Below are 102,948 nucleotides of genomic sequence, written 5' to 3' on the forward strand. Positions count from 1 at the left end.
TACAAAAACAAAATACATTCGAAGACGCAGCCGCAGCCGTCACGATTCTTTTAGTCGCGACGCGCTGCACAGTGTCAAATGTTGTATATCACAACAAAAGTAAAATCATTCATAAGTTTATGCTCATATTTCTAAGAGCGAAGTACTTTCATTCATAAAACAAAAGCACTGTAGGCGTTGACGCCCTCCATATGCCAATTTTTTCAACGATTACAAAAATTTACATTTAAGATTGAAGAAATCACTGACGGCCATTCGAAAATAGTCAATATTGGAATATTTCTTGTAGAATTATTTGCCAATAGTTGGCATCTTGAATTTGTTAAACTAGGTTCTAAATACTCCTAATATTCTTCCTCTGTAAGCTATAAGAATTGTTACATTTTCTTGCATTCATTAAAATGAAACAAGTAATATATAAGTTTAACTTATTTTTATTTAAATTGTTTAGCATTAATATGTTTTTCGCAGTCTGTAAGAAACATTGGATTTTTAGATTATTAAATGAATTCATAAAAATATACAAAGCCAAAAATTGTATTTTAAGTCAGCGTGACAGAGTTCTATTTGCTTGATTGTCAATATAATATTGACTAAAAATATTTGTCTCAAACACAAGAATGATCGATTATTCTCTCCATCGAGTCTCAAACAGTAAAAACATAAAATACTTGTTTTCCACTTTCCTTTCCTTCCAAAGCAAATTAAAATGATCACAAAATATTTTTAGCAGTTTGTGATGCATATTTAATAAAAAAATCTGTTAAATTAAAAAAATAAATAACCGGTTATCGACATATTATAATTCTTCAATTTAATATTGTTGCACATCAAGACGAATTTCTTGTGAGTGCGCTCACGATTCATTGCATATTTTTTTTTTTTTTTTTTTTTGTAGAATTATTGAATTATCGTAAATTGTCCAAATAATATAAAAGAAAAAATTTCAAACCACCAGTTTGTTGGGGTACAATAAAATGCCTCAATTCAAAAGTAAACATCCGAATGTGCTGTACTTCAATAAATCATTATTATTATTTTTATTTGATTGGCTGCGACCTGAATAGATCTATTGTGCGGCCATGTAGCCTACTCGAACAGTTTTAGGCTATTAATAAATCCTAAAACTGCTGTAGGCTTAATTTATACCAGGAGGTTTGGATCTATAGCCCCATTTCCCAGGTAATTTAGTCTGCGTTGTGCCCTGCTGGGCAGTCGCATAGAACATGTTCTGCTGTTTTTATGCCTCTTTGCAGAGCCCACAGAAATCGTTAAGGATTGCTTCTGCCTTTTTCCGTTTTGGATCTATGAGTCTTTTCGATTGTCGCATGCCCGATTGGGCTCTCCAGTAATCGATTAGGCCTCGTTGTTCCTGCTCACGTAGAAAGGCCCTTTTGAAGCTGTTGTTTAGCCCGCAGAAAGGTTGAGGACCTATGAAGGGAGTGTTTGCCCCTTTTTTTTCTAAAATGTCCGCAATTCCATTCCTTTCGTGCCCCTCATGTCCCAGAACCAACATCAAGGTAACAAAGTTTTTTGATGCTAGGGTGTTTAGGATTTTAAAACATTCCCAGACCAACCTTGATTGGAATGAGTAGCTATCCAGTGATTTTAGAGCTGCTTGACTGTCAGAGAGAATATTAATACTATATTGGCACCGCGCGTGCCTCTCCGTAGACATTCTCTGGCACACAGCTCTAAGGCGTGGACCTCAGCTTGGAAAGTGGAAGTGGTTTTCCCCGTTGCAACTGCTTTTTTGAAATGTGGTCCGAAATTCCAGCCCCGGCTCTACCGTCTTCCATTTTGGACCCATCAGTAAACCACATCTGTGTGCCCTGTTTTAGGAGTGTTTCATTGTTTCTCCACGCTGAGCGGTCACTAATAACCAGTTCGAATTTTTTGCAGAATTGTAGTTTCCTTTCCATCTTATCGTGAACTGTCAGGCACGGAGAGTTCCGGATTGAATCCAGAATCCTTACATGTCCTGTAAGATTGCCTTATTTGAGATGGAGTAGATTAGGAAGCCTTAGAGCGGTATAACCTCCTTAACCCAGGATACCGTTTCATCGTCCAGACACTTAAGAATTAACCATCCAGGCTTGAAACTGTAGCCTGCAAAGTGAGGCTTTACCGGAGCCCTCCGATTTTCAAAAATCCTATCAAGGATGCATTTCTGCACTTTTGTTATTTCCTCAGTGAACGAAATGCCCCCAGGAAATCATGCGGAATAATCCCGATCTTTTTAGTTCCGACTGCCTCTGCCAGAGTAGTTACTGAGCAGGGAACTTCCGTGGAAGTACCATCGGTACCTCTTTGCCAAGACCAGGATTGCCCTTGGCTGAGGTCTCCAGTCCTTCCATCAAGTTGCAAGCCGACGGAGGGGTTGCGAGCACTGCGGACGAGTCGTCAACATTTTCGTTGCCAACTGGTGCAAATCGCTTCGTCAGCCTAGAACTCGATGTGGATGTGGAGCCACCAGAACCGGATCTTTTTGAGGTTGTCTGTTCGGGGCCAGGCGCATTCGACGGCTTCATCGCCATGGAGCGGGCTGTTTCCAGCGGTATGCCCTCGGCGACTAGGGTTTTTAGTTGGTTGCGCCCAGCTCCGGACAGCTTCACCCTGTTTCCATGAGTATTTTTGTTGTTATCCTGATTTTTCTCTGGAGTAGTTTCCAAGAGACTTCTCTCTTGTTCCGAGGAGATAAACATTCCGGCTTACTCCTGGCTAAGCAGAGTGTCTATCTCTTCTGGCTCGTCGGTAGAGGGACCGAGTGCCCCTCCCCGCAAGTCGAGGTCCATTACCTCACTGGAGATGGGACCAACTGCCTCCTCTGCCAGTGATTGTTGTTCGCCAATAGTGGCTAAAATATGCACATTTGATGGTGGGCAGTCCGGTTTTTTTTTTCAAAATTATCCATAAGATTATTGATTTAAAATTGCTTTTTGGTCACCCATGGGTGCCCCCATGAGAAGGCTAATTGAAACCTTAGGTTCGCCAGACCTTGTACGGAGTTCGTTCTTAAGCTTGACTCTACCACGTCAAGCAAGCTCACTGACATAGCTGCTCCTAGGGGTTTTTTTTAAGAGGTAGTGATTTTGTCTTCGCCCCCCGCTCTCAAGACCGTGCCTTGAAAATGAGAAGCGGAGGTAAAATACACCCCAGGTAGTTCCTTCTCCCACGCCCGGCTATCGGCAACCCAAAACCAGCAGAGACATGACTGTACTGTTAAGGGGTTATTGGCCTTACTGATAGCCGCACTACCCCGAAGGGCTGACCAATTAGTGGTGTCGCTACCAGCTAGCCTAACGATTGACCAGGAACCGTAGAAGGAAATCTAGTAAAAAAATTCATTTGGGAAGTGATCTTTGTAATAGTTATTCCAGATTTTCGCAAGAACGTACAAATAGTTGTAAACAAACTCAGCTGATATGCCTTCTTCTACCGGCTTTTGCAAGTTATGGCAAATTTTGCGTTTGTTAATTTTTTGCATTTTCTGCTCTTTTGGGGGAGAATTTTCGCTTACGCTTTCACGGCCTGTTATCGAACACAACTAATATTCCCACATGACCATTTCTAAAGTTCTGAATTCGATTGCCTCTAATTATAACATTTCTAATATCCGTTTTCCGCTGCCAAAAAATTTTGGGATCTAGGTATTGTTTTTGACTTAAGGTTATCCTTTGTTAATCATTAGTTTCATTATTCTTAAGGCTTACTCCAACTTGGGCTTTCTGCGACATTTTCTACACTAGGAAAATAATTTATAATTTTCTGGTAAGACCGAAGTTGGAGTACTCCTCAGTAATTAAGGGGTTACATGGGTTTCGTGGGTTCAAAAAATCGACTTTTGGCTTATTACAATAATTTCAACATCTCAAGAATATTATCCTAAACTTTCAATTCGATCCGAAAAATAGTTTCGGAGATACAGCCTTCGGAAGGTGTGCGCTCCAAGCCACTTTTATTGTTACTCAAAACTTTAAACACGTTTTTCTCGGAACGGTGTTTTCGGTTGTCAAATGTTCTCGAAAACTACTGAACTGATCTTGATGAAATTTTACACAGGTGTTCGAGATACAATTTACTCGTGCTTGAACGAAAGATTTTGTTTTTTTTTTTTTTTGAATTACAACTATTTTAAAAAAACAAAATGTCAAGCAAATTTGACCGAAAGTTTCATTTTTTTGGAAAAATGTCTGCCAAAATTCCAATTTCTACTTTTTTTTTCTTTCCTTCGTTCAAGCACGAGTTTATGGTCTTAACTAAAACACTTATTTTTGTTTTTTCATTTTTGATGATCCTGTCACGAGTTATGCTTACAACGCGCACGCACCTTTTTTTCGAGAGGTCACCGGAAATGACGTCTCAAAGGAGGAGTTTTAATTTTTATTCTTGAATTCTTTGAATTAAATGAATAATTTTTTACATAGAAAAAAATATTGAAAATAGGCCTTTTTTTACCCGACGAAACCCATGTAACCGCTTAATACTGTTTACTACCAAAAACTCGAAAGAATTCAACGCAGTTTTGTCCGCTTTGCTCTACAATATCTAACGAGACAGTTCCATCTTATGCTGCCAATTGTTAATAAACTTAATTAATTATTCATAAACTAAGCATTACTTTCCTCAAGGCATAAAATAAAGTCTCTAATGTTTATTTATATTCTCCAGATCTTCTACTTGTGTTTTCACTTTCCGTTACATGTTAAAATTTTTAAAACAAATTTCAATATAAATTATGTACTCATTAATAGGTCTCTGACGGAAATTAATGGATCTTATAAGAGTCTCGATCTTGATTTCGCCCTTCCTAGATTTTTTTTATCTAAGCTGGAATCAAATGGCCTTTAAATTTTATCTTCACGTCATTTTATACTTCTAGTCTGCAAGTTTTTCTAAACATAGATTTAATAAATGAAATGAAATAAAAATGAATTTGCGGTACTAACTTTTGTTATATTTCTTGATGGAATTTTAGTTAGCTTGGTTTGTAAAAATATTATTTGTGAAGAGAGTGAGCATAAGAGCATAAGGACACGAAACAGATGCTGGTGAGTGCAAAACATGGTAGCTGTTGTACGAATAGACTCAAACTCTGATAAATAATCCAGGTATGTCGCTATCAACTTTACAGTATAAAGGTCATACAGCACACCAGTTCTTCACTCGTAGTATTCCAGCAGAACATATCCCTCATAGAGAAAACCATCGAGACTAATGTAAATATACATAAGTACTTATATACATACATATGTAACTATACAAATACATATTTACTATGTGTTAGACTTAGCCCGCCTGGAGCATTTGACCAAAAAGCAAAGTGCCGTTCCGCCAAAGTACATATGGAACAAACCTTAACAAAAAGTGTAACAGTGAGTGCATTTTAATCAAATCTAAACTTTCCATAGTAAAACCACTTTGTACGCATAGTTGAGTAAACTGTCTTCTTTCGCTGAACTAAATCTAATTCGATCAAGTGCATCTACTTAAATTAGAAATTTGGCTTTACTACTCATTCGAGAGTATGATTTTATTGTTAACAGTTGTTAACATACATTTTTCTACGACTGTGAAGTCTAAGTGACACATAATGTGTGAGGTAGGTTGTGGAAAGCTACCTCACACACACCTTGAGAACTTTAATTGGTACACTGACCTTAATACATATTTAGCTAAGTATACAAATACAACAATAGACCCGCATTTCAATTCGTTGACATCCGTATCGAAATCAAGTTGACAGTGAGCTACTTAAATTTCTCCATTGGGGGTATCATTGGCATGTGGGAGATTTAACCAGTCCAAGGGGATAACTCAGACAAATAGAAAGTAAGAGCAGTATAGCAACTTTGTGATAGAAAGTTTACTTATAAATACAGTATTTCGACATGAGCGCACTCATTTGAATTTCTAAACTCTCTTTTAAATTTTGAGATTACAAAAATTAAGACACTCGTATTGAACCTATAACTTACTAGACAACAAACTCTGCCTGGCATTTCGAAAACGACTGCACTCGTTAGCGGTTCTTGTTTCACGGTAAAATGCGTCTTGTCAACGCATTCTTAACATTTTTATTAAGCAAAAGTAATAGTGGTAAAACACTTAATTTCAAATTAATAAATAAAATATATTTCTAGTTAACGTAAATCTGACGTGGGCCAACCCCATACAGGGTATTTTCGATCCAAATTGTTTTGTTGTGAATAGTGATTGTCCGAACGAGAATGTTACCTTCTGGTTATATACCAAGTGAGTGCAAAGTAACTGGAAAAAAATTATCTAAAGACCTCCAGTGATTTTAACACATTTTCCAGAGCTACAGCTGATAAGCCCGTGCAACTGGATCCACTCAACTTGAAGCAAACCGATTTTCCCATACGCCAACCAGTCAAAATACTTATCCACGGATATACAGGACATCGTGACTTTGCGCCCAATACTTACATCAGACCAGTGCTGCTACAACGTGAGGATGTTTACGTAATCTCATCTGACTATGGACCTTTAGTGCGCGAGCCTTGCTATTTTTCGGCTGTGGAAAATCTTCCTCAGGCTAGTCGCTGCCTGGCGCAGTTGATTAATAATCTTGTATCACAAGACATTGTGAGAAATGAGGATATACATGTCATCGGCTTTAGCCTAGGTGCGCAAGTGGCTGGTCAAACGGCGAATTATTTAACGAAGAAATTACCCCACATAACTGGTGAGAATACGAGAATATCCAATGAAGTGAGTGTCTATGAGTCAGGCATTACTTTCTTTTAGGGTTGGATCCGGCGAAACCTTTGTTCATTACAGTTGGAAATGATCGCAGGTTGAGCAAAGATGATGCGGATTTTGTAGATGTTATACATACAGATGTCATGGGACGTGGTCTGATGTATCCCATGGGTCATATTGACTTCTATCCAAATTTCGGTTATGTGCAACCTGGTTGTGAAGTGGAAGCAGGTAAGTAACACCGAGAAATGGGAAACCCGGATAACTCTGTTTGTTCGAACTCTTCTATCACTAGACTATTGCCACTACCACGCTTTAGTTGCTCCATATTTTGCACATTTTTCATTAGCCTGGACTTCAAATTACATCCCAAAATCCATATTTTCTTTCAATGCCACATATGCTGCATGACGGTTTTCTATGTAAGTTGTGTGCCAAGCACATCCTCTACAGCACTTCCCTCGTAATAATTATGGTACGGATTAAAACGGCCGACACAAAATTTTGAATGATATAGAATTTTTCCAAAGATTTTGACTCACTAAACTCCAACTTTAAAGTCCGAAAATACCACTATTGGTTGTATTTGAGTTCATATATATAACCATGAAATATTTTTTTCATATTCAATATTTGATGGTTTCAGTATCTGATTGTGCGACCCTTTCACTTTTAAATTAATTTTTAAACGTAAAAAATATATATTTGTCTCTAAGATATCGTCTGTTAAACGAGAAGAATATCATCATGTTACATAAAAGTAGAAACGTGACTTACTTGAGCTAATATGAGACTAGATTAAAAAATTTGCAGCTTAGTTCTAGTTGCCAACGGTCAACCAAATTTATCGACCTGTGCTATGGTAGTATTTCTTTTGCTTGCGTAACATTCTTTCGCTGTGTCCTCTTAGTAACCGTATCCCATATACAAGCATTTAGGAATAGTCCGCCAGGAAGGCTGCCTCATTTGCTAAAATTTCGAGAAGGTAATACCCAGAGTGGCATAGTTGAAATCATTTCGTGTCTCGTTATTTCATTCGCCTAGCAAATATGCTGCGGTTCTCTGTTCGCTTATGCATTTGCTGGAAGCGCACACATCCAACTTAAGGTAAATTTTAGTTAAAAACCTAGCGCATTCCTTTCTAAGAGTTATGATGCCTTTCGACAATAATAAACATTGTGCCTTAATGAACATCGGAAAGACATGTGGCGTGATGTGTGACGTGATGTGTGACGCAGATATCTACCGGTTGCCTCAATGATATTATTAGATTCCTACAAAGCAAACGTATACTCTTAAGTAAGTAAGAGTAATACTAAAAAACTTCTACGACTGGTACTCGTATTAGTTTACTCTTTAATCTGAGAAACCCTCTTCAAAGTTAAAAAACAGCATCGCTCTCGAGATCTATTCTCACCCATCGATGCGAGCTAAAGCGTCAAATGAAATAACCGTGTTAATGCTCTCCTGTTAAATAAATCGATATAAAGTGGGTCTTAGGTCACCTCACTAAATAAGTAGTACACCGAAGTCTAAAATTTGGGGGAATTTTCTAATTTTAAAAGAATCACAAAGAACTTCTTGCAGTGTTTGAAGTTCCCAAAAGAAAAGGAAGAGTCGATAGATTAGCCCGTGATATATGTACATACAAGTCTTTGATTGCGAATTCAGGCATGCCCGTTGCTTCTTATTTTTGCCATACTTTTTGAACACACCCCGTACAATGCCACTGAATAAAAATATTTTAGCCTTACTAACTCGAAGAATTTACACATAGCCCTCATTTGCTGCAAAAGTGTCATAATTCAAAAATTAAAATATCGAGAAAAACGGCTTCAAAATTTTCAATTTACTATAGCTGTATGCGTATAAATAAGCATACGTTGGCAACACTGAAAAAGCCATTTGTTTCGAAACATTTAATGAATTGGTAATGAATATCAGAGAAGAGAGTTGGCAGCATTTAATATAGTGAGTTATACCAGCTTTATGCAGCTTTGTTGTTGCTTTCACATGCAAATTGTTCGTCAAGCGCGCAGAGAAATGGCGAATCGAATACGGCTTATGCCTCCCTAAGTAAAAGTAAAGGACATTATCATGAACATATCGCATAAAAGAAAATCTGGTGCTCATTTCCGCCCATTTTTCTAAAAAAAAATGTTTTTTTTTTTGTTTTGTGCATTATGACACTCCTGCAGAAAATGGAGGATATAAACCCCTTATATAAAAATATTTCATTACTGAAGCCGTGCACTTTCTCGTATTGTTCTCCAGCTCGCTGTTGCATTCGCACTTCCTGGACGATTTGTGCCTTTAGATGCAGCTCATTTGCTAAGCATCAAGGCAAAAAGTAAATAATGAGTTGGATAAACGGCGTGTTTGAAAATACTGAGTAATAATTTTTTGTAAAGTAATAGAAGTTGGCCCGAGAGTAGGCTCTTGGCATTACTCTAATAAAATTGTGCTCTAACACATTGAATCTCAAATGGCAGTGAATGAGCGTCGTTGGTAGAAAACTGAGCATCGAAGAAATGTTGTATTAAAAACTCCGTTTTTATTTGGAATACACCACATAAGGTCCTTGGCTACAGTTTAAAAGAAAATACCTGAAATTGCCATCTCCACTTGTCACAATTGGCACCTTACCATCTTCGGTGAATACAGAAAAATTTGCATTCCCCAGGGAAGCAGTCTTCATTTTCTTCTTTAATGTCGATGCTTAAACTACACAGCCTACTGAAGGAGCGCGTCATACCACTATCTGGAATCTTTTATTTTAGCACAATTTGTAAAACTATTCACATCACCTGATATTTAGTACAATTTTGAATCACATACTTCGCCCCCATTCCATTCAACCCACCTAAAACGTAATTCTCTTTTTACTTAGAGCCCGGTAGCTGCAACCACGACCGCGCGCCACGCTTTTATGCGGAATCAATCAATTCAAAGCATGAGTTCTGGAGTAGCCAATGTCCAAATTGGCTTTATTTTGTTCTGAATTTATGCAATGTGAACTCCAATGATGCCATGATGGGTTATTATGTTGACAAAAGGTAGCGAATCAGTCAACTATATACATTCCAAGAAATTTAAATAATTCTAATAAAAACATTTGCAGCCTCAGCGGTCAATACTTCCTGAAGACATCAAACTCCACCCCATTCGCGCTTGGTCGGAATAATGAAAAAGTATCGGAGGTACAATCGAATTGGCGGGAAAACTACGATCTTGACATGCTGAGCGAAGAAGCATGCAATCAACTACTGCTGTGCCGTTTCTTAAGATATGGAACAGAGAATGCCATGATATTGGACTCAGTAGCAGATGAAGTGGGCTTTAAAAAGAAAATGGAAGTAATTAATGACAAAAACTCTTATTAAAAACTTAAGGCATATGTGCTTGTCTAGTGCTTGTATTTATAAAAATTAGCAATTTAAAAATAAATTATTCTCGAGTTACCATGTGTACTTTTTTTAATTAACTCTGAATTTTGGATTGAAAGCCTAAGCTTTCGACAATGCGTACGAGAAGTGTTCAATGTATTCACCGGTAAGGCGGATAATTTTAATCTGGTAACCCTCAGTCAAAGAACATCGTATTGACTGACGCGGCAATGTTGAAGAAAATCGGACACCGCGCTGAGATTGAATTCTCTCCAAAATAAGAACAAAATCAATAGACTACTCGCAAAGAATGGTGGCTGATTATGATTATTTTGCACCCACATTATCCACAATTTAAAAGTAATGAAGTGAGTTTAAAGATGGAAGGAGAGTATTGAAGATCACCCTAACTCAGGTGGCTCCGTTACCGCCGCTGCAGAAGAAAATGAGGAAAAAGTTGATACATTTGTGCAGAAGGACAACCGAAAAAAGGATGATAAATTACAAGGTTTGGCTATACGAAGTAAAATTGTGAGTGTAACTTCGGCTGCCAGGTCATCGGGGACTCCGCTCATTTCACACGTATTCACACTCTCGTCCAATCAGTCGTTGTTCAAACAGCAACGAAGTAACATGAACGAAGGCTGCGTTGTCTTTTTTCGTATGTACGTATATATGCTTTTTCGTATCAATACAATCTCAATTTTTCATAAATAAATCAATGTGATAGCCCCGATTCCTTCAAAATCGCTGAGAGCCAGTTAACTGTGCGATGCTGGCCACGCCTCTGCACTCTGTACATCGTGCAGAATACCATGCATACCATTCTTTATGATCATTTTAATCTCTCATAAGTGAGTGCAGCGAGTGATTGGACCAGTGTGTGAATACATATGAAATGATTATGCAGAATTCGGTTGCCGAGTACCCTGTGACGTGGCAAAATTTTCTTTTTCGCCACAGTTACTGAGCAAATCTTTTTAATCTACCATCATTGGGTAGTTGGAGCTTTGTGAAATATGAGTTCTACACTATGTAGAAGTAAGTAGACTTAATTTAAAGCAGCAATTACCGAAATTGGCAGCCGCCGTAGCCAAATGGATTGGTGCGTGACTACTGTTCGGAGTACGTAGGCTCGAGTCTCCGTGCATGAAACACCAAAATGAAGAAAAAAGTTTTTCTAATAGCAGTCGTCCCTCGGCAGGCAATGGCAATCCTCCGAGTGTATGTCTGCTATGAAAAAACTCCTCCGTTCAGAGTCAGCTTAAAACTATAGGTCCCTCTATGTTGGAACAACATTCAAGACAAATTGAAGGAGGAGCTCGGCCAAACACCCAAAGACGGAGTAAGCTCCGCTTCACACAGCGCGTGTTTCGAAGACCGCCTCATGAGATTGTGTTTGTTTTCTGTTGCTAAATTTGAAAAAAATATGTTCGTAGAAAAAATGTTCTGACCATGAAGAACTCAAGGCGGGCATAAACGCATATGTTTCGGACAATCAGGAAGGAGGGAAGATATTTTGAGAGAGAATGGAAAAACTGATGTCAAGATATTTGTAAGAAATGTGTTAAGGTTGCGGGGGATTATATAAAAAAATAAAAATATATTGAATTTATATTTATATTTTCATTTAAGGTCCTTCGTAGCTCTCTCAATCGTGAATTGAAATATGAACTGAAAACTGTACTACTTTTGCATAATAAACTGCTATTATGTAAAGTTTACGTCTACTCAAAGGGATCTTAAGTTCTACTTGAATAGCTCTTTCAGTCCCTCGCTAAACAATAAAACAATAAAAGTGAAAAAAAAAATAATAAGTATTGTATATATAAAGGGCCTTTCAAAGGACGCGCCTAGATGTTATTTTAAAATAAAACATGCAAAAATGTATATTCTTTTAGGTTTCATTATTTTTTATTCTAAATACTGCTCTTAACAATTACACATATGTGGAAAATTATATCATTAAAGTCTGCTATGAGCACGTCTATAGGTAGAATCCCCCAAACAGTCGGTTCATCAATGCATAATTGTTGAGAACGTTAAGGTATCGAAGTTGAAGATTGTTCAGCAACACTTTGTGCTACAGCAGCAATATTCTCAACAGAACGTTCAGTTTTTCTTCTACCAGTCCTACCTCTATCCTCGACGAATTTTGCAATATGTACAGAATTGTCTACTTGCCAAATGTTAAAGATGGCATAAAGAAGGAGTTCTGTATATCTAGGAATTATTCATTACTGGCATCTAGGCGTCACTTTTGAAACATCCTTTTCATGTATGTGCGGATACTTTCTTGACACGTTGAAATAAGAGTATTTTTGGTTTTAAATATTTTGAAGTAGTTCTTCTTTTAATATTTATTCATTATGGTAGCCATGAATTTCTAAATACCATTAGTAAAGAAGCCAAAAATTCGAAAATTTGTTTTATCGAGAAAATCAAAAAAAAAAAAACATTTTTTCAAAATATATTTCATAACTTTCAATTGTTCTCTTCGAATAAAAAATCACCGCCAAGAAATATAATTTAAGTTACAGACAAGAAATGCAAGCAGAGAAGCAATGGAATACGTAAAGGACAAAGACTCTCATTACTCAAAATAATTTTTTAATTAGTAAGTTATTTAAAAAAACTTAATTATTAATTTTTTTTCTGTGTTCTCTTTAATTTGGTTTACTTGCCGATTAGTCAGTTTTATTGCTTTTCGTAGGCCTGCATTCACGCCATAAATTATGCCTTCTCTTGATTTGAATAGCCCTCCTTATGGTACAGGTTGACTTGAACCTTTAAGATATTATTAATTAATACCGTAGTAGAACTCTCTCTGAAGGTGAGAGTGGCATGAACAACAACGGTGGCAATGGTGGAACCTCTAGGTACAGCTGGTATATTGCTAGTCGGATAGTGACAAGGGAATCGATAAGGTTTTCCTTATCTTCCTTTGAAAACTTTAAGTCCCCTGGACCTGACGGAATATATCCAGTAATGCTTAAAAAAGGAGGAGACAGGCTGATTGAGGCCCTGAAAAGGATCTTCACAGCCTGTCTTGCATTTGGTTATATACCATCCCAATGGCGACGCGTAAGAGTAGTATTTATTCCGAAACCAGGAAAAGATGACTATTCCCTAGCAAAAAGTTTTAGACCAATCAGTTTGACATCGTTCATGTTGGAAAGTCTGGAACGAGTGGTGGAGAAACATATTCGAGTGGGGGTATTGCCGAGAAGTCCACTTAGTAGAAATCAACACGCTTACCAGAGTGGAAAATCATGTGAATCAGCCTTACACGATCTTGTTAGCAAGATTGAAGCTGGGCTGGAAGCTGACGAATACACAATGGGCGTGTTCGTGGACATTGAGGGGGCTTTTGATAATGCCACTTTCGGCTCGATATGTTCTTCTGCCGAACGACACGGAGTTAATCAAGCCATTATAAAATGGATATACTCCATGCTCTCTGAGAGGCTGTTAACCGCTGGTGGGAGCGATGACGAGCAAATCACAGTCAGGGCCAAGCAAGGATGTCCCCAAGGGGGTGTACTTTCTCCGCTGCTGTGGTGCTTCGTCGTAGACTCCCTATTAGTGGAGATGCAGGAACTCGGCTTTCATGTCCAAGCATATGCGGACGACGTCTGTGCGCTAACATCGGATAAATCCTTAAGGAGGCTTTGCACGAAAGTGCAGAGGATTCTTGACAAAATCGATGATTGGTGCATGAGACAAGGTCTTTCCGTTAATCCGAACAAAACAACCATAGTCTTGTTTACGAGAAAACGGAAATTGGATGGACTCAGTCTTCCAACACTGAAAGGTGTGACACTTGGTCTTTCCAACGAAGTTAAATATCTAGGAGTAATTTTGGATAAGAAGCTGACTTGGGAGACACACGTTTCACTGAAGGTGAATCGTGCATTGAAGATTTTTCAGCAATGCCGTAGAGCCTTTGGCAAAACTTGGGGTCTGAAACCTGCTGTGGTCCTATGGATATACACGGCACTTATCAGACCAATCATCACTTACGCTTCTGTGGTCTGGTGGCGACGGAGCATGGTTAAGTCCACAATCCGGGAACTATACAGGCTGCAAAGAAGTGTATGTTTATGCATCACGGGTGCCATGAGTACAACCTCTGGAGATGCCCTAAATGCTATGCTCGATTTGCTCCCCCTGGATCTTAAGATACAACAGGAAGCAATAAAAGCAATGTGCAGACTCCATAAATATGGTCTCTGGCACGAAGATGGAACTTCGGGACACAGAGAAATCTTTAAGTTGCTGTCAGAGCAGTGTCCACTGTTTTTGGCACCTAAAGATGACCTGATACCCACAGTTTCATTCGGAAGGAAATTTGATGTCAGATTTCCATTGCGTGAGCAATGGAGCAATCCAGGAGGCATGCAGGGAGGTTTGACGGATATTTTCTTTACCGATGGGTCCAAGACTGAAATAGGGTCTGGAGCCGGATGGTACTTAAACGATAGTAATAAGTATCACTACGCTATGGGGGGAATGGCAACTGTTTTCCAAACAGAAGTTTTTGCCATCCTAAAAGTAGCCGAATGGATAATCGAGAGGAGATGGAGCGGGAAACAGATTGGAGTCTTCAGTGACAGTCAAGCTGCATTGAAGGCCCTGGAGAACGCGAAGCAAACCTCAAAGATTGTTCAAGAATGTAAGAAGAAGCTTAATTCTGTCGCAAGACAAAACAGGCTTGTACTTATATGGGTTCCGGGACACTCCGGTGTTCAAGGAAACGAAATTGCCGACGAATTGGCCAACCGTGGATCAGCGGTGCCCCCACAGGGGCCAGAGCCAATAATCGGAATCAGTCCCGCAGGAATCAAGAACTGGATCAACAATTATGTAGGCAATCTACATAAAGAGCGATGGTCCGGTCTAGAACGCTGCAGAACTGCAAAGTGTTTTGTGACAAGTCCGAACAGAAAACTGTCAAACTTTCTACTAAAACTTAGAAGGAAAGACATTCGGTTGATGGTCGGCATCATTACAGGACACAACCCATGGGGTCAGCATATGACCACCATTGGAATCATCGAGGACCCGGTATGCCTGTCATGCTTGGAGGAGGCGGATAGCACTGAGCACTTTCTCTGTGAGTGTCCTGCCTTTGCTAGAGCGCGACTACGGGTATTGGGTTCCGATGTCATGGGAATGGGTAATATTCGTTCTCTAAAACTGGAGGATATTTACAGATTTGCCAAAGAATCTGGAAAATTCTCACAGGACTAACTATCTCTATCTCTGTCTCTATTCTTTCCTATCTCTGATACTTTTCTCCCTCCCTCCTTGACTATCTACCCCCTTTCCAGAGCTTTAAATACAATGGGCTTTTTAGCCTGAGTGTTTTAGGAGCCACCAAATCACCTGGTGCTCCTTGGCTCGACCTTTTCAAATTCAAATTCAAATTCAATTAATACCGTTATTTCAAGATATCATTATCTCTTTGGCATTTGCATAAAAATCTTAAAAAGCTCATTACTAAACTAATTTTGCACTTGAATTGTTGAAAAAACTTAAGAATTATCAATTTAACATAAAAAAGATTTATTTTTGTATTCCCTCCAATGTTTTCGGCTTCCTTGTTCAAGTGCGTTTAAACGAAAATGTACTTATTCTTAGTATATGATATTTAAAAAGCAAAGATTTAAATACAACAACAATAGACGTTAGTTTGACAAACGAATACGAATATGCGGCACGTAATGATTTGAATTCACCAATGCATTCCACTCTCGTAAAATCCAGTCGCAAATTGCGGAAAATAATCGCACGAAAATGTTTACGGAATAATTCAATTTTTTAGCCGAGACGAATTTTGCATTTATGATAAAATATGTCAAACTTTCCAATGGAAACGTCAGTTGGTATCTGACAACACTAGAAGTGCCCAGGATTAGAAATATGAACAGCTGAGCAAGTTATCGATATGGTAAGCAAAGTGCCTTGCTCACTAAAAACTTTTATTTTTAAATTTCAATAAATGTAAAACATCCATTGAAATGCATGCAATACATACACATAAGTAAGGAGATTAACCAGTTGAATGACCCTTTTCAAAAAAAAAATTAAATTATTTTGCACATAATATGAATATTAACTGCAAAAAATTATGCTGCAACCTGTATTGCATAGCGAATCACACTCACTTTTTAAGCTGAAAAAATTCGCTATATCGTACAAGGCTCTTTTTAATTGGTTTGAATTATCGCGACTGCACTGTAGTTGCCTTTTGAAATTAATAATAGGAGCAAATTAATCGAAAACTTCGTTATTTGAATTTAATTAGAAAATTATACGAGGAAAATTTCTCATTTCGCGAACGCACCCATAAATCTCCTACACGTTTTTCACTGAATGTTTCAAGTGGCACTGCTAGGGGTTTTTCCAAAGTGTGTTTTGACAAGTGCTGGTGTGTACTCGCATCAGTTAAGCTGAAAATATAATTAAATAAAATAGTTTTAATTGTAAATATGCATAGCGTACTCGGCTGACGTAGCCGAATGTGTTGGCGCTTACCATTCGGAATTCACAAAGAGAACGTTGGTTCGAATCTCGGTGAAACCAAAATTGATAAAAACATTTTTCTAATAGCGGTCGCCCCTAGGCAGGCAATGGCAAACCTCCGAGTGTATTTCTGCCATGAAAAAGCTCCTCATAAAAATATCTGCCATTCGGAGTCGGCTTGAAACTGTAGGCCCCTCCATTTGTGGAACAACATCAAGACGCACACCACAAATAGGAGGAGGAGGTCCCCGGGCCTAACATATAGATGACACTAGTTTTACTGCATTCACCTTTCTTTCAGTTCGTCCTTCAGTACTAACCTTAAAAAGACGGCTGTTCGAAGCTCATGATGTTCTATTCATAGTTCGTGAGTTATTGTGCTAAGAGAGACGATACTTTTGTTATTTTCAAAACAATGAATCTAAAATAAATTAATGTTTTGATTTTACATTACTTTTTGATGATAAAATACGGCTCAAGCGGAGGAATAACTTGAAAAGTGTTATGGGGGCTCCGCTTCATCAAAAACAACAATAAAAATATGGTTTACTGTACAGTAGATGCCCAAATGGGGCGGTAACACCAGAAAACATCAAAAAAATCCACAAAAATTACCGAAAAGTGAAATTTCGTGAGTTAGCTGATATCGTAAAGATATCAAAAGAACTTTCTGGCTTTATATTGCTTAAACATTTGACTATGGGAAAGCTCTGTTCGAAGTGGGTGCCGCGTTTGCTCGCCAGATTTGGTTCCTAGCGACTACTGGTTGTTCGCAAACCTAAACAAATGCTCGCCGATAAGAAATTTCGTTCGCTGAAACTGTGGGCTATTTTGAGGCAAAAGATAAATCGTTCTACAAAAGTAGGATTGTTCTTGACGGAAATTACGTTGATGCATAAAGTCTTTGTTAAGTTTGGGTATTTTCAGCCCATGTGTTATTATTTTTAATATCAAGAGAACTAATCGCGCCAACTGTAACATATTCTTAAGAATATTTGATTTGATACTATAATGCAAAAAGTAATTGACGATAATGGCAAAATCGTCATCTTGAGAACGGTTACTTCTCGGACTATGACGGTGGCCGCCGTAGTCGAAAGGGTTGATGCGTGACTACCTAAAGGCCTTTCCAATAAGAAGTGTTATTTTGATATTCAAAGAAAAATGTTATTTTTTAATATAAATGATCGGATGTTTATTTCATTATAAAGAGGACGGTATATTAATAGTGCAAAATAACATCAGGCCAATGACCACCACGACTACGCTTACAGGACAATATCCTTTTCATGAAATTTTCCATAACCGAATTGCAAAGTGGCTGCCCTATGTCCTCGATAGCTTCACGAATTCCATCTTTGAGGTCTTGAATCGACCCTGGGCTATTTGTGTAGACCTTCTCTTTCACGTGGTTCCAAAGAAAAAAGTCCCAAGGTGTTCACTCACAAGATCTCGGTGGCCAATTGCGATCACTTCTTCGAGAGACAACACGGTCCGGAAACTTTTCCCGTAAAAGATCAATGGTTTCGTTGCTTGTGTGGCACGTAGCACCGTCTTGTTGAAAATAAACGTTATCCAGATCAATACCATCCAATTCCGGCCATAAAAAATCGTTAATCATCTCTATCGCTATTCAAAATAACACCTGTTATTGGAAAACCCTTTACTATTCGGAAGTGCACGGGTTCAAAGTGTGGGAAAGAAAAGAAATAGATAGAAGATATTATAGGTAGACCAAAAGATATTTTGCCCCTCGGTAGCCCATCGACAAACAATGGCAAATCTCCATCTCCTCATAAAAATACATTTGTCATTCGGAGTTGGCATAAAACTGTAGATCCCTCCATTTATGTTTCAATTACATTATTCAAGTCACCTCCCTACCTGACAGAGAAGTTGGTACTAGTAAGGTCTCGCAAACACAACAAATTCATCGTTCCAACATTTAATTACCGAGCGTCATATAGATTATTTTTCATTAACGCTGTTAAAGTGTGGAACTCATTACCCGACACTGTGAAGGCTGGACTTAACAGATTTAACTACAGGGCACAAGTTCATAACTACTTTATAAGTGTTTGATTTCATTGAATTAGGGCCTTAAGGGGGGAACCGGTTTAGATCGATTAAAAAATCGATTTTTTTTATTGCATAAATCGTTAGTATAACTACTCAAGAATATGTGGTAAAAATTTTAAAGCGAAATTCGCATTATTCCCGATTCTATGAGCACTTAAGTGACTGCCCGTCGGTTCCGCACCGTAGCGCGCGTTAGTTAGAACGACGTTTTTCTCGAAACTACTTTTATTCAACTGGTGGGCATTCTAGCTTAAAAAGTTATGGACCAATCGTTCTAAAATTTTTCGGGATTTTTTCTTTATTAAATTGTAATCTATAAGAACCTATAATAATTCTGGGATTATATTATTATTTAAAATATGGGTTGTTAAGCAAAATAGATGAAAAAATATGGTATAAAAAAACAACTTTGTGTTCAAGCGCCTCAAAAGCATGCAATTTTCAATATTTTTTTACCACGATTAGGTTCATATTCTTAGGAAATATGATGTTAATAAAAAAAATTGCTGTTGATTTCAGAGAAAAATTGCAACTTCAGGAATTCTCACCAGCAAGACACTCGGATGGCGATCGTCCATGGACAGCACGCTCTAACGCCACTATCTCCAGCGGAAATAGCTTCAAAAAAATTTAAAAGTGTACCTAAAAATATAAATAAAATGTCCTCTAAGCTACAACAACTTCTGATTATTCCTTCTTTGTTTAAAAAATTCTCACCAAAATTTTGGCCTCCTAAACCGGTTTCCCCCCTTAAATTTCTCTCTATATTCTCTAATTACCACGTTTTGTTTTTTCTTCTCTAAATCCTTCTTTTCTTTCCCTACTACCAAAGCCTAGTCCTCTTATTATTGTAGTTAAGTTAAATATAATGGATTGACATAAGCTTTCACATAAGCTTTTCAAAGTTTCAAAAATGGTTCGGCGTGCCAAAATTTAAAAATTAAATTTAAAAATTGAACTTAACAACAAGCACAAAAAATTACTGGCTTATGTATTACGACCCCGTAACTGCAACTGTAGCATTTTTTCTATAAAATCCAGCACTTCGGTTAACTTCACTTGATGAAATTTACGTTATCCAACGAACAAAACTCACCGTTTTTGAAGTTGCGATTGAAGCAACGCTCATCGGAAAGTTCGAGCAGATAAGACGCAACTCACCTACTAAAATTGGTGAACCACTTACATCACTTCCGCTCTAGTATCACCATCATGTAGCTTTCGGCGTCTTCTTACCTTTCTTTTCAATCGTTCGTATGTTTTGGTAGAGCTAAGAAACTTTGGTACTGTCCATGCGAAGTTAATACAGGTATTTTTGAAAATATTGGTCTAGCAGTACTCGCGTACAATGCGCTGGATCCTGCATAGAATAGTTATCCAGAATGTTTCTGGTGCTCTATCGTCTTTGTTAGCCATCATCCATATCTCTGCTCCATATGAAAGGGCGGGTATGATAAGAGACTTGTAGTCCGTATGCACTGCAGCAAATACTTTCAGAGCTTGAGCATCTGAACCCATTTACATGATATTTTCTAATCAGAGAATCCACTGTATTTTAAATTGTATCTTTATTTGAATTTTCCTTTCAAGCAGAAAACCACAGAAATATTGACAAAGTGATAATACTGAAGTTTGAATGATAAAATAATGATCCACAACCTACAAACCTCTCACACCTTGAGAACTTTAATGTGTTACATTGGCCTTAATCCATATTTAACTGAGTATGCAAATACAACAAAAGACCTGCATTTCAATTCGTTGACAACCGCATTTCGGGTTGACAGTGAGCTACTTAAATTTCTACATTCGAGGTATCATTGGCATGTGGGCGGTTTAACCAGTTCGAGGGAAAAACTCAAATAAATATGCAGTCGTAAAGCAATTAGCAAAGCAATAGAAAGTTTAATAATGAATTAAATTAAAGTATTTTCTCTACGTATTATTAAACACTACGAGTATTATATAATTTTGATATCTGAAAAGATGCTCTTAGTGAATCTATTAAGATGTCCGTCATCAGACTTTGCCTGGTATTTGGGAACCGATTGCACTTGTGCAAAAGTTAAAATGCGACTCCTAGAAGTAATAGTGGTAAAAAAAATTACCATTGACTATTGTGGCGTGCGTCTTGATGTTGTTTCACAAATGGAGGGATCTATAGCTTCAAGCCGACTCCGAATGGCAGATATTTTTATGAGGAGCTTTTTCATGGCAGAAATACACTCGGATGTTTGCCATTGCATGCCGAGGAGCGACCGCTATTAGAAAAATTGTTTCTTAATTTTGGTGTTTCACCGAGATTCGAACCTACGTTCTCTCTGTGAATTCCGAATGGTGGTCACGCACCAACCCATTCGGCTACGGCGGCCGCAAATTAAATAACTCTAATAAAAAAACAATTGTAGCCTCACCGGTCTATATCGCCTGACGACTTCAAACTCCACGCCAATCGTGCTAGAAAAAATACGATCTTCATATGTTGAGGAAGAACCATTCGACCAATTATTGTTGCACCGTTCCTTAAGATATGGAACAAGGAATGGAATTGAATGCCTCAGTAGCAGATGTGAGGCAAATATGAGGTAGTCTTTAAGAAACAAATGGAAATAAGTAATAACAAAAAATCTTACTAGGAACTTAAAACTCAAGCACTTGTGTAAATGTTTATAGCAATTAGCCTATTAAACAATAAAATATTGTAGACTCACTACATTTATGGATTTTTTTTAATTAACCCTGAAATTTAGATTGAGTGCTGATAGCAGCGTTGGCTCTGTGTATTATTAAAATGACTAGGTTTTTAATCCGATACTCTATGTGGGTATAATTTGCATAAAAAAGTGTATAAAATTAACGGTCATGTCTGTGGCGTAAAACATTTGTCAATCATTAATTAAAATATGAGGTGTGAAATTTATTACCTCTGCATAATAATTACATTTATTAGTGAGTGATTAATATTTTGATGTGTGTTAAAAAAGTAGTGGTGGAACAAAGAAAACCATAAGGATTAGAGACAACAATAAAAAAAGAATTAAAATTTTGAAAATTTTACTCCAATTTTTTTTTTAATTAAAAATATTGTCAATAAAATTTGTTTTTTTTTAATATTTACAATTTTTTTTTAAATTATAGAGTTTTATAAAAGTAAATTAAAAATGTTGAAATTTTTTTTTTAATTAAAAATTATTTCTGAAAAATAATTTCGATAAAAAAAAGTTTTAAAAGTATTAAAAAAAATGTTTACTTAAATTATAAAGTTGTATAAAAGAAACGATAGGATATTTAAGGCTTATTTAAAGTTGATTTAATTTTTAGGGTGAGCCATCAGTGTAGAACTTCCGCGTTTCCTGAATGGATTGCTGATTCTTGTCTTACATTTTTTTCGAGCACTTTTCATTTACAAAAAAAAAACATAATTAGTGAATGCGAATTGGTAGATTCAACAAAACTTCATTGCTATGCTCTCTCAGATTCTGCCAAGGCATTCCTGTAAGCATCAGGTCATTTAAGTCAGTGCGTTGAGTGCGAATGCCCAAATGCTCAGTTTCTTTTTATTTTTTATTTCTATCTATAAAATGTTATCTTTTACAAATTTTCTATGTCGTAGTAGTCGTGCAGAAGCGATATATGTTACACGAAAAAGTCGAGTTTAATGGCACCTAGTGGCAATCTGTTCACGAACTTTCAAGGCAACCCAATACAATACACTTTTTATATACAAACATTAAACAAAACTTCTTTTATGCATACGAGTAATTTGCTTCAATTTCACATCCCTCAAAGCTATATCATCCGCCGCAAATAACGGCGCCAGCTTCGTCTTCGATTGTATTTTTGCGCACGACGTCTGTCCCAATGAGCACATACAATTTTGGCTCTACAAAAAGTGAGTACAAATAAACGAAAAGAACTTCTAAATTAAAATTAATTAAATTAAATAACTTAACTTAATCTAAAAAAATCTTAAATCAACCTAGCTTAACGTAACATACCCTAATGTAACTTGACTTAGCTTAACTTATTTTAAGTAATTTTAACTTGCTTTAATTTAGCTTAACTTTAAATTACCTAACTTAACTTGACCTAACTTAACATGGTTTCACCTATCTTAACTGCACTGAGCTTAACTTCACTTAACTTAACTTACCTGAACTTAACTTAACCTAAACTTACTTAACTTGTTTTAACCCAGATTAACTCGTATGCGCTTAACTTCACTTAACTTAACTTACCTCATACCTTAATTTAATTTAACTTAGATTAATTGGTCTGAACTAAACTTCACTAAACTTGACTAAACTAAACTTTCTCTTCCAATAAACAAACAGCGCCACTCAAAACGAGCCAATTCTTTTGGACCCATTGAATCTCACAGCGGCAGCCTTCCACCCACGTTGGCCTTTGAAAATTCTTATTCACGGCTTTCATGGTAGTCAACATACTTCTCCCAATCTGGAATCGCGCCCAGTACTTCTGCGTACGCAGGAAGTTCTGGTGATTTCTGTGGATTATAGTAGACTAACACGATTTCCTTGCTACTATCCATGGGCGGTGACCAATGCACGAGTGGTGGCGCGTTGCCTAGCACAGTTGATTGACAATTTAATAGGCAATGGCATCTATACCGATCGGGATATTCATTTGATCGGTTTTAGTTTGGGAGCACAAATCGCCGGATTAACAGCAAATTTTGCCAATCAGCCGTTGCGGAGAATAACAGGTGAGTAATACGACCAATTAAATGTCAGTGAATTCTTTTGCCATACTTTGCTTTTTTTCATTTCTTCTTCTTTGGCATAAAGGCTTAGATCCTGCTGGCCCTGCCTTTATCACCCAAAATCGTAGCGAAAAGTTGGATGCCACGGATGCAGAGTTTGTAGATGTCATACATACTGACCCCTTTCTCTACTCCACATTGGAACGTAGTGGTCATGCTGATTTTTATCCTAATTTGGAGAAATTTTTCCAACCAGGTTGCAATATTGTGCAAGATGGACGTAAGCCGCTTTTTGTTATTGAATTTCCACTTCAAGGCACTAATGTAAATTTCTTCAAGATATTCGAAATTGCAATCATTTTCGTGCGCCCCTCTACTACTCTGAATCTATTGGTAGCGAACGTGGCTTTTGGTCCTATCAGTGCGGTGAATGGTTGGAGTTTTTGTTGCAGCAATGTCGCCGATATGCGGACGTGCCACACACAAAGATGGGTTATTTTGTGTCTAGAAAGTGAGTATCGTGATAAGTGTGGTAGTATGTCTAGCCTATATCGTGGTTTACGATTCCGTTTTAATCGTTTTTTAAGCTGTAGTATGAAAACAGGAGACTACTTTTTCTAGTCTAGGGGACCAGTTTCAAAATAATATGCCTCAAGCCTTGTAGAACCTTCCATTTATAAAGCAAGGTACTTACTCTCGCTGCACCTAAAAATTTCTGTTTGAAAAATACTGCAGTGATTTAGCAATTGAAAGGACTGCTGAAAAATTGAAATCATGTTGTTTTAGAATATGTGTACGAAAAATTTTAGTTAGCCCGCAAATTTGTTATTTTCGACTATGGTACACTAAATAAAAACAAATTTGCAAGCGAGGCCAATGGTAACGCTGATGTTAAATAATTTAATTTAGTATTGGCACTCGGAGAAGGTGGTTCTTTTAGATGCCTGATTTTCATGAGGGGAATGCATTTTTTTCAAGCACTTCAGGATAAATGCTACCACTGATTAACTTTTTGTCTTCTTAAGAAAAATATTGGAAAAATGAAAAATGCCAAAAAAGGTCAGTTCCAGGAACTGACGATAGAAGTAAAAACTTTAACTACTAAACAACGGTGAATTATCAAATTAATGCTCATTAGCAATTATTAAAAGTTTTTTTGATAAAAGATAAAAAATTTGTGTGGCTTGAGAAAAAAGTAAAAAAGAGCAGGTCTCTCCTGCATTTAATACGATTTGTAAGATTTTGTTAAAAAGCAAACCAGATGAAATAAGAATTAATAAATTCTATGCATTCTAAAAAGCGTCTTAGAAAATTTAGAATTTTTGAGACAACTATGTTTTCTAAATTATCAAATATTTATTTCAAAAATATTGGCAATTTACAATTTTCTTAAACAACTTGTTTTAAAATTAAAACATGTACAATGTACATACATACACACATGAATAAAAATATTTACACAACTACTAATTTTTCATTAAATTAGCTGCATCTTGAGAATAAATGAATAAACTGCAATTGTTATTCTAAGGAAAATCCACATATTTATTGTATATTTAAAAATAACATAAACTTATCAAAACTTTACCTCATAAATTGAAAATTAAAAATATCATAGAATTGTTCATATTTTTAAGGGGAAAATTATTCACACATTCCAATTTCACAAACAAAAAAACAAAAATTTCAATATTTAGCAGGCATTCCTTTTTGCTTGATGACTTCATTAAGTCTATTTTGTATAAAGTTTTTAGTCACATTTGGACCCAAATTTCCTGAAGTTGTGTTGTGCTTGTTATGTTAATTAAAATTATACAAGTTTCTTTTAAAATATTTAGGTAAATGGAGTTGTCAATAATACTATCAAAAAATACAAAATTATCCACGCCTGCCTGGATTTCTTTACGAACTTTTGTAACCACTTGAGTTGATGTTATTCTAAAATTTTTTTGTATTATTCTTATTAAATGTCCTTGATACCTGACATTCAATTTGCCGTGTCTTTTAGTGAGAGTTCGACCTTTAAGATTTGTTTTCCGTTTAAAGCGCTTTATTATGCTGCAAATACTAAAAGCACTTCGATTCATCGTTTGACCAATTTCTGCACGTGCAAAATTATTTTTTTTTCCATGTTTCCATAGTCCCTATGATTTATTAATAACGCAAAACCAAGAAAGTGACGAAATAAGCTGAGTTTCGAATGATCATATTTATAATGGGACTTATTCGAAAGGATAGGTTGCTTTGTTAAAAAAATAGATCAGTTAAAATTTGAAATTCATAGTTTTCGTGAATAATTTTGTCACTTAAAAATATGAGGAATCAAGTGATTTTTTTTTTAATTTTAACCATGGAGTAAACTTTTGTTAAGTTTATTTTAGTTTTATATATACAATAAATATGAGTATTTTTCGTTGCATTCGTTGCTGCCAAACAGAAAAGCTATTGTTAATGTGCTTGCTAATGCAAGCGACATACTTTTAACGCACAGATAATCCCACTGCAAAAATTTCAAACGCACCTGAGGAATCTGCCAGTGCACGATATCTTATTAAACTCATAGAACACTGAAGCAATTTGAGAGTCAAAAGATCAATATCCACTATTTTAGTTATGTAACAGCAAACCTCTGGCGGCCGCCGTAGCCGAATGGGTTGGTGCGTGACTACCATTCGCAATTCACAGAGAGGACGTAGGTTCGAATCTCGGTGAAACACTAAAATTAAGAAAAAGTTTTTCTAATAGCGGTCGCTCCTCGGCAAGCAATGGCAAAACTTCGAGTGTATTTCTACCATGAAAAAGCTCCTCGTAAAAACCATTTACCATTTGGAGTCGGCTTGAACCTATAGGTCCCTCCGCCACAAATAGGAGGGTGAGCTCGACCAAACACCCAAAAAGGGAGTACGTGCCAATTATATATATATATTAGACCTCTGCCTCATACGTATTTTTTAATTAATCAAGTTGTCGGAGTTTGGTTAATATTTTTTACCGGAAGAATCTGTTGATTTCCGCTTCGAAACTTACGCCTATCTCTTCTATTTAGTACTGATTGGGGAATAAGTTGGCAGCTTTTTTACCGAAGACTTTTTTTTAAATAAAAAACAATAATCTCATCAATAAGTTAATCAGTTATATATCCGCTGGTGCTTACAACCTCTTCCTACCTCGCGACCGAGTAGTTGATGCCGTTCCGCCAAAAATCGCATGATCTGGTGTCAAAGAAGTTGTTGAGCCAGTTTTTAAGTACCTCTTTGTTATCGAAGGCAACGCCCTTCATATGGTTTCCCAAGGAGCGGAAAAGATGGTAAGCGATTGGTGTAAGGTCCGGAGAATACGACGGATGCTGAAGTACCTCCCATTCGAGCTCTTGGATTGCAACTTTGACGACTTGTGCAACAATGGGCCTGGCACTGTCGTGCAGTAGTATGGTTTGACCATGTCGATCAGGTATTTTCAGTCGAATAGCCTCATTTACGGGGTGTAGCTGGCTAATTTAGAGCTCCTAGTTGACCATGGTATTATTTTCGAGCATTGACCAGTGCGTCATGCCTCCCAGTAACACCAAACACATACCATAAAATTTTTTGGATGAAGGTCCGGTTTGACTATCGGCTTTAGGGTATCTCTTGGAGCCAGTTACTCCTTTCTTTGCTTTTGCATATTGATGTATGGGCACTATTTCTCAGCTCCCATGACGATTCGGCACAAAAAGCGCTCTTTATGACCGCGTATTGCTCGATGGCGGGCGAGATGTCGAGAAGCAGTTTGAAGGCGACTTTCTTTGGGTTCTTCGTTGAGCTCTTGTGTCAGCCAGGCTCACAATTTTTCGTTAATTCCCATTAAATGAAGATGGTAGAGAATCATTTTATGATAGCAGTTTATTTTTGCTGCCATTTCACGAATGGTATGGCGACCGTTCTTCTTCAAAAGTGTTTCGAGACGTTCCTCATTGAATTCAGAAGGTCTTCCGCTGGGAGACGTGTCGGCGACGTCAAAGTCGCCATTTTTGAACTTTGCGAACCATTTCCGTGCTGTAGACTCACCTATGACCCTTTTTTCATATACTTCACAAATGACCCGGGCTACTTCGACAGCTTTTTGACCTCGATGAAATGCAAAGAAGAGCTGGTGTCGAAAATGTTGATTTGTGACTCGTGGGTATTCCATTTCTAAACCTAAAACTTGATAAAAAATTAAATAAATTAAAAATTCAATTAACATAATTTTGTAGAGCAGAAAGAGTTCTGAATGATTTTTTTGTTTTTGTTTTTGTGTACCGTAATAACTGTAAGTCAATCATAAAAGTTTTTAAACTACTTTATTTAAATTTCATAGCGCTTCCGGTTCCTACTTTCTTCAAACGGAGGCATTCGCGCCATTTGCCAAGGGTCCTATCGTCGGCTTAGAACTAGAAATTAGTAAAAGTACGACTAAGAAGCCAACCTGATGTAAAGGATAAATATATGAACCACGTTATGAGAAAAATAATTTTGTTTTAAAACTTAATAAAAATCATATTTCATCAAATTAAATTTTTAGATGAAAATAAAAAGTTTAAATTATTTTGTTTTATAACTAAAACCTCTCAAAATTTTCATTTCTCACACAACTTTAAATTTCATTAAAACATTTTTTTATATTTTCACTTTACCGCCCAAATACACAACACATCTCAAACTCAAGTTCGTGACTTGAGTCTTTTGTTGTTTGTTTTCGCCACAATGTCATGCGTGCAATGAGCACTTCACGTGAGTGCCACTCAACAACCCCTTGAGCGTGTGCTGAGCTAAATGGCTCTCCTTGTTATAAGCTCAAAAAGTGCTCCGCGTTGAATAGCTTTAGCAGAAAGCATTTGGAAACTTTTACAAATTTCGTACAAAACGAAAACTTGTAGCCAAATTGAGAAACTTGCAATCCAAAATTGAGCATTGCAAACGGCAAACAGCAAACGAAAGCAAAAGTTAGACAACAGCCATCAGATAGTTTTGAGTGCGCAAACGCGACGGCCACAAAAACGCTTAATCGGCACACAGAAATCGAAAAGTTCGAAAGCGAGAGTGAACGTGCATGCAGAAGTAAATGCGAAAGCGAATACGAAAGTAAAAACAAACAAAACAAAAAAAAAAAAAAAACGAAAAGTGTGAGTGACATCCATATCCGCAGTGCTGTGAATGTGAAAATAATAATACAAAATAAGAAGTTAAAGAGTATTACAATTTTTAATAGTAAAATAAACTGCAAAGTCTTCAGTCAATTGGGTGCCACTGCAGCTGCTGTTCAGGTTACCTACCTACTGCCAAATTACCCACTTAAGCCGGAATTGTTAGAGACCAATGACCAAAAATTTGTATTACAGCACTGGTAGCTGGTGGGCATCAAAGCAGGGAGTGTTGAAGCTGTTATCAGCGGCACGTATAGGCGCCAACACATACTCACATACATACCTACGTATCTATATACACATGCATTTTCGTAGATATTCTCGCTAAATGTTGTGCTAATATGCTGAGCCCTAGATAAACAGCAGTCGCGATAAGCGTACCTTGACCCACCAACTGACAAATGAAATTCAAGTTTGCAGGGCCATTTCATTGTTATAGTTGGTGATACCGTCACCAAAGCAGCGAGTTCACTTGCATGTTACATAATATTTATAACTTTTTTATTTTCAATATCTTATTCGTGTTTTGTGCGTATTTATCCAGTTGTTTGCTGAAGTTGTCAAGTGCAAATAGAGAAGTTAAAAACTGTAACAGCGCCAAGTAAAGTGAAGTGGTGGAGTCAAGTCAGTTAAGCTATATTATAAACTTAAATAACTTACATATTTATATGCATGTGCATGTATGTATGTATATATATGAGTTTTGTTTGTGCGTAATAATGTGGTTTGCCGTATTATGTAGTTATTGCTGCAATGTGAAGTGCTCGATTTAATTAACCTCATTCCATTGGCCATAAATGTCATTAGCATCGAAAAGGAGGAGCGGGCTAGCTGGCGCGCGATGTGGTACGAAGTGTTGAACTAGAAAAACAGAACTCACGTTGCGATCGTGATGCGTGCGGTATCGTTACTTATCAGTATCGCTGTGGTTTGTGCAATACTAAATTTACGATATTTGTATGTGGATTACTAGAAAAGAAATGATGATCAACTCTCTAGTATCTCTGTGCATTTATAAGGTGATACGAGTGCAACTATTACAAAACCGAATGAATGAAAATAAAAAAATTACAATAACAAAAACTAAAACGTATTCAGTATGTCGAAGATCCCCCATCTTCTTGAAATATAGATATAGTTTCGCTGAGGGACTGATTAAAAAAATTAGTCGAACTAAAATTAACTTAATTAAATTAACTTGAATATTTTAACTTAATTTAAAGCAAAATAAACTTAACATTAACTAATTTCACTTCAACTAAAACAAACCAAACTTATTTTAACATAACTCAGTTTAACGTGACATAAGTTAACTTACCAAAACTTACCTGCGGTTAACTTAGCCTGACCTAACCTGACTTATAATAGCTTAACTTAACAAAACTCAACTTGACTAAATTTAACTTAGCCGAACTTAACACTACCTAACCTAATTTTACTGAACTGAAGCTTAGCTCCAATTAATTTAACTTAACTTGCCTGAATTCAGCTCAATATAACTGAACTTAATTTAACTTAGCATAAATTAATTTCACTTAATCTAAAAAAACGGCAATAAATAAATTAATGAAAAACTCAACTTAACCTAATCTAACATAATTTAATGTAACAAACAAACCTCAACTATGAACTTGATTGAGCTGAGCTGAACTTCACTTAACTTAAATGAACTTTCCTGAATTTAGCTCAACTTAACCTACCGCAGCTTGACTAAACTTAATCGAACTCAACTTAACTAGGCTCAACTTAAGTTAAACTAACTTAGCTAAATTTACCTGAATTTGAAAACTAAAATTATGCTACTGTTGTTGTTTTGCTTTCTTATTACAATAATAAAGGGAAACGTGCTGAAAAAATGATGCACAATTTTTGCCATGTAAATATAATGTAGGTGTAAAGTGTAAGCAGCTGAATAAATAATGGAAAATTATATATTTTAAAAGCTCACCAAACAGTAAAAAACAAAAACAATTTAAAGCAATCGCAGCGTGATTTCTTTCGTGCATTCTAATCGATGAAACATTATCAGGTCCGTAACTCCACAGGGAACAGAAAAGTAAACTCGTTCAGTCAGTGCAATGCGTATAAGTGGAAAAAGAGTCCTAAATTGGCGGTTTTTCACTTAAGTTTTTTAGAGCAACGCCATTTTTCATTATATAGGGTGGGCCATGTAAAATTTGCTTTTTGAATCGGCTATAAAAAAAAAGTAATTAATATTTTTTTTTTTTTTTTTTTTTTTTTTATTGTGAAGATTGAACATTGTCATTTATGAATGAAAAATAATATCGTTCAAATGACTGCCACGACTGGCTTTGCAGTAGGCCATTCGATCAACCCAATTTTTGAGCACATTTTCGATTGTTTGGGCTCCAATTTCATGAATGGGAACTTCGATTTCGTGTTTTAAAGCATCAATCGTCTCTGGATGGTTCGCAAAGCATTTATCCAACGGGCTTAAATCACAGCTCGGAGGCGACCAATTGATATCGGAATTTCGGCTGATTATTCGGTTTTCAAAAATGGTAGCCAAAAGTTCGAGTGTAACTTTGGCAGTGTGAAAAGTTGCACCGTCCTGTTGAATCCAAATGTCGTCCATGTCACCCTCTTCAATTTTTGGAAAGAAAAACTCGTTGAGCATATCAAGGTAACGCTCGCCATTTACTGTAACCGCGGAAGCAGAAGAAGACTGACCACTTTGGAAATAGGTTCAATATTTCCCAATTTTGTTCAAGCGTATAGCATCCCATTTCGTAAATGTCAAACCTTTAAGTAAATTATGAACACATTTGACATGTCATTTGTGTTATCATTCTCAAAAAAATGGGTGGTTCAAAAAGCAAACGCTATATGGCCCACCCTGTAAAAAAGATAGTTTTAAGTGATAGCTTATTCATAGCGAGCAGTACAACCTCAAAGCAAAATGTTTGTAGCTTAGAGAAAAATATGAAATGAATAAAGGTGGCAATTTTTTAAGAAACTCAATAGAAATAAAAAGCAAAATATTTATTTTTTGTAACAAAAAATTTAAGGGATAGAATAAATGGACTAAGTAATACCTGCGTTCTTTTTCGTTAAGGTTCTAATATTCAACTAAAATATTCAAACTAGCCTAAAATGAGAAACAATGCCTTGCTTTTGCTATTTGTACCTTTTTTATGGCAAGTTTGTAGGTTTAAGAAGTTTTAAATAAAATAAAGAAGCGAGGTAAACTAAAAAAAAAATAATTAACCTGTTTCTTTTATTGGGTATGGGAATAAGTTTCCCACCTCGAAAAAGAGGTGGCCCTGCTGAGACTATTTTTGTGTTCGCGCTAGTAATATATTATATGTACTGGTGATTTGAAGGTGTATATGTGAGGTCTCGATCGCAGTAGTTGATATTTGACATATTTGTGTTAAAAATGTCAATGCTCTTATCGGGAAGTCATGCTTCATTATTACCTTTAAAAAAAAAGTGCAGCTGAAACGTGTCGTATATTGATCAATATTTGCGGTTATCACGCTCCATCAACTAAAACTTGTAAAGGTGGTTTCCATGCATCCAAAGTGGCAATTTCGACGTGAGTGATAAAGATCGCGAAGGGGCACCGAAAAAACTCGAAGATACTCAACTACAACAATTATTGGATGAAGACGCATGTCCAACCCTTGATGATATGTCTAAAGAGTTGGTTGTTGACCGATCAACCGTCGGTAAACGTTTGCACACGATAGGATGATCCAGAAAGCAAGTAACTGGGTGCCACATCAATTGAAGGAGAGGGATATCGAGAAACGTCTGAAACCATAATTGGCGATCGTTACCGACTGCAGCTAATGCGTTTGAATCGAGCTCTCAAAGAAAAGCGGCCAGAATGGGACGGTAGACAAGACAAACTAATTTTGTTGCATGACAGCGCCAGACCAAACGTTGCTAAATCGGTCCAGAAATATTTAGAGGGATTGAATTGGGAAATCTTGCCCCCATATACCCCAAACATTGCACCTTCGCATTACCATCTGTTCCGATCAATGCAGTCAGCCCTTATTGGAGAGCGATTCACTTCTTACGAGAGCATCGCAAACTGGCTCAAAAATGGATCAAGTCAAAAGAACTCGAATTTATCATTAAGGTGAAGTAAAGTTGAAGCTTCCAATGGCACATACTACACATAATATCATGTATTATTTAATTGCTTAAATTAATAATTCCCATACCCAATAATTTGTATGGAACATTTTCCGACAAATTGTTATTTGCATCCTTAGACCAACAAAAATTAATTCCTATATAATAAGTAATAAAGAAATAAATAAAATGAATAAATAATAATTAATTATAAAAATTAAATTAAATTAGTTATTAAAATTTACGTAAAAACTATAAAATAAATAAGGCATTTATTTCAGAAATAGTATCTACCCACATAAAACTGTGCAATTTAAGTCAAGCGAAGAAACTATGTTTGATATTCGGTAACATAACGGTTTCTTTTTTTTTTAATTAGTGTAAGCAGTTGGAAGTAATACTAAAAATTAAAAATTAATATCTAAAAAAGTAAAAGCAATTAAAACTGCTGTAAATAACCAACAACAAAAAATATACTTGAACTGCTGAACAAAATCTACAAAATAAAACAACCAGCAACAAGACAGGCCTCAAATATAAATAAAATGTCGTTTATTCGCCGAAAATACAACAACAATGTTTTCGCTACATTACTGTTTCACAGTCTTCTGCTGCTTAGCTGTCATGCGGATCATGCCGGTAAGTATTGTAATTTTATACATATCTACTTACATAATTGTACTCATTTTACAAGCACACTTTTTTCAAATTTAAATCACTTAGAAGGCAAGTCAAGTTATTATAAGAAAATATTGGGAGAAATATATTTTTAATGAAGAAAAAACTATGCTCAACAGCGGTGGAGGAAGAAATAGCTATTTAAAAATCATTTGAAAATAAACCAAATAAATTAAACTTCGAAAAAATATTTTGAGAAAACTCTTCCGTGAGTTAGATAATTTTTCCTATTTAACCCTATTTTATACACAAATATTTGCTTTTTCTTTTAACGTGCATAAAAAACGGGAAACTTCTTGAATTGTTTTATTATTTCAAGTTGAATTTGAGTATTGCAGCCTTAAACATCCCATGCAGCTTACAGCCAGCCTTTTCTGTACTATTCAAATATCAAATGGAAAGGTCGCTAATCTATACTTCCCATTCCAATCTACAGAAAAAGGAGAAGTCACGTGGCAGTTGTTGTGGATAGAGCTTCGGACCATGTGCTCATGGTGTCTTTCCAAAAATCTATACTATGTTTTAAGAATATCTTCACGCAAACGACCGCCGCAAGCCACTCAGTTAATATTCCCGGCTAAAATTTTGGGCAGAACAAAAACTAAGAGCATAACTTTAATTTTTAGGTGAATTTGTCCTGTTCACTGGTTGGTTGCTTTAGGATCTTAGGCATAGTTACAAGTCTCATCTTTATCCAATCTAAAAAGATGTATTTCGGAAATGAACTATCCAAGAAATATTATGGACGGGGTGAGCCCTAAAAACATATCGTGACAGCTCCAATGTAAGGCAGCTGAAACTCGGTGTCGGACTTGTATTGGGAATGGACTGCGTCCCAAGTACTCCTTGCATTTGAGGTTATGTAACAAGATAAGGTACTCTTTTTGTAAAAATATCCTTATGGTTCCTTCAGCATTTTTTTGCTTATTTTTACTATGAATAAATCTCTTGATGCCCTATGTTTTTAACCGTTTCGGTAACTTTAAATTAAAAAAAAGGAACAAATACCAAACCTACAAATTTTCGCAGTTTTTGGGTATAAAAAAGCACTAAATTTATTGAGAAGAGTAAATGGTTGGCAATACTGCATACCTAAGCTAATGTGACGTCACGCTCTCTGTGATGGGCGTAACTTATTTCTATCATTCTTGAATTGACACAAATTTTTCCAGCTAACTCTCACTATTGCTCTCCGAGAACGCTGCTCAACTAAACTAAATAATTTGGGCTAACCGTACAGGTACATTTCTCACTCTTTGAGAGCAGCGGCTGACCACGTGCGAAGAGCTTCAGTTGATTCATAGGCTGATCGGATTACCATACCGGCAGATAATGACATTCAAAGCCGCAGGAGCTGGCGGAATGCCATTTAAGCTATTCTACGAATATAGGAATGAGGATGTGACACAGCGCTAACTCCTATTTACAATATGGTCGGACGAACACTCGCCTCCCGATTTAAATTGAAATGTGTTTTAAGCCACATCTGCGCTGCCCCTGCATAGTGTGTGGAAAATCTATCGTTTATAAACTGGTTTGGCCTTGACCGATATTCAAGGTACGCCAAATCTTGAAGAAGACTTGAAATCAACCTTATCATCTCTTTGTCAATTTTAATGTCACTTTCGAATGACTGGATTTGATACGTCTGCAAAACAAGCACGACTATGTTAAATACCAGCAGCGCCCACAAAATGGGAAGGAAGTTTCCGAGTCCATCGACTCGTCACCCTCTGATACACATAACTTCTTGTACACAGTAACATTTTCACCTTAATTTCTTGCTGCTAAGTAAACTACTACATCCATTACCCATCCACAGTCCATTGGAAGCCAAATTGAAATTTCAGTTCACTTTAAATGTTTGCCTGATTTTGCGATAACTATTTTTATGGTGCGCCTCGAACCTATGTGAATGCGAAACATTCGAGTTTTAATTACCAAAACATAAATTGGTCATTTTTGGTACTCGTATTAATGGTGAGCGGCTTGGGTAAATTCGAAAGTTACTTTTTATAAGAGTTTCAATTTAAAAAATTTTAGAGATTTTTCAATGCCGACCATAACTGCACTATATTTTTGTGAACTGGCAACTCTATCCCTTCTGCTGTGCCCATTCACAATCCATTTTTGCCAAACCGTTTTGTTGTTGGCCAATGAGTTAATGTGCCAAAACTTTTACTTTCATGGCTATGTAATACTGCCCGCCGCCTCTTTCTCTCATTGTCATTTTATCTTCACTTTGCTTTCATGTTTGTTTCGGAAATGGTTGCTTGCTTTTTTTATGTGTGCTTAACATTTCAATTAACAACAAATCTCGCACTTAAATGACTGATTAACAGTATTTGTAAATGGATTTACAAATATGTTTGTATGAATGCTGTTGTCGCTTCGCCTGTTGTAGATGGATTCAGTGATGCTGTTTGATAATATTTGCTTTGCATCGAAAAGTTAAGAGTTTAGATATTGCTTTTTCTTGTCTTTTTAGCTTTCTTTTTTTTTTTGACTATTCGGTTGGTCAGGAGTTCGATGCTCACTGTGAGAATGAAGCACAAATTGAATATGCATAAATCACAATTTTTGGGAATTTTCAAAATTTGGGTTTTTATATTTTGAAAAAGCTCGTCATTTATGAAAAATAAAAATTGGAAACGTAAATAATAGGACAGCGTTCATATATTAGACAACCCACTCATCCATTTTGAGATGTAGTAAAACTCAATCTTTTTTTAGTTTTTATTAAAATGTTTGAAATTTTGATGGAAATTTGTCGAATTTGTATAAATCTTAAACAAAGTTTGAAACTTGGATTTATGGTCTTTGCTATAGAATGAACTATTTTTTTTCATGTTAAACAAACAAACAAAATTTAAATTTAAAAATAAATAAATAATTAGTAGGGTAGTCCAAAAATGCATGGGAAAAAATTTATATTAAAATTTTTATGCTGCCGCCCCCCATAATGGTAAAGAATGAAAAATAAAAAGACCCGTATTTTTTTTTTTTTTAATCAGACCATATTTAATGGTGCCGCCGGGGCTTTGAAATATGCCATGTATTTTGCATGGGAAAAAAATACTTTTTCGTAGATTTCATGTAAAAACCTGGAAAATGAATATATTTTAACCGGATACATCAGTTTCTCTTCATAATTGGTCAGGGAATAACAACCAATTATGAAATAATTAATTTTTTTGTATTAACTATTTTTTATAGAACCCCAAAAAGCCCCCATAAAACGAAAATCTAAGAAAAAATCGAAAAACAATATTTTATATTACTTTTATGAAAATAGTTAATACAAAAAAAATTAAAATTAAAAAACTGGAAAATGAATATATTTTAACCGGATACCTCAGTTTCTCTTCATAATTGGTCAGGGAATAACAACCAATTATGAAATAATTAATTTTTTTGTATTAACTATTTTTTATAGAACCCCAAAAAGCCCCCATAAAACGAAAATCTAAGAAAAAATCGAAAAACAATATTTTATATTACTTTTATGAAAATAGTTAATACAAAAAAAATTAATTATTTCATAATTGGTTGTTATTCCCTGACCAATTATGAAGAGAAACTGAGGTATCCGGTTAAAATATATTCATTTTCCAGGTTTTTACATGAAATCTACGAAAAAGTATTTTTTTCCCATGCAAAATGCATGGGATATTTCAAAGCCCCGGCGGCACCATTAAATATGGTCTGATTAAAAAAAAAAAAATACGGGTCTTTTTATTTTTCATTCTTTACTATTTTGGGGGGCGGCAGCATACAAATTTTTTTTGGACCACCCTAATAATTAGTCTTGCCAATTTGTGTTTTTGTATTTATAGTTTTACAACTTTGTCTTTGTCTTTGTAACAGAATTTAAATGGAACAAAATTGTGTAAGATGCACGTCACAGTTATTTGAAGTTCAAACCTGCGCCGGGTGCATAAAGTTTTCTTTCTGTGAAAAGATTATTTGTCCTTTGCCTTGCCTCTGTTTACTAACTACCCATTCTGCGTTGACTCACGTGAAATGTCGGTCACAGAAAATTGAAAAATAAGCTAAGAAACAAAAGGTGGTTAAAATTGTTTGACTTTTTCGTACATTTTCAATATTTACTTATTATTTGTTTCTTAATTTTTTTTATTTTATTTTTATTTTGCCTTCGGCCATAATTACCATTTAAAAGCGATTTTTTAGTTTTTTATTTACTCTTTACTCTGACCTTTCTTTCGCTGCATTGCCTTAAAATTAGTCTCATTTCCTTTTGTTTATCGACTGTGCAAAGTGCTTTACCGCGCAGGCGCGCCAAAATCGAAAGTGATTTAAATAAACCCAGCACAACTTTCTTTTTAGCACCTGCCCAAAACACTCCAACTTATGCCTGCGCATGTGTTGCTGTGCACTAACCGCATTTACTGCACTCATCCATACTTACCTTCTCGATACGCCACTTTGCGTACTGCAAAGTCACTTCATTGTTTTGTAGATACATACATACACACTCCATCCATAAACATTTACGAATATTTAATTCGCAATGTTTCTTAAACCATTTCGGTTATGCTGCCTACTTATTTAGATGGTTGCGCAATAAATTGAAATTGACTACGAGGAGGGTTCAATAAGTACCTGTGTTAGAACTGAAGATACTATTGTGTCAAAAAACAATTTTTTTTTTCAACATAGAAAGGTACACTTCTCACAACGCACCGTCCATTTTTTAACTTCACCAAAAAATAGGATTTGTCAAACCCTCTAAAACACGCATCGGTCTTGGCGGTGACTTCCTCGTTCTTTATGTTGAGGAACAAGAAAACGTCGCAGCGAGCCTAGCCAGGGCACCAGCCAGTTTGGCGGCAACAACTCGGGACGAATGTGCTGGTGCGTCATTCCGGTGAAACATCACCTTCTTTTTCACCAAATGTGGCCGTGTCTCCTTCAATTTTTCGTGAAAGTGGTGCACTGTAGTATTGTTCTTCCTTTTTCTAAAAAACCCATAGGGATGACATCGTTCGCATCCCAAAAAATCGGCGCCATGACAAAAAGCGAATTACCGAACTGTACCTTTAAAAAATTATTTTGAAGTCTTTAGTTTTTTCCTTTAAATCATACAAAAGATAATTTCAATACCAAACACCTACCAAGGTTTAAGGAATCTTAGATGTGTAGAGCTTCCTATATTTGAATAAATCTGTCAGCGTAATATACGGTTCTTTATTGGCGTTGGTACGTTCTTCAGTGCAACATTGAAATAGAAGAGTCTTCAGTTGTTTAAGGTTACACAAGGAATATTAATAAAATTTCGCACAGATTTAGCCGAAAGTGTATTTTTTATTATTTATTTATATTTTCTCTTTTTTAATTTTGGTGAGCCGCAAGTATAATTTACTTATGTTGTGACTATAGTGGGTCGAACGAAAATCTGCGCTACAGAACATCGAAAAAAGATTCTGAAATTAAGGGCAGATGAATGATCTTACACAGAAATGCAAAATGTTCTTCCATGTTCAGCATAAACGCAATCTAATTTGTGGAAAAGCCGGATAAAAGAGGAAAAAAACGAAAAAATTCCCTGCAAGACGATAGCAGAATCGTAAGGTGCTCCAAAGAGAAGCCCATGAAGGCAGCCATGCAAATTAAAAAAAGAGGTGATGTTAAATATTTCTGGCATGAGTGTACGTAGAAATCAAGAGGCTGGACTAGCAGCTCGCAGCCCACAAAAAAGCCACACCTGAAACCAAAGCATAAAGTAAGAATGGCAAGAAAATATGATAGTTGCGCAGCTGGCAAGTGGCGTAATATTTTATAGACTGACGAGTCTAAAATAGTTTTGTTCTACCTGACACCGAAAATCAGCCATAATACACCCTAAATACCATTAAACATGGGGGCTCAAAAATAATGATATGCGGATGTGTTTCATATTATAGTATAGGCCGTATACATAAAATTGATGGCATAATGGACGTCAATGTGAAAATAATACTGAATGGAGTACTTATTGCAGAGAGAAAATGCTAATAAAATGGGCCTACTAGCAGAATAATGATCCTAAACACACGAGTCGGAAGGACAAAAATTGGTTTCGCGCAATTAAAACTGAAGTTATGGAATGGTCTGCTCAGTCCCCGACTTTAATCTTATAGAAATAGTAGAATAGCAGTACACAATGCCAAGCCGAGTAATAATCAACAACTTTGGGAAATTGTTAAAAATGCGTGGCTGAAGATTCCAAAACAGCGATGTGAGCAATTGGTGGACTCAATGCCCCGTCGTTGTGCTGCCACAATAAAAATTTGGAAAACTCAACTACATATTAGTGACTTTGTATTTGCAGGCTTTGTCAATGCAGTTTTTCTGTATTTTTCACAAATCTGGTCAGAATAGGTTACTTGCACCCGACTGACTAATATTTAAAGCCTTTGCAATTTTTCGAGACGAAGAGCCTTGTTCTGTTAGGCACTTGATATTATTCTCAACGTCAAAAGGAATTTTTTTCATTTTTGTTAAATTTCAGGAACACTTCAAATATTAATGCAATTGATTGCACTGATCTCACCGAAAGACTAAAATAAGATAAATTACATATTTCTTTCTTTTTGGGATGATTTTGCTGCTTGATAATTGTAAATCAAGATTCATTCGGCGATGACATAGCTAAAAATAGAAATGTGCAAAACTGAATACATGCGAGTTGTTTTTGTTTTTCATTTTCTTTTTCATCATTCTTTTGATTTTTTATTTTTCTTTCACTGAAATGCATTCTGAATTGATACAGCAAAATTAAAAGAAAAATTGTTTCATTTGCTTTGGTCGTTTTCATTCTGTGGGCATTTTTGTACAAAGTCTTCGAACATGTACTCAGTTTTGCTCCCCACTGTATATGGAGTCTGCTATTTTAATGTTAACCCTGAATTTCCATCTTTCGTTACAAAAAGTTTTTTTTCGCATTGTAGTATTGATTTAAATATGTGTTCAGTTAAAGAATAGAATAATATTTTTAAATAATAATAAAAACTTTCTAATAACATCATAGATTAAACCTTTTTGGAAAAAATCTAATATTTTTGTGGTACTTCCATTTTCATGTTCGCAACTGTGCATAGGTACATGCATTTTATTTGTACTTTGAATGTCCTATAAAAAAAGCAGTATTGCAATTGAGGCATTTTTACTGCATTATTATTATTATATTGCAAACTACTTCCTCATCCTAAATTACTGAAAATTTGCTTTAAATGTATTTTATGCTTTTGGCAATTTTTTAATGATCCAAAAATGCCCTAATAAAAGTACAAAGTACTTTTTACTTATTATTATTTGAATCTTTATTACTTTCATCAAAACATAAAAGTAGGTGCAAAATTACACTTTTGACTTCGTACGAGATAGTAATAAATGTAGCTACACTTTAACCGCTTGCGGAATACATAAATGTGCTACTAGATACCCTAAGAAACACGTTCCGACAAATTAGTACTCGTAAAAGTCATCACATTTTTGGTATTAATCGAAAGGTGTTTGGGAAAGATTTAATTTAAGCATAATTTTAACCGGGTTGCCACCTATCAAAAGTATATAACTAAGTAAATATGCAGGTTAATTACAATATGGATGTCAAGCAAAGGTATTTAAATGTAGGGTTCCCACCTATATGAAAAATAAAACGAATTAAATGGGCAAGTATATTAAAGCTTTACAATATAGCGTGAGAAAACGAGTATTTAAGAACAGGGTTGCCAAATGTCTAAGAAATAAGATGAATTAAATATGCAAGTTAATTAAAATATATAACAATAGAGACATCGAAAGAAATATCTATCAGTAGAGGTGCCACCCATCTAAAAAAAATTATTGAGTTATGTAAATTAATTGAAGGTATGCTATGAGGGCATCAAACGACCATCTACCTAAAACACTTAAAGAATTAAATATGGTATTTCTATGACTTAATAGGAATTGTTTCAGAAATATTTAATCTACTTGTGTAGGCGGCCGTCGTATACGAATGGGTTGGTGCGTGACGACCATTCGGAATTCACAGAGAGAAGTTGTTGAACAAATATCTAATACACTAAAAATAAATTTGCTGAGGGTTGCCATATATCTAAATAAGAAATATATTTAATGCCAATTTCAAGCGAAAATAAATATTTTATATAGGGATTTAATGAAAATGTTTTTTCAATAATTGAAATGAGAAATTGGTATAAAAGCAGAGTTTTTGCCACATATCTAATAATAATAATTATAATAATGAAATAAGTAAATTTTTGATATTGAAAAGGAAAGGTGTTTAAGTGGGACTGCCACATTTCTAAAAAAGGGTTATAAATTGAAGCGGTTTTAAGTAATATAATAAAGTACAAAATTTAATTGAGGCAGTGCCGTAACCGAATTTGTTGGTGCGTGACTACCATACGTTCCAAACCTCGGGCATTAAGCATCATTTCAGAAAATGTTTTTCAAATAGAAGTCTCCCGGCGGCAGGGAATGGTAAACCTCCGAGAGTATTTCTGCCATGAAAAAAGCTCATCATAAAAAACCATCTGCCGTTTTGCAAAAGCTTTGAGTGCTGGACATAAATTTATTTAGAGTCCTATTTCAGAAAAAAATACAATGAAATAAGTATATACATACATATATATAATTGGCACCTACACCCATTTTGAGTGTTCGGACGAGCTCGTCCTCCTATTTGTAGCGTGCGTCTTGATATTGTTTCACAAATGGAGGGTCCTACAGTTTCAAGCCGACTCCAAACGGTAGATACTTTTTATGAGATATTTTTTGAGTTACTTAATATTGACTGAAAACTTTTAAGAATACCTGAATCTACACTGATTTTGTTAATAAAAGGTTGTATTAAATTTTTCAAAGTAAATTGTATTTGCAAGGATAGGAGGATAGAACCGGCTTGTTGGCCTAAGTTGAATTTCGTAAGTATGCTTTGAACTCAGATTTACAAGCTATAAGGAATATTGATGAAAGGAGTTTGGGTATTGGCACACTTAAAAATATCTTTTCGAAGTTTGGTGCTGCGGTAGCTACGTAAAAATCAACTCCTCTCAATCTTCTCAACTATGTCTCCGTCAAGGGGTGCTAGTCAAGCGTGACAAAGCCAGATGAGGGAGCGAGATCTTCCATTATCAAATTTTAGCCCAACTTGGTTTCTTCAGCTTCTCTTCTGTTTGGCTGTCTGGCGGACTCTGCTATAAGTAGCTTTATCTCGAAAAAGTATTACAATGGACCGGTTGTCAAAATCTAAAGTTGTGTAACAACGTATTTCGCTTCTTACTTATCAGTCTAGTTTTGGATCTTTCCACTTATGAATGCAAATAGATGGGTAAACAGTTCTGGCCAAGGATTAAGTAATCTTCACATTCTTTCCAGAAAAATTCTTGTAAAGAAGATACTCCTCAAAGCAAAATTCGGTATTGAATAGTGTATGCATGTAAACAATTTCGTCGTATATAGCAGTCTTGAATTTTTTGGAGTAGTAACATCTAATATTCTTGGGATGATTAAAAAATTTAAACTGGCGGGTCCAATGTGGGTTGCGGTGTTTAAGTAAATTGGAAAGCCTATGGCTGAGAAACCACGTAAGCATATTTTAAGCGGAAATGCTATGAAGTACTAGGCTCGCAATGCGTGTGGGACAGACTTAATGAGTTTCATAAAATATGACTTGAAAAATTTTTTTTAGATAGTCAAAATGCTGTGATTAATTAAGCTACCTTAGTTAATGGGGTATTTTTCATCAACTGTGTGGCAACATGGCGCCTCCATGCGTTAAATAACTGCTGACTGCGACAAATCATCTTTCACCCTTGTGCTTACCTGATAGTTAATGTTATGACTAATAGTTGCTAATAATAGAAAAAAGCGTTGCTCTTTAATTAACTTGGAATTTGTGAAAAGTCCTTCAATGGCTTTATTACGTTAAAGAGGTACAAAATAGGTATGCAATATGCAACCAATTCAATTCGAGTAAATTCATTGAAAAGCACACAAAAAAGGTACCGTTTATGAAATTTTAAGCAAACGAAAAATTAAATAAGAGAAAAGAAATTGAACGCAACCAATTTGACGGCGACTACAAGAGACTTGACAACGCGTAGTTGTGACGATATCTTTTGGAATTCAACGCAACAACAACAACAATGTCAATAATGAGCTACGAATTACGACAAAGCAAATTTAGAAAACTTATAAAAAATTCATAAAATGGAAACTATAAAAAATGTATCGCAAGTCTATAAAAGGGCACAAATTGGCAATGACAGACGAATTAACGCACTGACTGATTTGCAAAGCTCTAGCTCCAAGCTCCGTTTGCTATTGATAAACTATTGCACAAGTAATTTAAAAATGTGTTAGGGGGAAAAATATATTATAAGTAGGCAAAAAAAAAATGAGTGTAACATATTTCTGCGTTAATTGTTTATAGATTTACTAATATTTTCTACTGTTCGATCAACACTTTGCTTAGTGTGCTTCCTTCAAGCTTTCCACTTCGTAGCTTTTGCATTTGCATTTAATTCTTTTATTATTATTTTTTCTAGTTTTCAACCACATACTTAAAATTATTACTTGGTATATTTTTGAAGGACGTGTATATGAATAGTTCACATTTGCAAACGCTTCTTCAATAATAAAGTTAATTAACTTGTTACCATTTTTGAAGCATATTTATATATTTTATTTATGTATGTACATTTACGAATTTAATAAGATGTTTTCATGAATATTATATTTGCGATTTTCGTTTCGTTTTGAAAGGTCAGCCGTATGATACAAAATAAAACTACCACCATTTAATAAACTGCTATTAAATGGAAGAAGACCAAAATGTCATAAATATACAGTATTGCGCAAAAAAACGCCGAGGTTTGTTTTATGTCTATTTGTTATACTTTCCTTTAAAATTTGTTACACTGTGATTTTTCCCCCAAAGATTTTGATAATTGATCTAACTTTATTAAAGCTTTTTAACCTCAATGGTGCCTTCTGTTTTGTCAGATTGGTTCAAGTTTTCTAGATGACAGAATACCCGCTCATTAGAAGCCACCTTACATTATAAATTAGCATTAAAATTTCTCGTTTTTTGTTCTTCTTCTTCCTCCTGTTATTTACAAACATAAAAGGATTAAAAGTAAGTAAAATTTTTGTATGTTAAAATGATAAGTGAAATTATCTTTCTTGCTCGGTGTCCAGGATGCGTTCCATCTCCTGGGTGGTCGTCCTTGCTGTTTTATGGCGTTTGGCTTAGCTTTCAACGCTACATTCGCCATTCTGTCAGAGTGCATCCTCTCAACATGATTTCGATATCCTCGATTCCGCGGAACATAGAGTGTGGCCGGCGATAGCTCTAAGCACATGCATTTCAACAGTTGTTGTGCTTCTGTTGTGTCTGCCTTCGGTTTTGAAGAATTATAATTGGTCGCACTCATACTTTATATACATATAAATATATATATGTAGGTGTTTTACTTTTTACACGCTCATACTTATTTCGCCAAATTATATATTTTAGAGCTTCTAATATTTTTGCAGCTTTAGTTACTTGGATTCCGTTTCTTCTTTTATGACTTTGCTGCTGATTGATTAGAGTTCGAAGGCAGTTGAATTCAAGCAAAAACGCGACGACTACCAAGTTTTAACAATTTCAATTCACAAAACTTAATAAACTAAACAAAATTACATCAAAATTTCCCACTTTTTAACGCCGTTTGTAGAACATTCAGTATTGATACAACAAAAAGCTTGTTTCGACTGATTCAAAATTTTCTGTCGCTCTTGAAAATTTTTTCGTCTATTTTCTTTCCTATAAAAAGCGTTCGAACAAATGCTTTATATACATATATTAAAATTCTCAACATCGTAGGTAAAAAAAAATTTGTGGCAATCAACGCGATTTTTTAACCACTTAAATCTTACTGTTTATTATACTAAAATTTAATGGGCTATAAAATTGCATACCTTTAAGTTTTCTAAAGATTTTAATTAAAAAATTTAAAAACTTTGATGATAATTTATTTAAATTTGTTAGATTTTTTTGAATTTTGTGCAAAGTTTGGAGCTTTGGGTTATATGGTTGTTGTTGTAGAACGCACAAGTACAGGGATAAACCACCCTAATGTTTCGAGTTTTATTTAATGTGGCCATAAATAAAAAACGAATGGAGCCAAATCGCAGCTTCTGACGGTCAAATGATGGCTGATTATTCGATTTTATTTTCTCCCAACTTTGTTCAAGCGAAAAAATACCTGTTCTGTAAATGTGCTTGCCCTGATCACTACTTATTCTTACACTTACGATTTGTTCTTATATAAACCGTGTTGCAAAATCCTTAGCTCGCCATTACATTTTTTTTAATATACCATAGTTTTTCATAAAAATGTAGTTCACACTACAAGAAAAACTGTAAACGCAAAAACTTTTTCAAACTTTGTGCACAATTTTAAAAGGTTTCATCAAAACTTTAAACTTTTTAACTATTTTTATTTTTAAGTTAAAATTTCCGGTGACAACAAAATACCGCTGGTTTTTGAAATTATTATTATTTTTGTTTTTGCTAAGGTGTCACGCATGCCAAATCCGTCAACCAAAAAAAAAAAAACAAAACCAATGAAGAAATTTGGAATTCACATTTACACCTTTCGAAATATTAAATTATATTTACAAGGTAGCAGTTTTTTCGCTTTTCAACTTATTTTAGAATATTTTGGTATAGATTATTTGAATACAATTTCTTTCATATTTAAACACCGGGCAATTCGAGAAACTCTCTTCTCATTCTTTTCGAGAGACATAAATATTTCCTAAGGCAACCATAGATAACTAGATGTGAAACTTATTCATTTTGAGAGAGAGAGCGCCCATGAGGACGTTTAAAAACTTGGCAGCACTCACACATTATGGGATTTTGAACAGCTGATAGGCGAAATGGCTGGCTGCCAGAAGAAACGCGTCAAAAATAACTGACGAAAACAGTTCCTTTTTGCTTAATGGAGAAATGGCGCGTTGAAATGTTTATAATTATTTGTCTTAAAATTAATTCAATTGAAATGTAATAATTTGAATTTAAGTGAGTTTGTAGAATCCAAAGCTCGTTATATCCTTTTCGACTTCTACTTTTAATTAGTCCTATGTACATAATGTAATTTTATTGAAAACTGTGTGTTGGTTTATGTAAATTTGTACAATATATACGTAAATATTCTATGGTTGAAAAGCGTAGGTAAGGGAACTGAATTTGTGTCTGAGATATTTTACAAAAATTAAAGGTAATCTGCTTTTTTTTGTTACCCAATTTCTGTGTTATATTAAAAAATCGCAATAAGTCATGTTTTTAATTATAACTTATGTTTTTCGCGTTCATTACTTTATTATTATTAAATTACTTTTGTTTTAAATAATTTCATTTACATATAAATTTTTAAATTTTTTGCTTATTTATGTACATATTTCATAAGGATTGTGCTTATTTTTAGTATATGTAGGTGTTTACGAGTGATATAAGGCTATTGGGCAACCGCACACTAAATACTAACCTCAATAGTGGTGTGGAAACTAAAAATTCCAGACCTTTGGTTCAAAAATACCCAATTCATGTTTCTACCGGTGTGGCAATATTGGAAAATGTTATAAAAAATGCACATTTTTCAGCGCTCTCACAAGAAAAAGAGTTTCACATCTAGTCATCTATGAAGGCAACTGTCTAGCTTAGCCACTATATTTCTTGTAAGTTCCTTGTTGGGAGATTTGCATTGAACAGGTGTTAGCGCTATCAGGTCCTCGTTATTTTTTAATTTTAGCCATTTTATAATATTCTACTTGGGTGTTGAGTGAAAATAAAAATCATTTTAATTTCAAAATTCAAATTTTCAAAAATTCCCATAAACACAGCATTTTTAAGTGAATCCTAAAAATAGTATTATAAGAGTAATAAATACAGTATAATGGAAATAATAAATAATAATAATAAATAGAAATTTGCACAATTAAACCTTGATTCATCATAACTCTTCCACTTTTTAGTCAATTTGAATAGTTTTTAATTTCCCGAACGGGCTATTCAATTATCTATAAATAATAATAAATGAAATAACTAAGGGCGAGCTAACGGTCGCTTGTGGCCGAATGGGTTGGTGCGTGACTATCAGTCTAATAGTGGTCGCCCCTTGGCAGGCAATGGCAAACCTCCAAGTGTATTTTTGCCATGAAAAAGCTTCTCATAAAAAACCATCTGCCCCTTACAATTGGGGAACAGCATCAAGACGCACGCCACAAATAGGAGGAGGAGCTCAACCAAACACCTAACAGAAGTGCACGCGCCAATTATTTTTTATTTTTTTAAGGCCGAATTTGTTGAAAATTTAGTAAACCTATCTCTTTTAAAGCTCGAACATGGAAGTTTCAATTTATGCCGTAAACCGTTCTGCTTTCATAATATGCGTCCATCATATTTGAGTTGGAAGGAAAATTCTACATTAGATTAATATATCAAATGCTGTGGCTATTTTTTATTCGGGTAGTGTATTTTGAATCTCAAAAATAAAAAGCAAATATTCTGAACACAAACCTTTCCTTATACAGACCCCGGAATTTCAAACCTTAAGAGATACAATGAACTCCCATTTAGCAACTCTGTTTAATTGCTCGAAAGAATTCTAGCCAGAAACTTGATTTTAGTCGACGCTCTATCCTACCATGGTGTTTATTCCACATCTGAAAAGTTGTAGATACCCCTAGCAAGAATATCTGTGTTCAAGTTACAGTTTGGACGAATAAGCCTCCAGTGTCTAAATATGCAATTTTCAGCAGCAGATTTTGTTTTTTTTTTCTTATTAATTCATTCTCTAGTAAAAGTCTGCACCTTTCAACCGGGTTACGACATGCGCGTAATACGCGAATAAGCCTCCTATGCAAAATAATTTTCACAAAAATGAAATATTTTCACAAAAAAAAATTTTGACTAGCTTCGAATTACATGATTGATAATGTTGAATGCAACAAATGATGAGTAACACTTTTGGAAATTGAAAAATCAAGTATACTGAATATATTCGTAATAATTAAAGAAGGGGCATTGCGTGAGTTTCAGAAGCGTTGCTTTCAGGGGTCTGAAAACAACTTAAGTACTATAATAAAATTACAAAGTCATGCACTCATTACGCACGCAATATTTTGAGTAAATATTTTAATAACATGAAGTTATTTATAAACACTTATTTTTATTTCATCATTTACATATACTAACAAAATCCTACGTCAAAGCCATAAATAATGAATACCATACAGTAAAATTAAATAAACCCAAAAACATAATCATATAAACACAGTCTTGTACATTATCATCATATTGGCATTACAGTCCAGGCTGGACTATTGCCTCCTCTAGAATATGTCGCCATTCTTCTCGACTGTCCGCTTTCGCTCTATGTTGTGAGATTCTCGTCTAACGTATGTCGTCTTGCAACCATCGCCTCCTTGGCCGGCTTCTCCTTCTTCCTCGTTCAGGATTTGCTTTAAAAAAATTTTTGTTCACATCATTAACTTTAAGAGCTAATGTTTTGAAGCTTGCACTAGCCGCATGAAAATGTTGTGAAGATTCTCGTACATAAAAAAGGTAATTCTCAAATAAAGTTTTCCCAGTTGAGCTACTGGTCCAATTTGTTCTAATACGATATTCTCGGATCCCACAAAGTACCTCGTTGAATATGTACTGTAAAGGGTTTTCCAATAACAGGTGCTATTTTGTTATGGATTGCGCTATCGAGAGATGATTAACGATTTTTTATGGCCAGAATTGGATGGTATTGATGTGGACAACGTTTATTTTCCACAAGACGGCGCTACGTGCTACAAAAGCAACGAAACCATTGATCTTTTACGGGAAAAGTTTCCGGACCGTGTTGTCTCTCGAAGAAGTGAACACAATTGGCCACCGAGATCTTGTGAGTTAACCACTCGTGACTTTTTTCTTTGGGACCACGTGAAAGAGAAGGTCTACACCAACAGCCCAGGGTCGATTCAAGACCTCAAAGATGGAATTAGTGAAGCTATCGAGGACATAGGGCAGCCACTTTGCAATTCGGTTATGGAAAATTTCATGAAAAGGATATTGTCCTGTAAGCGCGATCGTGGTGGTCATTGGCCTGATGTTATTTTCCACTACTAACGACATACCTTAATCTTTATAATGAAATAAACATCCGATCATTTATATTAAAAAATAGCATTTTTCTTTGAATATCAAAATAATACCTCTTATTGGAAAATCTTTTATATTGGAAGACCTTTCTAAAACAATAATGTGGTATACTCCAGATTCGGTTGCCTTAAAAGCCGGCTTGTGGATGTTGTGACCCCAGGGATGGCTGGAGTCATAGCCGTAATCCCACTCACGTCATTTAACGAGGTCTATTTCATACTTACAGGAACGCAAGAGGATATATTTTTTTATCTTATCTACCTCTACGTCGCACTACTTCCTGTCGACCTCAGATACAGAGCGTACTTTGATTATGCTATGGTGTTATGTGAATGATGAGATTCACTTTTATATAATATATTGTCTAGACGAACAGCGGTTTAAACTAGCATTGTATGCAGTCTTTATTGTTCTTGTCTTTAAAAGTTTCATAATTTTTCATTTACAATAGATATTGGCTGCCATTTTTCAGCAATGTTGCAATCGAAAATTCCCCTACTCCGATGAACTGATGAGTGAGTGATATAGAATTTAAGCGAACTTCTATCCCCCAGTCAGAATCTTAGCGGAATTCACAAGTGAAAGGCCGGGACAAGCCAAAGGGCTGGTACATGGGTAAATGGGCACCAGTCCAAAAACTCAACTAGTATTAACTTCAGCTGAGAGATCGGATCTGAGACCAAATTCTGATACTGCGGCGAATATGAGCACTTAAAGTTCGCTCCAAACTCTACTTGTGAACGGTCCTTCAGAGCTTGTGATAGTATTGGTTTAATACTAGAGCAGCATTGAAACTGGATACCAGGAAAAGTTTTTTAGTTGAGGCACACATCTGTAGTAGTTGGTGTTTCTATTTTAGTAATTAGTACCAAAAATGCTTTCACTTCGGATGTTGATCAATTCATTGATTTGATTTGCTGTCTTTTTGAAGACCGTAAAGCAAGCTCGTATCAGCGCAAGATTCACCAAATGCTGTCCCGTTGAAAAAAGTATTTATTCCAATTAGGATGTGAATCCAAATCACAAATACCCCTTTAGTTATTGTAGAGGAATATAGGAACAGGTGTTTGATACTCAGATATTCCATTTTAGCTGTGTCTTTAATAAATGAGTTTTTCGTTTGCATTTCGCGCACATGCGTAACATTCATGGGTATGGCTTCGTTTGTGATTTTGTTTTTTGTTTTCGGTTCTCCTTTTATTTTGTTCGCTACGCTCTTTATTTGTCTACTTGCTACTCTTTTGTCACATTTTCCAATTTAATATCGCCTACCGTTAGCGTTCGCAGTTTCTAGTAATTACATATGTACATACACTCACACATGAATTACATACGCACATAAATGTTTCAATTAATTTGTATGTGTATTATATATTTCTCCTATTTTTTTTGTGTTTTATTTTCCTATTTGGCAAACTTTGGTCGCCGTAAATAAGTGTCAAGGTGGACTTACCGCATGTTGGTGTTGCACTATAAATTCAAACATTAATTAAAATACATTCAAAACATAAATAAAAACCAATTCATAAATAAATACATACATATACACATACATTAAAAGTTTATATACTCGCATGCATTTAAATTTTAGTTGCAACTACAGTCAGCCGCAAGAAACTGTTGCTATTTTATTTAATTACAGTTACATGCGTTCACCTCTCAATTGCCGTTGAACTCTTGAACACAATATTTTTTTTAAATTTATATTCTTTCGGTTCAAGAATTTTTATTTTTTTGCTTTCAATTTCTTGAATAATATTTTTTGGCCGTAACGAATGTTTGCATTTCATTTGCAGTTCATTTTGTTTTTTTTGGGAAGGTTCAAGGTGGCTCGTGAATATAACATTTGTTTCATAATTTTTGGTGTTTATGATTTTATTTTACAATTTTGTTCATGTCGACGAGGCGACAGTTGTGCTATTTGTTTTTTTATAGTCTTCATACATACATACATGCATACATACACATATATGTATATAAATAAATAAGAAGGCGCAGATAGTATATGTTAAATTAAAAATGTAATAACCAAAGTTTAGTATTTCAAAATATTTTTTAGTATTTTATTGCGGTTTTTAAAAGGTGCCCTACTTATACCGCTTACTTTTAATTGTGTAAAGCTTACAATATAAAAAGAAAGAACGCACGCGGGTTTTTCCTTCAAATATTGGCCATGTGCATAGTAGATCCGGTTCCATTCTAGATGGAGCTGAATAATTTAGGAGTTTAGCCTATTACAATGTCTATAAATATAATATCTATAAAGTAACTATGCCAGTACAATGCAGGTTTTCTGGAGTCACAACTATTACGACATTGAAAGAGCGAGTCCTTGTTGAGGTCTTAATTTCTTCTCAATGAATACCAATTATAGTCTGTCGAAGTCCAATAGTAACAGTTTAATAAAAACATCATGCAGCGCATTCTACTGAGTTCCTTAGAAGAGAGCAAAAAATTCTTGTTATGGATATGTATGTATAAGAGTATTAGGCCGGGTCGATTTGTGGGGAGGCAAAAAAATCGCCCATTGCTCTGTGAAAATCGTGTTCTAGGGATCAAAATAAGAAACTTTGCCGAAGGAACCATACCTCTAAATCGAATTCTGATGTCCCCCAATTTGGGTCGAACTTTTAGTGTCTTTTGTGGGGAGGCAAAAAAATCACCCATTGCTCTGTGAAATCATATTCTAGAGATCAAAATAAGAAACTTTGCCGAAGGAACCATACCTCTTAAACGAATTCTGATGTCCCCCAATTTGGGTCGAACTTTTTAGTTTCTTTTCTCATGTAAAGGCCAAAAATGGTGATATTTTGAAATGATTGTATGGGGAATCCCCCATGGGAGTTCCAGGGGGTGTGCCACTGACATGGGTGGATCGGCCTTCTAAAGCTAGTGGGGGTCGGTCATACATTTGTACTCGATTGGAGCACTCTAAATGGGTCAAAGTGGGATTTTTCGTTCGACCCAAATTGGGGGACATCAGAATTCGTTTTAGAGGTATGGTTCCTTCGGCAAAGTTTCTTATTTTGATCCCTAGAATACGATTTTCACAGAGCAATGAGCGATTTTTAAATCGACCCGCCCTAATGTATATGGTCTGTCCTAAATGCGGTATTTTGACAGATCTGCAGCCTTCACTGAGTGCTCCTCTTCGACCATCAATTTATCTGTATGCTTAATATTCTTGTGGTTTTAAAAGCTGTGTTGCGGTAAAGATGGTGCGTAAAGGACGGATATTTTCACTACTGGGTAAAGGAGAGATATCTGACAATATGACAGTTCTCGATTAAGAGACTTCCCAGGCATCAGTGGCGAGACAACTCTACCTGCTTTCCACAATCCAAAAATACTTTGAGTGGGCAGCGACTGATTGAGGGCTTTCAGGGGCTTTTAAGTATTTTGCTACCCCAATAACAGTTCAAATTTATCCGTTGGATAAATATATTTGCAGTGTTAAAATTCTTGTACCACGCGGCTTTTTCCTGACTGTCCCGTTCAGTTTTTCGGCGAAAGAAGCTCCCGCAAGGCTCCTGCTTCGGTGAATCACAGTTTACCCACAGTAAAGGTGTGGTTTCATGCCTCAGATGTTCCTCCCACATTAACCGCCTGTGTATATCTATCAGTTTCTTCTGTTCAAACTTCGGGTTCACTATGTCACCATTTAGCTTCTAATTATCTAAGTTATTGTTTACTCTAAACGGGAAGTTCGAATTTAACACTTGATTTGCGGGTCTCCTTTAGTTTTTGACGATGCGACTTTCGGTCATTGTAGTTCGTGGTGGTGGCTTCTCATCTTTATTTTTTATCGTCCACGCTACGTAAAGTGACGCTCATCACGACGCCTTTTAAAATGCATGGATCGTGTTTATATTGCAAAGTAGGTTTATATTTATGTTAGGCCATAACGGGACGAATTCCTTCACAACATGGAATTTATAATTGTCATTAGCTACGAGTGCTCGGGTGAAGATACACCGCTTCACACATGGATTGCTTTATTATAATTTTTTTGTTTGTTTAATTATAATTGCTTTTTCTTTGCTTGCTGTTTCAAATATTTTTGCTGGTTTAGAGTAAGCCCGGAGTCCACCCCAAATTTCTTAAATGTATCTTTTTTCTTATATCTCGAATGCACTGAACTCCATCCTACTCGCCTCAGCCTTTCCAACCCGCTAGAAAAAAGTCTAGATTATTTCTATATTGAAACCGAATGGTGATGAAAGGACAATCGCTCTCCAGCCTTCGACTATATTAGTCGAAAACTTGATCAAGAAAATTTTACAGAAACGGGCTACAGATCAATTTAGCTCTTACACGCTAAATTTAAGTCCTCAATATCTGAATGGAAATCTTTTGTTTCCGCTATTCGTTTCCCACAGAAGTTGAAAAATATTAAAAACCCACTGCGTTGTAAAAACGCTTTCACTTTCATGAAACAGAAATTGGGTTATCAATGTTTTTTTTAATTTTTTCTGCAAAAATTAAAATCTTGTTGGCGTCACTCTACATTTCATTTGCACGTACTTAGTGCCACCAACTACCTCACCACCATCACAAAATAAAGATCCCTACCCAACCTCCTCTTCGTACGAATATCAGCAAGTGGCGCCAACGAACAATGTAATTCATTTTTAAGTTATTTTAGCGGAAGTGTTGCAAGCGTACAAATGCCGGCTAAGCCACAAAGAAAAACCAGAGAAACAACTAAAGCTGCAACGAAATGAAAAAAAAAACAAAGAAACAAATATTAAAAACTCCAATAAAACTATTACTCATTACAGTCTGCAATTTGTCTGTCTGCCATGATATCTGCAATAAGGTTAACTTCGTTATACAGGGTGTATCAAGTTTGGGATTTACTTTAACTCGTCTGCCTTGGCAGGCAATGGCAATTCGGAGTCGGCCAAACAGCCAAAAACGTGCGTTATCATTTGTTTTGGACTATTAACGGATTTTCCAGATATTACGAATTTTATTATTCCCATTTTTTTTATATAAAACCATAATTTGGCGATATCTCGAAAACTATTTGAGAGAAAAAAAAAAAAATAACGGGGACCGATTTTACATAGGCATTGGGTGGTCTGGTTTTCGGATTTTTTTTTTGTTTTTGCTTATGGTTGATTTTATACCTCCTAAATTCGTTTAAATGAAAAGCGACCCATATTGTAAATGTCTAACTATAACATATTAATGTTTTCAGTATTGCGTACAAACGATTGCTGGAATTGTTATGGTCGGTTGGTGTTTCCCAATAAATTAAGCTCTCAGTTTAGTTGTCTTTACAGCGTAGTGGCTTTGGTGGGCGTCAAAGAAAAACGAAAAAGAGGAAAATAGAAAATCTACAATATTAAAACTAAAAAAAGCAAAAAATAAGCCATGTAAGCCATTGCCGCATTTTATGTTTAACATCCGCTTCAATTATGAAATTATAGCAGGAAATTAAGAGAACAGCTCTTCAACTAAATACTTAATTTATCGGTGAAAATAAAATAGCGCATTTTTTTTTAAGTCGAAAGAAAGCCAATACTTAAGCAAAAATATCACTTTTTTAACAGTAATTTCTTAAGTCTACGTGACCTTAAATTCTGTCGGTTTGGGGCAAGTTTACTGAATTGATCGGAACTCACCCACTGAAGAAGTCTGTACCACGTAAAATTTTCGACATAATCGATTTTTACTATTTAGCTCAACTCAGCTTTTTCCACCAAAAATGCTCGATTTCATCTTTTAAACTTCAAGCAATTAATGATATGAGAGTCTAACGAAAAAAGAAGTCTTGCCAATTGAACAAAAGTCCTACATTAAATTACACCGAAGAAAAATTACGGAAAATTAAAATTTTAAATTCTTGAAGAAAAACCAAATATTTCAGCTGGCGATTTTTCTCTCTAACGAAAACATTTTAATTTTGCCTGATTGCCAGTTCAGTATAAAACAAAACTTCAATTTAACCACTTTATAAAAAATCATTTAACTTGATACGCCCATTCCGGTTTAAATGAAGCAAAGAAGTGAAATTTGTTGAATTTATTTCGTGATTTCAAAAATACCAAAATGCGTTTGAAAATATATTGCAAAATTTTGAAATATGTACTCAAATTAAGGAGAGATTACTGTATATACAATTTGCCCTGGCGCGCAACCAGGATTAGTGTTCAGATGGAATTTTGTATAAAATTCTCCCCCTGCTCTAAAAAAAAGTTTATAAGGCAAACAAACATTTTTCTAAAAATTCATTAAATCCAAATCACAATGGAACAAATAAAGTGATTAATTCGCACGAATTATTATGAATAATTTGATTTCGACTGGTCAATTGTTTTCAGCAACTTTTTCCAAATTTTTAGCAACGTCGGAATTTGGGTCTCTACGGTTTTAAACAAACCCCATTTAACCGCTCTTGTCACACCGTAATTCTCAAATAAGCCACCTCTCACTTGACTAAGGCCAAGGTGAATCTATTAAAGGTGGTATCGGGAAATCAGCACAGAATGAAACAAGGCGAATTCATTATTTGTTTTCTACTTTGATGCGACAATCAAACATACAAAACGTTGTTGTTGGTCTAGTGCGCCTTGATTAAAGTGAAATATTTTTATTTTATTTTTATGTCAAATTTCTTTTCAGATTCAGCAAAACAAGCTTGTTTTTGTGATTTCTTTAAGGGGGGCCTCTTATCAGTCGCCTTCAAAAAATTGTTTTTTTTTTACTACAATCGATAGATATATTAATATATATTATAGGATATTATATGCTCTCAAAATTTTATAGCGGAATTCAAAGTGATTTCGGAGTTACAGGCCTGTGTACCGTCCGTCGTGTGGGTATACTGTCTACCTTCTGAAAACTTTGAAACACGTTTTCTCAAAACCATGTTTTTGAAAATTGCGTGTAAAATTAAAAAAAGTAACGAAAGTTATCGTTTCAAACCGATAATCTATATAAAGATAATTAAAATGCGCAACTAATCAACTAACATAATACAAATTACTTTTTTAGTGTTATTTAACACCTTTTTTGAAAAAAATAGCGAAAAAAGCACTTTTTTCAATAATTAATTGTGTGTTAATTTTTTCATATATTTATACAAGAGTAGTCTATTATATGCGAGAAAGCCTTCTGAATAAGGCTTCTTTTGTGTTTCAGGTGAAAACTACTACCGCAATCTTACACTCTGTTTTACTAGCGCGCAACGAGAAGCTGTGCGAGATCCCTCATATGTCCGCCATTTTGTTTTTTTTATTTATGTTAAACAATTGTTTATTACTCTTCCATCATGCCTTCAAATAAATGCAAAAGATTATTCCTGTGTGTCGCTTTTTTCGCCTCGAAAAAAAAATTGAGGAAAAACACCTTTTTTTGAAGCCACTGATAAGTAAGCCCCCCTTAAGTAATTGCTTTAAAAATCACCATCTCTCATTGGTGGTTGTAAATTAAAGCATCTTTCACTTGTATTTGGAATAGAGTCATAAAGTTATTTAAGGTAGTGTAAAGAATTCGTGGACCAAGTTGCTTTAATCGCATGAGTTTATAAAATTGTTTCTTCAAATTGTTATGGAAATGATGACACGATCTAAATAGATTGGGGAATTTCGGCCACCATTTTCTGGTTACGCCAGAAGTGATCTTAGAGCATTAACTCTGCTTACCCTTTAGGTGCCTTAGGATATGTTAAACATTCAGAGCTGTACCTGAAAATGCGAACATTATCATTTAAAGGCTGTCGCAGCTGGTGGAATTGGAATGCAATTTGCAAGCACTTATGGCAAATTAATCATTGTTCTTAAGGTCTAGAAAGAGTAATAAAAAATAGGTAAAGATAGATGGATGGGAACTCAATGTTTTTCTGCGCACTACCCAGTTTTTTTAAGAATCTTAGGATTTTGTACATCGTTTCTCGTAGATTCTTAACTACTAATTTATCATCTGAAAACAAACAAAATGTATACAGTGGATCGTCGATGATGCCTTTGGTGATCATAGGCCTTCAGAGCTCAAAGCTCACTGCTTCTTTATCAAAGAAGAAATTTTGCATCCACCCTGTCACTGCATTTCAGGTTGTTTGCAGGTATCAATACTGAATTGTACAGTCCAAATAGCCGCAGTTCGCCAATCCATAAGCCAATTCGTTGCCTTAAACACCACAGTGTCCTGGGAATCACATATTTTTAAGTTCATTCCACCTTGCATCCTTTGCTACTCGTGGCTTAGGAGTTTTTCTACAATGAAACGTAGTAAAAAAAAAAAATTATGCAGTACTCATCAAGGCAACAGAGCACAGTCATGGTGAGATAATGTTACAAAATATAGCTGAACCTATTGTCTCATTCTTAATCTGAATGGATGGCAGAACTTATAAAATGTTTAGATGGACTACTATCTAATACAATTGCCGTCTATCGCTGTTATGGAGCTCCTCATTGCCACCACTATGGTCCTGTGCATATATACAAATATTCCTGCTGTTTCAAGAGTCTGAGAAGTGCAATTTACTAAAATCTTGATTGTTGTACAGTTCATGAAGATCAGGGTAGCTTGAAATGAAGTAAGGCACACGGATGTCATACGGTCAACGCAACTCCTCAACAGTGAACTGCCCCTGTAGGAACGAGAGCTCGAGCAGAACTCAGAAAAAGCCTAGGAGAAGAATACCAGAAAATACGTGTTCTTTGAGATCGAAATGGTTAAGGAAAACTAGGAAACTAGTTAAGGAAACTAAAGACTCTTGTACCGGTTTGGTTGGGTCTCTTGAGGGCAGCGTACTACAATAACTTTCATGAAAAAAACAAGAAAAAGCACCCCATGCATATGAGACTGCGTAGCTGTGCTCGATTATCTCTGCCAAATTGTTACGGGTTTGCTAATTAAATTTTGTATAAAATTGCAAAAACCAGCTGGCAAGGCTGAAGGTAAATAACTCATGCACAGTTATGTGCATATAATTAAATACATTCATTTATTTTTTCTTCTTAAATCAACTGCATAAATACTTTAGTGCGGATGCTGGAAATTTTTAAAACACACTGAGTCTCTGACTACTGGACTAGCTTATGCTTTTGGTGGCGCTTACATAATAGCAGCGGTCTGTGGAATATTTTCAGAGGTCAAAATATAAAAAAGCAAGTAAGGAGGGCTAAATTCGGTCCGAACCGAACTTTATATACCGGCGCACGTTTACCTAAAATTTAATTTGGGCTGGCTCTTAATTTTCGGATAATTTGTAGACAGTGAGAGTTATAACTTGTAGCATTAAAGGGACAAACGGTAATTTAATGTTGAGATATAAAAAGTGGATGTGGTTCAATCCGATCTCAATAATATTTATGCCGAATCTAAAGAGGTAGGCATAAGTTTGTGCGTTAAGGTTAGGGCGAGCTTTATTTAGTCCTGATTAAGATTTTTACCCCAAAAATGGGCTTAGCGCGACACGTTTTTCACGTTTACTTTCGTTGTACATATTTCTGTTTTTTGGCTAATTTTTTAGCGCATTTACCTGACCCCACCCCCACGGGTGGCACCCCAAAACTTTTACATGCGTCGTATTTCGTAATTTATAACAAGTATATCAGTATTTTTTTCAAAATTAGCGTTATATAATAGGTAGGCGTGGTTAGTGACCGATTTTTCCCATTTTCAATACTAACCTACTTTGGAAACAGAGTAATGTGTGGACTAAGTTTCATTGAAATATATCAATTTTTGCTCGACATATTATGCGCATGTACAGATAGACGGACGGACATACATATATAGCTAACTCGACTTCACTCATCATTCTGAGCATTTTGATATATATGTGTCTATATCTATCCTGATTTCCTTATGCTGTTACATAAAACTGTTGTACCAACAAAATTATAATACCCTTGTGCCTAAGTGCGCGGGTATATAAATTGCTTGACTGCTTGAAGTTAGCAAAATGCAGGATATCGCTGCATCAATTATAAAGTAATTAATATCATTTACGTGGATATAATTTTAAAGAGTTTTTATTACATAAATCTACAAGAAAAATAAATGGCTTAGGAAACCTAAAAAGTTGGCCAGTTACTTAGTTATTAAACCCATAACTGGTTATACAATTAATTATCTAACAATATTTTTTGTGTCACAATTGATTTCATATCAATAGACGTCCATTGCAAATATTTCACTTTAAATTTCCTGTTGTTGCTCTTTCGATGTATCTTTCTCTGACTTTTTCACTTCATCGATTTCTGGCATACGACATCAGTCCACGCTTGAGGAACTTTTCGCAATGGAATGGCGATCGAGTGAGTGTTGCATCAACAATTGCAATGAATATGAGACAAGTCGGTATACTTGTGATAGCTACTGTATGGGCATGTCTATACAGATATGCCCATAATTTTTTGGTGAATTACTCGTATGTGGCAAGCGCAGCATTTGCAAATCGCTTCTTTGAAATTGTTGCATTTTAATGGATTTTGCGCCTCAAAATGTATTGCACACTTATGTATGTAGGTATGTAGTGTATGTACGTATTTTACTTCGTAGGCACTAGTGCCATTTTATGCATGGTTGAATATTCGAAAAAATACACGAGATAAGATAAATGCATCTTTGTGTCTTACACAACATGTCTTCAATAGCTAGAATCAATTTATTATGCAAGACAAATAAAGCAATCAAATGTAATGACTTATCTAATTATTAGAGTAATTAATTAATAAATAATAATTATTTGGGTTTATTGAATGAATCGAGATGCCCACGAATGGTGATTGCTCCCTTTGCTGAAGTTCATGCCCTCAGGCTTTGTCTGCTAACCCAACAACGGCTAGTGTTGTTGTTTGTACTAAAAAGAGATAAATGATTTAGTGGCTAATGCAGTTAAGATTAGCGTGAGCAAAAGACTTTTAAGGCCTCAGCTGTGTTTTTAATTAGCAGTCAATACATTCTGACTCCTCTAGCTACAAGCACACAGCTGCATACATACGTGCATACATACGAGTATGTAAGTTCCGACTCAGTTGAAGCAGTTGTTCTATTCCTCCTTTGATGAAGAGTAAATACGGAAGTAGCCAAATAAGTACCTGAAAATTCAATTAAGAAATACTCGTAAACCATTGGACCACAACCAAAATTATTTACACTTCAACAAGCGTTTCTCTAATTTCTCCTACATTCCAACTTTTTGCCTATTCATTTCTTCTTATGTAGAAACAGGAAATATACTCAGGGTGCCAATCGTGTTAATGCAATTTTGTCATTCAAATGTAGACTTATGGGTGGGCGCCGGTGGGTTGTTCTGGCTGAAAAAGGTTTTCCTCTTCGCCAAAGGTGCTCGTTTGGCATATATTCGCCGCCGAATCTATCCAACAGCTCTGCATAACGTAATGGCAATCGAATTACCCCTTTTAAGGCATTCCAAAAACTTTCGCAATGACCTTGTTGGCCTTCTTCATGGCTTCGAACCGACTCAAAAACTCTATTGGATTATGATTTTGCTCCCGTGCTTGTCTTTATTATTCTCTTCTTCGGAGAGTTGCGCTCCTAACTTAATATTTCGTTCTCTTAGCACACATTTTTGCATTTTTGATGCAAATTTAAACAAAGTTTGAAACTAGGAATTCTATGGTTCTTGTTAAACAATGAATTATATTTAAAAAAAACGGTATAAATAAAAAAAGGTATAAATTGTGTGTGTCTACAATTTGTGTTATAGATATTTGATCCACTATTTATTATGATCTCACCGAAAAGACTGACCATGAAAATTGTACCCAAGTAAAAGTTCGAGTGTTATAACAACAATCAATGATAACTGTATATCACCCTTTCTTAATTACATTACTGTCCAGAGCTCAGGCGGCCGCCGTAGCCGAATGGGTTGGTGCGTGACTTCCATTCGGAATTCACAGAGAAAACGTAGATTCGAATCTCGGTGAAACACCAAATTAAGAAAAACATTTTTCTAATAGGGGTCGCCCCTAGGCAGGCAATGGCAAATCAACAAGTGTATTTCTGCCATGAAAAAGCTCCTCATAAAAATGTATCTGCCGTTCGGAGTCGGCTTGAAACTGTACTCCCTCCATTTGTGGAACAACATCAACACGCACACCACAAATAGGAGGAGGAGCTCGGCCAAACACCCAAAAAGGGTGCACGCGCCAATTATGTATATAAATGTCTAGAGCTCGTTTCACAAGCAGAGTTCTCCATTTTGACGATAAGGATTTTTACAATAAGGCTTTTTGTCGGTGTGCCTAAGAAAATAAAATGCTCGCGTTTGTGAGCACTTTGCATTACAGGGATAGTCTGATTTCAAATCGTGCAAGCAAAATGCTTGAGTTCGTGCAAAGTCAAAGAGATGGCATTACAGGTGCATAGCTTATATTTAGTTAGAGGTATCTCTTGCAAGAACACTCACCTAGTTTCAGCTAGATCGGTCTATTTCTTTGTGTTTTACATTCGTTTGAATCGAGGAAGTCGATTGATTTTCCTTTGCATCACGACAACGTACCAGCTTATGCCTCAGCGGTTGTGATCGCAAAATTAATCCAAATAGGATTTCAACTCATTTGGCAACCCTTGGATACCTCTACGGACTACTATTCCTTCCCCAATTTGAAGAAATGGCTGAAAAGAAAATGGTGGTTGCTGAAACGAATGGGTATTTTGCAGTCTTGGAAAAATGCTATTATTCGGAAGAGATTAACAAACTAGAACAACGTTAGACGAAGTCTAAACAATGAAAAATCTTTAGCACAAACAGTTATGTAGTTTTTCTTTGCATCAATTTTTTAAACGACCCTCGTATTTGCCAGAAATTTTCTCTTGTAAACGGTAAATAAAGCGATGACCTGTAGCTCTTTTTAGCAATTTTATTGATTATTAGCTCTTAATGACTTTGTTCTTTATCACTTTAAAGACCTTGAATTACCTCTCGTGCTGAAGCATATAAGATGTAAAGAACGTGTTACTAGATCGGTGCATATATTTCAAAATGTAAGCGTAAGGGAAAGCTACTCCAAGACGCCATTTGTCCATGCACTATTTGTCCAACTGGAAATCGTCGAAAAACTTTCGTACATTGTGTGGCATGTGAAATGTAGTGTGCACTCAGCAACGAACTATGGTTTCGATTAAAACTTCAACAGCCAAAAATATGCCCAGTAAGTTTTAAAAGAAGCGTTCTGTATTTTTAAATTATTTATATTTTTAATTCGAATACCTTTAAGTATGTATATAAATTCATTATTTTTTAATCATTGAGCTGCTGAAATATAATATTTGAGTGGTCATTTTATAACCTTAACAGACTTCGTCTCGGTGCGAGCAGAGGAAGATCTGCTGGTGTCATCCGGGGTTAATAGAGGTTGCCCCCAAGGTGGTGTGCTGTCTCCATTGCTCAGGTGCATGGTAATCGATCCTCTACTCACCACCTTAAACGATTCGGGAGTCAACGCACTGTGGCCATCTGTCCGGAGCTTTTCCGACTACTTCAGACCCGGCATTAGATGCTCTGATTGGTTTGCCACCACTTGATGCTTTCATCTAAGGAGAGGCCTTGAAGGCCATCTGCAAACTGAAACACAATGAGAACTGGTACGGCCCCTGTCCGGCATTGGAAAACAGAGAAGGCATGGACATCGATCCAACGATTCTCTCCATGCCCCTTGACTTCATGCTATCAAGAGTCGTACTTGAAAAGAGTTGTGGTCGAACTCAGAAAATGAGCCCGGCAAACACTCTTTTCGCATTTTGACGGATGGCTCCAGGACCGATCATGGCTCCGGCTCTGGGGTCTTCGTGGAATCCAGCGGGACAAAACTGCACTTTGCTCTTGGAATGCATGCATCTGTGTTTAAAGCGGAGGTGTATGCAGTTCAAGAAGCGATGAACTTTGTTGTGGAAAACCAATGGAGAGGCAGATCTATATGTGTCTGCAGCGACAGCCAAGCTGCGCCACATCAGGGGTTATCAAGTAGCGTAAATCCAGAGTGAACTATGTCGGTAGACATAATAACCTGATGCTAACATGGGCCCCGGGACACGTGGGTATCGCGGCTAACGAGACCTCTGACTGCTTAGCAAAGATGGGCTCTGAGGCCGTTTTGCCACTCCCTTCTGCGGCCATCACAGGCACGGTTAGCAAATGGGTAACTACCACCCACAAGCGAGCTTGACAGGCTGAGAGAGGCTGCAGATGAACTAAACTGATGTTACATGCCCGATCGACAGTCACAAACTCTTCTGTCATTAAGCAGAGGGGAGTGCAGATGGCTGGTTGGACTGATGACTGGCCACTTTCTGTGGGCGAAGCACATGGAAAGGTTGGGCATCTTAGTCAGTGTACTCTGCCCAGCTTGTGAAGAGGAGGATGAGACGGCGGTCCACTTCCTGTGCGTCTGCCCCGCCTTCGCTCGAATCAGGTTTGAGGTCTTTGGCACTGATGTGTTATGAAGCGACCATCTTGGCTCCTTGGCAAAACAAGATCTACTCAGATTTCTTCGGAGATCGGGTAGATTTAAAGAAAAAAAGGGAATCCAAGTGTAGTACAATGGACTTAATTCATGTGTGAGAGCTGCACTTGCTAGTTGTCCCGACACAAAAAAACAAAAAACCTTAACAGATAATGTGTAAGACTTTCTTACGGTGCAGAAGGGTTAATCAAATGCCACTAACCTTTTTCTTAAAATACATAATAAAATATCGAAATATAATATCATCCATTGTACATACATACATAAATATACATATTGGTATGTACTTCGTATTAAGAAAAACGAATTTAAGTAAACCAAAAGAAAAAACAGTCTGTGTGCATTGCCTATGAATTTGTTTGTAAATATTTATAAGATAAATTTGCACTACCAGGAAGTGCCAACTAAGGCGTATCACACCGAATTCCTGGTTGCCAAAAATCAACGTTGAACTAAATCTGTGGGTCACTGTTACTGTTATGTAATTTGTAACTATGTAGCTGCTTATCTCTCACCAAGAGCTGCAACACGCCAAGAGATTCACTTGCACTGTGAAGATATGACCATATGAGTGTACAATGGGTGCTTATGCTCATATACCAATATACAAATGTTCATACATTAAAAAGCAAATGTGAGCAATAAGAAAATGCAATAAAAACAAACGAATGAACAAACTAAATAGAAATGGTAATGAAAATTGCAAGAGCAAATAACAAGAAACATCAAAATAAAACAAGAAAGGAAATATTACCAAACAAACAAAAAGTGACGACAGCAGCATTGACTTTCGTTAGCTGTTATGAGCACACACACACAGAGGCACAGGCACATAAGTGTATGTAGTGATATTGCATAAAAGTGCTGAATTGTCTAATGGCTGTACGTGAAGCGTTTGATTGAGTGTAGAAGTGATCAAATTTATGCATTTGACTATTAGGCCCCCTGCGTGTTTGCCTTTGTGCATGTATGTGTGCGCGCCTTGCATACAAAAATGCATTGAACTGTAAAAGGCAACAGGTACCGGTTACTTTGCTACATCACCAACAATAAACCAGACGAAAAGTAAACAGCAAACAACAAAATCAAAACAAAAATATAAATAAAATGTGATGCCTATGAAAAATGGAAAAACAACAAATACAACAAGTGAAATACTCACATGCAGGCGCGCACCACGCCAGATTAACCGGCTTCTTGCAACATCGTTACCGCAAAATGTAACCGAGCAGAAATGCCAGTTACGAACACAAAGCAGAGTTGTAATAGCAGCAACAACAGTAGAAAAGTAAAACTAATAGCGTGGCAATAACAACTAAAGCAGCTAACTGCATTACACCAGCAGCGGTGTGTGTTTGCATGGGTGTACGAATGCAATTGCAACAGTGACTGCTGTGCCAATTTTTGTTGTGCACTCGCGTGGAATTTCGGCGTCGCACAGTGGGCAAAACACATAAAATGTGCGAAATTACAACGAAATATAATGAATTGAAGAGGAAAAAGTATAGAAGAGTCTATGCTTACGTGTACGAAATCCAATTTTTTAACTTCAGTTTTTTTAATTACTTAAGAGTAAGCGTTTTCACACTTATTTTTATTATTATTATTTTTTGTTTGTAACTCCCTTTTGTTATGTCACTACTTACACTATTATATAATTTGGCATTTGACATGTTTTGTTAGCCATTTACGGAAATATCGCTCTTTAGATAACTTTGAAAATCACCGTTATATGGAAAGTGAACATAGTATTTGACCGACTTCGCACATTTCAAATGGCAACTTACTACATGTCAGGAGTAGTATTGTGCACTAAGCGACGGCGGCAACTGTAGCTGAATGGATTTGTGCGTGTATACCATCGGGCAGTTGAAACTCACATGAAACTCTAAATGATAGAAACATTTTTTTTTTTTTCTCATGTAACGGTCGCCACTCCGCAGACAATGATAAACTTCCAACTGTATTTCTGCCATAAAAAAGGTCCTCATAGAAATACATATATCTGCCGCTCAAAGGCGGCATCAACCTATAGGTCCCTATATTTATGGAACAGCATCAAAACGCACACCAAAAATCGGAAGAAAAGTTCGGCCAAACACTCAACAAAGGATGTGCGCGCCAAATATTCGCTACACAGACTGCCGGTCGGACGAGATTCGGGTGTGGTTGTCGTCAAATTTCAGTGATTTTTGAAATCTTGCTTTGTAAGGTCAACAGCATACCAAGTTAAGTAGTGTTTGATACAATTTCATAGTATTTGCGCGGATACAGGAGCTACTTTGCTAGATGTTTTTAATACTATATAGTGGGCTCCTCCGATATCATTGCATATAAAGTTTAAGAAAACTTGATAACGAATTGCGAGAAAATCGATATTTTTTTTTTATTTTTAAAAGGTACCAAACTTACATTGGGGTGACAATTTTGGATTTTAATTATTTTCAATATCAATCTACCTGGCATAAAGTGCAACTGTTACCAAAAAAATTTCAATACTCTTGTGCAGTTAAGTGGTTGGGAATAAAAATATCGCTTCTTGTATTTAAAAAGTAAGAAGTACCCAATTATCTTCATATAGTTTCCCAATCCACAGAAGTACTTACGTGTCGACCGCTGTTAAAAAACGTATTTCTATATTTTTTGGTGTTTCGAACCCGGCATTACTAAATGGTAGTCACGCACTTAACCATCTCGTTACGGCGGCCGCAAAGGGATGATAAACGCACTTCAAAATTTAGTTCATCGTATGAAGTCTCATATTGGCAGTCGCACCTACGCCTTAACCTCTTTTACAACCAATATGACCGATTAACGATATAATGTTTAAGGGGGTTACATTTAAAGGGCGGTTTTTACAGCAAGCTTTTTGAAATGATGTAACCAACACCTGAGTTTTGTTTTTCCTACTTACACATCATTTTCGTTCTTCAGTTCCATTTTCAGCGCATCTCTGGACATCGACTTAAGTACTCTTACAAAGGCACATCAATATAAAATCTGTTTTAGATACACTGATAGTCCTTCGCTCCCGTTAAGCGCATGATAACGGTAAAATTAAATATTTCGCTATATCCATTATGGGACATCTTAAAACTTCACGGTATAACTTATTTCCCAACACTTCCTTCATTCCATGATAAATCATTCACTCACTGGATATTTTTTGTTATGCGACGGCATCACAAGTTGGTTCTTTGGGCGCGGACAAAGTAGCCGAGTGAGTTCTTGTTTGAATACAATTTCGCTAAACCTGAAAATGAGAATATCAGTTATTTCTAAATTGCGTGAAAAAGTATGGAAAACACGATCCGAATTGTGATACGACACGGGCTTCCCATAAAGCCAATGCATCGGCATATTCATATTCGGGAGATATCTAGCCAAGTGGTAGACCATCCGCTATATTCACTGGATCCTAGGTAATGCGATGTTTTCTAAGATGAAATTTTTTAAGAGGAAGGAAATTAAAAGGTGAGATAGAGAAAGCAGCACACGCCTTGGAGGATCTGACAGAAGGGATGTACAATGAAAGTGATAATAACTGAAGACGTATGGAATCGTAATAACATTTCTCTCAGCGTCAGTCTCGCTTATATGTTGAGTGGCAAGTAAACGCATAATAACAGAACTATGAGCTAGATGTCCTGGTTATTAATCTCTCATGAAGACCATCTCTGATACTCGAACTTCAAACGCTGAAGAGATACACACCGTCCTCAACAACCTCAACATCGTATACTTTCTAAGCTGGAGCGCTCATGGGGCTTGACCTAGGCGGTTGAGTCGTTGGACTTCAATTCATCGAAATACTTGTACATTTGTTGAGGTAATTGTAAATGTATAGATCGTAAAACTCGGTCAGCTGTTGGTTTATTGCATGCGGTTATCAAAGGCTTTACAGTATTCCCTATCTTTGGCCACCATCATTTACTGTGTAAAGTCCAATCAGTTTTTATTGCTCCTTTAAGAAGCTGTAGGCGGCAGACGGTCTTTCACAGTTGGAATAAAACAGCTAGTGAGTCTTCATCTCAATGCGGAGTATTTATGTACATTTTTCATGCTTACGCGTGCACACATACGCATCCTATGTGTCGTATATACGAGGGCGGGTCAATAAGTCCATGACTTTTTGTATTTCTGACCACTTTACTGAAAAAGAAATACTGCTCCTGTCAACAGGCATCTGTCAGTTGACTCCTGTCAAAATTTGAACGTGCTGCGTCAGTTAGTTTGTGTTTTGCAGCTACCTTTATCAGACTACCCAGTAATTCACAGTCGGCCACAAACGCAATCGTGTAACAACTTCACAGGAAGGTTTGGCGTTGTTTAATCGCAATATAGAGGAGTTTTTGCGCCGTTTTGTAACCGTGGACGAAACATGGATTCACCACCACACACCAGAGACCAAATGGCAGTCGAAACAGTGGGTTTCTAAGGGTGAATCGGCTTAATAAGCACACGAAATTCAGTTCTTTCCATTTTCTCCTCAAATTACTGGGTAGTCTGATAAAGGTAGCTGCAAAACACAAACTAACTGACGCAGCACGTTCAAATTTTGACAGGAGTCAACTGACAGATGCCTGTTGACAGGAGCAGTATTTCTTTTTCAGTAAAGAGGTCAGAAATACAAAAAGCCACGGACTTATTGACCCGCCCTCGTAAGTATATGTTGTCATCAAATTTCAATTGCCCATTAAACTCGCTACTCACGTTTGTTCGTTAGTTATTTATGACCTCAGCAGTACAATTATTGTAGCGGTTTTTTTTTTTTTTTTGATAATTTAAGTTTTGTTAATTTTGTTTGTGAATTTTATGTAAGCCACATTTCTAACAACCCACTGGCTACCATCTACTCCACGCACTACGAATGTGAACTGCATTTTCATTTTCATTAATGTTTTTGTTATTATTGTCTTTTTTTCTGGTTTTGAGGAAGCGTTGCTTTTCAATGCGTTTACATAGTCAATGAGAAGTTCAAGTATACCGGCAGTAACTTAACAAAATAAATGGTAAATGCAACAATTAAAAAATGGCGAATAGCAATGATGCTAAAAACGTTGATGATGTGTTCGTCATGTGGTAATTTAAAAAGTTATTTAGATAAATACGAGTCTGTTTGTATGCACATAACGTCGATGATTGTGCAAATCGTATATGAGCAGGTTGTAAATACTTCATAAGAGAATTTTCGAATTTGAAAGATTTTTTCGGAAAAAACAAATTATTTCTTACATAATATTTACCACTTATTTGTTGGTAATGGTTGCACGGGTTAGGTCAAGGCCTTTATGCACTGCGACCAGATTGATCTATTGTGCGCCCCTAAGTGCTTAATTTTAATTATTTAGTAAGCGAGAAATCGAACCAGAAATCGAGCCAAGGATTATGTGTTTCCCGTGACCCAATGTTTCACAATTAGTAATTAAGTGTTCCATGGGCTTCTCTTTATACCAGCAGAACTTACTTAAACTAGTGATACATAGTCCTATTGTATTGAAATGTTTATTGCAGGCAAAGACCCTTTTTATCTAGGTTTAAAGCAGATTTTGCTCAGTTGATATGCTGGAGTTAAAGTTCAGGATCTTTTTGGAGTGATTGAGGCCATTTGTGCCGTTCCAGTATTTCCCGGTTTTTGTTTGGACTCATTTTTTGGTTTTCTGTTTTATGTTGTTTTTATTAACGCAGAAAAACGGGATTGGTACAAACTTACTTTTTCGAATCTTACTTCGTATACGAATTCCACTGTTTCCATTATTGAGAAAAGCTCCGCAGAGAAAATTGTGGTATCTGTACAAGTGTTAAAGATTTGCGTGCTCTAGGCCCCACTATCCCTGCTCCTACCCCCACTATCCCTGCTCCTATCCCCACTATCCCTGCTCCTACCCCTACTATCCCTGCTCCTACCCCATGAAGCCTTTTGGATCCATCTGTATACAATTTTTAGGAATCATCATGTAGCCATGTAGAGCTAATCTTTCTCACTTCCCTAGACGGGAAAAGAACCTTTTATCTTAGTAAAATTGAGTTCGGGTTCCGGGTGGTGGTTTGCTTGGGTTATGCATGCTGTTTATGATATTGAGGTGTTCAGTAAGGTCTCCTGATTTACATTTTTCTTTCATGTGAAACGAGATTGCTTGCATAGCAGCTTTCTCTTGTCTTGCTAAGTGTAGCGCTGGTAGATTTAAAGCCGCTTCCACGCCAAAATTTGGGATAGTTCTTATAGCTCCTGTTATGGTTAGGCACGGCAGCCTTTGAAGTCTACACAGTTATTTGTTACATTGCAGAAATTATAGAGTTCCGTCACACTACAAAGGATGTGGCTGAGCGACTGCGAGTAAAGTTTTCCAAGTATTTTAGACATTATCGTATATTTTTCTTTAAATTGGCTATTTTTTGGCTTGAGTATAATATGACGTATACTGAAAAAAAGTTTAAAAATTTAAATGTTTTAAGATAGATTTATACGATGTTGAAAATTTTGGTACAGAGTTTTTGAAAGTGAAATACTTTTAATTCTTTTTAACATTTGCTTAAGTTTTTTTTTAGCTTTTTAAAGATGGAATATTATTTTCAAAACTATTTTTTTTGAAAAAGAAAATTTAATTTTTTTAATCACAAAACTCTGAACTTCGACGGCAACTTGAGAATAAATTAATTAGCTTTTATTTTGAACAAAATTTAATGAAACTTCTCGAGTCTTTCAAATAACATTAACTTATCGTAGGCCGCCGTGGAATGGAGAATGTAGGTTCGAATCCCCGTGAAAATCCAGAAAGAAGGAAATATTTTTTCTAATAGCGGTCGCCCCTCGGCAGGCAATGACAAATCTCCGAATGCATTTCTGCCATGAAAAAGCTCCTCATAAAAAAAATATCTGCCGTTCGAAGTCGACTTAACATTGTAGTTCCGTAGACGCGCCCTGTATTTACAAACAAATTTCCGTTCCTGATTTAGAAATTCGCCAAGCCATGTAATTTTTTTAAATTCAATCAAACTTCGATTCTTTGAGTAGCGGGTAACTTTGGTATTGAAGTAAATGATAAACTCGCGAAGATTCTGGATATAAGTCCAGATGCCTTCTAAGGCATAAACAAAGAAGAGTCAGAAGCTCCTAATGCACTACAATGGGGCAATGAAGCATATTTGAAGCATTCCAGAGCATTTTTTGTGGTCTTACAACTGAAATCGTTCACAAAAGAAGTGGAAAAGGCCTCTAGTGCACTACAATGTGTTTGAAGCACTCCAGAGGATTTTAGGGCTCAAACAACTGAAATTATTTTAAAAATCAGAACCACTCGAAAATTGTCGCGGAAGGTTTCCCCAAACCTGAAAAAACTGTGAATCTGTAAATGTTGCAGAATAGGAAACAAAAGGCATCATTCTTGAGTATTGCCCTACACCGATGCGCAAATGCAAAATAGTACTGGGTGAATTTCAAAGACTTAGACACAATACTAAACGTCCTCTCGGCAGTAGGGTTTAACGATATTATTTAAATCCTGGAAGAAGCCACAATAGATCTTAAGGTTGCAGTGCTTTATACCTAATACAGTAATAATAAACTAGACGAAGCCACTGCTAACCGTGGCGGTGTACAGCTAGTATTGAACTAATTTCATTTAAAAGTTTCCATTACTTTTATTTATGCTTTCTGACTTTTTCATTACTTAAATAGTTCAGTGGTCAGTCATATCGATCGATGCACCAACTTCTTCTTCTTCAATTTAATTTGTTTGTTAACATAGCCATAACATAACGCAACCGTATGGTATTGTGTTAATGCGCTTAGCTCTCAACTGACTCTGAGGTCCAACACCCATGTTGTTTCGACAGGTTGGGTTCAGAGGTAGAGGTGTGTAAGACGAGTGGGTTTGGTGGGGCATGTGAAGGGATGGTTAGGGGCGTGCGGGGTGCCTTCACATACAGGACATATACTTGGTATGTCGGGGTCAATTCCGGATAAGTAGGAGTTTAACCTAGTACATTATCCAGAACGTAATTGTGCCAAGGTTACGCGGGACTGTCGGGGAAGTTGGAACTCTTCGTCTACGATGGGTAGTGGTTGGATTCCAATAACGGCATTCGGGGGTCGAGAGCTTAAGAAAGTAGTAAGAGTCTCCTGTCGTTTTTTGTCTGTCTTAACACTGTCTGATCCAGTAGTTGTCTGTTCGTTTTATCCTGGATCTCGTCGGCGTAATTGAGGAGGTGCCTCCTGACGTACCTCCCAGGCTCTGGCTCAAGTAGGTGCCCACATGGGTAAAACCTGTGGTAGCACCCAATCAGAAACTGTTTGCTGAGAAGTTTGTTTTGCTCCTTTACAGGTAATATCTGTGCCTAGTTCTGAAGGTGTTGAAGAGGGGCAACCCGTCGATGTCCGAATCGCAGTGTTTCGGCAAGTCTGGGGTTTTATCCACTGCGTGTCACTAGTTTCAGGCAACCAGACAGGCGCAGCATAGTTTAGAACCGGCCGGCCGATTACCTTAAATGCCGATAGCAACATTTCTTTGCCTTTGCCCCAAGTGCTGCCGGCAAGCGATTTGAGGACCTTGTTGCCATTTTGGACTTTAGTGGCAATAGCGTTTGTGTGCGTAAAGAAGGAGAGCAAAATGTCAAAGATTACACCTTAAATTTCGGACTGTTAACAGTCGGAATTGGAGTCTCATCGATTTTCACCTTGAGTTGCCGTTTGACCTCCTTTGTTCAGGTGATAAAGAGTTTCGTCGTGAACTTTGTAGGGAAAAGTTGTACATTCCTCGCAGTGAAAAAGTGAGAAAGATTGGTGAAGAAATCGTCCACTTTGGCGCACAGGCCATCAATGCCATTTCCCGACGCCATTATCATGCAATCGTCAGCGTAGGAGGCCAGGAAGACTCCTTCTAGGCCATTTTGCCATTCTGCCGTTGAGCATTTTACTTAATATTTTCTCCATCCCCTTCTTCGTATTCTCGACAAACGAGCTACGACATCAGTTCGGCAAAACTTTCGGTCTTTAGTATTTGTTTTTCTATCAAATCCAGCGATAGATCTTAGTGCGCTCATTGCAACAGTTGTTATCATTTACTGAGTTCTGCTAGTATCTGCACGTGTTTCCAGATTGTATGTTGTGATTGGTCTGGCGCACGTCGCTTTTTGCTTTCAATGTTCATATAGTAGGTTGTTCAATAAGTTTTGCGTTCGATAAGAGAAGGTGCTGCTAGTAGCTTAATGTTTTTTTGTTATGTTGGTACGCTCTTCATATGAGTGTACATATGTGAAGTTTCATTTCAATCTGTCAATTCACTCTTTGGTTACAAGCCATCGAGCCAGTATCGAGGTGTCACAGTATTTTCTACAATCGAAAAAGTCAAGTACCTTGCAGTGATTGAATTTTTGTTTTTTGGAAGATTTAAAGTAAAGGAAATGGAAGATGATGAGATGATGAATGTGTATAAGGCCTTTTACCATCAATTAGTACAGTACAAAGATAGGTTGCTGAATTTAAACGGGGTCGTAAAAGCCTTGAGGACGTGATCCACGTCATAGATCAACAAAAGAAACAGTAGGAAAAATACAGAACTATCGTATTGGAAAATCATCGAGTGACTAAAAGAGATTTAGTAACAGCGCCAGGCATATCATTGGGCAGTGTGAAAAAATTTTTGACTGAGGTATTAGCTTTCAGAAAGCTGAGTTCACAATGGGTGCCACATTCGCTAACAATGGAACAAAAACACATTCGATTGCGACTTCACCTTGACCCCTAGCAACTTCCACTTGTATCCAAACCTATAAAAATTCATGCGTGGAAAGTGTTTTTCATCAAATGATGATAGCTGTGGAACCATATTTTACAGAGCTTCCAGATTCTCACTTCAGGGATGGAATTCATAAATTGGAATCTTGTTAGAAAAGGTGTATTGATGTTCAGCGATACTATACTGAATGTAATGTAAAGTGTATTTGATACGATAACATTGTGTTTGTATTTATTTCGCTATGTTTTGCTTCGTAAACAACCCGATATTGAGGCAGCTTTACTAGCTAATATTTTTTTACTTCTTTTATTATATTAAGTCTCTGCTACTTTTTATATGAACCCCTAGGTTGGTGAATTCAAGTACCTGAGATCTACATATTGTGTTTTTTAGTGAGTGCTCAAACTTAAACAGCAGCCGCTGTAAGTTGCCTTTTGATTCTACAAATAGAACTGCGTCATCAGCGTAGCAAAGCATTTTGAAATCTCCAGTGGGCATACGATATCTTGGAGCTGCTGGTTTCACCTCTTTAACTATGGCATCCATTATAACATTAAAGAACATTGCGCGTGAGGGCTTAAGCTATCGCCTTGTCGAATTCCAGATGTTATTGGAAAGGTATCCGCCAGGCTACCATCAACTCTAATTGATGTCCAACTATTGCTGGAAAAAAATTTCAACCTCTGTATAGTCAAAAGAAATGAATACAATTAAAGCACACGAAGAACTCCACCATTCAGGGGCGTAATATTGAATATTTGAATTGTGTATCCGCTAACAGGCATCGACATTTGGAGGTTGGATTTATTTGCGTGTAATTCTGCGCACTTAATTCATTTACACCAGAAATCAGCGGAGTTACTTAAACAGTATTATTTTTATAATATTTATAGATTAATTTGTAATACAGGCTGAAGTCACATGAGCTTTTTTTTTAATAACTTAAGTAAATGCTTCCGCATTTCAAAATATATAAGTTGCAATAAATTTCGGTCAAAAGTAACCAGTTTTCTCTATTTAGTTTATTTATAGTTTCATCGCAACATTCACCCTACTACCGCGCAGTAGTCTAAAGTAGCGTGTTGCGTGTTGCTAGTGGCATGTTGCATGCCTTACCGGCCTGTTGCAATGTCGTTTGGTGAGTGTGAATCCACTACTTCCGCCAAATTTCTTTAGCAACAATAATATTGCCGCGCAAATTGTTGTCTGAGAGTTTGGCTCCACTCGAACAAAACCAGTTGATTATTACAAAAATTCGCGCTTAATTGTTATGATTTACACGCCAAAAATGCAATACGATTTATGCTTTTATTATTAAATAAATATTTGCATTTAAAATTGAGGATGAAAATTGTCCACTTAGTTACGAAATTTGTGAAAGTGATTAGATAAGAAAAAAAAATGTGCACATTTTTTATTACTAAATATTTTATAAACTACTGTAATCAAATATAAATTACTAAAATTTTCATATGTCACATATACAGTTAACTTCATATAAACCTCCTTCACTTCCTATTTACAGTCGCTCAGCGTAAAAACGACACCAATCAGGTGTACGTGACCGAGTCATGTCTGGAGAAGCCATATCGTTGCCCTCATCCGAAAATACAATTCTACCTCTACACACGCCGTACCCAACAAAACCCCGAATTCATTGATGTGCTGGACGACAATGCGCTCTATTACACACATTTCAATCCGCGGCATCCCACCAAGCTCATCATTCATGGTTTCGGTGGCGGACGCAATAATAGTCCCAGTCCGGATTTGCGCGAAGCCTACTTTAGCATAGGCGATTACAATATTATTATTGTAGATTATGCAGACGCGGTGAAGGAGCCCTGTCTCAGTCAAATGGAATGGGCTCCACGCTTTGGCAGTCTGTGCATCTCGCAACTGGTTAAATATTTGGCGCGTCACCCGCGTGGTGTGCAGCCAGATGATCTGCATTTGATCGGTTATAGTGTGGGCGCGCATATTGCTGGACTCATTGCCAACTATCTAAAGCCGAACGAAGGTAAGTTGGGACGGATCACCGCCTTGGACCCGACTATTTTCTTTTATGCGGGCACAAATAATTCGCGTGATTTGGACTCGAGTGATGCCAACTTTGTCGATGTGCTGCATACGGGCGCCGGCATATTGGGTCAGTGGCATTCGAGCGGTCATGCGGACTTCTATGTAAACGGTGGCACGCGGCAGCCGGCTTGTGTGGGTTCACCGACGCTATTTCGTAAGTTTGAAACAATTTTATTTGTCATTTCTTGTTTTGGTGGAATTATTTAGTTTTTCTTTCACAGAAACTCTGGCCTGTGATCACACGAAGGTGACTCCCTACTTCATTGAATCGATAACAACGACGCGTGGTTTCTATGCTGGTCCTTGTCCGAATCTCTTTACTTACCTGATAGGTTGGTGTGACCCGAAGAACTCGGAATATGTGCTAATGGGTGAACATGTCTCGCATGAGTAAGTAACGTGATAGTTGTGATGTTCTACAAATTCTAATCGGTGTAAGAGATTTGGGCGTTGAAAGTACAAGGTCTTGTGGGAATTTCACTAGGAAAACTTGTGAATTGGAGGAAGACTTCACGGCACTACTGTTGTAAATTGAGTGGACCCTGGCCCGGCCCCTAAAGCGCAGTCTCTTAAAATTTTAATTATAGCGTAGATACTTACCCTCTTCAAAATACAACCTGAAACCAGTTATGGATACGGACATTCTTCATAACTATGGTTATTTCGTTAATTTGAAGTCTAAAGGATTAAGCCTTAAGGATCTCACGAGGATAAGAAAGAGTATTTCTTAGCGCAGTTTTCCACTCGATAATTAATGATGGATTTAATATCATTAGTGATTTCTGTGAATGAAAAAATCGGAGTGATTGACTAGATAGGTTGGGATAAGTTGAAGAGCATAACATACTATATATGAGTACCACTGAGTGGTATTTGAGTGGCAGTAGAAATCACTTAGGTATATATATATATATATATATATATATAATTGGCGCGTACACCCTTTTTGGGTGTTTGGCCAAGCTCCTCTTCCTATTTGTGGTGTGCGTCTTGATGTTGTTCCACAAATGGAGGGACCTACAGTTTCAAGCCGACTCCTGATGAGGAGCTTTTTCATGGCAAAAATACACTCGGAGGTTTGCCATTGCCTGCCGAGGGTCGACCGCTATTAGAAACAACTTTTTTTAGCTAAGCTTTTAGATTGCCCAATATAGTATACAGAAACTATAATATTTATTGCCAAATTAAAACCTATCCCTATACATATTCGAAGAACTGTTTTCCCAACTACGATGTACTCAAAATACCTTACGTCGGCAAGTCGTTTACTGTTTGTTCTAATGAAGAAGAATGTTACAGAACTACGAAAATTATTTATTCGGATTATTCCGTCGAATGATGCAAAAGGGTTAAGTGAAGTGTAATGAGTTGTGGTGATATAAATAAAGTACAGCTGACTTTGCTCCTTGGCATCATCAAATCTTGAAAATATAATTATATATATATATAATAAATTTTGAGTCCAGCCTTGACGTAGTATTAGAATTAGCAAACTTGTACTTTTTAGGCAGTTTGAAAAACGTGAAGAGTAAAGGGACACTTTGAAGTCAGGAATAGTCGGATCACTTTAATTTGCCCGTTTCTCAACTTGCCAATAGAATAAGATGAAGTGAAAATATTTTGATGCTATTCGAGGCGATTATTGTTCTGAGAATAAGACGCCCTTTGTTTTTTTCAGTAATCCGTCAAATAAAAATTTTGTCAATTACGAAGTTACAGCATCCCGCGAGTACTTTACTTGAACATTAGCTAGCTACAAAAATTTTAAGGGATTATCAACTGGCCTATAATTACATCGAGCCGTGCGTTTAATATCGGCTAGAGCGAATGAAAAATTGGTTACTGCCACTATAAAGTGGCGTTTAAATTTATAGTTAGTTAAGAAAGTTTCCCTAAGATATTTTTGGTAGCACATTTACTATACAAAATTTTTTTTTGATTTTTTCACAACGCAATTACTAAATTTTTAATGAATATTCTTCATTTTTGAAAATCATCAACCCTTTTACAGCGCTCGAGGAAATTACTACGTAACCACAAATGCCAAACCACCATTTGCACGAGGCTTCCCGGGCAAAGGACGTTCCGCAAACAATGGCGAGTATCAAGGCGTGCGCAGATAATCCGAAAAAATTACAAAAAACATGCATTTGTAATTATAAAAAAGTTTAGCTAGAAAATAACTAAAAATTAATCTACTTCGAGTATCTAATATTGATTTAAATGTATGTATGTAAGTGGGTAGCGCTTATTTGTGATTTTAGTTTTAGAGCTGGGATGTTCTAACCACTGCGTACCAGTTATTGTATTTATGTGAAATACTCTACATTTTAAGTATTTTTAATTGAAATGTTATAAATATGTATATATGTGAGTGTGTATATTGGGGGACAGATTTTGTTCAATTTAAAATTTCTTTTAATTTGAATTATTTTCGAAATTTAGTAGCACAGTTGGGGTTGGGGTATTATTTACTTAAGTTTAATTTAGAATTTGTCACGTTTTATTATTAAAATTTATGGATTATGTGTTTTATGTATTTATCAAAAAAGCCATTTATTTTCTTACGTGTAGTATTGTAAATATTGTACAGATGTATAGGGTGATCAATCATGAGGTGCTTTTTTCAATAGTTAAAAAAAAACAAAAATGTAAATTATGTTCAAAACCTTTATTTATCATTTGAAAGGACATTCTTTGACATTTACTTTTTGAATATGACTTCATTCAAATGTTGGCCGCAACTACGCTTAAGGTGGTCAATTCTGAAGGTCCAATTTTCAATCACTCGTTCGAGCATTTCGACTGGTATGTCGTGAATAACACGCGTAATGTTGGCTTCCAGAGCTTCAATCGTAGCTGGTTTATCAGCATAGACCTTGGGCTTCACGAATCCCCAAAGAAAAAAGTCCAAAGGTGTGATATCACAAGATCTTGGTGGCCAACTCACAGGTCCTAAACGTGAAATCAGCTGCTCTCCGAAATGACTTCTCAATAAAGTCATTGTTTCACGAGCTGTATGGCAAGTGGCTTGTCACAGAACGCTGATTTTCATAATACAGTTGAACAATTTGTAGACGTTGTTGCGGTGTGAGTCTTTCCATGATGAAATGCCAAACGCTGTTCAACAAATCCACGATGACAGTTTGCCACAACTCGCGCGCGATCTGTAAAAAAAACGCAAATGAAAAAAACTCCTCTTAATTGATCAGCCTATACTTAAAAAAATGTTTTCGGTATTTTTAGGGTAACTTCAATGTAGGAAATATTTGTACAAAGAATATTTTTAGATTAAATGCATAAGATGAACCGTGTTTGTGAGTTATTAATAAATTTCGAGAAGAAAAAATTTGTTTACATTTTATTTGTTTTATTGTTATTAAGTATCTTTTGCAACTATATGTTTTTAGACTAAAACAAAATCAAGTCAGTCGACTGAAAACCTACTCGTGATTTCAACACTTACAAAATTTTAATAAATTTTTTAGTATTTTGATTTATTATACAACTGTACATTTAGTTTAATACTTGATGAAAGAGATTGTACCACCTTTAAATTATTTCGTGCATTCGATATATGGAGAAAATGCGGAGCATCGTCAGAGACAAAAATTAATGGGAATTTGAACCTGTTTGTTTTGTAAAAAACCAAATTATATTATTGATTGAGAATTAAAAACAAAAAACATACAGCATGGGAACCACTGCAAATATATTTATGAAAAATCTTTAACAAGAGCAATTTATTTGATAGCCTTTCCACCTGAATTTTATTGCAAAAGTAGCAGTTTTTCACACATTTCAGTTGAATTTTAAAGTATGAGGATCAGATGAAAGGTGATTAAATAAGCTTTAACAAAAAAAATTAATTTAGCGCTGCTACCTGAATTTTATTGTAAAAATAGCAGTTTTTCTCACACTTCAGTTGAATGTTAAAATATGGGTATTTGGTGAAAAATGTTAACATAAACTTCAAAAAATCAATTATTTGGTGTTGCCACTTGAATTTTATTATAAAAAGAGCGAGTTTTCACATATTTTAGTTGAATATTAAAGTATGACGATCAAATTAGAGGTTGCCATCTTAACTTCATTGTAAGAATAGCTGGTTTTCACACATTTCAGATGAATATTAAGCTATGGCTATCAAATGAAAGGTGTTAATATAAGATTTCTAAAAATTGTTTATGGTGTTGCCACATATTTATTTCGAAAATTAAGAAAGTGTTTTCAAAAATACATTAATTGTAAAAGAGCATATAGTATAGGTATAAATATATATCACTGTAAAAGTAAAGATAGATTTAATCCCTAATTTTTTAAAGGTAAGACCATATAACGAAAAAAATTTAATTAGATATTAGGAAAGGGGTATCAAACGAAATGTGTTGAAATTAATGAAAAAACCTTTAATTTAAATTATTTGTGTATGGTTTTTACACGTCTCAGAACTTGCACATTGCTTATCTGCCAAAGCTCCCGGCACGGTGAGTACAATTTACCTATTTTGATCTCGTAAAATCCCAACACAGTTGTACCACAGAGACAGCAATGGAAGAATGCATGATTATTTGGTGTGTGTTTCAAGTTGTGTTGTTGAAAATGAGCACGACAGCCGCGATACCGCCAATGAATAGCGCCAATTTTGTTTTTTTTTTAATTGTATTTTTGTATTAAATAAATTAATGGCGTAGGTTTGCCCTGTCGCGCATCGATTTCGTCAAAGAAGACCCCTACTACATTTTTCTGAGAAATATTCTTGCGAAACATATCAATATTAACATTTTTCAGATATTTAAAAATAAGGGCCAAAATCGCTTACCCTCGTAAGATATGTTTGATAGTTTGTATGTCTTCTTCTGTGTCACCTCACCACCTTTTTCTCGACCGACCTCTTCTTCAATCACCTTATGAATTTTTTTCGAATGTCTTCTTCACAGTTCTGTCATTATTTATTCGCAGAATGTGACTGTACCATCGAATTCTTTGCGTTTTAATGAATCTGATCAAAATTGCACCTCTGATAGGTGTGTCCAACTCGCCATTGTACCGAATGCGATATTCTTAACTTCGATTCGTACAAATCCATACATCTTTGTGAGAACATTTCTTTAGAAATAAATTGATTTATAGGCTTCATTTGATTTCAGCAATCAGACCTCAAAGCCATATGTGAGGTTTTATCACGATTTTATATATTCTAAGCTTCAGGCTTTTTTTTTACAAAGTAGTCTCGACCTCATCTGTTTTGTATGCATGAAGTAAGATTTATTTGCAGCACAACTCCAAGGTACTTAAATTCATTTACTTTTTCAAAGCTATAGTTGCCGATTTGTTACATTCGTGTTGCGCTGCGTGCGGCATTTTCCATATATTTATTATTATCCGTTGATGGCAATTTCTACCATCCGAGCATATGCTTCTAGGCGCATAAATGTTTCATGGCCTGTTTATTTCTGACTATAATTGTGATGTCATGAGCATTCGCACACATTTGTATAGATTTGTAAAAAACTGTGCCTCCGGGATCATATCAGCTGTTATAACTGGTTGTAGTGCAGTCCTAGATTGAAAAGTAGCGCAACTCCTTGTTTTTTTTTGTGATATTATCTTGAATTCTCACTTTTGCCCAAGTCTTTGTTAAAGTTATGCCAGTATCAGACGTATCGGCTTAATCCTCTGTTGGGCGCCAGGGTCTGGACAGGTAGCTTCCTAAAATTTAATTTTCTATCGATTCATGGATATAACCTTTTAAAAATGATCCTCGAACAAGACGAAAAAAGACCAGACCCAGGTGAACAACCGAAGGTTTTAAAAAAGATGTCCAACGAAGGGTTAAAAAGTGTACCCAAAAAGTTGTTGCTCCAAAAATATTCAACAGCCCTTCCTCCTCAAAAATAAAAGATCCTTCGTTTTTTTCTTTTGTTTTTTTTTTTTCTTCAAACATTGTTTATTCTTTCATTATCTTTATTCATTAATATTTTTACTTTTGATTTGTAGACTATATGTGTATTTATGCATATATATTTGCAAATACAATATTTACCTTTTCTAGTAGAACTTATATATGGAGAACTTACAATGTTGGTCTATTGTTTTTACAGGCTTCAATTGTTTTTGTTTTTTTCTTTTTTGTTGATTTTCATTACTTTAATTTGTTTTTTCTGTAATTTTTTGAAATTTTACATTTTTTGTGCTTTCATGTACTAGGCAAATACACTATGTTTCATCAAATGTTGTTTTTATTTAGTTAGATATTTTGTTTTTCTACTTTTTACTTCTTTCCGAAATATTTGTATGTGTGCATGCATGTCTGCTTGTTTACATGGTTGGGAGATAAAATTAAAATAACAATTTTTTTTTGTGGTAGAGAGCAAGAAAACAGGCATAAAACTCTCACTGAATAATTAAATTAAAATTTAATTTCTTTCTCAGAACATTATTATTTTTAATTTTTTTATTTTATTTTTTTTAATACTCACTATTACTTCATATGTTGTTAATGTTTTTGTGTTTAATGAACTTCATGGCTATTATGTGACTAACAATACAATTGAATTTTAATCCTAAATGAAATTTTTATTTATTTATTTATGAACCCTCAACTGCCATACAGAAGCGTGAATATATTTATATATTTTATAATTTTCAAATTATTTATAATTATTTAAGCTGCATTTTTTACATTCATTTCCATTTTTAACTATTTATTTCTATTCAACATTATCTTATAATTAATTTAAGTGTTCAGTCGGTTATTAGATACATATTTATTAGATTAGTATTCAATGAGTATTTTTATACTAAAAAAAAACAATTAATTTTCAAAAGTTTTCAAATGCACTTTAAGGAAGAGAGCAATATGAAGGAGAAACTGTGAATCGTACTAGACTATCGGAAAAATGAAATAAAGCCGAATTTGTAATCTTCCGGTTCAGATGAATATTTGACAGATAAATTTTAGGACACGATAAATTTGATCTGGTTTTATAACACACCGTACAATAGAAAAAAAAATCCGAAACCTGCTTTTAAACCAAATAGTTAAATCTGTAAATTTATTTTATTAGTGCATTGTGTTTTAATAAAAACTTAATTGGCAGGCAAAAAAAGCAACAAGAAGCAAAAACTTCATGGCCGTAAAGGAGGCCGTACTTGTGACGAAAATAGTTGAGGAGCTCAAAGAAGTTCTCGAAAATAAGTAATCTTATGTAACATCTGAAGATAAAAGAACAGCTTTTCAATCAGCTCTTTCGAGTATAAACTAAGCAGGTGCAGCTGACGAATCGAAAAATATTAATCAACGCTTGAATCGCGTGTTGGCCTATCTCGGCGACTTACATTTATTAGGACATAAAGAAAATATTAGGTTGGGGCTACCATCTATCGAGAAAGTAATGGATTTCTTTTCCCCAAATTTAATATATTATATTGAACATTTTAACAGAAAGGCTAGGAAATAATGTTAATTAGAACATGGAGCTCAAAATCTCTTAGAAACACGGATGAATTCAAAACTACAAGGTTTATTTATTAACGCACCGAACAGAATATGAGCGCTACTACCGAACGCATTCTCCTACATCCCTAGAATTAGTGAACAAAGTAGGAGATGCAGATGTATTAGTATAGACTTGCTTTTATATATTTGGCCCGACTTGCCAGCATTTTTGGCACACCTCTTGAATCGAAAGGCCTACTGTTGCCTTTTATCGGAAGCATTTCCATGGTAGAAATACGCTCGTCAGATTGCTATAGCCTAACGAGCAGCAGCAGATACTAAAAAAATTCTATCATGGAAATTGTATGTCCACTTTCAGCACTTCGAGCACTTTGAGCTGCCGCTGTACTATTCGGTAATGTCCGGATACGAAACCGCGGAATGTATTTTCTAATAGCGTTCGCCACGAGCAGGCAATTGGGAACCTCCGAGTGTATTTCTGCCATGAAAAAGCCCCTCACAAAAAAACAGTGAGTGAGACAAGTCGCGTTGAGAGTGATAACATAAAATTGGTTGTTTTCGTGGTGAAAGTTCGTAGCATTAAATTGGACATCCTTTGGGAGATTGATGCTTTGCATATAGACAATGCTTCCAGAGTTACAACTACGGACTAACCCAAATGTTTATAAATGAGGGCATGCCATTGATGCAATTGATACGACTCCTATTCGTAATTAATATATAGACTATATTTAGAATTGCCTTATATCTTAAGACTGAGAATTCACTCAATAGTAAATTTATTATAGAGCAAAGGCAAAAATTAGAGTGAGTATTTGAAATCCATAATCAGCTCCGTAATGGCGGCTTGTTGTGGAAGAACGGGTAGAGAAAGTTTTAGCGGGCAAAGGCTTGACAGCGAATTGAATTTTCATCGCATTAAAGTTACAGATTTTTGGTCGAAAATACAGTTCTTTTATGAAAATGGCAACTCTGACTAAAAACTAACTGAAGTTTCGTGTTGAGCTCGTTTACTTTTTTTTGTGGAAGCACAATCGCGCTGCGTGAGACTACTTGGAGTTTTTAAGTAAAGTTTATTGCATATCTACTAATATATAAAAAGTTCATTGCATATCTACTATAAAATATTATACAAGCCTGTTGAGAATTTCAGCGGTTGTACTAGGTGAATGAAATAATAATGAAATTGTACGGCTCGCATTATCATTACTTAACCAACAAGTTTTCTGTCACATTCAAACTTTAAAATACTAAATTTAATTCATGAAATTTTTCAACTTTCATAGGTTTCTTCAACAACTGCTGGTCTCTTGCTTAAAATCACTTATTACATTAAACTATTTAATGAACTTCCAGATACTTTTTAGTATTCAATGATCATACATTTTATTAACACCTTTTTTATCATTTGACTCTAATGTAAATAGGATATTTTTTTAATGTAATTTACATAGTTGGATTTTGATATTGATAATTGTCACAAACAATGTTTACTTGGGCGGGTACTTGCCGGAAAGGGGGTTCGCGTACATAAATCTGCCTATACGTATGTGGCATTTATGAGTAGAGTTTTGTAAATTGTATGTAAAATTGAAAGATATGATTAATTATATACACATATGAATTTTCATTAAAATAATACCACACTCTAAGCAAAAAACCATACAACAATTTACTATTAATTTTTCTTTTAGCTAAGTACTTATGATGTATTGAGAAAAATATTTAACTACACACGTAAATATAATTCAAACATAACTTTTAATAAATGCATGTAGAAGTTTAAAAACACAACAACTATACGTACATTTAGTTATAATAATTATACACAAATACATACAAAGAGTGCCGTAGTAGGAGAATAATATTTCGTAATTTGCAATTTGAGAAAAATACTTGCCTACACTGTTACACACACAAGAGAATTAGTTAACACTTTTTAACTTTTGCGCTTAATTTTTCATAATTGTGTGATATTTTTCTAAGCTTGGCGATTTTTGAAGGCTTTCTAATTGATAAATGTTGTTGAGGTTTCTGGTATTGTAGTTTGGTGGAAGTTAGTTGAGTTTCTGATATTTATAGGTTTGTTTATTTAAATTTTAGTTTTTATATTAAATTTTATTTATAATTTATTTATTAATAACAATATTTATTTTGTCAACGCATAGTTGTTGAGCAAATTATAGTTTTGGTTTGTCAAGCACAGCAACTCGTTGGAACCCACTCAACCACTAGACTATAAACAGCTATAGGGTCTGCTTCAGTGGCATTTATTTCGCACTTTTTAAACTTTTTCTATCATTTTGGTGTTTCATGCACGGAGGGGGACTCGAACCTACACACTTCCGAACGGTACTTATGCACCAACCGGCTACGGTGGCCGCCATATTATCATCCATATTATCGTGGAAAAACATGAGATAGGAATCGAGAATTGAAAACAAATTTCCATTTACTTTTCAGAATTCTATTTAAAACTAGGTTAGTAAAGCTGCCTATAGAATGAACGCACTCGTCGACCAAAGAGCGAAAAGTCTTCTTTAACCCTATGCCCACAAGTTCTTACACAACTCTGATCTTTTGACGAATCCAGCAGAGCTCTGCGTAAACTCTTCAAGTCCTTGAAGAAGTTATTCTACCAGATCTTAGCTACGACGACGTCCGAAACATACGCACCAGAAATGCTAAATGGAGTATACTTCTTTCACATCCCTGCAGCTCCTATTGAGATCTCTGGCGGAGATATCCGACCCTAATGGCAGAAGGTCAATAGTTTAGTGACAGTATTTTACTTCTTGAGAGGCTCACAAAATTTTTGTGTTCTTCTTTCGGCGAGTGTTTACAGTTTGTCGTCTCCTGCTATTAGTGACTGGCCTGCCTTCTCTTGTATCAATAATAATCCAGAGGAGTTTGTGCACTCGATTTCACAAGACTTGTTGTTGTGCTTCTCATACTTAAGCGTCAGCCTTCTACAACCACTAGTAGAGCAACTTATTGTGAAATAGATTGGAGGAATCTTCGACATATTTGAACGTATTTCGAGAGATCCGTCAATCTCATCTACTTTGCTGACAAGTCAACTGAAAACAGTTCGCTTTGAAAACAAATACAGTGATCTAGAAGGCTGTAAGCTTCTCTCGGCGATAGCTGCTGAGCTATTCTGTTTCAAGCAATCCCGTACATTTTTGAACCATCTGTAAAGGTGAAAAACTGGTCATCTCTAGAAAATACCAGATTTCTGTCGGGAAATGAACTGCAGACTAATTTCCAAAGTCGATTACCGTAATCCGATAGTCAGTTTCTGGGCCATAACTTTAACAAAACATAATTCTACTAGAATACTTGTTTCTAAATGCTGCAGAAAATGTTAGGGTTTATGAATAGATGCTTATACAACTCATGAGCTTTACAACAAAATAGAATTAGTGCAAAGTGTCCTTTGAAAGGAAGAAGGGTTTCGCTTATTTTGACGACTAGCGCACGTTGTTAAACTCGGCCAAAATCGCTTGAGCGGTTATAGGGTCACTCAAGAGAAGAAGGGGCGGATTAAGAAGAAGAAGAAGAAGGAAAAGAAGAAGAGATGCATTTCACTAAGTAATTGAGAATCTATCAAACTGGTGAAGGTAGTTCACCACAATAAAACCAATTAGTTCCAGCGTGATTCTCATTTCAATCATTTGATGTCAGGCATATGGTAGAAAAAGAAAGGGCCGGGGGTTGTGACTTCTCTGCTTCAGACTTTTCTGGATCCCTGCATAATTAACTAAATTTGTAGGTCTTAAAGACATACTCGAAATATTGCACTAATTTTAGGCGTCCCTACAAACATGTTTGGCGGGTATAGAACGGAATCACTTCTAATCAGCCTATAAATAAACCTGATTATTTGTTTGCACCCAAAATTTAAAACTCGCTCAATAAATGATAATATTACTTGACTGTATTTTTCTGTAGTGATTTTTTGGCTTGGAAGTTTGGTTGTGGTTAAATTTTGCTTATCTTGTTGGCTATTTTTATTTTTAAGCTTTATGATTAGTACATTATTATTATTTATTCTTTCAATAATATATCGCTAAATATTTATATATCCAGGAATGTGTAAAAAAATGCAAACTCAGCTGCTTTCCTTTAATTTATTTTACACTTCCTCCACGTTGTAATTTTTAAAGACCTTTCACTAACTATTATTGCAGGAAGCTTGTGTGGTGGTGTACAAATTTATACAAGATTTTTTTTGTTTTTTTTTTTTGGCTTTTAGATTATTAATATTTTTCTTTTTAGCTTATTAATTTACTTTCCTTTTTTATAGTAAACAACAAAAGTTTGCGAAACGCGCCACTTGCTCCATATCTTTAACTGGGACCTATTTTCGAACAGCAAATCCACTTATATAGAATAAACAATAATAATAAGAACAAGTAGATATATTTATATACATATATATAAAGAATAAATGAATATTTATTATAAGCAATAATAAGTTTGGAGTTGTTGTAATTCACAAATTTTTTATGCTTTTTTTTCTGTATTTACTAGGTTTTTGCTGCCAAAGCCAAGTGTATAATTTTGAAATTTTTTTTAAAGGTTCTTCTCGAAACATTTGAAGAATACCATTTCTCATTTCAACAGTAATTTAGTATGCAATTTTTCTTCTATGTATTTGTATAGTTTTTAACTGTTTTTTTTTTTGTAATATTTTTTTATTTTTTCCTTGCTTTATAGTTTTAGTTCTTCACATGTTAAGTATTATATTATATTTTTTAATGGAAATATTTAAATTTGTATGGAAAAACAAATTATAAAATATAAAATAATAAATAAATGAAAAAACATACATACAACTTAAATAAGTAAAAACTTCGCTCCTCTCTTGAAAGAAAAGCTAGTATAGACTGTCCAAGAATTTGTAGTAGATTTGAAAATTCAAAAAGATATATTTGTTAAAAATTTCGCTCGCGCCTTTTTGTCTAATTAACTAATTTTAAAGCTCAACTAACATCTTCATACCAGTAAAAGCTATTCAGGGAAAATTTCAAATGCAAATGACTTTAAATACTTATGCTCACTCTATGATACTGATATATATATATCGAACGAAAAAGGATATATCCGGCTGTATTGAAACAGACAGCAGATAAAATTTTCAAAAATCTACGTAATTTTTTAGCCACTTGAAACTTGAGCCATTTGAAACCTACTTTGCTCTATATGATTTTTGTTGTAGTGTTATAAAAAAAATTATTGAATTTAAAAAATAAATAAATAGTCAAAAATTGTCAACATGTGCTTATATTGCTCTTTAATATTTTATAAAATATCTGAAATTAGCTAAAAGTTCCTCTGGGTATATTTTATTAATTAAAAGTTTTTTATTTTTAATAGCTGGATATACACTCTTTCGTTTAAGATCGGTATTAATTTCGAATAAATTTCAAGTCCTTTGAAAAATTAAATTGATGGGGAATGAAAAACCGAGTATAGCATAACTAGTATACGAAATCTAAAATTTCACGTGCACATGAAATACAAATTTAATATTATATTAAATTATAAAAATATATTTCTTAATCTCTAAAAATATTATTAAAATAAATTGTTTGCGTTTTCTGTGCTCCACTCAAAATTTGTTTATTTATTAATAATTGGAATTGCAATAGGAAGTAATGGAAAAATTTTAAAAATGAAGCTACACACTTAGTTTTGTTAAAAAAAATTAAGACAGAGAAACACGATTTCATAAATTTTACTAAAAAATATTGCAGAAACATGTGAAAAGCTTGTACTTTACAAGTCCAAATTTTATAAAGTTTCATAGAAGATATTATTGAGGAAAAATCATAGTTCGGAATCCACAATATTAAAAAAAAAATATTATTAAATAAATTGTTTGCATTTTCTGTCCATACCGTTTCTTATTTACCGATAATTTTAATTAAGTAGTTGAAAAGTATGAAAAATATATACTTTTATGAAAAAAAATACTTTAAAATTAAAAAAATAATTATAATAAAAAAATTAAATATAAATAAAATTATAATGATTGAAGAAAACGTTTCAAAGGTGCATATACATATATCTTTGTTAAAAAATATTAAATCAGCATAACGGTTTTAAACAAAATTGTATTAAAAAATGATGAAAAAAATGTATTGAAGAAAAAATATTTATTATTCTCTTTCCCAAAAAAATTTTTTTCATTTTATATCCTTTTAAAAGTGGTATTATTTAATTTAGCATTATATTTATTATTTTCAATTCTAGGTACATTTTTTTATAAGCAAATTTTGAAAGTTAAGTTTTTCATTTTTAATTCTTTCTATATACTTACATATACTATGCATGTATTGGTTGTCTTAATTCATATACATATGTATGTGTATTTAAATATTAATTGGTTAACAACTCATTTTCTTATACATACGCATATATAGATGAAGTTAGTTATTTATGTGTATTTTATTTACAATAATTAGACTTAAAAGTATTCACAAAAGCATTTAATGATCATTTACCAACTTCGTACATATTTACACTTTTCTTTGTCCATTAAATATTTATTTAAATTATTTTATTATAACATTGTCTTTATTTAATTATATTTACTACAAAGTGAGTGATACTTATTAGTTTAGTGAATACGCATTAAAAAACACAGTATTTAATTAATTTACATTTATAACCGAATATATCAAAGAAACACATACATATATATCGCCTGATTACAAACTATGAACATTTTAAAATAGCAAAAGTTCATTATTACAATTAATTTAACTGCTAATCTATTTGTACAATCTCAAACTAAATTTAACTAATTATTCGCATACGCGCACGCGTTGTCAGCAACAACTCTGTCACACATACATCTACACTTCTGTTTCAAACTACTCGTATTTATTGTCAACACAGCCTTGAGAGTGAGTGCCTCCCAATTGAAACGCTTGTCTCCAGCGAGTGCCTCTCTTCTCAGCTATACTCTCCTGTTACGTCTCGTTTTCATAACAACTCACGTTTTTCGCCTTTTTAAAACTTATTTGAATAATATATTTTATATTTATTTTACGTTAATTAAACAAAATTATTGTTATTTTTATTTACACATTTTTTACAATTCATTTATAAACATATTTTTATTAATTTAATCTAATTTTGCATTACACATATCCCGACGCGAATATTCAATATTGTTTTCCCTACATTCGTAGCTGGAAAACTGGCTTACGTAATTTGAATTTTTATACAATGTACTGTACTTATAACAAAAGAACTAATTGTATGCAAAGCAAGAAATATTCCTGTACGAAAATGTAAATGCTTGCCCAAAAGATATTTAAAGTCATTGAAGCTCGTTTTTTCTTCGATACACATAATTAACTCAAAAAAAATTAATAAATGTCCTGGAAATAATCACTCCTCATATAACGAAGTGAAGACCTCGTGTGTAAATAGCGTTGCCTTAAATTTGTATTGCATTCAGCATTTTCTATAGTTTCATCTGTCTGCCAACAATTCTATGCAAAGGGTAGTTACAGCCGTGAAATATCGCTTGGAACATCTTTTGGTTCACGTGAACATTTCAAAGCGGCTATTATCAAAAATGAAGAAATAAAAATTATATTGAAAAATTCCGCTTACATGGGGCAGAATTAGTGCTATTGTTGACTGATTTCATTTCACTTTTCACGAAATTTTAAATAGCAAATGCAATTTTAGGCCCCGGCTTAAAAATGTTGCTAGAATCATGTTGACTACATGTTGCGAGCTTTTTCGCAACCTGAATACAGTGCAACTTTGTTGTGAAATGATTGTTAAATGAAAGTTAATCCATATTTCACGGCCAAGAATTTTGAATGCATTTTGACAGCTGTTTCACATGAAAATACATTAAAATAGGACTTGGGACTCTTATGCTTAAGATTGCATGTGAATGATCGCCTCAAGCCTAATTCGAGCGAAGGCCGGGCAGACGCATAGAAAATGGTGCGCCGTCTCAATCTTTTCCCCACATGCTGTGCAGAGTGCACTGACTGAAATGCCTACCTTTTCCATTTGCTTCGCCTGCTGCATACAGTGCCTTCTGCTTAAAGACAATACGATCTGTGACATTCGGTCGGATGTGACAGGTAACATCAGTTTTTTTCTATCTGCAACCTCTCTCAGCTTGCCAAGCTCGCTTGTGGGTTGAAGTAACCCGTTTGCTAACTGTGGCTTTGATGGCTGCAGAAGGGAGTGACCGAACGGGTCCCGGGCCAAAGAAGTTGGCCTCAGAGCACATCCTAGCTAAAGAGTCAGAGGTATCATTACCGGTGTCTCTACCGACATAGTACAGCCTGCATTTACAGGACTCAACTCCCTTTGAAGTAGGTGGAGGGCTGTCTAAGGCCATGAGCGCAGCTTTGTTGTTGCTGCAGGCATGTACAGATCTGCCTCTCCATTCGTTTTCCATAGCAAAGCTCATTGCTTTTTGAATAGCATACACCTCCGCTTGAAAGACAGATGCGTACAGTCCAAGAGCAAAATGTAGTTTTGAGCCGCTCGATTCCACATAGACACCAGCGCCGGAAGCGTCCGGAACCCATCCGTAAAAGTGCGAAAACAAGCAACATTTCGCCTAGTTAAGCAAAACCAAAACCATATCAAAGGCGGAAAGATAAATACTCAAATTTTTCTGTTAATTCAAATTACCAAAGTGGCTTAAGGTTATTGTATTTTACAGTTAATGGATAGATGTTTGATGTTTGCTCAGCGATTTGTTTCTGTTTACACTTTTAATGTATATTACAAACCTGAAGTTTAGTACTTTTAGAATATTAGAGAAAATTTAAAGCTAAATAACACATTTTCAATTTAAAGTCCCATACTTCTGATCTTTTCACACTCATCTCAGTATTTATAGCTAAATTAAAAATTAAAAAAGGGCAAATCAGTAATATTCTCAGACCTTAATTGTCTTCAATTTTCAACAAAATTAAATTAATATCGTTTCTATTATATACTAAAATGCTCTACAATAGTTTTAAGAAAAACAATGGCCGTATTGAATGTTTAATGATTTTAACAAATTTTGTATCCTGGGAAGAAAATCCTGAAGTCCGAGACAACAACCTATCCTTAATGCAAGGGTAGTTTCGTGGATCTGGTCGTCAAATATTATATAAATGTTGCGCAATGTTTCCTATAAAAAAATTGATCTTATACAATTTTTACTGAATTGAATAATTGTATGACCCGAAAACACTCCAGAGATTAGGAATCCCGAAATATCGAAATCAACAACTACGGCTAATATTGTCATGCTTAAATGCTTAATTCGTGCGTAGTTTCGTACACTTTATAGTCAAATATAACATATATATATATATATATAATAGGCGCGTACACCCTTCTTGGGTGTTTGGCCGAGCTCCTCCTCCTATTTGTGGTGTGCGTCTTGATGTTGTTCCACAAAATATAACATAAGAACATAAAAAACGTTTTTCTACAAAAAAAACATTAGGCTTATAAAGCTTTTACTGAATTTCAAAATTTTATATGCGAGAAAAAATTCCGAAATTCGGGATCTCGAAATGCTGGAATCAGCAACTACCAACAACTATAATATGGGCATCCTTAATACATGCGTGGATTCGTAGACTTGATAGTGAAACATAAGTGTCGTCATGTTTTTCTATATGAAAAACACACTTCTATAACATAAGAAAAAATCATTTTTCTATAAAAAACTTTAGGCTTATACAATTTTTAATAATGCCGAAAGTCGGGATGCCGAAATACCGAAATCAAAAAATATTGCTAGCATTAACATCCTGCAGTATGTATCTGAAATGTTTCGCCAATCGCTGCCTACGGCGAATAATGGGAATTTTCTGGCCGAAAACAATTTATAATCGAAGAATATGGGAAATCACGAAGTAAAAAGGCATAGATAACAACATTAAGCGCAAATACGGGTGGATCGGCCACACGTTAAGAAAGAACGCAAGCAACATTGCACAATCAGCTTTGGAATGGAATCTGATCGGTACTAGAAGCAGAGGGCGACCAAAAACTAAGTGGAGGCCTACAGTTAATAATAAAATATCCAAATCGCTTAGCGAATTACGATACGTGGCTCGTAACAGAGAGGGCTGGAAATGTTTTGTAGATAGGTTAAGTACCTAATTTTATACTGTAAGTTACACTTGAATAGAACACAGCAATAATAATCTATGAACTTGATATCACTTCAGGCAGGCATTTACATAGTTGAAAACATGTTAATGGATAAAAGTAGCTAGTATATATTACATTTTCTTCCAAAAATACATGTGCAAACAAATGTCAATTATTAAACCACAAAGATTTACAAAAAATTTACATTCATAATGCAAAAGTCCCTTAGTAATAATTCATTTACGTTTACATGAAAATATTTCTATCATAATAAATTCTTTGATATTTTCGCCTCAAAATTTAATACATTTTTTATAAGCCTATACTAATTTGTATTAATTAATTTATTTTAATTATAGCTAATATTGAATTATTGTCGCTTTCACTAGCAGTTTATTAGGATTTCTTTATTAGCATATAATTTAACTGTAAGTATTATATAAATATATTTTTTAATTGTATTACATATGCATGTTTTTTGAATTAAAATTTAAATTTGTTAAATAATTTAATGCTAAATATATTTTTAATATTTCATATTGGTTTTAAGTTATTTGCTAAATGCCGAATGCTCACTAAGTTGCTTAAGTAAGGATTAGATTCAATTAAAACGCTCTCGAACACCTGCCAAGCGGAGAAGCTAAGCCCCGGTTATTGCTTTGAGGAGTTTTTTCTTAAGTATTTTTGGCTAACGGTTATTTAATTACATACGTAGATACTTATGTACATATATATGAATATATGTATATGTTATTATATGTATTTGCTAATGTAATATTTATGATCTATATATATGTATGTATGTAATTAATTATAATCACTAATACCTTAATTTTAGTTTTCTGCGCTGTACAAATTACTTGAATAAGAATTGACTCTTTTAGTTTGAAAATTTTCACATTTCATACAAAATTGTGTTTTAGTTTATTTACGTATATCATATATAAATATTTTGGCCTAATAGAATAACAGGAAAATACTAAACGAAGACTAAAAATTAATAAATAAATTTTACTATAGTAAAACGAAAATAAAGATAAATAAAAAATGTTACATATTTCCAAGTAACAAAATTAAAAGCTATTAATTAAAAGTTGATTCAAGATTCAAGTTCACATATAAAAGAGAAAGTAAAAAAATTTTTTGAGCTAAGAGTGGATTTGCTTTACTTAGTAATACTTTGTATTATACCACGTTCAAGCAAAATCGGTTACATCAATTTTGAGATATCGGTACATAAAGTCAATCGGGAAGAAAACATCAAGTTCCATAATGATTCACAAGGATAGAGTCAATGAACCTTATTGGAAGGAAGGAAGGCCTACTAATGGTGCGCACACCCACCGACATAAACGCAGGATCGTTTCAGCTGTTACGATGAAACCAATGAGAGCCCCATATAAATGAAAAATTACCACCCTTCCGTATCGTAGTATCGTAGATTTCGTCATAGAATTTTGGAAAATTCCGTAGGATCGTGTCAGCTGATTCCTTTCTCACCACACACTGTTGCCATACAGTACATTGAAAAATCATTTACAAATAAACTTAGAAAAATCTTAAAAAAAAGAAGAATGTTAATTATAGATAAATAAACTATTTGCATTTGTTGGTTTTTTTGGCTTTGATTTATTAAATAATGAGTGTAAAAGTATGTAAGCAAAAATATCAATGGCAATTGTGTAGGTACAACTAGACACAAATACACACAAACCGATGTATTGTGTAAATATGTAACTAAAAGAACGCAGTTGTTCTCTACGGGATAAGTTTTGCTAAATTTTGTGTTCTCTACAGGTTGCGGTAAGAGACTAAGACACGTCGGTCAGTGTGCGCCCTATTATAGTGTGGCCAAAGGTAATATAGTAAACGTGAAAGTGATAAGTTTTGTAATATTTTGTTGAGGAGCGGTCATAAATACCCTATTAAAAGATAGCTGAAGATTTTTATATTAGAATTACTAGGATTACAAGCTGTCCTTTTTATTATGCAGCAATTTCCTTCTTTTTTTTTGCAGTAATCAACTCCGCCCATACTTGGTCTTCCACGGTTTTCTCTCCCATTCCCTTATAATATTCCGTTCCTGACTCTAAAAATCTCGGAAAAAAGCATTAACTGGAAATACAGAAAATAGGCAAATGAAAAGTTTGATAACAAAAACAAAAAAGCCCGCTTATGGCCGGAATTGAAATCTTGACCGTCATTGCAATATTGCTTTTTGTTGTTGTTTGTGGTATTATAAACCAGAGAAATTTTCAGTGGCTATAAGTGCACCTGATTTAAAATTTTTGTATTGTTTGAGATTTGGTACTCAAAAACAAAATAAATAAGCTGAGTGCGCTGAGAAATGTGATAAAAGCCCAATTTAATAAAACTCTAAGCGCTGAAGATTGGAAAAAAATTCGCAAACTCGATTTGCAGCCACGAGATTGTAGACGTATTAGGGATTTTTTCCAGGAAAGGCATATCAATTGTGTGGGTGACGATGGGCTTGCCTGAAGACCAATTTTCACTATATTTCAGATTTATGCTTTTCTAAATCTAATCACAATTGAATAAATTTTAACACTGCCGCCCACAAGGGTGGAAGGCTTGGCAGTAGATCACATTTTTCATACTTCATATTTTTACTTTTCTAGGTGAAAGTAAACCAAAAACAAGAGTACAAAAATGCCTTATTTGGATCGTCATACTGGGCATCGTCCTCAGTTCCTGTACTCTGGTTCTGAAAAAAGCACTTTTGAATAGAAGCCAGCGCAATATGGGTACCGCGAATGCTCACACCACTTCAGAGCCAAAGCGCACCATGTGTTCACGGAAGTTTTTGAAATCTGTGTAGCGAGAATGTGAACGAATGTATAAACCAGACTGTTATTGGAGATGAAACTCGACGCTATCCCTATTATACTAAGTCGAACCAGGAGAAGAGAAAGATATGAGACACCCAATGGAGTTCAAGATGCCGCAAACAACTGGAAATATTGCATCTATTTTTTTTTTTTTTTGGTTTGTTTTTGGTATTCATAAGGCAACTTTTGGAAAAACTCAATTATGGCATAAATGAAAAAAGGATAAGAAAATCTAAACGAGGCGTGCACGTTCGCAAAAGCTTTACTGCGATGGCTGCCCTACCTTAGTGTGTATTCACAACACTTAACCTCCCCCCGTTGCTTCGAGGAAACCAATTTCTATATAAGTGATTTATTTGTACCGGTTCTACAGCCGAAATACTTGTGATGCTAATTCAGATTTCGAAATTTTAATAAATCAATATACTAAATATTTGTAGCCTAAAAAAATATTTTATTTAGTTTAAAACAATATTTTAAAGTTATAACTTAAAAAAAGAAGAAAATTAAAAAGTATTTGCCAAATACTATTTACGAATTCAAAGGTCTAAAGTTTTAAATTATTTAGAAGGTTAAAAAATTGTAAATCAATGAATTAAAATAAATGGATAATATTATTAATTTTTTAAATAAAATTAATCAAATAAATTAAAATTCTGAAATATTTTATAGATCTAAAACTTCAAACTACTTTAAAAAATATTTTACAGATTTACACGCTTAAAACTATTTATTACAAACTATTATTATTAAACTGTAAAAAGAGTTTCAAATATATTTAGTTTAACCTAAAATGTTTAAATTTATTGAGAAGGTTTCAAAATGCATTTAAAAAGTTAATCATGTGATTTAAATATTAAAGAAACAATGTGAACCTTAAATAGAGCTACACCTAAATCTTGAAATTATTTAGAAGGAATTGAAAAAAAAATTATTTTACAAACATAGTATTCAAAATTTTAAAAATTAATTTAAATACAGGGTGGCTGATGAAAGGTGCTACCAAAAAAAAATGCGTAATAACTTTCCTCTTGCTTAAGAAATTTATTCAATTTTATTTTATTCATAGATCCTTTTATTTAGCGAAAATAAAACTAGGCTTTGGATTGTGCGCCGCTTTCCAACGTTGAAGTCCGTGGTGTCTGTTCAAAGGGAACACAGGCGCTCGTTTGGCAACCCTCCTCCTAGCAGGTGAACCATCATGAGGCTCCTGAACAACTTTGCCGAGCGCAGAACGCCAAGAAACTATCGCTGGTGTGAAGGCTGCGGTGCAAGTCAATCTTAGAATTACGATAAGGAGCTTATCTGAACAAATCAGACAGTTCTGCCTGCAGATTTAAACTTATTTCCATATGAAATTCAACTAACAAGCGTACAAAATGTTGCAGACTTGCCAATTTGCTTTGAATTTTGCTAGAAGTTCATTTAAATGGTTGAGGAGCACGAAAACATATTGAACTTCACTTATGCTCTTATGTCTAATGAAGCCCATTTTGATCTAAACGGCAATGTGTGCAAACAAAACTGTCGAATTTGAGAGAATTACATCCATTTCGCGTCCCAAAGGGGGGGTGCTGTCTCATCAAAGTTCATTGTTGGCCCTTAATTTTTTCCTAACTTGCGTTACTGTTAGGGTGAATGCACACCGTTGTTAGCTACTGAAAAGATGTGGAAAAAAAATTTTCTTTAGGGAAATACGCCGAAAAGAATTCCTTTTAACACTAGGTAGTTTCTAGAAAATGCAAAGCTGATCTGAAGAAACTCCACATTCCGTTGGCCCCTAAGGTCTCCTGACCTTACTGCGCGAAATTTTTGTTTTTTGTAGGTTACTTGCAAGGAGGAAGTATACATCACAAAATCAACAAATTTCAATTTCAAGGGTTCTATTCGAATGATAATTGAGGAAACTCCCGAAGGCAACCCTCACTTGCACCACCAAGCGTGGAGGACATTTAAATTACTCTTCTTCTTCAACATTATTTAGATAAAAAAAGTATATAAAGTATATAGTATACAATGGCTAATGCGGTTTTAAATGCTCTCAACTGACTCTGTGATCCAACCCTCATGCCATGTTTTTGGTGATAGTCCCTGGCACCTGGGATAGTTTATTTTACCGTCTAAAGCCATTTTTGCCATTCCGCTGTTGGATATTTTCTTCTTCGTACTCTCGACCAACCAACTACGTCATCAATTCTTCAAAACTTATTAAATTCAACTATTTTTAAATAGATTAAAAAAACGAATTGAAAATCTTTTATTTCCCAAATGAATTTATAAAAAATAAATACAAGAGTTATGTATATTAATGTTAATAATATATTAATATATATATATACAGGGTGGACCATATAGCGTTTGCTTTTTGAACCACCTATTTTTTTCAGAATGGTAACAAAAATCACATGTCAAATGTGCTCATAATTTACTTAAAGGTTTGACATTTACGAAATGGGACGCTATACGCTTGAACAAAATTGGAAAATATTGAAAACCTATTTCCAAAGTGGTGAGTCTCTTCTTCTTCCGCGGTTACAGTAAATGGCGGGCGTTACCGTGACATGCTCAACGAGTGTTTGTTTCCAAAAGTTGAAGAGGATGACATGGACGACATTTGGTTTCAACAAGACGGTGCAACTTGTCACACTGCCAAAGTTTCACTCGAACTTTTGGCTACCGTTTTTGAAAACCGAATAATCAGTCGAAATTCCGATATCAATTGGCCGCCTCGGAGCTGTGATTTAAGCCCGTTGGACTATTTTTTGTGGGGAGCCGTTAAGGACAAATGCTATGCGAACCATCCAGAGACGATTCATGCTTTAAAACACGAAATCGAAGTTTCCATTCATGAAATTGGATCCCAAACAATCGAAAATGTGCTTAAAAATTGGGTTGACCGAATGGCCTACTGTAAAGCCAGTCGTGGCAGTCATTTGACCGATATTATTTTTTATTCATAAATGACAATTACATATAACTCCATTTATTGGGTGTTTGGCCGACCTCGTCCTTCTATTTATGGTGTGCGTGTTGATGTTATTCCACAAATGGAGAGCCTTCATAAAACTTCAAATTATTATAGAAGAATAAAATAAAATTTTAAAATAAAAAAATAAGAGTTTCATAGATTCGAAGAAAACTTTAAACTATTTGAAACTAAAGAAAAATATTTAAAATGTAATGGAGAAATAAAAATAAAAAAGTTAAATCATTTAAAAACTCAAAAGAAACCTAAAATGTATTTTGTAAGCAATTTTTCAAATTAAAAATATATCCATCTACGCCTAAATACTACTACAAAAAAATATTTATTAATTAAACCTAAAATATTATCTAAAGATCTAAAACACTTGTAAATACAAAAATTTAATAATCTAACATATTTAAAGATACACCTTAATTGTAAAACTATTTATAATTACTACTTAATGTACATCACAAAACTAACCTCGAAATTTACAATATTTTACAATACATTTTTACGTGTTTCTCCGTCCTCGCTTGCATTATCTAACAGTTTAAATACATAAGTAACTATTTACTCTTCTAACAACAACTTTTTCAGATATTTCAAACACTTTTGCTAATTTTATTATTATTTTTTTTAATTAGATATTTTTCCAAAGTTCGTCTACAATCACTATACATTTGTAGTTGTGTGTTTGTTGTATTTGCTTACATTGAGAATATCATAAGGGTAATAATAAAAAACATCAATTTTCTCTGTTTTATAATGTTAAAAACCGAAAACAATTACATAAAATACATAAATATAGTATTTGCAAGTTATTTATTATACAGTGGCTTACTTTACATTTGTTGCTCTCTCACACACTTGCATATTTGATTTTGAGTATTTAGTTTTTAATTTTATTTTTGTGCATTTATTTATATAAAAAAATATTAAATAACGCAACTATGATGAAGCTTAGTACACTGGCAAATTTTAAGCTGAATTTTTGAAATAGTTGGGCAAATTTAAGTAAAATGAAAACTTAAAATATGTTAAAAAATAATATCCTATACATTATTGGTGTCGACAAATAAATGTGCATTTTTTTTTTCCAAATCCAATTTTGGCGCAATTCCGATATCAGCAGCTTAATTTCAGGTATCTCACAAAAATATTTATTAAAACTAAACCATAAACCATATGGTCATTTTACGTGGCGTTGAAATATTTTGACATACTGTAGGCATAATTGTTTGCTTTCACCTTACCTAAATACACGCTCCCGTTGTGCAAATTAATATTTTTTAGCTTTTTTTAATTATATTTTAAATTTTGCTTTTTATGGCTTCTTCATTTCTATTAAATATTTATAAGTAGTATGTATTTCTTTTTGTATATTTTTTCTTTTTAAGCTGGCCGGTAACATATTTGTGGCTTAATAGTTTACACATTTTATAGTTTGTCTTCAACGCATTTAAGTAGTCAATATATTTGCTTATTTACAGGAAAGTATACACATTTGAGTAAGTATTTTTAGTATTTGACATATGAGGTAGACACAACCGATGATTTGTGAATATTATTGAAGAGGGTGAGGAGAATTAGTGATATATTTTTCAATTAATTTCAAAGTGGTGTGGTGCAAAAAAATGCTCAAAAACATAAAGACAAAGGATATGTTTGTAAAGCGACTAAATAGAATTATGGATGGCAAAGAGCTGCTTATCAGTAACGAAGTATCGTAAAAGACAAATATCCTAGCCTGATAGTGAGCGCTCCTCGGTCATGTGTAGAGATTGAGAGCCAAGTTGTCTACAAGCAAGTATGATAGATTACCAAGTTTGGTCAATTTACTATGGTAAAAAATAAAACTGTGAGAGCAACTTCGGCTGCCACGTCACCGGGGATTTGGAAGCAGAATTCTGTCCGTTCATTTCATATGTATTCACATACTCGTCCAATCAGTCATTGCCCAGATGGCAACGAGGGAATATGGGCGGAGCCAATCAGCTGATTTTTTAAAATTCACTGAGAGCCGGTTTACGGTCTGATATTGATCACACCTTCTGGATTCTTTCCACCATGGTCTACACCTTACTCTCGCAAAAGCAAGACACCTGAGGTGTAAATGCGTGATAATTCTACCTCATTATCTACAGTTATCGCAGAGAAGACTCGAAATTATTTTAAGCTTGCTCATTTGTTTTCTTGTTTTTTCATCTCTTCTTCGAATTTATGTCAGGAAATGAAATTTTTCTTATTAGCTTTCCACTTTTCCTTGGAATTTTTCTCAGGGAATGAAATGTTTTCTTATTAGCTCCCCACCTGTCCTTCTAATTTCTATAATGAAATGATTTAGTTAGGATTTGGTCAAAGATATTCCCTCCTTTTGGTTCTTTCTCACTTTTTCGAGTACTCAGTGTGCTATCAAAGCCTCTACCGTACGTCGTCGAAGACGATTTTCCACTTTAGTGTATCATACACGAGGAATTTTTTTTTTTTTTAATTTTTTCTTTAACTAAGGACATACTAATATAATATCAAATCCAGAAAATCACCGTACAGGTACAGGGAACCTGTTAAGAATGCAATGGCTTTGTAGCTTCTTACAGAGTGGTCATCTCACAGGAAAAGTCTCCCCCCGCAGTGCTATTGTTTGCATAACTTTTTATATTCTTGATAGGGTTCATTTTTTGGTAGTGAAAGGGTTAATATAAATATATTAAATATGTCAATGTTTCAAGTTATGGCCGTTAAATGGTTAACGTTTTTTGGTTTTGAATATGTGAATTTTTTTTATTGGCTCTTAAAGTATTAATTTAGATAAATTAAAAGTATTTATGTTTGAGTGATGGTCGCGAAAGTTTTACCTTTTTATAATACTGAATGGGTTTTTTGTGGTCGTAAAGGAGTTAGTTTAAACAAAATAAACATATTTACGCTTGTAGTGAATGGGTAAATTTTTTTTTGTCGTGTTATTTTAAATAAACTAAATATGCTTATGCTTGTAATGATGGTCGTCAAAATGTAATATTTCTTAGTCGTAAATGGATAAATTATTATAGTTTTTTGGTTTAGTCGTGAAGTGGTTAATTAAATTTTGTTACTAGAATTATTCTTCTTTATACAACTCTTACAGTTTTTGTGGCCTTTGTAGCAGTTGATAATTTTACACAAAACCACTGTGCGTAGTTAATATTATATTAACATTAGATTATGATCGAAAAATCAAAATATTAAAAAAATCGTTTTTGCCTATTAAATGAAAATTATCTATGAAATAAATATATACTTTTCATTTCATATTGTTCATATCGGGCTCGAGTTAAAATGTAAACTTATTTCAGCACATTCTTCACTAAAATAGTAACAATTTGATGGGTTTGAGTTTGCTTGGGCTTAGAGGATACGGCAAAATGTACTGAAATTAACTTAAACAATTCTAAGCGACACTTTTTCAGAGCTAGGTTAACTCTGCTTTCCAGCTAAACTAAGTTTAAAAGACTCAATTTTGCAGGCTTAAACTCAACTTAAAAATTCACCACAGTTAAACTAACTCTGGAAAACTGGACCTACCATAAGTGCTTTCTCGTAAGAGTTTCAATAAGCCTTTTGTTCTTAAAAAATCGTTAAACTGCTATGCCGAAGGAAGCCAG

At 35.1% G+C, this 102,948-nt stretch overlaps 3 protein-coding genes across 3 annotated transcripts; all 3 read left to right on the forward strand.

Moving 5' to 3' along the window:
• The first annotated feature begins 6,013 nt into the window (after positions 1-6,013).
• LOC129248144 (endothelial lipase) lies at positions 6,014-10,142 on the forward strand. The gene is made up of 6 exons (XM_054887588.1): positions 6,014-6,090; positions 6,144-6,255; positions 6,321-6,709; positions 6,772-6,957; positions 9,617-9,782; positions 9,848-10,142. The coding sequence occupies exons 1-6, from the start codon at positions 6,048-6,050 to the stop codon at positions 10,107-10,109; spliced, it is 1,158 nt and encodes a 385-aa protein (XP_054743563.1). The 5' UTR covers positions 6,014-6,047; the 3' UTR covers positions 10,110-10,142.
• An 11,480-nt stretch (positions 10,143-21,622) lies between these two features.
• Positions 21,623-27,892, forward strand: LOC129248816 (inactive pancreatic lipase-related protein 1). Its single transcript, XM_054888430.1, has 6 exons — positions 21,623-21,668; positions 22,509-22,611; positions 23,054-23,445; positions 23,528-23,722; positions 23,782-23,953; positions 27,781-27,892. Exons 1-6 carry the CDS (start codon positions 21,623-21,625, stop codon positions 27,890-27,892), a joined length of 1,020 nt encoding a protein of 339 aa, XP_054744405.1.
• Positions 27,893-33,185: 5,293 nt separating this feature from the next.
• LOC129247744 (phospholipase A1 member A) lies at positions 33,186-78,031 on the forward strand. The gene is made up of 4 exons (XM_054887022.1): positions 33,186-33,352; positions 75,320-76,030; positions 76,098-76,266; positions 77,888-78,031. Exons 1-4 carry the CDS (start codon positions 33,259-33,261, stop codon positions 77,997-77,999), a joined length of 1,086 nt encoding a protein of 361 aa, XP_054742997.1. The 5' UTR covers positions 33,186-33,258; the 3' UTR covers positions 78,000-78,031.
• The last annotated feature ends 24,917 nt before the right edge of the window (positions 78,032-102,948 follow it).

The sequence above is a fragment of the Anastrepha obliqua genome, chromosome 5 (genome assembly GCF_027943255.1).
Source record: "Anastrepha obliqua isolate idAnaObli1 chromosome 5, idAnaObli1_1.0, whole genome shotgun sequence".
NCBI lineage: Eukaryota > Metazoa > Arthropoda > Insecta > Diptera > Tephritidae > Anastrepha > Anastrepha obliqua.

Coding starts and splice junctions, on each gene's coding strand:
- LOC129247744 (XM_054887022.1), top strand. CDS start 33,259: ATGTCGTTTATTCGCCGAAAATACAACAACAATGTTTTCGCTACATTA. Junction 33,353..75,319: donor CTGTCATGCGGATCATGCCG/GTAAGTATTGTA, acceptor TCCTATTTACAG/TCGCTCAGCGTAAAAACGAC. Junction 76,267..77,887: donor GGTGAACATGTCTCGCATGA/GTAAGTAACGTG, acceptor ACCCTTTTACAG/CGCTCGAGGAAATTACTACG.
- LOC129248816 (XM_054888430.1), top strand. CDS start 21,623: ATGAGGTGTGAAATTTATTACCTCTGCATAATAATTACATTTATTA. Junction 23,723..23,781: donor CAATATTGTGCAAGATGGAC/GTAAGCCGCTTT, acceptor AATTTCTTCAAG/ATATTCGAAATTGCAATCAT. Junction 23,954..27,780: donor GGTTATTTTGTGTCTAGAAA/GTGAGTATCGTG, acceptor TAAATTTCATAG/CGCTTCCGGTTCCTACTTTC.
- LOC129248144 (XM_054887588.1), top strand. CDS start 6,048: ATGCGTCTTGTCAACGCATTCTTAACATTTTTATTAAGCAAAA. Junction 6,256..6,320: donor ACCTTCTGGTTATATACCAA/GTGAGTGCAAAG, acceptor CACATTTTCCAG/AGCTACAGCTGATAAGCCCG. Junction 9,783..9,847: donor GGTTATTATGTTGACAAAAG/GTAGCGAATCAG, acceptor AAACATTTGCAG/CCTCAGCGGTCAATACTTCC.